Source organism: Zea mays, chromosome 1, assembly GCF_902167145.1.
Source record: "Zea mays cultivar B73 chromosome 1, Zm-B73-REFERENCE-NAM-5.0, whole genome shotgun sequence".
Lineage (NCBI taxonomy): Eukaryota > Viridiplantae > Streptophyta > Magnoliopsida > Poales > Poaceae > Zea > Zea mays.
In genome coordinates, this window is record NC_050096.1 from 263,694,677 (window position 1) to 263,838,855 (window position 144,179).

Below are 144,179 nucleotides of genomic sequence, written 5' to 3' on the forward strand. Positions count from 1 at the left end.
AACTCAAAGAACAACAAAAAAGGACATCATCAAAATAGGCACCGCAGATGTTGTCATACAGGGAGACAATAAAGGACCGATGATTTTCGGCGAATCGGCCAACACAACCGAAAAGGATACGGCTACCATCAAAACAGCTGATCCAAAATACTCCATGCCTCGATGGTGCCCAGCGGGATTGACACGATCCCAAAAGAGAAAATTACAGCGCCTAAGAGCAAAGGAGAGCCAGGAGAAGGAGGCGGAAAAGACATTTAATGACACACATCCATTTTACCCGCCACCGCAAAAGAAATGGAGACCGAAGGCCGTTGAGAAAAAACAAACGGCCACAGAAATAGAAAGTCAATCTGCACCAAGCGCGGACCGTCCGGCCCCTACGCGCGGACCGTCCGCCGTTCACCAGGAAGTCTCTGGACAACCTGCACCAGGCGCGGACCGTCCGGCCACCGCACGCGGACCGTCCGCCGTTCACCAGGAAGCCTCAACCGACACGACAACATCAATGGAAGAGGACGACCTGCTGGGAGAAGACCTGGTCGACTACGAGGCTTCTCCAGAACACCCAGGTATGGATGTAAATATTATTACATTTTCTGCCGATTGTACTATTATCGGCGACGATGAACCTGTTGTTTCCCAGTTTGATTTTGGTCCTAAAGAAGCCGCCTTTACTAAACCAAAAGAATCGGTAAATCATTTAAAGCCGCTCTTCGTGCGCGGCCACATTGATGGGATACCGATTGCTAAGATGTTGGTAGATGGAGGGGTGGCTGTAAATCTAATGCCTTATTCATTATACAGAAAATTAGGTAAACAAGATGACGAACTTGTCAAGACCAACATGACCCTCAGCGGTGTTGGGACTGATAGTTCGATCAAAGCCAGGGGAGTCACGTCCGTTGAATTAACCATCGGGACTAAGACCCTTGCTGCTGCATTCTTCGTCGCTGATGTAGAAGGAAATTATAGTTTAATCCTAGGCAGAGATTGGATTCACGCCAATCAATGTATACCTTCTACATTACATCAAATGCTGATACAATGGGTAGGCGATGACATAGAACAAGTACATGCTGATGTATCGGCCTGCATCGCTGTGGCCGATGCCCCTGTACTCTGGACTTATGAGACTGCTACATGTCTCACAGGAGTAGACTTTTCTGATTATCAATTCATAAGTATAGATAAGAAAGGTTTCATTCCTGTAATGCTAGAGCCGATGGAGAATCGGCTAAATCCTAAATAAAGTTAAATGATGAATACACACAAAGTTCATGAGTCTTTGGTCACGGACAGTTCGGCCGCCAAGGCCGGATGGTCTGGTCTTTCACAAAAGAGTTCGGACTTTAAGACCGAACATCTACCACAGCGAAAAGACAGTATTACGGATGATCCGGTCCACGAGACTGGAAAGTCCGCAATCACACAAAGATCATCTGATTCCTCTGTGGGGGACATGATAGAGGAATTCAGAGATCTTGATAAACTAGGACAGGGGTTTACATCGGCTGATCCTTTGGAGGAGATTGACATAGGAGATGGTAAGACTCCAAGGCCGACTTTTGTAAACAAGACCCTGGAGACCGATTCTAGAAATGAGATGATCGGTCTATTGAAGGAATATTCAGATTGTTTTGCTTGGAATTACACTGAAATGCCTGGACTAAGCCGAGAAATTGTCGAACATCGGCTGCCTATTAAGCCTGGTTTCAGACCTTTCAAGCAGAAAGCTAGAACATTTCGTCCAGATCTTCTCCCACGAATCAAGGACGAAATCCACCGGCTGCTAGAAGCTAATTTTATTAGACCTTGCAGATACGCAGAGTGGGTCTCCAATATTGTGCCGGTGGAGAAGAAGGAGTCAGGTAAGCTTAGAGTATGCATTGATTTTTGTAATTTAAATAAAGCAACTCCTAAAGATGAATATCCCATGCCCATAGCCGACACATTAATCAATAATGCATCAGGAAATAGAATTATTAGCTTCCTTGATGGTAATGCCGGATATAATCAGATTTTCATGGCCGAAGAAGATGCGTCTAAAACGGCCTTTATATGTCCAGGCTTCATTGGTTTATTTGAATGGGTTGTCATGACATTCGGTCTTAAAAATGCTGGTGCTACTTATCAGAGGGCTATGAATCTGATCTTCCATGAGTTGTTAGGAAACACTGTGGAAGTCTACATTGATGATATTGTAGTCAAATCGGCTGAGTTTAGTTCTCATATAGCTGATTTACGCAAAGCCTTTGATAAAATGCGTCGGTATGGTTTAAAAATGAACCCACGTAAATGTGCTTTTGGAGTGTCGGCTGGTAAGTTTTTAGGATTTGTCATCCATGAACATGGTATAGAAATAGACCCTGACCGAATCAAGTCTATTCGGAATGTGGGGCCTCCGACGTGTAAGGTCGAAGTGCAGAGGTTTCTCGGCAAGGTGAATTATTTACGAAGGTTTATTTCTAACTTAGCCGGGAAGATTGATGCCTTCACCCCTATCCTTCGGCTTAAAAATGATGCTGAATTCACTTGGGGGGCAGAGCAGCAGGAAGCATTTGATCTCATTAAAAAATACTTGTCTTCGGCTCCCGTGTTAAAAGCACCACAAGTAGGAGCACCATTCAGATTATACATTGCAGCTGAAGACAAGGTTATTGGGGCTGTTCTGACACAAGAAATTGAGGGGAAGGAGCATGTGGTGACATATCTAAGCCGAAGGTTGGTGGATGCTGAAACAAGGTACACTTTTATTGAAAAGTTATGCTTATGCTTGTTTTATGCATGCACCAAATGTAGATGTTATTTACTGTCTAGTCATTGCACTGTTTCTGGTCAAGCCGATGTAATCAAGTACATGTTGCATAACCCAATTATGAGTGGTAGAATTGGTAAGTGGGCTTATGCACTCATAGAATATGACTTGGCTTATGAACCATTGAAATCTATGAAAGGCCAAGTCGTAGCGGATTTTATTGTAGAACATCGGGTTAATGATATTCATGAACTAGACATATCATACCTCACTATTACTCCTTGGACTTTATATTTTGATGGATCGGTTTGCAATGAAGGGCAAGGAATTGGCATTGTGCTTGTTTCACCAAGTAATGTCTCCTTTGACTTCTCTAGCCGATTAAAAACGTATTGCACTAATAATCAAGCCGAATATGAGGCCCTCCTATTCGGTTTAGAACTTTTAAATGGTATGGGAGTAAAACATGTGAAGGTATTTGGTGATTCTCAGCTGGTTGTCCAACAAGTGTTAGAAGAATATCAATGTCTTGATGGTACTCTAAATAGCTATCTTGAGAAATGTTGGAGCATAATCCATTCTTTTGACGAATTCAGTATTCGGCATATCTCTAGAGTTGAGAATCATAGAGCTAACGACTTGGCACAAGATGCATCGGGTTATCGGATAAAGAGAGGGAAATTTCACAAAACTGAAAATCTGATAACCAGTGCAGAGCCAAATTCCCAGGTCGCGGACCGTCCGCGTGTTGACGCCGGACCGTCCGAGGTTACCAGAAGGGTTCTCTTAATCGATTCGGCTGACAATGAAGCCGATACAAGTGATTGGAGGACACCTATACTTAATTATTTGCAAAATCCCAATATCAGGACAGATAAGAACATTCGGCGAACAGCTTTCAAGTATGTGTTGATGAGTGATGAACTTTACCGCCGAACGGTTAATGATATCCTGCTTAAGTGCTTGGGCCCAGACGATGCTATATTAGCCATGGCCGAAGTACATGAAGGAATTTGTGGTACCCATCAATCAGCTCCAAAGATGAAGTGGTTGTTGCGAAGGTCTGGTTTTTATTGGCCTAGTATGACAGCTGATTGTTTCAAGTACTACAAGGGGTGCCAAGTGTGTCAAAAATTCGGCGACCTACAGTTGGTCCCTGCAGCCGAATTATATCCTATCATCAAGCCTTGGCCATTCAGAGGATGGGGATTAGACTTTATTGGAGAAATTCATCCTTCGTCATCAAAGGGGCATCGGTTTGTGTTAGTTGCCACTGACTATTTCACCAAATGGACTGAAGCCGTTGCTCTAAAGAACATGACGCACAAGGAGGTAATTGAGTTCATAACTGAGCATATTATTCATAGATTCGGCATTCCCCAGACCTTGACTACAGATCAAGGTACTTCTTTTATGTCAAAAGAGGTACGTGAATTTGCTGAATTATACAGAATTAAGCTGCTTAATTCGTCTCCATATTATGCTCAGGCCAATGGACAGGCCGAGTCTAGTAATAGGACGTTGATTAATTTGATAAAGAAAAAGGTATCTGATAATCCTAGACATTGGCATAAGATTTTGTCTGAAGCTTTATGGGCTCATAGAATATCTAAGCATAGTGCTACTAAAGTATCTCCTTTTGAGCTTGTCTATGGGCAGGAAGCAGTGTTACCTGTGGAAATAAGTTTGAATGCTGTCAGGTTTGCCAGACAAAATGATCTAACTGCTACTGATTATTATAATTCAATGATGGATAATATTGATGAGGTGACCGACAAGAGGATGATAGCTTTAGGAGCAATAGAAAAGGACAAAATCATGGTAGCCAGGGCCTACAACAAGAAGGTCAAAGCAAAATCATTCCAAGTAGGAGACTTGGTGTGGAAGACCATTCTACCTCTAAGGAATAAAGACCGAAAGTTCGGGAAATGGTCGCCAAGCTGGGAGGGTCCTTATAAAGTGAAACAGGTGATGTTTGGTAACGCTTATTTACTACAAACATTACAAGGCAAGGATTTACCTAAGGCTTTGAATGGGCGTTTCCTCAAACAGTACCATCCTAGTATGTGGCAAGATGCCTAAGAAAACCGATGTGATCACATCGAGTTAGTTGCTTTTGGTTCGCCCAGCTCCACCAAAAGGCAGGGGGGCATATGTTCGAACCGGTTTTGAGCCGGCGGACAGTCCGGCCCTGAGGCCGGACGGTCCGCGGTCCGGACGGTCCGCGCCTGTGGGCCGGACGGTCCGCGCGTGCGCAGAACAGATTAGGGTTCCGAGTTTTGTGCTACGGTTGTTAGCTATATTCGCGGGATTAGCTCGGAATCAGTTGTGTAAAGGGTCCAGCCCCCCTCCTCTATAAATAGAGAGGTCTACGGCCGATTTGTAATCATCAACAATCGAATCAATACAACTTTTATTCGCATTTTATCCTAGGAGTAGTTCTAGTCCAGTTTAGGTTTAGCCTCTCAATCCCCAAATTCTTCGCCTCTCTTCGACTCTACGCCGATTGGAGGAGTCTAGGTCGGCCGGCCCGAGCCTAGACAACCCCTAGGATCTCTCCTCCCCGACGGGGTCCCTCCCGGGAGCGAGATCCAGGCGCCGTCGGCGATCTTCCGCCGTCCCTGCGTACGTGCGGACCGTCCGGCCCCAGGGCGCGGACCGTCCGGCCGTCAGGCAGAAGTCCCAGCAGCGCACCAGGCCGCGGACCGTCCGGCCCCAGGCCGCGGACAGTCCGCCCTTGCGCAGGGAGCACCACCGCGCCTCGCACCAGGCCGCGGACCGTCCGGCCCCTGCGCGCGGACCGTCCGCCCCTGTGCAGAGAGCACCGCCACGGTTCTTGTTGAGTGTTTGGCGCTCCGAAAAGGCGTCAACAAAATGTAACATGTTTGGTTGTCTATATCTATTTAGCCTAGTTGAAAGGAGATGTTGTTTGGATGTCTATATGAAGATATGTTGTGTGAGACGATAAAAATAATATTCTCTCTACTTTTTTATTTATCGTTTTTAGTAAAAAATGAACTAGCGAACGAAAGTATAAAAGATAGAGTCGATTACCATCCATACACACATGTAAACACTACATATACGAATACCTTTGAAAACAATAATGTCAAATCGTCGAGATTAGAGAAGCCATCATAGGTACCTTGTTATAGAGAGTAACATCGCCGGTTAGCAAGTGATTATTTACTATATTTAAAAAATAGAGTTATCATGCACCACTCTCTTACTTGGTGTGTTTGATTTATATGGACTAATTTTTAGTATCTCTATTTTATACTATTTTAGTATATAAATTGTTAAATAGAAAAACTAAAATACATATTTAACAATTTAGAGAATAGAATGAAATAAAATGTACTGACTGAAAATTAGTCCCTATAAACTAAATACCCCTTAAAATAGATTGACGTCTAAAAGCAAACATTTCTGACTGCGTGCAGTTCGGGCTCACGTGCATGACGTGAGATTTTCCGGTATATACATCAGCTTTGATTTCTCTTCGGCAGAGGTGAATTCAGGACGAACAATCGGGGTGCAAAGGGAATTACGACGTGTGTGGTGTGGTGTGGTGGTACCGATGCTTGACTGTCTAGTTGGACTTCAAACATATTTTTCGTTTATTAGTCAGATCGACTGTCAGAGTCACGCAAATCTATTGTTGAATGAAATCGATCAAGAGGTAGCTACGTACGCAAGCCGGATTTCTAGCTTCGTTGTAACATTGGTTTCGCTGAAAGCGACTGTGTTCGGGTAGATCGATCTCTTGACCGCAAGAAGCGCAATTCAGGTCGCCTGTTGCCTGGAAACATTTAAGTAGCGGTAAACAAGCCTCGCTCGGAGTCGGAGATGGCTAACGTGGCAAACGATTTTACCAACCTTTGACCTAGAGCTCATTGCGCACGTTGCCGGCTCCTTGCAGAAAACAGAAAACACACGGCTGGATTCCTGCGTGATTTGCTCGCGAGGCACTGAGAGTGACTGCTCTGTTGATAAAGTTAAATTTGCTCACGGCGTCCACTAAGAAATTGGTCTAAGGTCTTGTTTGGGTCTGCTGTTGGCCGTTAGAATCTGACTTCTGGCTATCAAATGTTTCGTTTTTCATTTTATTTTTTGTGAAAATTGTTTCGGTAAAAATCATCCAAATTAACATGAATATAGGATTTGTTGATTGGTCTATAAAAATCATCCAAATTAACATTAATATAGAATTTGTCGATTGGTCGCGACGGAAGAAGTTCGTCGCTTTTCTAAATCTTAAACCATACAATACACTTTATCTTCCTTCGCACATAAACCTCAACAATATATTTGTCTGCTCAGTTGGATTCACATTCATATTTGATGATTTAAAATTCAATAATAACGTTTTAAAGATCAAACCAAGTTTTTATTGTTTTTGTAGAATAGAACGCCACATTCTTGACAGGTTAGAGGATCAATTTGTTCAATTCCGGTGGTGTCTGTTACATGGGGTCGTAGTGTAACAGTGAAATCTGAGCTGACCTGCAATTTAGAAGTCGGAAAACATACTTCATCTTATAGTTTTCATTGTGTCATAGGGTTCGATCATCTTATCTGGACACTAGATTCAGACGGTGAAGCTATCGGCATATATCATACAATCAAGATAGCAAAGCAAGACGGTAATTAACCAGCAACTTTAGCTTACGGTGTACAATTACAATGAAGGATGCCAGCACTACTCGTTCTTCTTTACTACTCCACTAGTACTTAGTCTTGCTAGTCTCTTTGGATTCTTGGAAATTGGAAAGAAGGAAAGAAAAAAAAACATAGATTCAATCCTCGTGGAGTCCAGGGATCTTAGCAAGCCTGACGACGCACTCCTCCACGGCCCCACACGAGCTCTTGCAAGAGAGCCCGCGCCCACGCAGCCCAAGACCGAGGCCGAGCCTAAGCCCGGCCCAGCCAACCAGCTTCTGGCCCCCCCTGTCGTCTCTCCTGCCGCGGGCGCCGTCCTCCGTGCAGGCCAGGTAGGCTGCAAGGAACGGGTCCTCCGCCGGCCTGACGCCGCGGCTCCTCGGCCTTCTCGTCATTGGGGGCGAGGCGCCCGGCGCGCTCGGCACTCCTGGAGGTGGCGGCACGCGCAGGCGGTGCCGGTGCGTCGTCGCAGGCGCAGGCGCAGGAGCCTGCTTCTTAGCGCTCGCCGGCGTCCTCCTGCTTACAGCCTCCGCGCGGGGCGCGCCGCCGGCGGTGGTGGGCTTGTTGGCCCCCAAGTGGCTCTGTTTGGACACTCCGGGCTCGTGCTCCCAAGAGAAGGCCACCGTGCTGCTGCCGGACTTGGACGCCGCCACTGCTTCCAGATTCATGTCGTTGGCGTCCGAAACTCCTGGAGCTAGCTCGACCGATCGAACGCGAGCGATCAAGCTAGGCCAGCAGCAGAAACGCGACGCGCCGAAGGGATGACACAGAGAAAACCACGGAGACCAAGAGAGCAGAAGGCTGTAGCAACTAGCAACGCGGCAGGAAGAAAAAAAAACGTGTGCGCGCGATCTGCGGCACCCGTGAGCGAGAGGATGCGACGGGCTTCTTGGAGCTTTATAGCAGCAGCAGCAGCATAAGAAGAAGAAGGCGGGCATGGTGGGCAGGGCTTGATCCGCCGATGGCGACGGCTTCGTTCGGAAATCAGAAGAGGTGGCTTGACCGACCGGCCGTGCCCGTCGTTTCCTGCAAGCGTTGTTGCGTCGGTACTTTTCCCTCTCTCTCTCTCTCTCGCTTTGGCTGATGATCTGGGGCATGGTGGCTCCAACTGAACAGACACACGAATCGCTTTTGAGCTCACTAGCTAACAGACTGCACCGATCGGCCGCCGGCAGGCATGCTTGCGGCGTCCGGTCATCTAACGGCTGCCGGTATGCCGCAGCACGGGTTTTTCTTTTCTTTTCTTTTCTTTCATTTGGATGTATGGCCAGCATGGGTATCAGTTTGGTACATGTACGCGTACGGGTGTATCTGTTTTTGTATATCGGCAGTTAGGCACACAATAGTTACAGTGCAGTACGTATCTTACCTTGTATCTATCTAACTATATGTAATTAAGGTTGGACTTGATTCATTCATCATTCATGTATACTACGTACTTCCGTATAAAGTACCCGCGTCAACGTACGATCGACGGAGGACCATTATCTTGTCCGCCGGATCGGGTTATATGTGACCTGGACGCTAGGTTACAAGGGTAGAGTCAAAACGTCAGGGCCATGACTTCCATGCGTGCTAGATTTGTTCGGCAGGCCATCGAGTATTATGGAGACAAATAGGGTTGGAATGGAATGTCATCAGCGCCGACCGTCTATGTTCTGCGCGCATGTGAATGACGTGAGATATTAGTTTCCTACCCTTCCGTTCTAATTAAATTTGTTTATTTTTTTTTGTCAAATTTTACCGGCTCGACTTACTCATTTTTTTCGAAAAATAGAAAATTTAAAACCATACCTCAATTATATTATATGCTAAATGATACAAGTAAAAATTAAAGATAATTATGATTTTTTTTAAAATAATATGGGTTGATCAAACTTAGAGAAAAAATGAGGGAGTATGATTTATACTTCCTCTGTTCTAGTACATAATAAGGTGTAAACACCTCTGGTTTAAAAACCAAAAATATATTTAATTTGCTTTATACTACTGTATCGACGTGCGTATGCCTAGATAGATCATGCCTTATATTACGAGACTAATTCAAAGTTTGTTTCCTTAAGTAGATTTTGTTGAATTAAATAATAACATAATTCGAGAACTAAAAATAAGATTTTTGAGACCTACAAGCATCATTATTTATTGGAGTCTTTGTATGATAATAATATATTTATATCAATTGAGTCCATGAGTGGTTATAAGATTTATTTACCAAGCTTGTAAAGAATAATAAAAAATAATAATAATCAATTATAAGATAGTAACACCAGTGGTGTGGTTCTAATGCTATCTCCAGCGATCTCACTATCTCACTTCCTATTTCAATCTTCACTCTGCAGTGTTTTGCACGCTCATGGAGATGGCCTAAGCATTGACAAGACATGGTAATCTTTAGGAGGTGAAGGTATCAAGTAGGTTACTCAAAGGGAAATAGGGTCAAACATTTTCCTAAATGATTTTGGTGGTTGAATTGCCCAACACAAATAATTGGACTAACTAGTTTGCTCTAGATTATAAGTTCTACACGTGCCAAAGGTTCAACACAAACCAATAAAAATACAAGAAATGGTTCAAATAAAAAGAGCAAAAGACAACCGAAGGCTGTCCTGGTCTGGCGCACCGGACAGTGTCCGGTGCACCAGGGAGATTAACTCCGAACTTGCCACCTTTGGGTTTTTGGAATTGCCTCTCCGCTATAATTCACCGGACTGTCCGGTGTGCCAAGCGGAGTAACGGCTATAGCGCCAACGGTCGACTGCAAAAGTGTACAGTAAACAGTGAACAGTGCGGCCTGCGCGCGCAGAGTCAAAGCAGGCGCCAGAAGGCGCACCAGATAGTGAACAGTGACTGTCTGGTGCACCACCGGATTGTCCGGTGGCCCCCACTTGTTAGAGCTCCAACGGTCGAACCCTAACAGTTGGGTGACGTGGCTGGCGCACCGGACAGTGTCTGGTGGCGCACCAGACTGTCCGGTGCGCCCATCGACAGACAGCCCCCCAACAGCCACTTTGGTGGTTGGGGCTATAAATACCCCCCAACCACCACATTTCAAGGATCCAAGTTTTCAGCCAACACATTCAATACAAGAGCTAGTGCATTCAATACAAGACACAATTAGAGTGAATCAAAATCTCTCCAAGTCCTAATTCCACTCAAAGCAATAGTGACTAGAAGAGAGAGTTTTGTCGTGTTCTTTTGAGCTCTTGCGCTTGGATCGCTTTTCTTCTTCCCCATTTCTTGTTTCCAAGTTCTTTGTAATCAAAGCAAGAGACACCAATTATGTGGTGGTCCTTGTGGGGACTAAGTGTCCCAATTGATTGAGAATAGAAGCTCACTCGGTCTAAGTGACCGTTTGAGAGAGGGAAAGGGTTGAAAGAGACCCGGTCTTTGTGACCACCTCAACGGGGAGTAGGTTTGCAAGAACCGAACCTCGGTAAAATAAATCACTGTGTCATTCGCCTAATTTGCTTGTGATTTGTTTTCACCCTCTCTTTCGGACTCGATTATATTTCTAACGCTAACTCCGGCTTGTAGTTGTGATTAGAGTTTATAAATTTCAGGTTTGCCTATTCACCCCCACTCTAGGCGACTTTCAATTGGTATCAGAGCTCGGTACTTCATTAGAGCCTAACCACTCGAAGTGATGTCGGGAGCTCATGCCAAGAAGGAGATGGAGACCAGCGAGAAGCCCGACACAAGCCACGGGAAAGCTCCATCGGGAGAGTCCGGCAACAAGAAGAGGGAGGAATCACCCCTCCGCGTCAAGTCGCACCGGAGTGGCGACAAGAAGAAAATGAAGAAAGTGGTCTACTATGAGACCGGCTCTTCATCGCCTTCGACCTCCGGCTCCGACACGCCGTCCGTCACTTCTAAGCGCCATGAGCGCAAGAAGTTTAGTAAGATCCCCTTATGCTATCCTCGCATTTCCAAATGCACTCCTTACTTTCTGTCCCACTAGGCAAACCACCGGTTTTTAACGGTGAAGGTTATTGTATGTGGAGTGATAATATGAGGAACCATCTAACCTCACTCCATGCTAGCATTTGGGACATTGTAGAATTTGGAGCGCAGGAACCATCCATGGGGGATGAAGGCTATGACTCGGACGAGGTAGCCTAAATCCGGCACTTCAACTCTCAAGCCACTACTATACTCCTCGCCTCTCTAAGTCGAGAGGAGTATAATAAGGTGCAAGGGTTGAAGAGTGCCAAAGAGATTTGGGACGTGCTCAAGACCGTGCATGAAGGAGACAAGGTGACCAAGATCACCAAGCGGGAAACGATCGAGGGGGAGCTCGGTCAATTTATGCTCAACCAAGGAGAGGATCCACAAGCCATGTACAACCGACTCAAAACCTTGGTGAACCAAGTGCGCAACCTCGGGAGCACCAAATGGGATGACCATGAAATGGTCAAGGTTATTCTTAGACCACTCGTTTTTCTTAACCCTACTCAAGTTCAATTAATTCATGGTGATCCTAGATATAAACTAATGTCTCCCGAGGAAGTGATAGGAAAGTTTGTGAGCTTTGAGTTGATGAGCAAAGGCTCCAAACAAATCATCGAGCGTGGCGCCACCTCCACACCCGAGGTGCAACCCGTTGCCTTCAAAGCAACAGAGGAGAAGAAAGAAGAGTCTACGTCAAGTAGGCTCCCCATCGACGCCTCCAAGCTCGACAATAAGGAGATGGTTTTAATCATCAAAAGCTTTCACCAAATCCTCAAGCAAAGGAGGGGGAAGGACTACAAGCCCCGCTCCATGAAAGTTTGCTACAAGTGTGGTAAGCTCGGTCACTTTATAGCAAAATGTCCTATTTCTAGTGACAGTGACAGGGGCGACGACAAGAAGGGAAGAAGGAAGGAGAAGAAGAAGTATTACAAGAAGAAGGGCGACGATGCCCATGTTTGCCGAGAGTGGGACTCTGATGAGAGCTCCACCGATTCCTCCTCCAACGAGGACGCCGCAAACATCGCCGTCAACAAGGGTCTCCTCTTCCCCAACGTCGGCCACAAGTGCCTCATGGCAAAAGACGGCAAAAAGAAGATAAAATCTAGAGCCTCCACTAAATATGCAACATCTAGTGATTAGGAGAACTCTAGTGATGATGAGGATAATTTGCTTGCCCTTTTTGCCAACCTAAACATGCAACAAAAGGAAAAGTTAAATGAATTGATAGGAGCTATTCATGAGAAGGATGAACTCTTGGATAGCCAAGAGGACTTCCTTATTAAAGAGAACAAGAAGCATGTTAAGGTTAAAAATGCTTATGCTCAGGAAGTAGAAAAATGTGAAAAATTAACTAGTGAGCTAAGCACTTGCCATGATACTATTTTCAACCTTAGAAATGAGAATGCTATATTAATTGCTAAGGTTGAGAAATTAAATATTTGTGATGATTCTCTTGTCAAACTTAAAATGATAATGCTAATTTGATTGCTAAGATTGACAAGTTGAATGAATCAATTGCTAGCCTTAGGATAGAAAATGATAAATTGATTACTAAGGCTAAAAATTTAAATGTTTGCAATGATATTGTTTCCAATCTTAGAAATGAAAATGTCATGTTACATGCTAAGATTGATGAACTAAATGCTTGCAAACCCTCTACATCTACTGTTAGTCATGTCTCTATTTGCACTAGATGTAGAGATGTTAATGTTGATGCTATCCATGATCACATTGCTATGATTAAACAACAAAATGATCATATAGCAAAATTAGATGCTAAAATTGTCGAGCATGAACTAGAGAATGAAAAATTTAAATTTGCTCGTAGTATGCTTTATAGTGGGAGACGTCCTAGCATTAAGGATGGCATTGGCTTCCAACAGGGACACAATGTCAAACTCAATGCCCCTAAAAGATTGTCTAATATTGTTAAGGGCAAGGCTCCCATGCCTCAGGACAACGAGGGCTATATTTTATATCCTGCTGGTTATCCTGAGGATAAGATTAGGAGAATTCATGCTAAGAAGACTCATTCGGTTTCTCACCATGCTTTTATTTATAAGAATGAGGCTTCTAGCTCCAGGCGTGCTACACATGTTAAAATGCCTAAAAAGAAATCTCCTATTGCATCAAATGATCATAACATTGCATTTAAGACTTCTGATGCATCATATGTTTAACTAACAAATCAGGCAAAGTAGTTGCTAAATATGTTGGGGCCAAACACAAGGGCTCAGAGACTTGTGTTTGGGTACCCAAGGTGCTTGTTTCTAATGTGAAAGGACCCAATACCATTTGGGTACCTAAGAACAAGGCCTAAACTTGTTTTGTAGGTTTATGCATCCGAGGGCTCAAGTTGGATAATTGATAGCGGATGCACAAACCACATGACTGGGGAGAAAAGGATGTTCTCCTCCTATGAGAAAAACCGTGATCCCCAAAGAGCTATCACATTCGGGGATGGAAATCAAGTTTTTGTCAAAGGACTTGGTAAAAATGCTATATCACCTGACCATTCTATTTCCAATGTTTTTCTTGTAGATTCTTTAGATTACAACTTGCTTTCAGTTTCACAATTATGCAAAATGGGCTACAATTGTCTTTTTACGGATATAGGTGTAACTGTCTTTAGAAGAAGTGATGATTCAGTAGCATTTAAGGGAGTGTTAGAGGGTCAGCTATACTTAGTTGATTTTAATAGAGTTGAACTCGACACTTGCTTAATTGCTAAGACTAACATGGGTTGGCTTTGGCATCGCCGACTAGCCCACGTTGGGATGAAGAATCTTCATAAGCTTCTAAAGGGAGAGCACATTTTGGGACTAACAAATGTTCATTTTGAGAAAGACAGGGTTTGTAGTGCATGTCAAGCAGCAAAGCAAGTTGGTGTTCCTCATCCATACAAGAACATCATGATGACCGACAGGCCACTTGAGCTACTCCACATGGACCTATTCGGCCCGATTGCTTACATAAGCATCGGCGGGAGTAAGTACTGTCTAGTTATTGTGGATGACTATTCTCGCTTCACTTGGGTGTTCTTTTTCCAGGATAAATCTCAAACCCAAGAGACCTTAAAGGGATTCTTGAGACGGGCTCAAAATGAGTTCGGCTTAAGGATCAAAAAGATTAGAAGCGACAACGGGACGGAGTTCAAGAACTCACAAATAGAAGGCTTTCTTGAGGATGAGGGCATCAAGCATGAGTTCTCTTCTCCCTACACACCACAACAAAATGGTGTAGTGGAAAGGAAGAATAGAACTCTACTTGACATGGCGAGGACCATGCTTGATGAATACAAGACTTCGGACCGGTTTTGGGCGGAAGCAATCAACATCGCTTGCTACGCCATCAACCGTCTCTACCTTCACCGAATCCTCAAGAAAACATCGTATGAACTCCTCACCGGTAAAAAGCCCAATGTTTCATATTTTAGAGTCTTTGGTAGCAAATGCTTTATTCTTGTTAAAAGAGGTAGAAAATCTAAATTTGCTCCTAAGGCTGTAGAAGGCTTTTTACTTGGTTATGACTCAAACACAAGGGCATATAGAGTCTTTAACAAGTCCACTGGACTAGTTGAAGTTTTTTGTGACATTGTGTTTGATGATACTAACGGCTCTCAAGTAGAGCAAGTTGATCTTGATGAGCTAGATGATGAAGAGGCTCCGTGCATCGCGCTAAGGAACATGTCCATTGGGGATGTGTGTCCTAAGGAATCCGAAGAGCCTCCACAAACACAAGATCAACCATCACCTTCAAATCAAGCATCTCCACCAACTCAAGATGAGGATCAAGCTCAAGAGGATGAAAATGAAGATCAAGAAGATGAGCCACCTCAAGAAGAGGACAATGATCAAGGGGGAGATGCCAATGATCAAGACAAGGAAGATGATGAGGGTCCAAGACCGCCACACCCAAGAGTCCACCAAGCAATACAACGAGATCACCCCGTGAACTCCATCCTCGGCGATATTCATAAGGGGTAAACACTCGATCTCGTGTTGCTCATTTTTGTGAACATTACTCCTTTGTGTCTTCTATTGAGCCATACAGGGTGGAAGACGCATTAAGGGATTCGGATTGGGTGTTGGCAATGCAAGAGGAACTCAACAACTTCATGAGGAATAAGGTATGGCATTTAGTTCCACGCCCTAACCAAAATGTTGTAGGAACCAAGTGGGTCTTCCGCAACAAGCAAGATGAGCATGGTGTGGTGACAAGGAACAAAGCTCGACTTGTAGCCAAGGGATATTCACAAGTTGAAGGTTTGGATTTTGGTGAAACCTATGCACCCGTAGCTAGGCTTGAGTCAATTCGCATTTTACTTGCCAATGCTACTTACCATGGCTTTAAGCTCTATCAAATGGACGTGAAAAGTGTCTTCCTCAATGGACCAATCAAGGAGGAGGTCTATGTTGAGCAACCTCCCGGCTTTGAAGATAGTGAGTATCCTAACCATGTGTAAACTCTCTAAGGCGCTTTATGGGCTCAAGCAAGCCCCAAGAGCATGGTATGAATGCCTAAGAGATTTTCTTATCGCTAATGGCTTCAAAGTCAGAAAAGTCGATCCTACTCTCTTTACTAAAACAATTGCAAATAATTTGTTTGTATGCCAAATTTATGTCGATGATATCATATTTGGGTCTACTAACAAATCTACTTGTGAAGAGTTTAGTAGGACAATGGTTCAAAAATTCAAGATGTCTATGATGGGGGAGTTGAAGTATTACTTAGGATTTCAAGTCAAGCAACTTCAAGAGGGTATCTTCATCAGCCAAACGAAGTACATTCAAGACATACTCACCAACTTTGGGATGAAGGATGCCAAGCCCATCAAGACACCCATGGGAACTAATGGGCATCTCGACCTCGACACAGGAGGTAAATCCGTAGATCAAAAGGTATACCAGTCGATGATAGGATCCCTACTTTATTTATGTGCATCTCGACCGGATATTATGCTTTTCGTATGCATGTGTGCAAGATTCCAAGCCGATCCTAAGAAAGTTCACCTTAGGGCCGTAAAACTGAAAGGGCCATTTCTATTAGATTTTGGTGATTAAATGCCCAACACACATTAAGGGAATGAGTATATGCCAAAGGGTGGACAAAGTGCAAATCAATACAAAGGTATGATTCTAGACTTAGTACATTGGTTTTTGTGTACTAACATATTTGACTAAGTGCGAGAATAAGAGAAAAGACAATTGGAAAAGACTTGGCTCGAGCAGCCAAGACTCTGCTCAGTCTGGGTGCACCGGACTGTTCGGTGGTGCACCGGACAGTGTCCGGTGCGCCAGGCTGGCTCTGGTGAAAAGGCCGCTCTCGGGAATTCGTCGGCGGCGTACGGCTAAAATTCACCAGACTGTCTGGTGTGCACCAGACTGTCCGGTGAGCCAACGGTCGGCCGAGCCAACGGTCGGCCGCACAATCCGCGCGTGACGCGTGGCCGGGCCAACGGTCTGAAGGGGGCACCTGACAGTGTCCGGTGCGCCAACGGCTCCAAACCTTCAACGGTCGGTTGCGCCAAAACAAGAAAGAAATCCGCACCGGACAGTGTCCGGTGCGCCAATCGACATAAGGCAAGAATTGCCTTCCTGGAATGCTCTCAACGGCTCCTAGCTGCCTTCGGGCTATAAAAGGGACCCCTAGGCGCATGGAGGAAGACACCAAGCACACTTTGAGCATTCTTGATCATTCACACTTCGTCCTTGCGTACTCGTTTGACATTCTTAGTGATTTGAGCTCTGTTTTAGTGAGAACTTTGAGATATTCATTTGTGCTCAAGTCTTGGTCGTGTGTGTGTGTGTGCGTATTGCTGTGGACTTGTGTGTGTTGCTCATCCCATCCTTACTTCCGTGCTCATTTGTGATCATCTTTTGTAAGGGCGAGAGACTCCAAGTTGTGGAGATTCCTCGCAAACGGGATATAGTGAAAGGAAAAGTAATACCGTGGTATTCAAGTGGATCTTTGGATCACTTGAGAGGGGTTCATTGCAACCCTCGTCCATTGGGACGGCACAATGTGGAGTAGGCAAGTGTTGAACTTGGCCGAACCACGGGATAAACCACTGTGCCTCTCTGTGTTGATATCCTTGTGGTTATTGTGTTTGCAAGAACTCCTTTCTAGCCACTTGGCTTTATTGTTCTAACACTTAATCAAGTTTGTGGCATTAAGTTTTAAGTTTTTACAGGATCACCTATTCACCCCCCCCCTCTAGGTGCTCTCAATTGGTATCGAAGCCGTTCTCTTCAAGAAAGGGACTAATCGCCTGAAGAGATGGATCCTAAGGGAAAGGGGATGGTGGTCAACGACAATGAGAAGGAGTCCATCTTCAACGAGCCAAGGGATGACAAAGTCAATGACTCTGGCTCGAGTCAAAAGAAGAAAGATGGAAAGAAGAAGAGGCACATCAGGAAGGTTGTCTACTACGACAGCGACGAATCTTCCTCTTCTCAAAAGGACGACGAATACGAGGAGAAAAAGAAAACGGTTAACTCGAACTTTTATTTTGATTACTCTCGTATTCCGCATAATTCCAATGCTCATTTGCTTTCTATTCCACTTGGTAAACCTCCTCACTTTGATGGAGAGGACTACGGATTTTGGAGTCACAAAATGCGTAGTCATTTGTTCTCTCTTCATCCAAGTATATGGGAGATAGTAGAAAATGGAATGCAATTTGATAGTTCGGAAAATTCTATGTTTATCAATGAACAAATCTATAAGAATGCACAAGCTACTACTGTTCTTCTAGCATCCTTGTGCAGGGAAGAATACAATAAGGTGAGCGGCTTGGACAATGCCAAGCAGATCTGGGACACCCTCAAGATCTCACATGAGGGGAACGACGTCACCATGCTCACCAAGATGGAGTTGGCGGAAGGCGAACTAGGAAGGTTCGCAATGATCAGGGGGGAGGAGCCAACCCAAACGTACAACAGGCTCAAGACCCTCGTCAACAAAATAAGGAGCTATGGAAGCACGCGATGGACGGACCACGATGTCGTCCGACTTATGCTAAGGTCTTTCACCGTCCTTGATCCTCATCTTGTTAACTCTATTCGTGAGAATCCTAGGTACACCAAGATGACGCCCGAGGAAATACTTGGAAAGTTTGTAAGCGGGCGGATGATGATCAAGGAGGCAAGATATGTTGATGATGTGTTGAATGGCCCAATCCACGAGCCTCAAACTGTTGCTCTCAAAGCAACAAGGAGCAGGGAGGTGCTACCTAGCAAGGTGGCGCAAGTTGAGGCGATCGGGCTTAACGAGGAAGAAATGGCCCTCATCATCAAGCGTTTCAAGACGGCGCTCAAAGGTCGCAAGGAGCATCCCAACAAAAGCAAGACGAAGGGAAAGCGCTCCTGCTTCAAGTGTGGTAAGGTTGGTCATTTTATTGCTAATTGTCCCGATAATGATAGTGACCAGGATCAAGAAAAGAAGAGGGAAAAGAAGAAGACCTACAATAAGGCTAAGGGCGAGGCACACCTTGGCAAGGAGTGGGACTCGGATTGTTCATCGTCCGACTCCGACGACGAAGGACTCGCCGCCTCGGCCTTCAACAAATCGTCCCTCTTCCCCAACGAGCATCACACATGCCTCATGGCAAAGGAGAAGAAGGTAAGTACTCGAAATAATACTATGTATGCTTCTTCAAGTGATGATGAAATAGACTATGCATGTTTATTCAAAGGATTAGATAGAACTAAAATTGATAAGATCAATGAATTGATTGATGCTTTGAATAAGAAGAATAGACTTTTAGAAAAGCAAGAAGATCTTTTATATGAAGAGCATGATAAATTTGTAAGTGCGCAAAATTCTCTTGCTTTAGAAATTAAAAGAAATGAAATGCTTTCATGTGAATTGTCTACATGCCATGAATCCATTTCTAGCTTAAAGAGTATCAATGATGACTTGAATGTTAAGTTAGAAATAGCTAATAAATCAACCTCTTGTGAAGAACATGTTGTGATCTGCAATAAGTGTAAGGATTTTAATGTTGATGCTTGTAGTAAACACCTAGTTGCCATTTCTAAATTAAATGATGAAGTGACTAGTCTTAATGCTCAACTTAAGACTAGCAAAAATGAATTCGATAAATTAAAATTTGCAAGGGATGCCTACACGATTGGTAGACACCCCTCAATTAAGGATGGGCTTGGCTTTAAGAAGGAAGCCAAGAACCTAACAAGTCATAAGGCTCCCATCTCCACCAAGGAAAAAGGGAAGGCCCCTATGGCTAATAGTGCTCAAAAGAATCATGCATTTATTTATGATAGGAAATTTTCTAGAAATGTTCATCATGATAGGAGTTGTAATGCTTATGATTCAAATGCAATGTTTGCTTCAAGTTCTTCCTATGTGCATGGTAGAGATATGCCTAGGAAAAATGTCATTCATCATATGCCTAAGAGAAATGTTGCTCATGTTCCTAGGAAAATAGTTAATGAACCTTCTACAATTTATCATGCTTGCAATGCTTCCTTTGCAATTTGTAGAAAGGATAAGAAGGTGATTACTAGGAAATTAGGGGCAAAATGCAAGGGAGATAAAACTTGCATTTGGGTCCCTAAGACCATTGTTACTAACCTTGTAGGACCCAACAAGAGTTGGGTACCTAAAACTCAAGCCTAAATTGCCTTTCAGGTTTATGCATCCGGGGGCTCAAGCTGGATTATCGACAGCGGATGCACAAACCACATGACGGGGGAGAAGAAGATGTTCACCTCCTACGTCAAGAACAAAGATTTCCAAGATTCAATCATATTCGGTGACGGGAATCAAGGCAAGGTTAAAGGGCTAGGAAAGATTGCTATTTCTTTCGAGCACTCCATTTCTAATGTGTTTTTAGTTGAGTCGCTCGGTTATAACTTGTTGTCCGTTAGTCAACTTTGCAATATGGGTTATAATTGCCTATTCACAAATGTAGATGTGTCTGTCTTTAGAAGAAGTGATGGTTCATTAGCTTTTAAGGGTGTACTAGACGACAAACTTTATTTAGTTGATTTTGCAAAGGAGGAGGCCGGTCTAGATGCATGCTTAATAGCTAAGACTAGCATGGGCTGGCTGTGGCATCGCCGTTTAGCACATGTGGGGATGAAGAACCTTCACAAACTTCTAAAGGGAGAACATGTGCTAGGTCTAACAAATGTGAATTTCGAAAAAGATAGACCTTGTGCAGCTTGTCAAGCAGGTAAACAAGTGGGAAATGCTCATCACAGCAAGAACGTGATGACCACATCAAGACCCATGGAGCTGCTACATATGGACCTCTTCGGACCCGTCGCCTATCTTAGCATCGGGGGAAGTAAGTACGGTTTAGTAATTGTTGATGATTTTTCCCGCTTCACTTGGGTATTCTTTTTGCAGGATAAATCTGAAACCCAAGGGACCCTCAAGCGCTTCCTAAGGAGAGCTCAAAATGAGTTTGAGCTCAAGGTGAAGAAGATAAGGAGCGACAACGGGTCCGAGTTTAAGAACCTTCAAGTGGAGGAGTATCTTGAGGAGGAAGGAATCAAGCATGAGTTCTCCGCTCCCTACACACCACAGCAAAATGGTGTGGCAGAGAGGAAGAACATGACGCTCATCGACATGGCGAGGACGATGCTTGGAGAGTTCAAGACGCCCGAGCGGTTTTGGTCGGAAGCCGTGAACACGGCTTGCCACGCCATAAACCGGGTCTATCTTCATTGCCTCCTCAAGAAGACTTCGTATGAGCTTCTAACCGGTAACAAACCCAACGTTTCATACTTTCGTGTATTTGGGAGCAAATGTTATATTCTAGTGAAGAAAGGTAGAAATTCTAAGTTTGCTCCCAAAGCTGTAGAAGGGTTTTTGTTAGGTTATGACTCAAATACAAAGGCGTATAGGGTCTTCAACAAATCATCGGGTTTGGTTGAAGTCTCTAGTGACGTTGTATTTGATGAGACTAATGGCTCTCCAAGAGAGCAAGCTGTTGATCTTGATGATATAGATGAAGAAGATGTTCCAACGTCCGCCATACGCACCATGGCAATTGGAGATGTGCGACCACAGGAACAAACTGAGCAAAATCAACCTTCTTCCTCAACAATGGTGCAACCCCCAACTCAAGATGATGAACAGGTTCATCAAGAAGAGGCGTGTGATCAAGGGGGAGCACAAGACGATCATGTTATGGAGGAAGAAGCACCTCAAGCCCCTCCAACTCAAGTTCGAGCGACGATTCAAAGGAATCATCCCGTCAACCAGATATTGGGTGATATTAGCAAGGGAGTAACTACTCGCTCTAGATTAGTTAATTTTTGTGAGCATTACTCGTTTGTCTCTTCTATTGAGCCTTTCAGGGTAGAAGAGGCCTTGCTAGATCCGGACTGGGTGTTGGCCATGCAGGAGGAGCTCAACAATTTCAAGAGAAATGAAGTTTGGACACGGGTGCCACGTCCCAAGCAAAACGTTGTGGGAACCAAGTGGGTGTTCCGCAACAAACAAGACGAGCACGGAGTGGTGACAAGGAACAAGGCTAGACTTGTGGCAAAAGGTTATGCCCAAGTCACAGGTTTGGACTTTGAGGAGACTTTTGCTCCTATGGCTAGGCTAGAGTCAATTCGCATATTGTTAGCCTATGTCGCTCACCATTCTTTTAGGTTGTTCCAAATGGATGTGAAGAGCGCTTTCCTCAACGGGCCAATCAAGGAGAAGGTGTATGTAGAGCAACCCCCTGGCTTTGAGGATGAACGGTACCCCGACCACGTGTGTAAGCTCTCTAAGGAGCTCTATGGACTTAAGCAAGCCCCAAGAGCATGGTACGAATGCCTTAGAGACTTTTTAATTGCTAATGCTTTCAAGGTTGGGAAAGCCTATCCGACTTTATTCACTAAGACTTGTGATGGTGACTTATTTGTGTGCCAAATTTATGTCAATGACATAATATTTGGTTCTACTAACCAAAAGTCTTGTGAAGAGTTTAGCAGGGTGATGACTCAAAAGTTTGAAATGTCGATGATGGGCGAGTTGAACTACTTCCTTGGGTTCCAAGTGAAGCAACTCAAGGACGACACTTTTATCTCCCAAACGAAGTACACACAAGACTTGATCAAGCGATTTGGGATGAAGGACGCCAAGCCCGCAAAGACTCCAATGGGAACTAACGGACACGTCGACCTCAACAAAGGAGGTAAGTCCGTTGATCAAAAAGCATACCGGTCTATGATAGGTTCCTTACTTTACTTATGTGCTAGTAGACCGGATATTATGCTTAGTGTATGCATGTGTGCTAGATTTCAATCCGATCCAAGGGAGTGTCACCTAGTGGTCGTGAAGCGAATTCTTAGATATTTAGTTGCTACGCCTTGCTTCGGGATCTGGTATCCAAAGGGGTCTACCTTTGACTTGATTGGATATTCAGACTCCGATTATGCTGGATGTAAGGTTGATAGGAAGAGTACATCAGGGACGTGTCAATTCTTAGGAAGGTCCCTGGTGACCTGGAGTTCTAAGAAACAAACTTCTGTTGCCCTATCCACCGCTGAGGCCGAGTATGTTGCCACAGGACAGTGTTGCGTGCAACTACTTTGGATGAGGCAAACCCTCCGGGACTTTGGCTACAATCTGAGCAAAGTCCCACTCCTGTGTGATAATGAGAGTGCTATCCGCATGGCGGATAATCCTGTTGAACACAGCCGCACTAAGCACATAGACATCCGGCATCACTTTTTGAGAGACCACCAGCAAAAGGGAGATATCGAAGTGTTTTATGTTAGCACCGAGAACCAGCTAGCCGATATCTTTACCAAGCCTCTAGATGAGAAGACCTTTTGCAGGCTGTGTAGTGAGCTAAATATCTTAGATTCACGGAACTTGGATTGATTTATAGCATACATGTGTTTTATGCCTTGATCATGTTCCTTATGCATTTTGTTGTTTATTTATGGTGCTCAAGTTGTACAAGCACTCCCCGGACCTCACAAGTCCATTTGCAAGTGATGCACATATTTAGGGGGAGATGTGCTACAACTTGACTCTTTAGGACTAACCATGTGCTTGAGTGTTCTTAAATTAGTCTCAAAGGTGGATTGAAAGGGAAAGGTGGACTTGGACCATGAAAGACTTACACTGCACTCCGATAAGAGGGTAACTTACTCCAAGTTCATCTCCATGTCTCTCATTGCCTTTTGCTCTTAATTGACAAATTTGGTGAGGCAATGGGGTTTAAGGGCCAAAAATGATTCCGTTTTGGTGCTTGATGCCAAAGGGGGAGAAATTAAGGGCCAAAGCAATAAATGGATCAGCTACCACTTGAGAATAGTAGAGTTAGGATTTTTGATTTGTCAAAATTCTAAATGTCTCTTTTTGTCAAAAGTTGGTCTCTTGTGGGAAGAATGTTTGATTATGGGAAATAGGGGAAATAGGGGGAGTTTTTGAATCAGTGATCAATCTCTCTTGGAATACCTTTCTCTATGCCTCAACAAGTGAATTTGACATAGAGATAGGAAATTGAGTTTGATTTGCAAAAACAAACCAAGTGGTGGCAAAGAATGATCCAAATATGCCAAATTTGAACCAAAACAAATTTGTGTTCTCATTTGCATTGATGTTGCACTTCTTTTAGTTGCTTTTTGTTGTGTTGGCATAAATCACCAAAAAGGGGGAGATTGAAAGGGAAATGTGCCCTTGGGCCATTTCTATTAGATTTTGGTGATTAAGTGCCCAACACATATTAAGGGAATGAGTATATGCCAAATGGTGGACAAAGTGCAAATCAATACAAAGGTATGATTCTAGACTTAGTACATTGGTTTTTGTGTACTAACATATTTGACTAAGTGCGAGAATCAGAGAAAAGACAATTGGAAAAGACTTGGCTCGAGCAGCTAAGACTCTGCTCAGTCTGGGTGCACCAGACTGTCCGGTGGTGCACCGGACAGTGTCCGGTGGTGCAGGCTGGCTCTGGTGAAAAGGCCGCTCTCGGGAATTCGTCGACGGCGTACGACTAAAATTCACCGGACTGTCCGGTGTGCACCGGACTGTCCGGTGAGCCAACGGTCGGCCGAGCCAACGGTCGCCCGCGCAATCCGCGTGTGACGCGTGGCCGGGCCAACGGTCTGAAGGGGGCACCGGACTGTCCGGTGTGCACCAGACAGTGTCCGGTGCGCCAACGGCTCTAAACCTTCAACGGTCGGCTGCGCCAAAACAGGAAAGAAATCCGCACCGGACAGTGTCCGGTGGTGCACCGGACTGTCCGGTGCGCCAATCGACATAAGGCAAGAATTGTCTTCCTGGAATGCTCTCAACGGCTCCTAGCTGCCTTGGGGCTATAAAAGGGACCCCTAGGCGCATGGAGGAAGACACCAAGCACACTTTGAGCATTCTTGATCATTCACACTTCGTCCTTGCGTACTCGTTTGACATTCTTAGTGATTTGAGCTCCGTTCTAGTGAGAACTTTGAGATATTCATTTGTGCTCAAGTCTTGGCCGTGTGTGTGCGTATTGCTGTGGACTTGTGTGTGTTGCTCATCCCATCCTTACTTCCGTGTTCATTTGTGATCATCTTTTGTAAGGGCGAGAGACTCCAAGTTGTGGAGATTCCTCGCAAACGGGATATAGTGAAAGGAAAAGAAATACCGTGGTATTCAAGTGGATCTTTTGATCACTTGAGAGGGGTTGATTGCAACCCTCGTCCATTAGGACGCCACAACGTGGAGTAGGCAAGTGTTGAACTTGGACGAACCACGGGATAAACCACTGTGCCTCTCTGTGTTGATATCCTTGTGGTTATTGTGTTTGCAAGAACACCTTTCTAGCCACTTGGCTTTATTGTTCTAACACTTAATCAAGTTTGTGGCATTTAGTTTTAAGTTTTTACAGGATCACCTATTCACCCCCCTCTAGGTGCTCTCAAAAACGAATCTTGAGATATTTAGTTTATACTCCTAAGTTTGGCCTTTGGTACCCCAAGGGATCCACTTTTGTTTTGATAGGTTATTCCGATGCTGATTGGGCAGGGTGTAAGATTGATAGGAAGAGCACATCAGGGACTTGTTAGTTCTTGGGAAGATCCCTGGTGTCTTGGGCTTCAAAGAAACAAAATTCTATAGCTCTTTCTACCGCCGAAGCCGAGTACATTGCTGCAGGCCATTGTTGCGCGCAATTACTTTGGATGAGGCAAACCCTTAGGGACTATGGTTACAAACTAACCAAAGTTCCTCTCCTATGTGATAATGAGAGTGCAATCCGCATGGCGGATAATCCCGTTGAGCACAACCGCACTAAGCACATAGCCATTCGGTATCACTTTTTGAGGGATCACCAACAAAGGGGGGATATCGAGATTGCTTATGTTAGCACCAAAGAACAATTAGCCGATATCTTTACCAAACCACTAGATGAGAAAACCTTTACCAAACTTAGGCATGAGCTAAACATTCTTGATTCTAGGAATTTTGATTGATACTTTGCACACATAGCTCATTTATATACCTTTGATTATCTCTTTCACTTGCTATGACTAATAAGTTTTTCAAGTATATTTTATGCTAAGTCATAGATTGAAAGAGAAAAGGAGTCTTCGGCGAAGACAAGGCTTCCACTCCACTCCATCGTATTATTTATCCTTCGCCGTCACTCCGCGTCGCTCTCCAACCTTGGTATAATCCTTCACTCCTATATTATTTACCAAAGGGGAGAAAGTTTGAAAAAGGGCTTATATTTCACTCACTAGTATCGGTTTTTGGCGATTCATGCCAAAGGGGGAGAAAGTATTAGCCCAAAGCAAAAGGACCGCACCACCACCAATTTCAAAAAAATGTTCTTTCAATTTGTATTAAAGAAGTTTTTCTTTTGGTATCTTATTTTTTATATAATTTCAAATTGGTATGACCTCTTCAAAATTAATATCCAAAAACCCTCTTGAACACTAAGGAGAATTTCATTGAGGGGGAGTTTTGTTTAGTCAAAGGAAAAGCATTTGAAACAGGGGGAGAAAATTTCAAAATCTTGAAAATGCTTCTCTCTATCTTATCCATATACCTTGGACTATTTGCAAAAAGATTTTGAAAAGAATTTCCAAAAGATTTTGCAAAAACAAAATATGTGGTGCAAGCGTGGTCCAAAATGTTAAATTAGAAGAAAGCATCCATGCATATCTTATGAAATGTAAATTGGTTTAATTCCAAGTAACCTTTGCACTTACCTTATGCAAACTAGTTCAATTTTGCACTTATATATTTGCTTTGGTTTGTGTTGGCATCAATCACCAAAAAGGGGAAGATTGAAAGAGAAATAGGGTCAAACCTTTTCCTAAATGATTTTGGTGGTTGAATTGCCCAACACAAATAATTGGACTAACTAGTTTGCTCTAGATTATAAGTTCTACAGGTGCCAAAGGTTCAACACAAACCAATAAAAAGTCCAAGAAAGGGTTCAAATAAAAGAGCAAAAGTCAACCGAAGGCTGTCCTGGTCTGGCGCACCGGACTGTCCGGTGCGCCACCGGACATTGTCCGGTGCGCCAGGGAGATCAACTCTGAACTTGCCACCTTCGGGTTTCTGGAATTGCCTCTCCGCTATAATTCACCGGACTGTCCGGTGTAGCACCGGACTGTCCAGTGTGCCAAGTGGAGTAACGACTACAGCGCTAACGGTCGACTGCAAAAGTGTACAATGAACAATGAACAGTGCGGACTGCGTGCGCAAAGTCAGAGCAGGTGCCAGAAGGCGCATCGGACAGTGAACAGTGACTGTCTGGTGCACCACCGGACTATCCGATGGCCCCACTTGTCAGAGCTCTAACGATCAAACCCTAACGGTTGGGTGACGTGGCTGGCGCACCGGACAGTGTCCGGTGACGCACCGGACTGTCTGGTGCGCCCGTCGACAGACAGCCCCCCAACGGCCACTTTGGTGGTTGGGGCTATAAATACCCCCAACCACCACACTTCAAGGATCCAAGTTTTCAGCCAACACATTCAATACAAGGGCTAGCGCATTCAATACAAGACACAATTAGAGTGAATCAAAATATCTCCAAGTCCCAATTCCACTCAAAGCAATAGTGACTAGAAGAGAGAGTTTTGCCGTGTTCTTTTGAGCTCTTGCGCTTGGATCGCTTTTCTTCTTCCCCATTTCTTGTTTCCAAGTTCTTTGTAATCAAAGCAAGAGACACCAATTGTGTCATAGTCCTTGTGGGGACTAAGTGTCCCAATTGATTGAGAAGAGAAGCTCACTCGGTCTAAGTGACCGTTTGAGAGAGGGAAAGGGTTGAAAGAGACCCGGTCTTTATGACCACCTCAACGGGGAGTAGGTTTGCAAGAACCGAACCTCGGTAAAGCAAATCACCGTGTCATTCGCCTTATTTGCTTGTGATTTGTTTTCACCCTCTCTTTCGGACTCGATTATATTTCTAACGCTAACTCCGGCTTGTAGTTGTGCTTAAAGTTTATAAATTTCAGATTTGCCTATTCACCCCCTCTCTAGGCGACTTTCAGTTACTTAGAGGTATTAAGTGAAAGGTGAAGGGCAAGCGATGACTTGGCCGATTTTTTTTGGTATTTTAGTTTTTTCCAAAAAATTTACCCTTAGACACCTGAACGACTTGATTATGTTTTTTGGACAGGTCGTGGCGCCGAGGCAACACAACTCTACGTCATACCCTATGGCATTAAGGTATCTGCCGCGGTGGCAATCATGGCTGAATATACGAATATATGACTTTTGACTAGTTGGACAAACTCTAAATAAGTCTGTCTAAAATATATAAAAGCTCCCAGGATCAGACAAATCGATTCAAAGAAGATTTTGGGAAAAAAGATTTCAACTCAATAGTCTGGGGAGCACCGGACCAGTTTGATGGCACACGGACCAGTCTGGTGGCACACCAGACTCTTTAACCAGAGGTGCCAGAAGAACTCTATGGCCTGGCACATAGAACCTTAGATCCGTGTGTATCAGACAACTTTACTAGAAGCGTGAGAAGAACTCTATGGCCTGGCATACTAGGCCAGTCTGATGGTGAGCCAAATCACTTTATCGAAGAAGGTTGAAGAAGAAGATACCAAATGACACAGGCACATCGCCCTAGCCCGATGTGGATTAGACCACCAAGGTCCAATGGTTGTCTCAGGCTCCAACAGGCGACGCAAAGACTGGCTGACGTGGCACGAGGTCCGGTACCACGCTCAGAAGGAAGGTGTTAGTTAGGATCCTAGGGAATGTGCCACAGGACATGGTCCGATGCACCAACGCAGAGCATATTTTTGCAATTCGTCCAATGGATCTATTGGCTATTTGGGCTATAAATGTCCCTCCACACCCGCGTCGAGTACCCAAGCATTCTTAAAGCAAGATAATACTCCCATTTATGTAGAACTAGGCATTCTAGATAGAGTATGCTCTTGAGATATGTCTTTTGGGGTTATATGCTACATTCTTGCTTTTGTGTTGTGCTCTACTCTTCCCTCTTGTTTCCATTGAAGTTTTTGCTGTCATTCATCGTGTACAACTAGCAAGAGACTCCAGTCTACGGAGATCCTTGTGAGGAGAAAATCATAAGAGAAATTTGCGGCCTCAAGTTTGATCTTTGGACCATTTGAGAAGGGTTGGGTGCAACCCTCGTCCTTCGGAACACCACAATAAATACGTAGTCTCTTCGGAGTTGAACTTCGATCAAACAAATTGTTGTGTCTTGTGTTCCTCACTTTTTGCAATTTCTTTTTTCACTCCCTCATCCAAGTTCTTGCTACCATCTTCACTTTTTATATTGCTCTCGTATTCAATTCCACGATAAAAAAAGCATCAAGTGCAATAACTTCACTCTCTTACTCCATTTGTTATAGATTTTAAACTATCACTTAACTTAGGATTCTAGTTTACTTTAAGTTGTGAATTTTCAGGTGACACCTATTCACACCCTCTAGGTGAATACGTAGATGCTAACTATGACATGGGCCACTTGAGTGATAGGAATTCTAATGGTCGTAGCACCAAAGTCAGTGGTCTTTAGAAAGTCCGTACCGAGCTTCTACATATGCTTGATGAGTTGATACTACGAGATCCTTGTCAATGTGTACACCGTCGGGCTACCACACTCAAGACAACATTTTAGGGTGATCGACACGCGACACAAGAAGACCACCATCTCGGCGCACACCTCCAATTGGGCCCGCCCCATGGAGCTCGCCTTTGAGGAGACCTGATCACCATCCTGTGGTCTTGACTAGTCTTGCGTACATGGGTTCCATGGTGTCAAAGCAGCCAGCTTGGATGTCACGTACGCAAAACCGGGTACCAAAACCACTATAAGGTTGTTTGTGTTGTTTAATAAAGCGTAATGTCTACAATATATTTGGTCTTATATATATATCCCTATATAGTCTATTGGATTATATAAACTTTTTTCCTCTTGTAAAAGGATATCTTGCAGGCCACCGAAATAACGATGGAGGTGTTCCACAACAAACGAGTCGTGGGAGACAGGCTGTGAAAGCGGATGAGAGGTGCATTGAGGTCTAGAGGAACATTTATTGGTAGAAGGATGACAAAATATTGAAACCTGTTGAGAGTCAGAGAGAAATAGAGAGAGAGAGAGAGAGAGAGCTCACCTAGTAGTTCCAGAGGATGGCCCAGTTCCATACAAGGTTCGCAATCACGTTTCATCTCATGTTTACCGCTCCTTCACGAGATCAGGAAAAATAGCCAAAGCCGACCGAAAACCGCTCTTCCTGGACGGTTTAGGCATTCATATTTGAAAATCAAGTTTTCGTTAGAAAACCGCTGAGAAACTAGCTATACCGAGCAGTTTTCGGTGGATTAACATCGAGAAACCCAATTTATTTTTTTGACACGAAATCATATTTTTTTAATACAAAATATATTTTAAACTCTTGGGAACCTCTAGTTTTTATACATTCTTGACGTTTTTATGCTTTTTCGAAATTCTAAAATTTCAAGTGAAAAATTCAAAATTATTCGACGGGAACCGATTCCACAATGCACCGAGAAAAAGTGGTGGTTACCACCGAATCTAGAGCGAGATTTTCGACCTTGGTACCATACGTAACATGGATGTGTATGCCATTTTTTGTCAACTCAATTGGCAACGTGAAATCCGCATGGGTGAGAGGGTTGTGCTCACTTTTACCCAGGATTCTTGACTCCACATTGACAAACGAATCATGCATTTTTGTCTGATCTGTTTTCAGAACATGTTAATGCTAACATCCTATACACGGAATATATTATTGTCGTCCTCCACGACTGATGTTGTAGTGTTGTACTTGTACGATGTGTACCTAACCTAAGGAGAAGGAAGCCCAGGTCGCTACCTCTTTTTTTTCCAGGTCTTCCCGACACGTGTCCTCGTGCAACACCTGTGCCAACTGGGGTGGTTATGTTTTAGTTGTTTATTAGTATGTTGTTTATTATTGCTGGTAGATCAGTTTTTTTGATACAGGAGAGAACAGATCAGATGGTACATATGGTTTGGGGCTCTGGGCTTTCTTCACGAGACCGAGTGAATCGTGCATGCATGATGCATGACGACCTTTTCGTGGTCCTCTCTCGCCTCGCAGCAAAGTGACCTCGGGCCTCGTTGAGCCCAAGAAACCTCCGGCTTGGCCCACCAGTTCAGTGATGCGGACCCGGGCCAGATTGCATCAGAAACAATCTAAACGATACCGCATGATGATGACGTCACGATCCCGTTCCCTCGCGCTGCCAGGTGTAACGGCTGCCTCTATATAGGAGGAGGAAGACTGGAAGAGGACAGGCAGTAGGTCCCACGACCCTTCCAGGGAAGAGAGTGTTCGTGACGCGGGCGGCCCCCAAATCCGCATAACAATCTCTGTTGCCCCCCCGCCAAAATCCTCAGATCCCCTTGCTGCAGTGCAGATCTCTCTATAATCCGCGCTCGTGGCGACCTCTCCTCCAGCTTCCGTTCCTGAAATCCATCTCTAGTTTCGCCATTTGGGTTTTTTCTCGAGGGTTTCGCTCCTCACTCATCTGATTTAACGAAGGGAGCTGGGTCACACCCACAGGCCGCGGCTTCTGAAATTCGATGGCCGTGGCTGCAGCGCGCCTGACGCTCCCAGATCGATTCGACGAGGTTTACATAGCCTCTGCCCGGTGAAAAGATGGGCTCGTGGGTTATACGCGCCTCGCACATGCACGAGCTGAATTTCTTCTCGCCTTTTCGATCATGACGTCTTTCGTTTTTTTGACGTATATGATTTTCCCTGGTGCTAGCGCCGAGCGCAACTGTGGTTGAGATCCAATGCTCCTCGTTACTCCGTCCACCTTTACCTATGGACCAGTTTGCATGTAGTTGCAGTCTTTTTCTAATGTCGATAATCTGATGTTGTGGCTAGTTCTCCTCGAGTGGCAATATAATATTCTCCGGATGCACATGATTTGGATCATCCGCTGTGGAGTTTAGGGTTTTGTTCAGGTTTTACAGGCTCTGCTTTCTGGTATCTAGCAGTGTTTGTTTCTTTCGTTCTGAATCTCGCTTTTCGTTCTGAATCATCTCTCGTTTCGGGACATCCTGAGTCATCTAATTTTTTCCTTTTGAATAACGTCTCCTACTAAGACGGGTATACCCTTTTCAAGCATTGGATTTATCAGTTATTATTACCCATGTCTCTCCTTTTTCTTTTCAAGAATATATCTCTTACTTATTATTTATATACATCATGATAAGCCTCAGCACTAAGAGACAATGTTCATATTTGTGTGTATAAATAGGGAAGTCAATGGATCAGGATCCAAATGTTTTTTCACAATATGGTTAATTAATTTTAGTTTAAAAATAAATAAAAATATACATTTAAATAATTTTAGTTTAAAAATCATATGAATAGAGTTTAATCCTAATCTAATTTGATCTTTAAATTTTATAGTCTAAAATCTAAACCACATTACCACCTCTATGTACGGTGTTAGTATTTTTTTAACAAAATCCGAGCCTAAACGAGTATTTTAGCTCGTGAGCTTATTGGGCCGTATGTCTGAGCAGTCCAAGTCCCAGATCTAGGGTTCCTAGTTCCTTCCACAATACTGGCACTCGACTCCCAGTCCCAGAGGCTACGGCGGCTACCTTCTCACTTCTAGGTTCGCTCTGAATCCAGCGGCGCGAAGAGCACCGCGCTCCTTTCCGGCTCGCACCGAAGCCCTAATACCGTCTTCTTCCGTCCGGCGCGGACTGCTGGGTTCCCGTTCCCGCATCGCGGACTGCTGGGTTCGCCGTTTCTGCACGGTGCGGACGCCATGTCGGGTGTCGGCCCACCCCCGTGAAGCGGTTTTGCCGCCCATGATCCCGGAAAAAACCCAATCGAGGCGTCAAGTCGATCCCTGTCCCCAGGCGATCGGCGGCGGCGGATCGTTTCCGTTGCAGACAGCAGGTCCTAGAGCGTCAACGGCTGGCCTCTGGATGCGATGTCCCAAGAATGACGTACTCCCCTCACCTACGTTTTACGGGGGCCACCCTGCTGCGTTGATTTCCTCCGGTGAGTTTCCCGTGTTTGCGTGTTTGACATTCAGTGTAGATAATGATGGTGCATTTGCGTTGAAAATGGCTTCAATGCAGTTTGGAATGTTTTTCTGTACTCGCAATGGAATTCTTCCGCGTTTGTATTACGTACTAATTAGCATTCTTATGAGGTGTCTTAACATGTTCTCTTCTCGTGTTCATTGTGGCGGTGCTTTCTGTTCTTCTCGTGTTCATTGTGGCTGTGCAAATTGAGCTGATTAAGAGAACGGAAGGTTAGGAGCAAAATCTGGGAGTTTCCCAGACCAATTTTTTCTGACTTCCAGTGGCTAGCAGGTTTATGTAATTTTGAGTTTCCATCCTCAGATAATGGGTGGACTACTGTAGTACTGCCTAATGTAGTAATGTTGGCATGTACTACTACCTAGTACCATAGGTTTACTTGACATTCTGTAATGTTCTCGCATTTACCATAGCCTACGTTTCCAATCTGAGTGTGTCATGTCTTATTTATTTTGTTGTCCCTATACCATGTGTTTTTCTCCATTCATATGTTGATTCTAATATATATATATATATATATATATATATATATATATATATATATATATATATATATATATATATATATATATATATATATATATATATATATATATATATGATGGATTGCCTTTTAGTTTATGTTTAGGCACTGATCATGCTACCCCTACATTAAACAGAGTTGTTTAGTTAGGGGTGGAATAACCGGGACAAGGTAGCTTTTAGTTTTCCTGGTCATTCTGCTACAAGTTGTTATGTCGAAACGCTGAAAATTCTGGTTTAACCAATGAGACTTGAGATCCTGGCTGGCAGCCAATTTTCCTGGTCGGCCGTCAGCTGTAGTTGGCAGCTACCATGGCTGCCTCCCTGTGTCCTCTCCTGGCTGGGCAGCTAGATGTAGCTGACCTCGGCTGTCTTGACGACTGCTCCATGGCTGGGGGATGGGCAGCACGATGGAAACGGTTCTGAACCTTGGAATCTGATGAAGTCAGGTGAAACTTGATTAAAATGGCTAATGACATTGCTGTTTCAAAATAGCTGCTGTGGGACAGTTGTTTTTTGGAGTTGTTCTTTTGTCCAAGTTTTATGGATGCTCTTGGAGTTGCTCTTAATTTGACCCAAAACAGACGCAAGTTGGCCATATCTTTCCCAACACCACCCTCTTTGCTTTCAGTTAGTTATCTCATCCTTATCGATTTGAATAGATATTTACCTGCTGAGACTGAGAGTTTACTCTTACTGAGTTTGTCGTGTAATCGATCTTGATTTCTTTTCTTGGTTGAATTTTTTCTCTGCCTATTTATTAATGGGAGGCTGGTCAAATTCAAGGAGCTGTGGTTTCCAGATTCAGTGGCCATGGCGTTCTTCCAGTCGCTCCCAGATCAATCTAGGGCTCTAATAGCCGCAGCCCGAGTAAACAATGGGCTTCTGGTTACGCACCCTCACACATCAATTTGATTGCTGCAGCTTTATGCTGTAGGCTGTAGCCATTTTTTCTCTTCAATCAATGTAGCCAGTTCGCTGCAGCTTATTCCGAAACGGCTTCTGCTACAGTATTTTGTCTCTGAATTACAGCTGCAGCAGTCTGAACAGCTGTCTTAAAGCCGCAGCGAACAGGCTAGTTGAGGCCTGGTGATGAGATCTCCCTCTGCTGCTATTGCTGCATGGCTGTGATGACAAAAAGGTTATTTGGTTGATTATGATTACTTAATGCCATATAAGGATCAAAACGTGATGACCTTATTTGTGCGTGTCTGAGCCGATGCAATGCAGAGTCCATGTTTACTATTTTTCCTGCTGACATTATCACCTTCGATTTTTATTCCTGCTGATTACTTTTTGGCAGTGATGGTTTCTAGTCTGATCCTTGTGTTCCTGACACTTTTTGTCTACTAAGGGTTTTGCACTATTGTTTATTTATTCTGGTCATGGGATGGTAATTAATTCAGGGTACAAATATCCTTTTATCTATAGCTGACACTTTGACAGGATAATATCCGGATGGCCTGGGACAGAAACATATGTATGACCTGGCTGGGATGACAAAAACATACGTTGTCGATTGGATTTCTTTGTAGTGTCTTCGTATGGCCTGGCTGGGATGACAGAAACATACGTTTCTCGATCCTGATACTTGATTTTTTTTCAAGGACCAAACTTTGATGACCTTTGTGCGTGTCTGAGCCAGTACAAATGAGTATGTTTTCCTTTTTTTTTAACTTGAAGTTTTCCTTATTTATTGTTACAAGGTTATGGCCCTTTGACCTTTGTGGCTATGATGATAAAATGTTTGTTTCTCGATGCTGAGACTTGAATTATTCAAGGACTATATTTTGATGAGCTCTGTGTGTGTCTGAGCCAGCACCTTCACCTTTGCTTGAAAACTATGAACCTCTTTTGATGCCCATGGTATATTTGAATTCTCTTGGCCTGAAGTGTTGGTATTGGCTGTTTGTCTACTGTTATATTTGGAGACTTTGCAGATTGGAACAGGTTGCTCGTGTCCGAATCATGAAATTGACTGTGTTGCGGTGTTAGAAATAATAACCACTATTTTCTGGATGAGATATAAGCATTACCTATTCTTTGTACGTAAAGTATGCCTTTTTTTCTGTTGTCCATGGCTTATTTGAGTTCCGTTTAGCACATTTTTGCTTTCTTTATTCATTTATTGAGTTATGGTGACAATAATATCCAAAATGATGCTACTGGTTACTTGTCTGTTGTGATTTTTGGCGAGTTCTCAAGTTGGATAGATTGCTGGCACTGCTTCAGTCTTGTGCATTCTAAAATGTCATCATAGCTTTTCTGGATGATCATATCTGTATTAGGGGTCATGGGTCCTCTTTTATCGAGTTTAATACATGAACATGGATTCTTTGTGGTCATCAGATTGTCATACATGACTTGTGGCTACGTGGCTGCTGTTCCTATCCAGGCCATGGTTCGAATTATCATGGTTTGAATTATCCTATATATGAATCCTATATATATCCTATCCAGGCCATAGTCTGAGAAATATATAATTATAAGGGTGTATCTGGGATGTAACCAGGGCTTCTAAACATTTATTTAATATAATGATGGTGCGGCTTGTCAGCATGTCTGGAAAAAGTGAGAAAAATGTGGATAACTAAGAAGTTCCTTGGAACTTTGCTTACTAGAGCTTGATCTTGAAACAGTTTTCTTTTGATTAAAATGGACCACTGAAGTTTCTGCTGAAAAGGAAACATTAAGCATCTAGCAAGCAAGATATCATTTGACGGAAACTAGAATTTGTTTAAGATACAGCCAGATTCAGAAGAACTGATAATTCAACAGCTGAATACTACAAAAATAGAAGTACAAATGTAGATAACGAGCATGCATGGGGTAAACAGTACGGTCATTTGGACCTTCTTTTTTCCTGACTCATTGTTTGCATCCGTGGTGAGATATCTATGTCAAGCTCTCCATGGATTGAGGAATCATGGTGCATGGTCAAGATTCAATAGCCAACCATATGACCTAGATCCACACTTGCTTAAGTCCTCACTAATCTTGGAGTTCGTTAAGATCTCGCCTAGAGGTCCACCTTGAGGCATCTCCCAGGAGCTTGATATGCAGTCCTGCTGCACTTGTGTCATGTTAGGTGTAAGGCAGGTAGTTTGTGGACCGTCTGCAGAATAGAAAGCCGATGAGACTAGCACGGAATCAGAATATCTGTTCTTTTCTGACTCCAACCTGTCATTCTGGGCTAGGCTGAAATTTTGGAGGACTGATTGGAGGGATTCAGCGTCATGGCGCTGTGTGGAGGAAATGCTCTTGTGGTGGCTGCCACCCCAGGCTTTCAACATCGTGTCCGAGTTCGGCTCATTTTCCGGTGTGGGACCTAACTTATCTGGTTTGTTCTGCTGCTTCAGTTGAGTGAGCAGGGACAAGGTGGGCTGACTGTTCTTCGTCGAACTAAGCAGCAAAGACTCGTCGTCCGTCGGTTTGTTTGCCTTCTCTCTGCTCAGCATTGTCCTGAAAATATGTACAATGTTTTCGAAATGAGAATTATTATTATGAATGCTAAGTGGCAACTAACATTATTTAGAACCATAACATACTAATACTGTTCCAGATTAGTACTTGAAAATGAAGCATCGTCGATGCTCTTATAATAGGATTCACAAGTATTAAGTTGGGATTTTATTATTCAGATATGATGCTAAAACAAGGAGATGACTCTGGTGGTATTTACCTGTTTAAGCTATCTGTCCAATAGCTGCCAGTGCCTGGCTTGGAGTCATTAACTTTTGCCTTCTTCAAGCTACCTTGTGGCCCGGCACACGGCAACGAGCCAGCAGCAGCGGTAGTCACCTCCTTGGTGGCCTTTCTAGGTTGGTTTTCCACAGGCTTTCTTGAACGGTGGCGGTTCCTATTGATGTGGCGCTCGCAGTACTTGTGATCAGGCATCGCCTCCTTGGAGCACCGCCACTTCTTTCCGTCTGTCCGCCGGCACCTCCCAGGTTCTGGGTCGGAGTCTGCGTTTGCGTAGCCTTGGTAAAGAGGCCTCCAGCTCACTGCGTTAGAGAGTCTGTCAAGCTCTGATTACATTTATACTCAAAAAGGCAATACAGTGGTCAATCTTTATGGCATATATAATGGTTTGGTTATTCTTTATTCATTTGTGCAAAATAATATATGTACTTTCTCTCTCTTCTCGTTTGGTTTATTTATTGCAGGTGCTAGCATAACAGCTTTGAAGTAGAGAACCTCCTTTTTAGTCTTGTGGTTGAGAACATGCATGCATACCTCTGTTGGATGACCTGAAGCTCTTGCTGATGGAAACGAGCAGGCTGGAAGGTATGGGGGCCTTGGCATTGAGATACTTGTATATGAGAGCCTGGTGCTCCAGCTCCATCCACTGCGACGGAGTGAACGGCCGCTTGGTCCTGGACAGCAGGAAAGCCTGCTCGCTCGGGCCTCCTCCGAAGTCTAGGCCTGGATGACGGTGAAACAAGGAGAATATTTTAGTCTGACCGAAAATCTGAAAACGCTGGGACGTGCATGGGCATGGCGAAGGGAGGGAGCGCCAGGACAAAAGCGTACGTAATAAAGGTGAAAAAGCAGACGAAATGTTTTACAACAGGCAGCCTTCTTGGCCGGGGAGGGAGGGAAGGAGAGGAGAGCGGCGGGTGGTGTTGGGCCAAATCCCTATGGCCGGTACCGCTAGGCCAGGCCCCTCCATATATAGTAGATACTCCTAGCTAGCATTCATGAGGGCTCATCAAGTTCCATGAATGCTGCTGTTGTCCTTTTGACTTTTGCTTTTCTTTCTTTTTTGTGAATAGTCTTGTTAGTCCATTTTCTTGAGTGTAGTGTATCAGAGTGGCCTACCGCTGTCTATCATGTTTCGCAGAGAAGGTATCCATCCAAGAAGGGAGGAACGAATGGATGGGCGCGAGGGAAGGGAATATGCGTTGCGGAGGACTGAGGAAGGCCAAGGCAAGGCATACGAACCTGAGGGCGACGTGTGAGCCGCCGCCGCCTTGGAGAACCTGAGCATCTTCTGTTGGTCGAGGAAAGGGGAGGGGTAGGAGGTGGCTGCCTGGGCGAGGCCTGCTCGCTTGAGAAGACCCAGGTCGCTGTCTCCGGACGATGGCCCGGTGGCGGCGGCGATGCCTTGCTGCAGCCCCATCACATCCCCGACTCCGAGCTCCATGGCCACAGCACCAGCAGCGGCAGCACAGAACTCAGCGCTCATCAGGGGGAGAAGAAGAGGCTGACGGGAGGGAGTGGATGCTGGCGTGCATCGCCGGGGACGGGGAATGGGGACAGGCTGGTTGGTTTAGAGGCGGGTGGGTGTGGTCTGCTTGCTTTTCTGGTGGGAGGCAGGGGTTTGTCCGTTTGTGTGGTGGGCTCTTTGGGGGACTAGAGGGGTGGCCCTTAAATAGCACCGGTCCTTTCGTCCGTTCTTTTGTCTTTGGATATGAGTTTTCAGAGAGAGATTTGTTTTTTTTTTGACGAGCGCAAAGGAGTACAATATTTTTATTATTGTTATTATGAGCAGCAGTGACAGTGAGTTGACAACGGGTACCACGGACGGTGTAGCAGCGAGCGGTTAAATAAAGCAGAATCTCAAATCTACAGCCCAAGGTACCACGTACTCCTCCCTCTAGCATCATGAGCAAACCGAAAAGGCCCTACCGCGGCCGCCCATGCGTCTTCAAAAAAAAAAAAGATGGTCTTTTTTTTTTTATGCGAGTGAAGGCAATAACTGTCCGTGACTGTGTGGTCTTTTGTACGCTGCGTGAGTAAACTTGTGCGAACGAGTACCGGTACTTGTAGTTCAATAAGTAGGGCCTTTTGTATCCTTGCAGGTAAATACGAGGAAGTAAATGGCGGGGCTTCATCCATGTGACGGCCACAGGACGCAAATGTGACGCCTCCTCGCGCGCCAATGTTAAACCGGAGGGCATTGACTCCTCCTGGAGAGGGAGAGAGAAGGGGACTTTTACTGCCTGAGTATCTGTGAAGGTAAATGTGCCCTACATGAACTGGCCTTACTACTACGAAAGGCTAACTTGACATTTACGACGATGTTAATTGGACAGACGGCAGCACCTTTAGGCCTCCATTGAAGCAAACAACAAACACGAGGAGTATTTGGCACAGTAATACTGTAACAGGAGGAGCCACTCCTACGGACCGTTAGTGCGTTGGGGTGCTTGCTTGTGGCCAGGAGTCAAAAATCACATCCGACTCCAAGAACGCCACCACAGCTTAGCCCGCGCGCCAAACATGGCAGCTACATGGAAAGTACGCGATGCCGCGCCAGGCGCTTTGGCAGCAGTGAGCAGGCTCCATGGGCCTGCCGCCGCCGCTGCTGCTGCTGCGCGGTCACGAGGTTGAGGTGACGCTTTTCAAGTCCGCCTCCTTCGCCTTCCCCTCCTGGACGGGCGTATGGCTGGGGCTTCATTCATTGCCCGCCTAGGAGCACACAGCAGATCAAGCAGCCAAGCCCACGCACGGCACCAACCCAGCTTCTTCTTACGGCGCGGCGGCCCAATTTCTTTGTCACGACAACGACAACGACGACGTGCCAGCGGGAAACCTTTGTACTAGCTGTTAGTATGTACTCCATACAGTATCGTCACCATTCTTATGTGTGTGGCTGTGTGCAGGCCAGACAACGGAGATTTGACAGAACCTATGCACGGCACACTTGGATACGCTGCGCCGACCCCCTTCTCTCGGCACCGCCCGCACGGCCGCACGGCTACCTGCTACAGAGTACTACTCCTAGTACGCACGTACAGGGGTGTACGTGGGTATTGCTGCCAACTGTGCAGCGTCGCGCACGGGCCATCAATGTGATTTGATGCCTCAGTCATGTGCCCGCTTCAACAGCCTGCGTCTGCGTGTCTCGTGGACGACGGCAAGGCCAAGGCCCGCCAACGGCAGCCCAGCTAGACTCCAGCCGTATATAGGAGGAGTACGTACAAGTTGCTTTCTCTCTCACATTTTCAGACAACGCAAAAGTACATGAGGAGGGTAGTAATGTTGCAAATATCCTACAGAAGAATACAATGGACCACCACTCAGGAGGAGGCAGGACGATATTTTGTACCCACTGCTGTACTCGTCACTCAGGAGTTGGAGTGGGGAGAGGTGCTGGGGCGCAGAGCGGCCGCATCGGCGTGTCGGTGTGGCTGAGCAGTGGAGTGGAGTGGGTGTGCCGCAAATGGACTTACTATATAAAAGTTCGATTATTTTGTTGTATATCTAAGTCTAGGTATAAAAGGTTACAGAGATTGAGGTGACACTATGGCCCCCCAAGTATTAAATGTACAACTTGTATCATAGGAGAGTTATTATATAACTAGATTTGTAGTTAGCTACTATATGTGACATGATGACATTATAAAATCCCACCGTAAGTTAAGACATTATAAATTCCACCGTAAGTTACTCCCTCTGTTATAAAATATTAGTCGTTTTAACTCTTGGTTTTTATGTATATATTCAAATGAATGATAATAAATTTAGACATATATACAAAACACATACATAAAAAATTACATGAATATACTAATTCTCTAAAACGACTAATGTTTTGAGATGGAAACTTGCTCTTCCTGTGTTCCCATCTTAATGACTCTGGTTTTTTTGGAGGTTTTCTGTTGATGCGTAGGTGCATTATTGCACGTTGGGAAAGAACCACACTTGAAGACAAAATCCATTGGTTCAAATCAAGCGGCCAGAGCCAGCATTTCCTCCTCACGCCGGTACTGCGTAGCAGGGGGTGGCTGGAGGCCCATGTGCGCGGCGCGGACGGATGGCGGTGCTGCGACTGCGAAGTCACGCGCGCGCGACGCGGACCACGCCTGTGCCCCGCCGGGGAGCAGGACGCAAAGGTGCCCGAGACCGAGACGACGTCACGCCACGCGTCGTATCCCCGTTGGACAGGACAGCAGCGAAGAATCCGGGCACCGTAGTGCACATGGTAGGGTAGTGTCACGGCCGGCCGCATGCACGGCGTACTGACCTGCCGGCGCCAGGGACACACCGAGCGGCGAGCGCGGCCGCGTTTTTCTTTGCAGGTGTGGGTGTCGCTGCGTGCTCAGGCCCCCGCCACCCGCCCGTCCACCCTGCGTCACGCGCGCGGCGAGGCTCTGCTTCCTGCCTGCTGGCGCCGCTTGCACTGCCCAGCTCGCGGCGCAGGCAGCCCACAGTCCCACACTCCCAGATGATGAGATCATGAGGTTCGTAAAATTAATCGTAGGTATACAACCATTTGTTGACTCGTAGAAGCATTATTTAGTTGGATAGAAATTAAAGGTGCCGAGGCCCATATACGACTTGCTAAACAGAGAACGCTAATCAAGGGCCGCTAAACAAGGCAACAGTGCCATGCAGCCCTAGCTAGATGGCTAGCAACGGACAGCGACGCGACTCGCGAGGCTGTGTGCAAGTGTACAGCAGTGGCTGGCGGCTAGCACTGTTCGGATGATCGGATCATCGTCACGGATCCCTTCAGATACTCTGCGGCCGAAGTGCGGACTGCCGTGCCGCGGTGGGCTATTTTTCTCATGAAACAGGAGTCGTAGATAAGTACTGTACGCACGTGGTAGTACGAGTTCCTCTGCCCCGTAGAATTTTTACGTCGATGCATGTACCAATCAAAGTATCAAAGAAGCTGATATCGATGATTAAAGGCGAGACAACCAGCATTCATCTGCTCTAAATTCATATTGCTGTCAGTACATCTTCACTCTCAGACACCGATCGAATATGAGAGCTGGGTTGGGTCGAAAAGTATAGGACCGACTTGGAACTAGAGAGGGTAACGGACCTGGTCCCTAATTTTCTACGGAGATTTTTTTATCAGGGGATAGGGATGTAGAAGTTCCTTCCCCACGAGACGTAAACGGGAACGGGTCTTCGTTCCTCATGGTGACCCGTCAAACTTATATGTGACGACTTTTTCATGTACTAATTAATAATAAAAATAAATAATAATCTTATCAAGAGATCACTCATTGTACAAACATATTTATTTTGATGTACACATAATAATTTTTACATCTGATAATATGTATAAGTGACATTGTTTTATATTAATAAGAAGTGCATTATAATTATAATTTACGCAGGAACGAGGATCCTTGTCGGGATTTATCCCGTCGGGAACGAGGATTAGGAAGAAATGTCATCCGTAAGTGTTCGTGGAAATCTCTACGGTGAATTTTTTTATAGCGGGAAAGGAGATGTAGTGCTAAAACCGACGGGAAATTTCTCATTGCCATCCCTACTTGAAACCTCCAACTAGAGACGCTTTTATAATTCTGTACGGTTGAGCCACGCTTCAGCTGATTGGTTGTCAATGCGATGAGCTGGCTGCGTCGGTGCAAGCGGCAGCTCCCAGCTTACCTCGATCCACAAAAAAAACGAAAAATGGATGGTGACTGTTACGGTAACGGTAGGCCCATGGAAAGGCCGGGGATTCACATACCTAGGGCTTTTTTATTGCACAGGATGATTTAGTGACCAGGAAATTAGAGATGATCTGTAGGGAAAAAATCCTTTTATTATTTAAAATAAGGATTCCTTATAGATCCACTTAAATTCTCTAGCCACGAAAGTCTCGTGCTAGTAAAAAATGACTAGCAAAAGATTGAGTGTGTTTGGTTTGAGGAATAAAATGATTCATCTTCTTATCAATCCTCACTTTTTTATTTGGTTTATGTTGTGATGAATAGAAACTGTTGTGCGAGAAAATGAAAAGGGGTATCCAGTCTTTATTGCTTTTTGGTATATATACATGCAGAGGAGACATGAAAGGGAGTAATGCTAAAGGCCACGTCCGTACATGGGATCGTGCAGGGGCACGTCCCTTGGTGGACGCCGGTTGAAAAAGCAGTCAACAACTGCTTATCTTGCATAACACTCCCCCTTAAGCAGTTGTCTATTATGTATATCCTCCCTTGAAACCTGTAAGCAAAAGGTAGTTTGCAATAATACACTGTGTAATACTCCAGAAAAACCCAGTGGGAAAAATTTGGAGAAAAACAACAGTATATGGTATGTCTTTGGTGTCTCTATCGAAAAACCCTGATGGGAAAAATCAAGAGACTGACATATGCTTGTGTTGACATTGCCTCATTAAAAACCTAACATGAGAAAACATGGTAGTAAAACTCATATAGGAAAAGAGTACAATGTGATGTCAGTATTAGATTAATCAAGAGATACTCCCCCTAATGCAAGCAAATCTCTAAGTCGACGCATACCAATACCCTTAACACATATCCGAAATGTGGAATAAGGTAGCGACTTAGTGAATAAGTCTGCGAGGTTGTCACAAGACTTAGTTTGTATGACCTTAATCTCACCACTCTGTTGAAGTTGATGAGGGTAGAATAACTTGGGGGAGATATGTTTGGTAACATTGCTCTTGATATAACCTTGTTGCATCTGAGCAACACAAGCAGCATTATCTTCATAGATAATGGTGGGTGATTCAATGGAATGAATCCCACATGATGATTGAATGTGATTAATCACCCTTCGAAGCCAGACACATTCACGTGAGGCTTCATACAAGGCAATAATCTCTGAATGATTAGTGGATGTTGTTACTAGAGTTTGCTTGGATGACTTCCAAGAAATAGCAGTTCCACCATTCAGAAATACAAACCCAGTTTGAGACCTTCCATTGTGGGGGTCTGAAAGATAACCAGCATCTGTGTACCCTACAAGGCTAGAATCTTGATTTCTTCCGTAGAATAGACCGAGATCTGTCGTGCCATGGAGGTATCGAAGAATATTTTTGATTCCAGTCCAATGGCGTTTGGTAGGGGATGCACTATATCTAGCAAGTAAATTTACCGCAAAGGCAATATCGGGCCTTGTATTGTTTGCTAGATACATAAGTGCTCCAATTGCACTAAGATATGGGTACTCAGGACCCAAAATTTCTTCTCCTTCGTCTCGTGGTCGAAAAGGATCCTTATCCCTTTCTAAGGTACGGACGATCATAGGAGTCTTAGACGGATATGCTTTATCCATATTGAATTTACTCAATACTTTCTGCGCATAAGCAGACTGATGAATGAGAATGCCCGTGGGAAGGTGCTCAAGTTGCAAACCCAAGCAAAATTTGGTTTTACCCAAATCCTTCATCTCACATTCCGTCTTTAAAAGATTGCGTGCCTCATCAATATCACGTTTATGGCCGATGATGTTCAAGTCATCCACATATACTGATATGATGCAGAAACCTGTAGAAGATTTCTTTATGAAGACACATGGGCAATCATCACTGTTAGAATAACCCTTATTCATAAGGAATTCCTTCAGTCGGTTGTACCACATTCTCCCTGACTGTTTTAAGCCATATAGAGATTTGGTGAGTTTGACACAAAACATGTTACGATTTTTGCCATTATTCGGTACAGGTATTCCATCAGGAACTTTCATGTATATGTCCGAATCTAGTGACCCATAAAGATATGCGGTCACGACGTCCATCAACTGCAGAAGTAGACGTTTTTGTACTGCCAATGAAATTAAATATCGGAAGGTTATTCCATTCATAACAGGAGAATATGTCTCATTGTAATCAATTCCTGGTCTCTGGGTAAACCCTTGAGCAACTAATCTCGCTTTATATCTCACAACCTCATTGTTCTCATTCTGTTTCCGGGTGAAAACCCATTTGAATCCAACAGGATAGATTCTGGGAGGTGTAGGTATCACAGAGGTGAATACCTTTCTTTTTGCTAGTGAGGATAATTAGGGATGGCAATGGATGTCATTTATCCGCGTACCCGCGGATAAAAAACCCATTGGGCACGGTTTTGGGTACGAGTCTGTACCCATGGATACGGATACGGATAGCACTTGATATCCGCGGATATTTTTAAAACGGATACGAAAAATCAATATCCATACCCGAATACCCGAATATCCGTTAAAATTACACCCATCCCACAGGCCCACGGGCCACATCGCCACAGCCCACAACGCCACAAGCATTCTCCAGGCTCCCGGGCACAGAGCGCAGATCTCCAGCTCGTCCTCAGTCCCTGCGTCGCTGACTCCCTGCGCAGCTCGTTCTCAGTCCCTGCATCGCTGACTCCCTACGCGCCTGGCCGCCTGCGGCCTGCTCCCCTCAGTTCCTGCATGTGCTACCTCCCCTCAGTCCTCGGCTCCAGCGCGACTGTCCCGGTGTAAAGTACAGGTTATTCCAGATGCAACGACTTGTTGATTGTTTTTTTCACCCGAATGCAAGTACAGGTTATTCCAGATGCAACGACTTGTTGATTGTTTGAATTTGCTGGATTTATATATTTTGTATGTGTAGTGGGCAAACGGATTTATCCGCGGATATCCGTTATCCGCGGGTAACGGATGTGGATACTGTTTGTTATCCATGGCGGGTAACGGGTACGGGTTTGGATATCGGATATAAGTTGCGGATATGGATGTCCAGAGACACTATCCACGGATATTTTACCCATTGCCATCCCTAAGGATAATTCAGAGTTAATTGCTTCCTTCCATTTGATCCAGTCTGAGTGTTGTTGACACTCTGCCATGGATTTAGGGTCTGGGTCAGATAGAAGGTTACCAGCTATGATTGATGAGAAACATGAATTTATGACCGTATTCTTACGATCATACAATTCTCCAGAACTAGTATAATTAATGGAAATCTCCTGTACCCCATGAAAATCTTCTTGATTCACAGGAAGAGTAGATACGGGGTGTTCCGATGTACCAGCAGCATCTGAATTGTGCACATGAGTGCTGGTTTGTGGATGTACAATATCCACTTGGTGTCCATCAATCGGTGGTTGACTTTCGTTTACTGTTTTGGAGGATCGAATGTTCCTCTCTTTCCTTTGACGCTTAGTAGAAGCATTATCCTGCTTAGCAGCCCTTACCCTCTTCGGTTGAGAAGATGGTTGAATGGTTTTTCGGGGTACCTCCACTCGACTGGGCGCATTGATAGCAGGATTCAAGGATTTTGTGACACCATTATAGTCAGTAAACGCATCAGACAGATTATTAGCAAAATGTTGCAATTCTATAATTTTCTGAACTTGAAGCTCAGATTCCTGGGTTCGAGGATCTGAGGACAGGATGGATTTGTCATCCCAATTGATTTCCTGGCATTCATTAGGATACTTGAATTCTCCCCCTAATGCCGGGAAATGGTCCTCGTTAAAGATGCAATCAGCAAAACGAGCTGTGTACAAATCCCCTGTAAGGGGCTCTAGGTATTTGATGATCGATGGGGATTGATATCCCACATAGATGCCCAATTTCCTATGAGGTCCCATAGCTGTTCGCTGAGGCGGTGATATAGGGGTGTAGACCGCACATCCAAATTTCCGCAGATGGGATATATTTGGAGGATTTCCTCGAACCAGGTGCAACGGAGATGTTGCATGATATGCAGTTGGGCGAAGTTGAATAAGATCAGCAGCGTGTAAAACTGCATGACCCCAACAGGATGTAGGTAAATTGCATTCATGAAGTAAAGGTCTTGCGATAAGTTTGATCCTCTTAATAAGAGATTCAGCTAAACCATTTTGAGTATGTACATAAGGCACAGAATGTTCAATGTGTATTCCTTGGGCCATACAATAATCATTGAATGCTCTAGAAGAGAATTCAGCCGCATTATCAAGGCGGATTTTCTGGATTTGATGTCCAGGATAATGTGCTTTCAATCGAATGACTTGCATCATGATTTTAGCAAAAGCATGGTTACGTGTAGACAGAAGGCACACGTGTGACCATCGTGTAGATGCGTCAATTAATACCATGAAGTATCTGAACGGTCCAGATAATGGTTGTATGGGTGCACAAATGTCACCTTGAATTCGTTCAAGGAACTTGAGTGGTTCAGCATGAATCTTAAGAGGAGATGGTCTTAAGATTAGCTTTCCCGTTGCACATGATGTACATATAAAATCAGATGGTTTAGGGAATTTGGCAGACTTTAAATCATGACCGATGCAATTACCTGTGATTTTCCGCATCATCCCTATTCCAGGGTGACCAAGACGTGCATGCCAGGTCTTGAATGAATCTACATTCTGAAAAATTACTTTGTACGTAACATGAGGTACTGGTTTTATGTATGTGTAGTACAATCCGGATGGAAGTGAAGGTATTCTTTCCAGAATGTTAGCGCCATATTCAGAAGGTTTGGAAATGAGGAGAAATTCCTCATTATTTTCTGTATGAGTAGAAATATGTAAACCACTTTTCCGAATATCTCGAAAACTCAGAAGGGTACGAGTTGAATCGGGATACAATAAAGCATCCTCGATAGTGACTTGTGTACCCATAGGGAGCGTAATAGTCGCTCGTCCAGAGCCAACTATTTTCGCATCGCGCCCAGCGATTGTCAAAATATTTCCTGACCTCTTTGTGAGAGTTTGGAAATATTTTGTTTCCCGAAGAATAGAGTTGGTGGTACCACTGTCTACAAGGCATAATTCTTCCTCCATTGGATTGACTGCCGCATAATCTATATAATCAAGAATTGCAAGAACTCAATTAATTATACATATAAGTACATACATAATTATACAGTAGAGTATGGAGTATACACACAAATACCAATGTCTAGGTACTTATTACAACACACATGTTGCACACACTCATAGACTACAGATAGATAATATCTGGTGGAGCATAAGGATCCTAGTTGAGGTCTCCAAACACATCACTCGAAGCATATTCGATGATGGCATTGTCCAAGTCCATGTAATCGGTGTCAGTAAGAAGCGGAGGATTGGTCGTGCTTGGTTCCATTGTAGCCATGCTTGAGCAACCAGCTCCATCCTTCAAGTTAGGTGGGGTAGTGAAGTGAGCTTCATATCCCTGTCCTTCAGCATTTTTGCCCTTAAGAGATTGCTGGTACAGTTCCACTAAATGGCGAGGAATGCGACACTTCTTAGTAGGATGGTTGTAGCATCCACACTTCTTACACTTCTCTTGCTTGGAAGTGGGGGTGTCTTTCCTCGGAGCCTTTGTATTTTGCTTATCCGGACGCTTGTTGCGTTTGCGCTTCTTTGAATTATCAGACTTCTTGGGATGGCTTTTGGGGCCATCCCCTTTCTTCTCATTCTTCACAGCATGATGTATTTCAGGCATAGGAGCAGCCCCAACACGACGTTGCTTATGATTTTTCATCGTAAGCTCATCATGCTTTTCTGCCTAAAGTAGATCATGTATGAGTTCAGAGTAAGTCTGATAATTGCGAGCACGGTACTGATGCTGCAGGACCTGATCAGATGGGATCATAGTTTGAAGTGTTTTTTCAATCTTATCTGCATCTGATGGTTCCTTACCGCAGAAACGCAAGCGAGCACAGATCTTATGAACATCATGGTTGTAATCACCAATAGACTTATAGTCTTGCAGACGAATATGGGTCCATTCATGATTCGCCTCTGGTAAGATTACAACCTTTTGCTGCTCATATCTGTTTTTAAGAGATAACCATAATACATTTGGCTCTTCTTCCATCACATATTCTGCTTTCAGATCAGGATGGAGGTGATGTCTTATAATGTACAAAGCGTTGTACTTATAAGCATCATGCAGTGGGTCAACCCTCTCGTTGGGAGGGAGTAATGCACTCAGAATATTCTTTGAGGCTAAGCTGATCTTGATATCCAACGCCCAGGTAGGATAGTTGTGACCATCAAGAGCAAGTTCTTCGAACTCGCGGGCCATGATCCTACACAAGCAACCAGAGAATTTTGTTAAGAAATCATCATGGGTGTGTTGTACACAACATACATGTATTCTTGCTCGTATTGGATTTAAGAGAAAAATCCAATTGAGATGAAAAATATGCAATATAATGCGATATTGCATAAATGAATGATAATTTAAGGTCTCAATTGCAAAGCGATGCAAGAGATCGAAAATTTCATTATGTAGTAAATAAAATATTCAAATGAAATTAAGTACCTATAGTAACTTAATAAGATGAATATATGAGTAGCATGAATTGCGTATGGAATTTAATAAACTAGATCAATAGGCGCGCGTTGCGCGCCCTACAATAATACGTTGAAACTACAAAGAAACGAAGAATAGGGGGTTTAAACTTACATGGCATGTATCAACTATAAAAGAACCATTTCGAGCTAGATTGTTGCTCAAGTATTCATCTGCTACTTCATCAGGACGGCCACACTTGCATCCTTTGCTTCTTCTTACAGTTTACATCAGGTCTTCATGGAGACCGTCCAATAAAAAGACGAGAAGCTCCTGTGAATCATGCTGATTAAAGCCACCGAACTGAGGAGCATAACACACAATTTTTTCCTTGAAATGATAAGGTGGAACGGTTTCCTGTCAGTGGTCCATCAGCTCAACAGTTCTCCAAACGCCAAAGCAGGTTCACCCTAGCTTAGTAAAGTCAGTAAACAACTTTCTGCACATTAGCCCAATGCACAATAGAGGGTAATAGGATATTTTTTAATATCTATTTTGGTGGTAAAACCTTTGCAAATTTCTATTGCCTAAACCAATTGGCAGAATGCAGTCAACAGTTGACATTATTGGAGGATGGTATAGCTTCCTCTGGAACATGTATTATGATGTTTGGGCATCAACATTTTGAGCTTATAAAGATTAGTCTGATTAAAAATTGAAACGACAAGTAGGTATACAAGGTTCCTCTTATGGATTTCAAAAGCAAATGTTAGCTAGTTTGCACTGGTATTAGTATTCATTATTCAGCCTTCACCTTGTGATTAGCTCCTGCTAAGGAATAACACAAAGGCTAACCCACCTTGCACAAGCTCCAGGTGCAACCAGTCTCTAATTGGCATATTACCACGTTCAAGGTAAAGAAAGATGCAGTCTAATGTATCAGATAAGCTATAAAGCATATTTTCTTGTTCCCCTTATCTGAAGGTCAACTTTTCTTGTTCGTAGCTAGTGCTATTCAATCAATTTAAAAACTATATCAAAGGCATTCATGGTGTCACCAATATCTTCTACGCTACAAAACTATATGCTGCACTTGAAAAGACAGGTGACAACCAATGAGTTGCGTATGTGCTCCTGAAAAGGAAGTGTATATCAACCTATAAAAAAGGTGTGAGCACTCTGTATTTGTACAGGTCACCTTCCAAGTCATTTTTTGCTTCAGAAACTACGAAGTTTTCTTGAAAAGAGACATTAAAGCACTCTCAGAACATACGATACCTGAAAACTATGAAGTTTTCTTGAAAAGAGACATCAAAGCACTCTCAGAACACATGATACCTGATAGAAATACAACCGACCTGCATGTGCTCTATAACATGGAAACCTAAAAAGGAAAACAATACCTGAAAGTTGTACGTTGTGATATACAATGGCACAGATTATTATGCATAATAATCTAGGTTGCTGCACAATGGCACTGTAGGTTGTTTTTCGCACAAGTAGCAGCGGCAGTACAAGCTAGTGCATCTGTTGTACAGATATTTGTGGGCCAATGGCGGGTAAATTCATGAAGCCATCTTTCACCATGACCCTGTGCTAAAACCATAATGTTTTTATAACCACAAACTACACAGGATTGGGGCAAGGAATCACTCTAGTGACCCAGAGATAGATGAAGCTTTGAAGAAGGGAGAAGATAATGGGCTTTCGTTGGTTATCTTCAGTCCTTTTTTATTTGTTAGTTATTTTTGCATGATTATATTAATACTTACTATATACAAGACATTTGAAGAATCAAATGCCTGGAAACAGGAGCTGCAAGCCTGCCTGCCACCATAATGACTTATAGTAGTTCTGTGCTTGCTGCTGACTACGAAGCTAAAACCAAATAAATAGATTTGAAGTTCTTGTATTCAACTGTTAGCAAGTATTTTTGCGTTATCTTATGAGTCAATTTAGTGTTTGATATTTTTCTATCGTTGCATCATTTGATTAATATCTCAAAAGCTTTTTTGGGTGGTGTGGGTGGCAAACAGCAAATGGATAGAATGTACATGTCTGCTCCATCCAAGCTAGGGAGGTCCTCAATTGAGAGCATCCAAAAATCCAAACAAAAATGTGCTATTAGGGATGAACAGGCAGGCAGAATTCGTATCCTTGAGGACACGAAAACTGAAACTAAAACATTTTGATATCAAGAACACGAAACACCTCCAGAGAGTTCTCATATTCTATCACTATCAGATTGAACATTAAGCTTGTCTAACTACATACGTTTGGTGGCAGCAGCATACTGCGCAGATCACAAGGACTTGAGCACAGGACGTCACTAATAAAGATATACAAGTGTAGTTGGCTATCGGACCAAAGTGAATAAAATGAGTGTGATGCAACCAACTACACATATCTATATATAATTTAAGGAAATGACTGAAGTGAATCAAAAGAAGAGAAACACAAGATAAATACCATAGGTTTTTGCTCTCCAGGCATGGATACCAACAACATTCATGTAGCGTTTTCAACCAAGTAACAGCCCAAGAACACGATATCAGATAGTTACAACAACCTAAAAATCATTGACAAGTCATACTATACACAACAGATCGTGGTAACAAAACACATGCTCCCATGAATAAAAGAGAAATTAATGATTACCAAAAGATTCAGAAAATGTAAAGGGAACTGAATGTTATTTGACCGTATGCATCTTCTAAGTCTCAAATATATTAGAGCAACATGGAGAAACGATTCCGAATCTTAAAAGGAGCACGACGTTCTACCCCAAGTACATAAAACAACAGAAAGAAGCACGACGTTCCGACCCAAGTATTGAAAACAGCAGGGCAATCATCGAGATGCACCGGGCAATAATTCCAACTTGGTAAGTCAACTAAATACTAAAACTTAACTACCAACACTAAATCAAACAATATCAGAAATACAAACCTCGTTGTTCCGTGGTATTAGAATTTTCCCCAAATCGTGCAGCCTCTGCAAAATCTCCATACGAAACTTTCCGCTTCAGTTCAAGCAATAGGCCCTTTCGCCTCTTCTCTTCCCTCACGAAGGTCTTGCGTGGCCTCTTCACCTTCTCGCACCAGAGGCCAAAACCCAATGTCTCAAAAGCTTTAGATCAGCGGTTCCATGGAACAACTCAACAAATAGAATTCCAGACACACGAGCTTTGTAGAACAGCTATACCATTTCGATAAGCTCGACGAGCTTAGCTGCGCGGCGAATTCGAATAGACTCCTCCACCCAGCTCATCTACTCCCTGGAATACATCAACTCCCCGCCTAATGTCACAAGCGTGAACCCAATCGGCAGATTAATTCGAACAAAACAATCGGATGGGCTATCAGTGAGCTGAGGAGAGAAAAACAACATACGCTTGGTTGCAGATGCCATGGATCTCGGGCCTAGATGGCGCGGGCCACGAGCAGCGCGACGACGAGGTTGCCCACGCAGAGTGCGACAGCGACGCGGTGGCAGGTGCACCACCTCAGCGTGGCGGCCGCGCGGCCACCAAGCTGCAAGGCCCTCACCATGGTCCTAGTACCGCCATCGGCGCCGAGTCTGGTGAGCCCTACAGTCGCGCTAGGGTTCCACATGGGAGCTAGCCTCAAGTGACGAGCTGTCATCACCCTGCAGCACGGCAGCAGTAGTGCTCGCTCACGCGAGAACTCGTCCGGCTACGGCCGGTGGGACGAGATCTGGAGGCGAGGATCGGGGAGGAAGTCCGGTGGACTGGAGGCGAGGGAGCTCACGAGTGATGAGGGGTGGAGCGCTGTGCCGCTAGCGCCCAGCGGAACGCAAAAAAAAGTTCAATTGCATAGAAATTTTGGGTCCGGCTTCAGACACGCGTCGAAACGTAACCAGTAGGAGAGCCGTGAAACACGGTGGAACGAGGAAACCAGAGCGTCTTTTAACTAAAGGTAATAAATAAATATTCTTGCTCGTATTAAGTTTTGAATAACTTAATTGAGATGAATATTAATTATTCTATATGTTCTATCAAAAAATTAATTCTGCTCGTATTAAACCTTTTTGGTTAAATTGAGAAGAATTTTTTTGTTTTGAGTTTGCATTTTAAGGAATGCAAAAATAGAACACATGGCAATAAATATCACATGTAAAGAAAATATTTATTGACACCATTTCCAAGTACTAAAACTTTGGAAAAATTCGTGACACAAGCTGCTACTGAAGGATTTATAAACATCTTTAATCAAAGCAATCTAATTTTCTAGGATTTAGAAAACTGAAAATAGCTAAAATAAAAAGAAAAATGGCTAACTGGGCCTATGACATGGGTAAGCAAGCCGACCCATCTATGGGCGTGTGCGGTCCATTTAAGCGATGGCAGTTAGGGTTCCACTGCCCTCACCAGCCGCCGCTGGCCAGCCGCAGGGCGTCCTCGACGAGCCGCCACGCCGGGCTGTGTGCTCCCGCGCCGGGCGAGCCGCCGCGCCGGGCTAGCGAGCTCCCGCGCCGGGCGAGCAGCCGCGCCGGGCTGGCGTGCTCCCGCGCCGGGTGAGCCGCCGCGCCGGGTGAGCAGCCGCGCCGGGCTGGCGTGCCGCCGCGCAGGCCAGGGCGCGCCGCCGCGGGCCCTGCCGAGGCCAGGCTGCGTGCTGCCGGGCGCGGGCGAGCAGCCGTGCAGCGCCGCGTGCAGCCGGAGCGGGCGAGTCGCGTGCTGCCGGGGCGCGCTAGGGAGCCGCCCGCGGCGCGTGCACCCGAGGCCGGGTGAGCCCGTTCAGAGAAGACGGCGAGGCGGTGAGCGCGAGCGCTCACGGACGTCGTCATCGTCGGACGGTCTCGCTGTCGCCGACCACGACCCCGGCGCGAGTGGCCGTGGAGAGAGGTGGTGCGCCAGCCGACGTACCACCCTGTTGCCGCTCGGGCTCAAGAGCGTCGACGGTGAGACCGTTCCGGATGGGCCGTCGTCGGGAGTCGGGGTAGGCAGTCGCTGCTGCACCCCGTCGCCGAGGACTAAGGCGATCCTCTCATCGTCGGAGGAGGAAGAGGTGGCGTCGACGGCAACCGTCGCAGTAGACGTGAATGCGATCTGGCCGACGGGTCAACCGCGAGGGCTGGTTGATTTCCGCGCAGTCAGCCGTGTCCGAGCACGAGGGCGCGCTGGAGAGGTGACTTGAACGAGCAGTCCGCTCGATCGAACAGCGGGGGTGGCAGTGTCTGCATCCGTTGGAGGAGCACTCGGTTGGCGAGCAGGACACGGCCCCCATCCATGGAGGGGGCAGTACCGCATCGGACGGAGCGGCTGCTGGGTCTCGGACTCACGCAACCGCTCTGCAACCCGCTCCGGCGAAGGCGATGGAGGATGCACCCATCGGTCTTGGCGTGGCGCTGGCGGTTGCTGCGGCGGTGCAGCAGGTGCCGCAGCGTTGCTGGGACCAGCGCCAGGATCACCACCGGTCCAACGGATGCGCTCAGGGTCAAGTGTGGCCCGGGCGTCCTTCTTGCTGCGCTTCTTGGCATGGTGGCGACCATGTCGACGCGCAGCACGTAGAAGACGACGTGCGACAAAGTCAGCGCCTCGCCGGCGACGATGGCCACCGTTCAAAAACCGAAGGATGAAGGTAAGAAGGGCAACAGAAAGATCTTTGTAGATCATTGCGTACCCGACTGTTTTTCTTTTTGTTGAAGAACTCCTTGCCTCCGCTGTTCTTGTTTTGGCCTTTGCTCTCTTTTGTAAAAGCAAGTGCTGATAACGTGTGATGAATAGAAACTGTTGTGCGAGAAAATGAAAAGGGGTATCCAGTCTTTATTGCTTTTTGGTATATATACATGCAGAGGAGACATGAAAGGGAGTATGCCAAAGGCCACGTCCGTACATGGGATCGTGCAGGGGCACGTCCCTTGGTGGACGCCGGTTGAAAAAGCAGTCAACAATTGCTTATCTTGCATAACATATGTAATAGAATAGGTTGATCCATCACCACCTCATTTCTCATAAACTAATAATTAGTATATACATAAAGAATGGGTTGATTACACAAAAATTAATTAAATAAACTTATAATGCATCACCTCATTAAGCATAGAGTGACTCTACAAACCAAACACACCATATATGTCTCAATCACCTCCAAACTACATACAACAAACACCAGACTGCGTGCCACGATCTCGGTAAAAGTTGGCACTAAGTCTATCTTCAGCAGCTTCCATCCCATCTCCTATTTTAAATTTCAACTCTACTATGTTTTCAAAACATTGTTTTTAATTTATAAGACTATATGTCAACAGATTCGTCCTAATAATGCGAGCGGCATCATATAACAACGCAATTATCTTATTGGGGTTTCTTCTGAACCTACACACACGCGTCAACGCCTCCGTTTCTTCCCCGGATGCCCAGAACCCAGCTGTTCTGGACGAGAACGAACGACGCACTCCGAACAGTCTTTACCAATACTCGAGACAGCCAGCCACCTATAGTACTACAATGAACGGCTACGGGCTACGGCTAAAATATCTCTCAGTGTATCTGCCTATCTATACATAAGTTTTGCATAAAAGCGCACTTTCTAACAGCTGGAGGGAGGGCGCAAGGCCAGCGTCATTGTTCCTCATGTACGTCTGTCTCGTCGTATATCTCCTCCTGCGTCAACAGAAACGAAGAAGGTAAGAATCACTGTACAATAAATGTTGCAAATGATACCTTGTACGAGTAACAGTTGCGGTGCTCAAGTCATTTGTGCACAAAATAGGACCTTTTGAGCCTCCATATATGATTTAAGTTACCCGGTTTTATAGCTAGGGGTCAAAATTATACAAATTCAAGAACTGATGGATCAAAAATAGACTTAATATTACTTATAATGAGGACGTGTATATAGCTGTTTTTAAGTATCCCTCGAACTTACTTTACTGAATTTCGTAATATCTTCATAGTTCCCAACAAATAAAATTAGTCACCATAATTTTCTAACAGCGAAAATAATCAACATAATTCCCTAACACAACTACGGTAAAAGTTTATCTGGTTTGAATGTGCTATCGGTAGCCAAGCATTATAGACAAGAAAACAGTTTACTCGAGAGCATAAATAAAGCTTAGAATTTTGCAGACCACTAACCTGCAGGAGCTCCTCTATGACATCCTCCATGGTTATGATACCAACAGCCTCTTCATCTTCGCTCAGTGTGGGCAAGGGCTCTTTATGGACCTGCAGAACGTCTGCTTGATCTTTGGACCATTTTTTAGGCCTATTTCCTCTATTTGATGTGTTCTGAGTGTTAGGGTAGCTCTTCCATCTTTGCAGTGGTGGCGGAAGGTTTTTCACGACCTTTTCGTTGTTCTTATCATCAATAGCAATGGACACCTCTTTGTTCCATTCCCAAAGAAAAGAAAGCAAAGAGAGTAAGATATGTTGAGAAGATAATGCATACCAGATGTGAGCTACTAAGGATGACTAAATAAGAAGATAATGCATACCAGATGTGAGTTACTACGGATGACTAAATAAGGTGTAACAACTGCATAGGAACTCACCAAAAGTTCCACCATCATTAGCAGCTTGTTCAGCTGGTTGGTAACTTGGATTGTTTTTCCTTATGACTACAGCCATGTGGCTGTGACCTTTCTGAAATTCGTTTAGGATGTCATAGAGGGGCATTTCTTCTAGAACACTGAAATCCAGCAAGAGGCACATGTGTTAGCTGATTATATATTATGTCTTTGCTATAGTAACATGTTCAAAATATGATGATCAAACTAGAAGGCTCCAATATTTGGATTGCTCAAGAAATAAAACTATCCACTTTCCTATTTCCAAATTTGAATTTGATGTGTTTAGTATACGAGTTTGAGAGCCATTACTTGTATAATAACAAAATTATAAGCCACTTGTATGCTAACCTAATTAGGCATGTCATAGATATATGAATATTCTTTCAACAATGCGCCAATAGAGTGACAACAAAACAAACTAGCTGAAAGCCTGAAATCCTACTCCACACTAGTTATTTAGGACCCATCCTATAGTGACGTTCATGAGTGGTATAAACAGGTTCTTTTGTGGAGCATCAAGAATACTGCCATAGTTCATTCTTTATATTCCAGTAACTTTGGTACATATGAAAACATAGTTATAGTTCACTAAAGAAATCACCTAAAACCGTCAGATAGAAAGAACTTTCATATATTACCGAGGAATTTTGCGGATAGTTACACTTTTTATAGGAACCTCATCATCAGCACTAACTGATAATAAATTCTTCACCTGAAAATCCACAAAAATAAATGCAATACAGTTATTCGTAAAGGTTACCAAAAAAGAAAATTATATACTCAAAGCAACAACATAGCCACTAATATTAACACTTGCAACATGCCCCACATTTTTATATTGCATTAGATGACCATAAAAGATAATACAAAAAACTAAGCAATCTCACCAATGTCACACATGCCATTATTGATAGTGTTGCTTCATATTAAATTCATTTACACATTCACGTGTTTCAGCCTTTACAAAATCACAGCTACATGATGCCTTCAGCATGATATCTAGGAGTAGCATGTGAACAGCAGGTAAGTTTGAAGTAATTCTTCCTTAACAAAATAATAAAGTATGTTATATGTGTCCATCTTAATAAATCAATCTTCCGCAAATTTCTATGATTGAACATATAGGTGCAAAAAAATTCCAAACCAACAGTACATACATGAACGTTTGCTGTAAACTTACTTCTCAGCAAGGATTGACAATGGCAACCCTATTGGGCATAGTTCCCCTGCCATTTACCTGAATCTCTTCTGAACTTAATTTGAATGTTTTATCTGGCTAGTAATTGGCAATCCTTACCGCTATGGAGAATCCTATTCTACGCAAAATCTTTCTTCAATAAGGACAGTCAACCGAAGGATAGATGGGAAGTCCAAGAAATTTTCAAACTTTTCTGAAAAATACGTAGCATGTTTTAATAGCAGAACATTACCAATATCAATCCAATAATATTCGTTTTCTTTTCATAATACACAGGAACTCTGCTATGCCCTTTCTCAAGTACCTCTTGCATTAGATTCCTGTGTGAAAGAGACAATGACACAGTTTGTTTAACAACAATTCTGCATAACTACAACACGCTGTTTAAGGCATATAATTAGATATGATGCATTACCTGTCAAGTTTTGCATTTATATCAATTGCAAATGTTTGACACAAGGGTGTCATAGCATCTTTAGCTTTCTTTTCAGTCAGTTCAAGAGCTCCTGCTATTATGGTAGTTTCATCATGGGTTAATTCTCCACCTTTGCCAGCCTGTTTCAGTTACAAACAAATAACATAGCTAAGATAACAAAAACTTTCATACACATGCAAACTTTCATGCCTCACAAAATCTATGCCATGACATCCTTGCTAAATGTGTCTGGATAGAATAAAGGTAACACATCTATCAAGCCAATCAGTTGCATTCGAGCGTCTAAGGTCTATGTGCAAACCAGTAAAAAGATGTTTATAGCATAAACCGCGTTTGATATTCCAAGTAGGGAATTAAATTGCATGGACCCAGGGTCCAATTCTCTCACATGGACCCATACTCTTGATGGGCGACACGTGGCATCCTAAAAGAATCATGCGATCAACAAATCTATCGTTTACATGCATAAATATGGTCCCACAAAGCATAATCTTATTTATATCAATAGATAAGTCTTGTCATTAATTTTAGGTACACATGCCATCAATCAAGGCTAGGGACCCATATGAGAGAATTACCACGAGTCCATGCAATTTAATTCCTCCAATTAGGCACCATTTAATGTCTTCTGTTGAATACACATCCACACCAGTAGCGATGAAAACGGATGGAAACGGACGGAAAAACCCTTCTCCCGTTTCCGCTCCCGCAATTCTTCATCGGAAATGGGAGCGGGAGCGGAACAACCACGGGCGGAAATGGGTTCGGGTTATACGGGTTTACGGAAACGAATCAAAACGGCCGAAAATTAACCGAAAACGATCGGAAATTACCTCAACGGAAAAATTAATCGGAAAATAAGTCCACAGAACCACATGATTACATGACCAGTTGACCACATAGCCATTGAACAACATGAAAATAAAATAAGTCCACAATAGTACATGAGCACATAGCACAATTCCAAATCCAAGTATCCAACAAGTAAACTTACACTCACTCTGCCCACATAAATTCAGTCCATACACAATAACAGTTAACAGAGTAATAGACACGTACGATATTGCTCGGGCCCTGGTCGGCGAGAGTGCAAGCCAGACAGCCAGTACTCCAGTGGGCAGGGGCGACTGCCGACCGACGACCGGCCAAGGTTCCATGACCGTCGGCGGCAGCTGGTGAAGTCAACCTCCGCCATGGCCGGAAGAAACGAGGTGCAGCGGCCAGCGGGTCTGTAGGCGGCGGCTGGTAAAGTGGCTTAGGGTTTCACTAATTCACTTCACTCTCAATTAGTCAGTTCTTAGGCAGCGTCTCACTCTCACGTCCGTCGGTGGAGGCCTGTTGAGTGTTGGCCTGTTGGGCTTGGCACTTTGGCAGATTTGGCCATTTGGTTGACGCTTCGGGTTAAATCCGGAAACAATTCGGAAATATTTCGACCGAATACGGGATCCCGACAATCCGAACGGAAAATAGTCTTTCCCGTTTCCGTCCCGCTCCCGCCGACCGCCAACCCGTAACCCGTCCCGAACCCGTATTTTCCGGAAATCCGAAAACGGGCGGATCAAATGTGGAAAATGGGGCGGGTCAGGACGGGATTTTTTCCGTCCGTTTTCATCCCTACACACCAGCAAATCATCCACGGATCCACAATGTCTCTAAAAAAACTAATCCTGCGGGAGTTAAGACAGACCCCGAGCATTGTACTAATAAGAAGATCTCACACGTCGAGAAAATCCGTCGACCACGTCCGCCACACGCGGCTTGCTTCAGTGACCCCGCCCTTGTCTACCATCGCCGCGGGCGAGCCACTCCCTCGGCTCCTGCTGACCCGGCCCCGTCGACGAGCGTGGCTCGCTTTGACGACCCCACCCTCGTCTACCACCGCCGCGAGCGGGGCACGCCCACGGCTCCCGACGCCCCGCTGGCCCGCACCGAGCCTCCCGTGTACCACCCGGTCGCCATTCACCGCAACACCGGGCACGTCCACCCAATGGTAACTCGTCGCGCAGCCAACATTCTCCGCCCAGTCGACCCGCTGATCCTGGCGGCTGACACGGCTGCCACTCCTCCGGTCCCCTCCTCCGTTCGTGCAGCCCTCGCCGACTCCACTGGCGTCACGCTATGGAGGAGTACGCGACTCTGCTGGCCAACCACACCTGAGACCTGATGCCACGTCCACCAGGCACCAACGTGGTCACCAGCGAGTGGCTCTTTCGCCACAAGCTGACCTCGGACGTCTCCCTCGACGACTACAAGGCTCGTTGTTGGGTCCTTCGGGGCTTCACCTAGCGCCCCAGAGTGGACTACGACGAGACCCTCAGCCCGTCGTCAAGTTTGCCACCGTTCTAGCCGTCCTCTACCTCACCCTCTCCCGGGACTGGGAGATCCATCATCCCTACGTCAAGAATGCCTTCCTCCACGGCACTCTGACGGAGACTGTCTACTGCAGCCAGCCCACCGGCTTCGTCGACGCCGCTCGTCCGGATCTGGTATGTCGTCTGAACAGGTCCCTGTACGACCTCAAGTAGGCGCTGCGGGCATGGTACAGTCGCTTCGCCTCCTACTTGGCCTCCATCGGCTTCGTCGAGGCCAAGTCGGGCACGTCTCTGTTCATCTACCGGCGCAGCGACGACATCGTCTACCTCTTGCTTTACGTCGACGACATTGTGCTCACGACATCCACCACCGACCTTCTATAGCGCACGATCGTCGCCCTTCAGCGGGAGTTCGTGATGAAGGACCTAGGGCCTCTTCACCACTTCCTCACCGACGAGCGCCAACCTCAGGGTCTCTTCCTCCACCAACTCCAGTACGCCATCGACATCCTGGAGCGGGCTGGCATGTCCGACTACAAGCCCTGCTCCACGCCAGTCGACACTTAGGCGAAGCTCTCGGAGGACGATGGACCCCCGGTCACCGACACGACGTCCTACCGGAGCTTGATCGGCGCCCTGCAGTACCTAACCTTCTCTAGGCCCGACATCACCTACACTGTCCAGTAGGTGTGCCTGCATATGCACACCCCGCGGGAGCCACATCTCACCGCTCTCAAGCAGATCCTGCACTACCTCCGCAGCTCCCTCGACTACGGCCTTCTACTCTGACACTCCCCGACGTCGGAGCTCGTGGTGTACACCGACGCTGACTGGGCTGGCTGTCCCGACACGCGCCGGTCCACTTCCGGTTATGTTATGTTCCTGGTCACCAACCTCGTCTTCTGGGCCGCCAAACGGCAGCCCGTCGTCTCCCGCTCCAGCGCAGAGACCGAGTACCGCGCCGTGGCCAACGGCGTGGCAGAGGCCTCCTAGTCGCGCCAGCTTCTCCAGGAGCTCCACAGCCTCCTTCAGCGCGCCACCCTTGTCTACTGTGACAACGTCAGCGCGGTCTACCTCTCCACTAATCCCGTGTAGCATCAGCGTGCGAAGCACGTGGAGATTGACCTGCACTTCGTCCACGAGCGTATCGCTGCCGGTGACGTTCAGGTTCTTAGCGTCCCCACCACGCTGCAGTTCGCTGATATCTTCACCAAGGGGTTACCTTCAAGTGTATTCACCGATTTTCGATCAAATCTCAACATCTGTACAGGATATAGTTGAGACTATGGGGGGTGTTAGAGTACCTATTTAGAGTTTTGGGTTAGCCCCTTGTAATTACAGTCTCACCCTGTGTAGGGCCAGGCCCAACCATTGGTCTATTAATACATCACCCAACCCTGAGTTAGGGTTTTCCATTCCAACTCAGACAATTTATACCTTATTGTTGACATGGTTAAGACTGCAAAATGATTGCTAAACTTTGACACATGAAGTAGCAAGGTAACAAACTATGATAAGCAATATAATCTAACTTGACACCCATCAGAAGTTGGTTGTGATGAGTTGGAATAACTGAATATCATCCTGCTGCTTAAATATGCACATCAGATATGGAAGAATTCACATGTCTATTTGAAGGATACTTGTTTGCCAAATACCAAGCATACAATCTCTACTATATTTAAGTGGGAATTTCTTCCCGCGTTCCCTCTCACGCGCACCGCCAGAAAATACAAAAAAAATAAGCGCAGAACCTCGGATTCAAACCCTAACCCACTCTCTCCCAGGCTTAACTTCTAACCACTGGAATACATATTTACTTGTGTTCTACAAAAGATATATATTGTAATAAATATTGTGAATATAGAAATAGAAACCGTAGTAAGACACGGGCAACCGACTAGTTCTGTTTTATACGAGAAGCTTGAATCAAACAAGCTAGCTTTAAACTAACATATGACACAATATTGTCCTGCAATACCTTCTAAAGTGTGAATGTGCTACACAGAGGACTGTGGGTAGCCAATGCCCATGTGACTGTTTCGAAGCAGGGGCACACAGATTGTGCTGAAAGTTACAGATAGATAGACTATGGGCAAGGACACGATCAAGAACATTTGCGGACTTGCTACTTAGAAGACAACATAATTGTTATACCTCATTCCCGTGCAGAGTGACAAGTGTTTTTAGTTCAGCTCTACGGAAGAGAGCTGTCTGACCATGACCCAGCACATAGTCCAATAGCTGAAACAGAGCAAAATTTTCAGTCCACATTATATGCTGTAGAACTCAAGTAATGTTAATACACTTGATCAGGGAGTCACCTATTACCTTGCTTATAGGATAGGCAATAGGAAAGCAGACCCAAACAAGCACACGGACTAATGGAGCAACTGAGGCACCAATAGCCAGCCCATAATGTGAGCAGATGGACTGTGGTAAGATCTGTTCATACCAAAATATTAGCACATGATACCAAACTTGACACATGAATCTGAGCATCTGTAAGTGAAAATTGGATGATTCACCTCACCAAAAAGCAGAATCAGTGTCACTGATATTAAAATAGCACCCCAAGCTGTCACCAAGCTATCAAGGAATATGGGCAAAGCCTAATGCACAGACAAGCATATCATCAAAACTTATTTATTATGGGGTTACAAACTTTTGTAACCCAAAAGTCGCTGGAAGCATAGAGCAGCACCTCCATTGCAGCCGCATTGCAGATTAGAAGAGTGCATAGCAGAAGGTGCTGGTTCTTCACAACAGGTAAAATCTTAGCTGCAATGAAGAAACATAGATAGTATTTGGTTCACAAATTTGCAACATCATTTGATTACAGGGTAACAGATATCGCTAGATTATGTTTGTTTCAGTTCAGCAGTAATCCCGTCAAACCATGATCCGATACCAGCCTGTGGAACCTTGTTACTGCTGCCCCACAAGCGTGAACCAATAACCTCGTCATTGTCATCTTCATCTCTGCCCCCCACATCTTTCAGCTCGAAGTGTTCTGTTTATTCCTATGCGACGGCAGCGGTGGCGAGGCTCAACCATACAATTTTGCCCCCAAGGCCAGATCAGCGAGGCACCTTCGGCATTGCAGCAAGTGGCTTGGCGGCGATAAGATCTGCAACAACCGACGGATGGTGTGGAGCCTCACTGTGACACAGCGCTGGGCTCAGTACGGTGCGACGGCGCATGCGCGGGCCGCATCTCAACTCCATGGGAGATTCCCAAGGGAGTCCAGATTCTCACGTGGCTGGCTCAAGCAGTGGGGCAGCGGTCATGTGCGGTGCTGTGCCACTGTCGCAACTGCTGCTGCACGAGCAATGGCATGGAGGCATGGAGTATGTTGGTGGTGTGGCTGCAAAAATGGACGCCTTCCTAGACCATCTTCTCTGCTCTTGTTCTAGTCAAGTAGCAGCTGGCTCCTCTTGGCATGTGCTGCTTGTCATTGCCGCTGCCATCAACCAAGGTACCACGGGCCACCACCGTGGTCGCCATTGGGCTCCGTCTGGCAGCTTGCTGCAGACTGCAGAGCTTGTGGGCTTTGTTTCTCAGTGACTGGAACTCTTGACTGAACAGCTTGCTACCAATAGCAGCTTCAAGTTATCCATTTACCAATGTCAGCTTCTAGTTATCCATTTACGTTACTGAGTGGAAACCAAACAAAGCCAGAGTCCTGTTATTTTGTTACCAATGCCAGTGTTTTCTGATAACATATATTAACATTGGTGTTTACTTTACATTTTCTAAACCAAACAGCACCACAGTGTCATACTGTCAGAACTGCTGGAAAAGGCATCCAATCAATAATTTGCATTAGATATTTCCTGCATTTTACCTAATAGAGATTTAATACTTATGCAAGTCTAAGAATAATATATATATCCTAGGACTCGATTCCAACCATTTCAATGCGGCAAAATCCCACGGATAACAACCAAACCTAACTGAAGACCACATCATTTCGCTTTTTACTAAAAAAAACACAGCCTCGCACATCTTTTCCATACAACATATTGTAAGTCTCACTTCAGAAGAAGAAGAACATGAAGACTTCTTCGTTCTTTTGAATGTCTCTTTTTTTTATATACGTAATAGGAGTATAATAACAAGGAAACCCCAAAGTTGTGCTTTCTAGATTTGGTTTGGTTTATATGCAATTAAAGAAAGCCCAATGTCTAGTGAAGCCAAAGGCGGTGCAGCATTTTCCCTTTTTCATTATGTTTAGAGAAACTCAGAACCCACTGCCAGGTGATCAATACCAGTCATATCCCATTAACATGCCACCAAATCCAGAAACACGAGGCGCCAGGGTTTCCAGATACTTGTGATCAACAATACGGCCAAACAGCCTATCAGTTCAAATGTCCGATATTCACCATCCACCGATTCTCCAAGCAAAATGCCTATTCTATTATTCATGGATCGAACCGGCACCCTGGAGCCGCTCGAGGGAATGGCAAGCCAACTCGTGTACCAGCGCAGCGAAATCTGACCAACCGTACATCCAAATCAGGCGCCGCAGACGCCCCCGGCGCAACATGACATCGCACCTATTGACCTATAGACGAGAGAAGGGACACGGCCCCCCCGAGAAACACGGGTGGCGACGGTAGGATAGGGTACCTGCGTGCTTGCGATCCTGCTCGGTGCCGGACTTGGCGAGGACCTCGAGATCGACGAGGCTAAGGGACATGAGGCCCAGGGTGAGGCCCGACATGAGGCCCGCGAAGAGCACGAGCACGATGATGATGACGATGTGCTCGAAAAAGGCCGCCGAGCAGCAGTGGTACTCCACCGCCATTCACCTCCGCCGCCGGCTCCTCTCTCCCCTCCTGCTTGACGACGAGAGCCACCACCACCAGAAGCTTCTCCTCCGCTCGACCCGCGAACTCACCCCACCTCCTGCGTCGCGAGCGATTCCGCAGTTGCCTTCTTTATTTAGGAGCGTGGGCGCGGGCGTGCGTGTGTCAACTACGCAGTGAGGCGTGGCCAGCGGTGGCCATGCTACAGGACGGGTGGCCACCCACGAGCTGCTGACATGTGGGCTAGGTAGGCGCCCTGTTGGCCCGCTTGATCCGGATTAGTGGTCCTGGTTCGCGGCCGTATAGGTTCGTCTTGCCGGAGGCGGGGCCAGCGTAGCGCTGGGCCCAGGTTGCAGAGAGAAGAGGAGGTGAGGCTAATTATTTGGTTTAGCTCTTTGACGGGGTTACGGGAGAAATTGCCGAAGACACTGCGCCAGCTTTTGGGCTGTCGGCATTTGTAACGGTTCTTCCGTGGGACCGGTACATGGACAGGTGGTGGCGACTGACGACTTCCATCTACTTCTCTGTCACCGAGTAAATAAAATTTTAAAGTTGAAGTCAAAATTTTAAACTTTAACTAAAATTTTAAAAATAAATAATTATAATATTATATTAATATTATTAAATACATCGAAGAATATAGTTTTATAGCATGTTCATTTGTATTGCCCTTTTCTATAAAAATAATTAAAACTAAGATAATTCGACTTATATAGAAATTGATTTATGTCGCCTTCAAATCATGGTCAAAGGTACCACCGACTTAAGCATATTCGGCAACATATAATACTTGCACGCATCTCACGTCAGATTTAATTTGTGTATATAAGAAATCAACGTTTCCGTTTTTATTTTACAATGAGGATATCATATCATTAATTTAGCATAACACATAAAGGCACGTATAACCCTGACACTATGGTGCAGTTTTTAAGTAGGAAACACAATTAAGACACATGTAGGTACAATATATTGTATCTACATTAAGATATGACCCATTTATATGGGTTGTACTAGTAAAAGTGTGTCTTAGGTTTAGAAAATAGAGTCATGTATGTCTCTATGAAGACATGATGTCTTTGTTTTTACACCACACATTAAAAACATGATTTGCATTTTATTCCCTCAAAGTGTTTTGGAATACTTGCGTGGTACACAATACCAAGGAGAGGCCTGATTCGACACTCAAATTTATATGTTTCTGATGCAAAATAAAGGACTGTCATGGTAAAAATACTATATGCTTCCTAGTTCCTATAGCTCTTATTAACTGTAGAGCATGCTGGTTATTTTTTGTAAATTTAATTAGATTTATAGAAAATATTACTAACATTTCTATGTCCAAATAAACTTATTATAAAAAAAGATTTAATAATCTATGTAATGTTGTTTTAAATATTATTATTTTTATAATATGTAATTAAAACTGAGTGCATTTAATTTTTAAGAAAACTGAGAAACAACTAAAAAGGAGACTGGAGGAGTATTCTTAAACATATCCGGTACGAAATTCCAGTGGCCAGTGGCAGCACTGATTTTCGCGTGGTTGCTGAACAACCCTATTCTTACGGACAATAAATACAAAAAATTAAGATAAATTTGTTGGGATAGAAAAAGTTTACAAGTCACCGAATTTGCCTTAACGCGTTCTCACCTCTTGCGGTGTACTTCGATTTTTTCCTGGTTTGTATCTCACGTTACGCTGTGCCGTTTTGGCTTTTTCTTTCAGCTAAATATTGTTTTTTTGATATTTTGACCAACCTTCTGAATTCATATTTTTAGTTTTTTTTTACATTTTCTTGAACGTAGTTAGAAAATGTGACACCTGTGATTTGTAGATATCAACAATATGTTGAGGCTAACAGGTTAGTATGATAAGCATTATTCTGGTGCCACGTAGAAAATATTTTCTTGATGTGGTAAATAAGTAAATAGAGACATATTGGAGTTGTACCGTGTGCAAGATAAGTTTGGACCAAAAATCTAACGTGCTGGTACGTTTTTTAGATACAACATCGTCAAAAGAATTAATCAATTTTATAGCGCCAAGAAATATAGCATGGTATTAATTTATCTCTGTATTCCAGTTTGAATATATCTATGATCTTTACTTGTGCATCACAAGTTATACGGATGTAACATTAGTCAAAGTTGTTAGTAGCTTTATTCGAGACGACTTTGTGATTGCAAGAAGTTTCTCGAACTAGAAGGTTATCAGGACAGGTTAGGCAGCTGACTCATGCTTGCATGTCGGGCACGTGTACAGACAGCTGCCCGCACGTGCGCAAGCGCGGCTACGTCCGTCCCGCTGCGCGGTTAGCCGAGGGAGGGCATGTTTGGTTTGGCATGAATAAAAAGAATTAACTTAATATTATTTTTAATCCTTTACTTCGTGTCGTGACTCATGACAATAAGATAACACGTCTCGACGCTTGGTCTATAACGTCAAGTAACTGGTTTACTAGCAACTCGATGTACGCTGGTAGCTAATGTGTGGTCTAACTCGACGCTATAGATCGTGGCGATAGCTAGACGCCGAGCTAGAAAATGGCTTCGGTCGTGTGCGTGTGAACGAAGCGAACACGTCGGCCGTGTACATGTTAGACAGCTGATATAGGCGACGTGATGTTTCTTTCTACGCAAGCATCATGTCACCATAAGTGGCAGTGGCAGGCACATGATTCTGATTGATTCTAGTGCTAAAAACATTCATTTGAAACTTTGGGTCACATCAAATGAACGGGAAAAAAATATCACGTTAACAAAGGCATAGAAGTTAAGAGAAACGAAAGCATATATGGCCGTATGTCCCTCATTAAAATAAGCATTCACAGCTTCATTTAGATTACCATGTTCCTGAGTAAAAAAATAATTGGTCATCCGTTGTGACTAATATGAGTCTAAAAGGCAGTCACATTTGTAGTAAAAAACAATTATATGTAATATCTGCACGCACTCTGTTTCTTCAGTCATACTACTTGACTAAGAATAACTTATTATTTAATGAAGTTAAAACCACTACGAGTTAATATGCCACACACTGAATAGTAAGTATTTCCTTATCTTAAATAACATTCTTTCCATAGAACTGGCTTGAACAACAATTATTTCTTTATTTGAAATAACATTCTTTCCATAGAAATCCTTGCGTCTGAGGACATGGAAATGCCCTAAACAAAATAGATTTGCAATCAGAGAGAATAGCGGGGATGTAACGGCGAGGAGGGTGGGGAGCCGGGGCCCGGGGGATTGGGGGTGGAGAGCCAGAGAGGACTAGAGGAGTAGCGAAGCAGCGGAGTCGTGCGTGTCTACTCGAGTGGTGTCGAATGGCGAATGTGGTGCTTTCTTAATTACTCTGCTGCTCCCCTCTCGTGGGCTGTAGGCTACAAGCCGCCATCAGCGGACCGCGCGAGAACTATATTTGTTAGACCAAGCATAGAGAAAGTAGGGATTCTAGATGAAGAAGAGAAGAATGTCTGACACAATTCTAGATATGTTCAGTATGGATTATTTGCAGATGCTATAATGGGTAAAGCTGAAGAACGTGAAGAAAATGATATTCTAGCACAAATGTTGCATGATCAAGAGGAATGTTATAACAATGAAAAACTTAGAAAAAATGGGAGCATAAGTTAGAGGACCATAAAAACTTTGTTGCATCCATATTAGAAAGAGGGTCACAAGAAGTTGTGTAGCACATATTAGAATTGTTGCAGTAGAAGGCAACAAGTGGTATAACTAACAAGGGTTTCAATGAGATATTAAAACTCATGAAGAAGTAATCTCTACTACTAATTATGTAGCTATTGTAGGCGTCCACACCCCATTGTTCTGCCGCTGCCGCGGCCGCACCTCGCCCCGCATCCCGCCCGCAATTAGGGCATGTTTGGTTCACTACCTCAGTTGCCACACTTTGCCTAACTTTTCTGCCTAAGGTTAGTTATTCAATTCGAACGACTAACCTTAGGCAAAGTGGGGTACATTTAGCCACAAACCAAACATGCCCTTAGCGTCTCCGCCGCCGCAGCCCTTCCAGAAATCTCCATCCCGAAACCTCCGCGCCCCTGCCCGACCCCGCGCAGCCTTGGCGTCGTGATCGCCGCCTCTGCTCCCTCCTCCATCCCGCGCAACAACGACGACCGTCGGGGCCTCGCCTGGCAGATCAAGTGGGGAATCCACCCGCCAGGCGTCTCCCTGACAGCGGTAGACGGTGGCAGCGATGGGGACCGAGAGCGAGGAGGCCCCTTCCCCATCCTCTACCCTCCCCTGCGATTCCAGCATTGGTGCCCGCATCCCCGCCGTCCGAAGCATGGCGCTCTTCGTCTCCTCCCTCGCCGCCGCCCTCTCCCACCTCTCCCTCCCATCGACCTCCACCCCCAAGCCTCACCCGGCCTCGCTCCTGCGCCTGCGCTCCACCTACCGCCGCGCTGTTAGCCTCGCGCTCCGCGTCTCCGTAGGCGAAGCCGCCGAAGCCTTCGAGGCGGGCCTGCCCGCGGAGGAGGTGATGGCTGTCGAGGAGGAGGCGGAGGAGGATGCCCTGTTCGATTTGGCAAAGAATCATCCGCCGCCATCAACACCCTCCTCCCACTCCTAGATCTCGTGCTCATCATTCGCTGCTCGCCATCAACGCCCTCCTCCCCACGCTCCGCTTCGCTCCGTCGATGGAAGGTGGCCGATGCAGTGATGGGTCGCGGACGCCCCCGCCATCAACGCCCCTTTCCCCGCAATCCCCTTCCATCGTTGTCGCTCACCTTCCATCGACGACGCTGCACTTCCTCGGCGCCCTCTGCCCACCTACGACTATTAAAGAAATCCAAAGGGATGACAGATGCGAGGCCGCCACCCGACACCCATCCTCCTCGCATATTCCCTGTTTCAGATTCGCGGAGTTGAGTTTCCCAATCCTCTGTTCTCTTGTGTTCATGTTCAGTTTCCTGTTCATATTTTCATAACTGCATATGTTCACCTTATTATACAGTTTGGATCCTCCCGCAGACGTTAGTGGGAGAGGAGAAGAAGGAGGAGAAGGTGGACTACCTCAACCTCCTCTGCCCCATGCCCTTCGAGGAGATCCAGCGCGAGGCTCCCAGTTTGTCCCCTTACCCGTCCAGTTTTAACTCCATAACCAGCTAGCGCGTGTGCAGTGCTGCGGCATTGTGTAGTTTTCACTCGGTATGCGCTGCCACGTGGTTGGCGATACCCGTGGTAGAATTGGTTGGTCGACGGAGATTGAATTTCTCGATATGGATCAAGTTCTAGGCTGCTGCTTTAGTTTTACGGGGGTTCATAGCTGGATTTGAAAATTATGGTTCTTAGTTGATTGTCATTATTACATAGCATTGATAGATGTGTCTTAGGAATTGCTTGGCCATTTGTGTACGACACAAGTATCTTTTGCACACAGTGCCCACAGTGCAGCACATTAACTGATACTGCAGATGTAGTTTTTGCTCTGAAGCATTTGATTCCACTACACCTGCTGTGTCTAGGATTTGGTATTTTGTTTAATTATTTTTTTAACATTGATATCTTGTCACAAATACCAATTATCCATATGCATTGTGCCTCTATCCAGATGACTTATGACTTGTTTATTCAGTTTACCAGCTCACTGCCCATGTTTTTTATGCACATGGAATAAATTGTAAGAAAATCTTCTTGATGCTTTTTTAGGCCTCCACTCATGGCATAAATTGTAGTATCTGAACACACATCTTAACACATTCCATACATCCCACATGCACATCAATTATTGCCCTTAAGACGTACACTAGATTGACCCTATGCACACATATACCTGCTGGAGAGGTTCACGAAGCCCTGGTTTGAAATACGGGCCCGTTGCTGTCCCATCATGGCCCAAAGGCACTGGAGGTTGATCTGGAAATTAATTTAGCGGCATGCCATGATGAGGCACTCATCAAACAATCCTGAGTATCGAAGATTCAACCCGAGTTTTGGCGCAAAAATCCTAGAGGCTGATCTAGAAATTGTTATGGGGGCATGCCACAATGAAACACCTTTCAAACAATCCTGATGGTTGAACTCAAGTGAGCAGCTTACCTCACATGCCATGTTACCCAGCTACGAGCCCATTCTCATTTAGTTTGATACTTGATATGACCTTTTAATATACTAAGGGAATGGTATTCTATTATTAGTTAGCTGGTTATAGAAAACACAATTTAGGCGAAGGGGTAATCTGTTTTCTTGTGTCCATGTGCAAACTGCTTTGCTCTTTAGTTCTTACCCATGAGCTTTTATGCACATCTTTAGTGCCTAAGATCTTTTCATACTTCTTATAGGTTTTGATGCGCATGGCAACTTGCTTGGTTCCTACTCCTACCTTATAAATATTTGGCAATGGGCATTGCTCATTATACTTTGATAACTGACAAATGGCTATAAATATAGTTTGATCCCATAAGCTGCCTTTCTGTTTTTTCTAGCTCCAATAAAATCTTCAGCATTTCTTTCATAGCCTTAGTCAAGTTCAACTGTTTAAGTAGTCTCCATCAAATATTGTTCTATCCGAAAGAGATGAGAAGCACTTTAAGACAAATGTTATGGTTTCATAGTTGTTTGAAAAGAGATAAAAATAAGAGGTATATTTTATACTTATTTCACCCAAACAACTTTCAGTTTTCTTACAGATGCCACATCACAACAGCCTTTTTACAGGCCACAACAACATTTCCCCACAGCACAGCTCAACCAAACAGGTCCTGCTTCTGTGGCCAACTCCAACAACATGATCTGTCGATTCCGATCACCCTCATTCACAAATCACCGCTGCAATGGTCCGTAGGCACAATCCTTCAAATTAGGGCTTTGGTTGCCTCCAAGGCTCCCACACTTTCTAACCTATGATTCTACAGTCACTTGTCCTTGTATGTGGCAATGAACCCACCTTTCCTAAGCACTACATGCTGTTGATGGTTGTTGACCTCTGGCGTCCTGAGATCTGCATGCTCCTCTGCCCTCATTAAAATCTTACAATAGGCAAATGCTTATTTCCCTCTTTCTCCCATTGAGTAATTTCTGCCTGAGTCTAAGACCCGGTGTTCCCTACCCCACTTCAATTTTGTGCAAGGCGATGAAAATACATATACCAATTTAAGAAGAGATTCCAAAGCCATGAAGATCGCAGAATTCACTTGCCTAGGCCCATTCGGGTTGATGCATAATAGTTTAGTAGTGGTATATGTATTTGAATAATACACTATTTCAGATATCTGATGTCATTATTTAGTCAGTAATAATTCTTGTGTTTTTAGTTACAGGTTGGTCTTTTATTGTTTACTCTTCTTTGAGAGGTACCAGCAGTCCATCTTCACCTATGCCATTTAAACACTCGCTTTTCTTCTAATTTATTCGAGTAAATATATGGCACTCAAGTGCGAGATATTTTTTTAATTATTGTTTTGATTGTCATCTCTCTCCTCACCTATATTTTCAGTTGGGTCCATCACTGGTTGCCCCTGGGCGTCGAATACACAATATAGTTTGAAATTGCATTATCAGGTAAGTTTAAGCACGACATCTCTATTCTACTAAAATATATGTTTCCTTTTAGAATCAAACAGTTTTGACCTCTACAACCGTAGCTGCCCCACAATATTCCTCCACATCACTTTGTGATGAACTTCCACGCCCTTCTGATTGGTGATTTCTTCTTCATTAAGTTATCATCAGGTGGTTCAGTTGCAAGTGCAAGCACTCAACTGAAAATTGTCTATTGGGTTCGTGACGCACGCCTTATTTTAGATTTAACTGTAGTCTTCCGTGTCCTCATTTTCCACTTAAAAAAAGAAATTAAATGTATGGTGTTATATCATACATGACACCAGCTACTATTTTCATCTGTTTGCCTTGGAGAATCATAGACATCAGCTTTGGTTTACCAACATCCTCTTTATGCATATGTTCTCATGTGTGCTCTGTGTCAGCATGGCAGCCACACCAACCCCCACCCTGCTCGGTGCTAGGTTTCTGGAATACTGCCAATAGACAATTTCATTTGCTGCACCGGAGACAAACCCATCACACCCAGGTATCTCCTACTACTCTATAAGCATTTGTATCTAGAACATATCTGCGTGCTTATTGCGTGACGCACGCCTTGATATGCTACCGGTATCAACAACTAGCACCTTTGGAGCAAGCGAGGAACGAAAGGAGAACATATCTACACGCTTATTGCATGACACACGATATATAACAGGTTTACCTATGTTATATATAGACACCGTAGCAATGCACGTGTAAGGGTAGATTTTCTGATTGGTTAGTTTGGGAGTGAAAGCATTCTTCCGATTGTGTCTGCTAAAGGGATTTCTTTTTTCTCCCAATTGTTTCTAGATACAAATGGATACACCATCTGGTGTGAAGGGTTCTATTCCTGCATGCATCAAGTTTTCTGTGAAGGTTCCAGGTGAAATACCATACTATGGTATATATTATGACCCACCTGAAGAGGTATGTTCAAATTTCAAACTATCATTCAATGCAATGTCTTATCATTTTCTGATTCATTAAATTATGTGGTGTTTTATATAGATTGACATTTCAAGTATTTTATCTATTAGTTTTGTCATGACAGCATATAGCTCAAATATTGATTATCCTTTTTCGGACGTACCCAGACCCCGTTGCCCCTTTCTGTTATCTCTTCAAATTCATGTTGTGCAATGCTTTTGGCGAGAATTGGGGTTATATGAATCAAGAAATCGCACGGGTGGTTTTGGATAATGCGGCTCTTGGGTTGGGGAAAATAATTTTGTGCGTAGTGAGCATATAAATTTACTAGAACTCATAGCAGTAGCACAATATGTTCTGCCATGTGAATCACTACACAACTCTTAATCACTATAAAAACAGTGAAGCACTACACAACTCTAGGCCAGATGTTTTTTGTGTTTATTTTTGCTTGAAGGTGTTCTGTTTTTACCAACAGACAATACTTAACTGACATATAATTAAACACACTGGGGTCCAATGAAAACTGACATAAATATCTGCACAATATGCTTCTGCCTTGGTTAGTCTGGGTTGTTGATTTCTTTTTTAATACACTGGGTTCATTTCTAGATAGAGTGAGTTCTTTCATAGTGTTTTGAGTCTATACATGTGTTACATATAGCATAGGTTTACTAGAAACAATGGAAAATATGTTTTTGTTGGGCTCTTAACATACCTGTGCTCTGCGTAGTTAGCAACATAGGTGTAAAATGAACAGTCTAAGTATGAATGGTAAAATGGACAATCTGCTCTGGTAAAATAAACAATCTGCTCACGGAGCTAGACGACCGCATTGACTTCAGGTTCCAACAATGGACCTACTGCTCCCTACCCTCTACTGACCAGGAAATGGCTGACTCGGATAACCCTGTTCTGTTTGTTTGTTTTGAAAGTCTTTGCTGGGAATAGCAGCTGCTCAGTTTTTGCTTGTAGTTGTATGTAGATATGCAAAAGGAAGAGTTTAAATCATATACTTTAAAGACAAAGTACATGTGCTCTGTGTATATGCATTAAACTGACCTTGTTCGATCCTGTAGTATATTTGAAGTATTACAAAGAGGCTGTAGTATATTTTTAGAAGCTAACAAAGGACATTGGGTATTACAAAGAGGCAATGGTCATGCCCCAAACATAATGACATGCTGTTTTTTGTTTGAGCAGAAGTATATTTGTAGTCCACAATGCAATGTCCAAACCAAAATGAGTAAAATGAACACAAAACAAGTAAATATGTTCTAATGGTGATTTCAGATGAAGACTATGGAATCCCCTCTGCTGCATTCAATTAACTGCCCCAAAAAGACAGGTAAGGTATGACATTGGGTATCAAAAAGGGGCAGTGGATATTCCCCTATACATCGCGGGTTATTGTTTATTTTTCTCACCACAAGTATTTTTGTAGTCCAGAATGCAATGTCCAAACCAAATTGAGTAAAACATAACACAAAATGAGTAAATATGTTTTAATGTTGATTATAAATCAAGACTATGCATCCACTTTGCTACATTATGTTTTCTGTGATTTTTTGTTTCTACCTATAGGTCATCTATTGTGCCTAGCTATAGCCTGAGTGACTACAAAGCTATGATGTATGGGAAATACTGAAATTCGAACGGTAAATTTGAATGTATTGTGTTCCCTGAAAACATGTATACCTCAAATAGCTGCTTTTGTAACAATGAATATTTACTTGTGTTCCTAGCAGCCTGTGATGAAGATGGATATATTTTCGTATGACTATTCACCTGATTTTGGTAGCGTCGCCCGTGAGCTGCTTGTACCTACCAAGGCCTTTCCATCACCATAATTTTGACTCGATATGCTTCTACCACCGCTACAACAAATGATAGATCTAACTACATTCAGTACAAAGCAAATCCTTTAGCAAATTTAAATATGAATTCATTAAGATTCACAAATGATATAGTAAGGACCATACTGGTATTATCTCTTGCATGTGGCAAATCTTCATTTTTTGTGTGCATTAGTGGCCAATTCTCTGATTGCATATGTCCCTAAGATTCATCTATTTGAGAAACTGATATTTTCACTTTTAAGGGATAGCCATAGAACTTGAGGATGAACAGATTGATCGGGCTCTATTGAAGAATGTCTTGGATATTTTTATTAAAATTAGGTTGGGTCAAATGGAGTGTTTCGAGAATGACTTTGAAGATTTCTTGCTCAAGGATACTACAGAGTACTGCTTTGTCAAGGCTCAAAGGTGGATCCTTGAGGACCATGCCTAGATTACATTATTAAGGTACCTAGAATTGAGAAGGTTTATGTCTGTTTCTATCTGTATTTACGTGTGGCTATTTCTTAAAGGCCGATGCTTCTTTCAAAAGGCTGAGGAATGTTTGAAGCGGGAGAAAGAGTGAGTTGAAAAGGCTGAGGACCATGCTTCTTTCAAAAGGCTGAGGAATGTTTGGGTACAAATCTGTAGCACAATTTCTAATTGCTAAGCATAATAACAAACAATTGCCCACTGATATAGTGAACAGCGCGGAGGAGCTCCAATAATCTGATGTGGGAACATGAGCTGGCATGTTTGAGGATAAGAAGATAGGTGATGAGTTCTTTTCCTTTATTGTTGACTATAAAGATCTGAAGGCATGTACTATTCTATTGAGGGGAGCAAGTTGAAAATTGGTGCCCACTAATAGTCTGGTGAGTGTCTTAATTATATCAATACCTTCTAGGTGCCCACTGATGTATCATGAATGCCATTATAGCAATCTTGGCTATAGTTAACTTTGATCTTTGCACACATAGTATTTCCATCAACAGACTGGTAAGTGTTTGGGTGTAGTCTCTATATGGTGTGCATATGCTTTGCACAGTCTCTGACTGATATTTGTCTGTATGTTTTTGTGATCAATCATCAGGGACTATGATGAGTGTTTTGTTTTCAGCGTGTGGTCTGCATATGACAGGCATTAGCTCATGGATAGTTTAGTTTTGATGGTCTCTGTTTGGTGTCCCTAACTGACATGAGTATTTTTGTTGCAGGTGATCTAGCCGAATGAAATTGTCGACAAGGCCATTAGCATCATGCAGGTTACCTCCAAGCATCTCATGTATATCTGCAAGGAGAATCTGCACCCACGAAAGGCATTGAGTGCAATAGAGGTGAAGGAACTGCGCGAAGCCCTTTAAGTTATTTAAGTTATTGCTGAAGGTTTGGACCTAGATTCACTCTTGTGCTAGAGTTTGGTGTAGTCCTCGATTATAAACTGTGTACAATGTTAATGTAGTGACATAGTTTGTATGATGCAGTTCATAGTGATGTTTGAAGGTATTTGTATAAACTGTGTCCTGGACATAGTTTGTATGATGCAATTCATAGTGATGTTGTTTGAAGCTGTTTGTATGAATTATGATGTCTGATGCAGTTTGTATGAACTATGTCATATTATGTTGAATGAAGCTATTGAATTCCCTTATTCTATGATGTATGTAGGATGCAAAGATTCTTGAGAGTAACTTTGTGATCGATCTATTAAGTGATCTATTAAGTTACGATGACAATTCATGTTGATATGTCATCCTTGCAAACATACAACTTTGACTTATCAATATCGCTAAAAAAATTTAGATTAGTGTGTTGTCGATATATTTGTCTATCATTCAAAATTCTATATTGATTCTTTAGAAATAATTTGTGCGATATTATAATGTTTGTTCGGCATCAGTTCATTCTATTTGAGTTGGCATATTTATAGCAATATTACATTTATAATATTTTGCCGTACAAATTTTACATATCATATTGATGTTTGTTGTTCTGTATCTATGTTTTATACTAATTCTCAATGCGCATAGAAGATGATATTTTATCTCTATTTGCCCAACTGTACCAAGAAGGTGTATATAATCTGCTATTCCTTGGGGATTTTTGTAGGCTTGGTTATCATTTGTTTGGTTTTAATTAATCTGACTATATATATAAATACTATTTTTAATGTGCTACTCTCGAGTGGATTTGTGCACATAATATCCATCAAAATAAAATGTTTGTATAATTTTACATTTGACATTGTTGTCACGAGTACATCTTTTTTAGTTGTTTGTTGAAAAAATGATGGATGCTAAGGTTCGAACCGTGGTCGTTTGGATTAAAGCACCCATCCTCTACCTCTGCAGCTCATATTTCTTTGTGTTATACAAAAGATAGATCAATCAAATATCTAATTTAAGCAAGGTGTACCTGTGTGATATATAGATACCGTAGCAAGGTGTACCTGTGTGATATATAGATACCCACAAAACTCACTTTGTGCTATACCTGTGTGATATATAATTTAAGCAAGATGTACCTATTTGAGACATTTGTTGGAGTTGCTCTAACACTCACATTTTGTCGAATATTTTGTACGCCGTTGCAACGCACGAGCACATACCTAGTCAACATATGAAGCTTGTTTTCCTAGTTGGTTTGGACGTGCAAAATATACATACATGTCCTAACGATTGTATCATGTATCATATTGAGAACAAGAAATTGGAAGTTAGCCGATGTGCAAGGCATCACGATATAAGACGACCCTTGCGACGTTGAGGTGAACCCCCTAGGAAAATAATACATGCTAAGGCCATATGGTACTTTCTTATAATACCACATTTGAAGTGTTTATTTTGTAAGAGTACGCCAAAATGACGCGGTCGAACAAAAGAGAGTGTAAGGTAGAGGCTATGTTGAGGCACCCCGCTGATGGTTCGCAATGGTGGAAAGCTAGGACGTTCTCAAAGTTTGCAGAGGATGCGAGTAATGTAAGTTTTGGTTCCGTTAGGGCTAGAAAAAAGTTGAGGCTCGCGAGCCTAAACGAGCCCAAGCGGAGCCTACTTTTGTGGCTCGTTCAAGCAATGAGCCAAGCCGAGCTGAGCCTAAGCGAGCTTGAGCCGGCTCGCGAGCTAGCCTAATGACATGATGTCGTTTCACTATTACATCATTATTTTATTGATTTATTTTCTTATTTTTTATGGACACAATGCTAGATATAGTTAAAATATATTGCTAGATTTTTTGTACATATTTTTTTATTATATATAATGAAAACGTACAATTATACTTTAAATGAGACTTAGTGCGGTGGCTCACGAGCCTAAATGAGCCTGAGCTGAGACACATTTTTGAGCTTGTAATGTGATCGAGCCGAGCTGAGCTCGGCTCGTTGGGTCACCAAGTTGTACCGAACCGAGCTCGACTTGGCTCGTTTCCAGCCCTAGTTCCGTTTAAGCACTAATGGCATGAACCTTTTTGGTGGGCAGAACAACAGTCATAGCACTTGGCCTGTGACTCTATGTATGTACAACCTACCTCTATAGTTATTTTTAAAGTAAAAGTTCATTATGATGTCGATGCTTATTCAAGGTCCAAAGCAACCTGCCAACGACATCGATGTGTACCCAAAATCATTGATGAATGAACTTTTGCAGTTGTGTCCCAAAGGTGTACGTATGTGGGATGAGCAAAAAAAAAGAGGGCTTTGACCTATACGCTTTATTGTTCGTAACCATCAACGACTAGTCTGTACTTTCAAACTTATGAGGACAATCCAACAAGGAATTTAGGGCTTGTACCCATTGTTTAGATGAGATTAATATCATGTATCTACATCACTATAGAAAAGTTGTTTGCATAGACCATTGTCGTTTTTTGTGGCTAATCACCCAATAGGAAGAAAGTAAGCATTGTAATAGGCAAGCGGCTCATCCTGTTAAGCAATTCACTAAAGTGGCAATCTTGTATCCTAGATGGTAGATAACTTAAACGTAGTCTTTGAGAATGGATCAGTGACCATGGGGACAAGCAATCTCTGCAACGTCTCTATACCTTTGCCAGTGTGGGCAAGTCTTCTTCGACAATCTTTCTCCCTTCCACCACAGCGAGAGGAAGGTCTTGCTCGTCCCCATGGCCTAACTTCTCAACCTCTCTTTCCTTAACCTTATGTCCCTCCTACATATCCATATCGACCAAGTGCCAATGCCTCTCCTTCCCTACTACTCTATAAGGCTCTATTGTAGGCGTCCACATGTGCACCATTGTTCTGCCTTCGAAATCCTCCCCCTCCGCCCACGTCTCGGTCGCGCAATACCCTCCATCACCGCTCCGCCATCATTGCCCCTGTGCGTCGTGCTCATGCCCCTCACCCCGCCCCCGACATCCCTCCCACCGTGCTCATGTACCTTCCATCAGCGACCTTCTATCGGCGCAATTCCAGGAATCCTCCATTGTCGCCCGTGCGTCATCGCCCCATGCCCGTGCTCATGCCCCCGCCCCCAACATCCTCCAACCTGTGCCATTCCATCGGCGTTTGCCCCGCTCTCCGTCGATGGAAGGTGACCGATGCAGGGATGGTCCGTGGCCACCCCAGCCATCCTCGCCCTGCTCCCCACAATCTCCTTCCCCTCCTCCGCTGCGTCTTCATCCCTCCCCTCTAGCTCCCGCCTCGCCCGCGACCTCCACCGTCGCGTCTTCATCCCTCCCCCCCGCCAACCCCGCTCCGCTTAATCCTTGGCGCCCCTCGCTGCCCGCTCCCCCTCCATGCCACGCCAGCTAGACCGCCCGTCGTGAGCTAGGGACTCTCGACCATGGGGGACGGTGGTGCTGACGCCTCCTCCTCGCTGCCCCACCGCCCGGGGCTTTCTCCTACCTCACTGTCTTCTACAACTACGCCCTCGTCGCCACCCTACTCGACTTTGCTGTCATGCAGTCCATCAAGTTCTTCGTCATATGGTACATGAGTCCACCCATACACCCCCCATTTCCACCCTGTCCGCATCGCCCCGTCTATTTCCTCCAAATCGTTGAATTGTCTTCTGATGCCCGCTCCAAGCACTGAGGGATCCGACACCGGCGACGTGTTCATGGTGCAAGGGGCATCCTACAGAAACCCATAAGTGAAGAAAAGAACATGCCAAAGAGATGGGCCGCGAACGATTACCTCTACTGGCCCGACTTCGGCGTCTTCCATTGAGGAATTGCCCGTCCTTTGAGTTGACTTCTCTTGCAGGTGAGGGAGCCCTTGCGTGTTTGGACTATTTGAGTTTTGCTTTCCTATCATCTATCAGCCCTCAACTACAAACTACTATCAAGTCTAACGTCTCAAACCCTCCCATTCTCTTCTTATGCGCACCTGCCGCCAGCCTCATCAAGTTCGGATTTTAGCAGGATGAGACTTGAAGGTTTGTTGCTTTCTCCTTCAGTTATTCTTCAGTTTGATTGACAAAATGTCCACCTAGGGCTTTTCTCAATCTCAAATGCTGCGGAGGCAGGGAAATTTGTTGGCTTCTGTTGTGTTTTTTGGATGTAAAATTAGAGAATATATTTGGAGTGATTTGTTGATTAGTGTTGATTAGGATTAGTTATATGCTCAAAATGCTGCTTGCTTATTATGTAGTCTTCTTGTCCTTAGATTGCCTCTTTTGCAACTTTTTGCATGAAGTATTATGCATTGAGAGGGATCTTCTGTTGTCATGTTCATTTAAAAAGTCTCACTTTTGATCCTCAAATTAAATGCTAGAACTCTTGATCATGGCTATATTTTTTTGCAGATTCTACTCTTAGGAAAATTCATTGTCTGTGCTTCAGGTACCATCTTCAAACTTGGGCTAACCTATGTTTGGTGATTGTAGCAAGCTATTTAATTTAGACATTATATCTTTGAACTTGCTTATCGAAGTGCTTTGATCAACTGCCATATTGAACATGTAAGTTGGTGATTTATCTTATAACAACAGTGGAAACTACATCTATTTGAGCTTGAAGAGGAGCTGAAGACTAATCCTCTGACCAAGTATGTGTTGTATCAGGTAAGAGTCTTCTCTTCTCAGACTGCAATCTAGCATAAATTTCATGATGCTCTGTAGTTCGCTTGCTGTTGAAAGACGAAACGTGATGCAATTTGTAGCAGTATACGATGTCACCCTGAAATGAATGTTTCTCGGTCACTAAAGGAAGTCAGGCTTTTGTATACTTCCGTATTGGTCGCTGACCATTCAAGTGTACACTTTTTTACTGGTAGCTGACTACTACAATTAAAGCGTACACTTCTTTTACTTGTTGCTGAGTTCCCCAACATTTTGTATTATCTGGCCTATTAGCTTCATAATGAATCTCATAAGCAAGGTAAGATCTCGTGCCTGAAACATTCAGGCTACATGTATTTGATTTTCTTTTGTATACGTCCAAACTGATAGAATTTTAAATTGCTTGTGTAGATTTTTGAGCCTTGCTATGCACATTTTCTTCTTAAACCCCAGTATTATTGCTACGTGTATTTGATTTTCACTGTTTAATTGCAAGATGAGAGGAGCAAGAATTGGCGAGTCCAAGCTGTCGCAGTTGGTCCTGACAGGTTCGAGAGCCGGAAGGCTCTGTCAGAAAAGTGGAGGGGCATGAGAGACGATGGACTTTCAGCAGAAACCAACATTCCTGGCTGTGTGTTTGTCCATATGAGTGGCTTCATTGGGAGCAACAAGATCAACGAGGGAGCATTGGAAATCACAAGAGCTACTCTGAAATGTTGATTCAACCACCATCTATCAGTTACCCATGTTGCCATAGTCTCAGTAGAAGCACATGATGCAATTGCGACTTTGGTCCATGTTATCATTCACCCATCGCAGCTGAAATTGATTCTTACATTTGATTTATGTCATCCTTATCTTGCAGAATTGGTCATTTGATACTTTTTTCTTGGATCTGGTAATGCATAGAATGTGACAATTTATTATTAGAAAGGACAAATGATGGAACTTATTAGGCTATCAGCCCTGTATATTTCTTCAACACGTATCACCCTTTTCCCCTGAACGCATTTGGGTGCATGTTAAGCTAGACTTCCCGCACGATGTGCTGAAGTGTGTGTACAACTAGCTATAAAAAGAGGTAGGTTCCTTTTCAACTCATACTTTTTCGGTCTTTTGGCTAAGATTAAGTATAGTATCTGTTTTTATCAGTCTAATATCTGATACGTGGACTATGTGTCCACTTTACTATTACATTTTTGTGGGAGGGTCTACCATATTAGTGTGTCATTGGACCCTTGTGTGAGGCCTAACTATTGCACTGGTAGAATCTAGCCTTTACCTAACCAATACCATCAAATATGACTCGGTGTCGTCGCAACGCACGGGCAATTAACTAGTATACTTCTAAGCCTCCAATAATCGATGCTCATCCTCCTAGCACTGATGAAGGACCTTCCATCGATGCTCTCCCTCCACAATATTTCACTTATCTGTATCCTTCTCCGTATCTATATGGGTATCCATACGCTCTTCCTCCATATGGCTTGTATGGTGCTCCTCCTCCATATGTTCCTTCTTACGGTGCTCATCCCACATATGATTATTTTGCCCCCTTATCATGATCCCTTAGGAACGTTAGGGCCACAAAACAGCCACAACGATGCGGTCTCCATCTAGTCCACGTACTCTGGTAGATTGCAATTCCAACAGTGACATGACTGGATCAAGACGAAGGACAAAAGGCTTGTAAGTACATGTATACCTTTATAAATTTCACACTTTTGTAAGTAGAGAATATTTTGCGAGTTTGTATATTTATAGGTACATGCATGGTTAATTCACTCTGTTGAATGTGTTGAGGGCAATGATAAAAAGGGTTCGCCTTTTGGGGTCAAATGACCGCCACATACAACACCATCGTACATCCTTGCTAGTGTACCACTAAGTAGCTAAAGGATTGGTGGTTCACAAGCAACCGAAAGGTCACCCTTTTCAATGATATCTACAAACACTCGTCTACAGCACGACCAAGCAGATTATATGATGCTCAGTTGCTTTAAGTGGCAAAGGATAGCTTCCACAATAGGTTCGGCGAAACTAAATTCAAGCTATGGCACATATGGTGTTCATTTCGTCATCAACCAAAATGGAATGTGCGACATAGTGATTCCGACACTGGCGATGAGAGCAAACAATCACGCATTGATGTGGAGTGTGATTATAGCTCTACATCGTTCGATAGTGTCAAACCACTGAGTCCTATTAGTCGCGATATGACAAGAGAGCAGCGTAAGGCAAAAGGGCCAGCAATGAGACCGTGTCCAGAAGATCATAATGAAACAACTTTACAAGGCTAGCGAGAAGTTAAATTATGCAAAATTGAAAAACAACTCACCAAGTTGACGAATGAGAACACCGACCACATGAATGACGACATGAAAAAGATTCACATGTTGGTCGTTAAAAAATTAGTCAAACAATTTACAAATAGACGAGGAACAAGTTGAAGAGGGTGATGATGACGATGAATAGTTTTAATATGAACTATATAATTTACTTTTTAACTTTGTCGAATTTTATTTACTTTGTTTAATTTACGTAGTTTTTTAGAAGCTATGTATTTTTCTGTATTTTACGTACTTTGTTTAAATTATGAGTCATGTTTCATTTTAAATACTTGTATGTAAAAAATTTGATGTGATGTTCATGTGGCCATAGATTGATGGCAAAAAAATATGCATTGAAGCGATGTGATGGATACAACTTGCTGGCGCCGATCTGGGCAGCGCCAATCACTAGAGGTGTACCGCCTGGCGGTGCCCTCTGCGGTGGCGCGGATGGTCCGTGGTTCTGGGCTAGATGGTCCGCGACCTGGAAGCAGGAGCGATGCCTTCCCTGCGTCTGCGTCGCACCGGACGGTCCACGATGGCGCAGGGTCGTCTTCCTCCTCCTCGCTGGAACCTAGATCTCGCCCCCTGGGAGAAGAGATATTAGGGTGCCCTGGGTCAACAGGTCACCCGGGGCGTCCCCAGATAACGTGGAGTCGCCTAGGAATTAAGAGATTGATTCGAGGAAGAGGCCTTGGGTGGATAACTAGATCTTGCCCCACAGGAGGGGTAAGATCCTAGGTCATCTTGGGATTGGCAGGGCATCCAAGACGGATCTAGACGACAGAGTCGAATAGGGGTGGAGGTGGATATGCGGAATGCTACAACTAGAACTACGCTACATCTACTCTTAAGGCGGGAAAGGTAAATAGAATAGATTGATTAGATTGAATGTGTTCGGGGGTTGTCAATTGATCGTACCCCTTTATATTTATAGGGGAGGAGGCATGAACCTGTTCCTAGGAGATAGCCAACAACTCCCACGTGATTAGATGGATAACCACGCACGAGATAAGGATAATCACCTGAGTTGATCTGATCGCGAGGCCACAGACCGTTCGAGCCCTAGGACCAGACCATCCGCCACTTTTGGTGCTCAACACATGCCCCCTGCCTTTCGGTGGACTTTGGCGAACCAAAAGCACTAGTGAAAACTTCAGAAACAATTGACCTCATGAGTTATTTTGTTCCCAAAGTAAGGACTTGGCTCGATGCAAGTCATCAGCTCTTGCGATCAGATAATATAAATACTTGATAGAACTTTAATGCATAGAGGCTGTTTCGGATTGCATCCTCTTCAGCCATGTCTGCCTAATCAACCTCTCAATAGGCAAAAACTTGTGGTGCCCCAGCCCAAAAAAGCAAACGGATTGGGCTAGTAATACGGATTCATCGCCGTACCACCCCACACATGAGTAGGACAACACATCGGTGATGGATAGACCAGGAAGCACCACGCTATCTCTAGAGAAGGATGACTAGGCGATCTTGGTTGTGCTACCTTTTGGGCCGTTTTAGTCGGCTTTTGCTTTCGCACAGATCGCCTTTTTGACTTCATTGGTTTTATTGGCCGGTTGTGTGGAACGACCTTCTTCATATATTTGGCAAACAACTGATCAAAACTAGGGCCGACTCTACTGAGTCGTCTAGACGTCTTAGCAGTGTTTTGCTTCCTAACACTTGTTTTGGAACGTTGTGGTCTGATGGTCTTAGGTTGCTGCTTCTGACCGTCTGTGGACTGTCCGGCCATCATAGCCGGACTCTCCGCGCCTATCTCAGACTGTCCAACCTTAGTACTCGAACCGTCCGGCATACGTAGGACAGGTGACCGTGATCGGGTGTCCGATCGTGCTTGCCCCCTAGCGCCTCCGGTCTTTCTTTTGTCTGGAGCCATCCGAGTAACTACTCTGCGTGACATATTTGGTGTGTAGGGATCACCAATGACGATATTTTTATCTTTGCTTTTATCGGCCGCACAAGGCCGAACTATGATTTTTTTGCTTGTCGGCTCTAATGTGGTGGCAGGGACAAGTGGCCTGTCAATCCTCACCTCCTTTTGAAACCTCAACCGACACTCGTTTATAGCCGATTGTATTTGCCGATGAAAGACAACACAATCATTGGTGTTATGAAGAAAAGAGCCATGCCATTTACAATATACATGTCCTTTTAATTCCTCAATCGAAGGAATTATATGTGACAATTTAATATTTCCATGTTTAAGTAACTCATTAAATATTTTATCACACTTAGTAATGTTAAATGTGAACTTAACTTTCTCCTTTTGTGTCGAGTGCGGGTGAGAGCGAACAGAAGGTTTGCCCTTAGTGGGCCAAACAAGCTCAGAGACAGATGACTTTTTCGGCTCTTGGGGCTTGGGTGGCCGGCTATATTTGTGCCGGCCTTCCGCACTAAGTGGATCACATGTGACTTCTGGTGCTCCAGACGGTCTGCCCTGTGCAGTCGGACGGTCTACAAGTGGATTGGATGGTCTAATACTATTTTTGGATTCTCCTGTTGCATCGGGCAACACCTGCGACCCTTGTGGTGGGCTCTGTATAACTCCGGACGGTCCGACGTAGGGTGTCAGACGGTCTGATGGAGGGTCCGACGGTCCGAGATCATGTGCGGACGGTCCAATCGTGCTCAGAGTTGACCCACCATTTAGCGGAGATGGCGATGACGGTCGTCCTGGATATGAGTCCATCGACATACCAGAATATGGTTTGAGAAACCCATTTGTTGCCGATGTATTTGGCGCAATTGTTTCGACGCCTAATTTATGTGATAAAAAATTAGGCATGTGAGTTTTTCCTAATGCATGCACCATCCTCTGTATATCATTGTCGGTACCCTGAATCAGGGGTACCCCTTACTACAGTATGAAGACACGGTACCTGACAACACCCGCCTCCACCATGTGGATGGCCCCAAGGACGTCACGTGACCATAAGAGGTGATATACTCCAGAATGCCATCAGTGGGTCCGGACCTCCACAAGAGAGCACTGGACCCCTGTACACTCAACCCGGACCTCCGAGTGCGGTCCGGGACTCCCAAGTAAGCAAGCCGGACCCTTGGGTGGAGACCGAACCCCTCTGAGTGAGGTCCAGACCACCTACAGCAAGGTCCCGGGATAGGGGATACCCTGGCCTATGTCAAGGATAGGCAAGGGTCCGGTACTGATACGTGTCCAGGTGTCGGCGTTTCGACCCCGGGGGGTCCCTGGACCGACGAGTAAATTGTCGCTGCGTGTCCCAGCCCAGATGGGTCGGCGCGAGACAGAACACAAGGAGGAAAAAAAGGGAACCGCGGCTCGTGTTATCCTGCACCCAGGGCGGATGCGCTTGCAGTAGGGGGTTACAAGCGTTCGCGAGAGAGGGAGAAAGCATGTTCGTCAGCTCGTCCTCCCGCGCGGCCACCTTCTCGTACGAGGGCCCTAGACCTTCCTTTTATAGATGTAAGGAGAAGGTCCAGGTGTACAATGGGGGGTGTAGCAATGTGCTAACGTGTCTAGCAGAGATGAGCCAGAGCCCTATGTACATGCCGACGTGGCTGTCGGAGAGGTGTTAGTGCCATGTTCATGTGATGTCGTGGCCGTCGGAGGAGCGCTTGAGCCCTATAGAAGCACAGCTGTCGGAGCTGTCGGGTCCTTGCTGACGTCTCCTTGCTTCCGTAGGGGGCTGAGAACCGTTGTCGTCATGGGAACACGCGGGGTGCCATTATTACTTGTTTACCAGGGTGAGCCAGATGGGACGCCGGTCTTGTTCCCCGTAGCCTGAGCTAGCTAGGGGTAGGGTAATGATGTACCCCCTTGTAACGTGGTCGGTCCGAGCCCAAGGTCGGGCGAGGCGGTGACTCCTCCGAGGTCGAGGTTGAGTCCGAGCCCTGGGGTCGGGCGAGGCGGAGACCGTCTTCCGAGGTCGAGGCTGAGTTTGAGCCCTGGGGTCGGGCGAGGCGGAGACCGTCTTCCGAGGTCGAGGTTGAGTCCGAGCCCTAGGGTCGGGCGAGGCGGAGACCGTCTTCCGAGGTCGAGGTTGAGTCCGAGCCCTGGGGTCGGGCTAGGCGGAGCTTCCTATGGCGCCTGAGGCTGGACTCGGCTGCTGTCAGCCTCACCCTGGCGGGTGGCACAGCAGTCGGAGTAGGGCAGGCGGCGCTATTTTCCTGTCAGGTCAGTCAGTGGGGGGCGAAGTGACTGCGGTCACTTCGGCCCTGTCGACTGAGGAACGCGCGTCAGGATAAGGTGTCAGGCGATCCCTGCATTGAATGCTCCTGCAATACGGTCGGTTGGCAAGGCGATCTGGCCAAGGTTGCTTCTCCGCGAAGCCTGCCCGAGCTAGGCCTCGGGCGAGTCGAAGGTGCGCCCGTTGCTTGAGGAGGCCCTCGGGCAAGGCGTGAATCCGCCTGGGTCTACTGTTCCTGTCCGATGCTGGGCTCGGGCGAGGCGAGATCGTGTCCCTTGAGTGGATGGAGCCTTGACCTGTATTGCACCCATCAGGCCTTTGCAGCTTGTGCTGATGGTGGTTACCAACCGAGTTTAGGAGTCTTGGGGGTACCCCTAATTATGGTCCCCGACAGTAGCCCCTAAGCCTCAAAGGGAGTGTTGGTACTCGCTTGGAGGCTTTATCGCACTTTTTTGCGAGGGGACCAGCCTTTCTTGGTTATATTCTGTTCCGGTGGGTGCGCGCGAGCGCACCCACCAGGTGTAGCCCCCGAAGCCTCGGAGGAGTGGTTTGACTCCTTCGAGGTCTTAGTGCCTTTCGTGACACCTCGGCCGGTCTAGTTGTTCCCTCATGCGATCTGATCGTAGCCCGGGTGCATGGTCAGGTTTCGAGTTCTCTGGCTGGTATGTTGACGCTGTCAACGGTTTGGCCGGAGCCGGGTTTGCGAGAGCAGCCCCCGAGCCTCTGCACAGAGCGAGAGAACGGTCAAGGACTGACTCAGCTTTTATCATACGCCCCTTCGTCGCCTTTCCGCAAGGAGGAGGGGGGAAGCGCCATGTTGCCCTCGGAGGGCGCCGAACATGGTGTCTCCAGTGAGTTGCTAACGGGTGATCCGAGTGGACGCCCGTGCCCCGTTCGATAAGGGTCGGCTAGTGGCCCAGAGGCGCGCTCCAAAAGTACCTGCAGGTGATTTTCCGGACCTGGTCCCGTTTGATAGGGTCCGAGGGCTCGATGCCTCCCTCTGATGGGATTCCGTTACAGAATCGCTCCTACTGGTCTCGGAAATGTCCTAGGGACCTCGGGAGCGTAGCCCGAGTCTCGACCATGTATCGGACGTACCCAGAGTCATCCCTTGCTCTGCGTGTTCTGAGGCGGCTGTCGAACCCTTTGGGGGGCCAGCCTTCGAACCCCTGATCAGTAGTGGGCGCGGAGCCCGAGTGGCCTGAGGCGGCTGTCGAACCCTTCCGAGGGGCCAGCCTTCGAACCTCTGACCAGTAGTGGGCGCGGAGCCCGAGTGCTCTGAGGCGGCTGTCGAACCCTTCTGAGGGGCCAGCCTTCGAACCTCTGATCAGTAGCGGGGGCTCGGGGCCCGCTTCCTTCGCGGAGAAGGATCCCTTTCGGAGTATCCTCTTTCCCGGTCCCTGTAGCAAGAGAGAGAAAGGGGAAGAGGAAAAGGATACGAAATTGAACGATGTGGCACACCTTTTTTGACGCGGTCATCATGGCAGAGGTGAAGCGTCGCCCGCTTCGCCAGCCAAAGGTGTCGCCTGCCCTGCCGCGGAGTTAATGCGATGGGACGAGTGGTTCGCGGGGCAGCAATTGCGCGAGCACGAGTCGTTCGAGGAACGGGCGTTTTGCCTTCGAGTTTTGATTTCCGCGGCGGGTTCGGGTGAAGTGTTGAACGGGTCTTGCCTGGGCCTTTATATATTCGAAGAGGGACCGGTGGTGGTTCTTTACTCTGCTGCTCGCCTCCTGCTTTGGTTTCTGCAACCTGAGGGAATAGCCAGAGAAAGAAAACCACGCACCTTGTCCGCTCCGCCACCACCCCCTTCGCTTGGTGATGGCCGACCGGGTAACCGTCGTTCCACCGCGCGACCCGTGGCCTTTCTCCACCGTCACGGCGGACGATCTGGAGGCCCTTGTTGCCGATGGCTTGCTTCGTCCCCTCTCCGGTGACCCGCAGCCGGAGTGGATGGTCCCTCCGAGCGGAGCCGCCCCGTCCCCGCCGTCGGGGTATGTGCTGAGTTTCGTCTCCTTCCATGAGCGGGGGTTCGGAGTGCCAGCAAGTCGTTTCATGCGGGCGATTCTGCATTTCTACGGGGTGGAGCTGCACATTCTCAACCCCAACTCTATCGCACAAGCAGCCATCTTCGTGGTAGTTTGCGAAGGATTTTTGGGGATTGACCCCCCACTGGGATCTGTGGACCCATCTCTTCTCCGTGGAGCCTTTTGCCTCGACGACGGGGGAAAAGAGAGTCCGCATGGCGGTGTGGGCTGGTGGCTGCATCCTTCAGTTGAGGCAGGCGCGCGCGTAACAGTACATCCCTGCCATCCTAGTGTCTTCGAACAAGGGGTGGCAGCGCCGGTGGTTTTACCTCCGGAACGACGATGGGAGGCTCCCATCGTTTTCTCAACGAGTCGTGACTGCCGCCGGCAGCAACTGGTGCTATGGGCCCCGCGCGAGAAACAGAAGAATCTCCAGCCCCTTCTGGAGGCCTTGCAGGAGCTGCGAGAAGGAGGGCTTACCGCCGCGGGGGTGGTTGCCGCCATCCATCGCCGGAGGGTGCTTCCCTTGACGGAGCGGCGGTTGCTGCTTTCGGAGATGACGCCGGGGGTCGACTTGGAGGGTTCGCAGATGTCCTCTGTCCCCCTCTCCGCCGATGACCTCCACAGGCGGGTAACTGGCACGGTAGGGAGGCTGGACGCCGGCGCCCTTACCCAGCCCTTGATGCGTCCCGAGCGCGGGTGCATGTCCCTGGTGAGTGTCCGCTCCTTCTTCTTTCTTGTGTCAGATTGCCCTTGGTTCTCATAGCCGAGATTTCCGTCCGTCTCCAGGAGTTGGGGTTTCACAAGCCTTCCCTGCCACTGGTCTCGGAGGATGCGGTGGACCGACCCGCGCGGAGGGTCGCTGCGGAGAAGAAGAAGGAGAAGAAGGACACGAAAAAGGCTCGGGCTCGCGAGTGGATGCGGGCTCGGGACGCCTTGGAGAGGCGTCGTCGGAAGCATGAGAGGGACGGGCTCCCGAGGGAGCCATCGTCGGAGACGCCTAACGACGACGACGACGACGATGAAGAGGACGATATGGCGGCCCGCCTTGGCCTCAGCCCGGATCTGAGGCTGGGCCAGGGGTCGTCGAGCTAGCCCCCGAGTGGGCTGGCGCCGTCGGTATCCGGGGCCGGGACATCAGGGTCTCGGTACGAAGAACAGGGGCAGGCTGAGGGGGTACTTGACCCCTTGGCCGAGGTAGTTGAGGTGACCCCGGGGAGTCAGGCCGACCCGCCTGTCCCCCAAGAGCAGTCGCCCGTGCCGGCCGCACAGGAGGTTGGTCCTTAGGTCGTCATGACTGCGCCTGGGCGGATCGTCCCTTCGGTGCCCCGGGTGCCCGAGGCGGGGATGGTGCTGAAGCCGGCAACGGGGCAAACCTTGGCAGCGCCTGCGGGGGCCGAGGCCCGAGGGGCCTCCCCGCAGGCACGATTGGCCTTGGTCCGGAGTGGGTAGGTATATGAGGATACCTCTGTCCCGGCTCCTTCTTCGTGTGTCCTGATCCTGCTTTTCCTTTTCCTCCCAGCAAACGGAGGCACGGTTCGACCGGTCTAGCTCCCCGAAAAGTCCTCAAGACGGCGCCGGCTTCTGCAGCCAGTGCCGCACCGGGCCACGCCGGTCGGCTGGCCTCCTCACAAGATATCCCAAACCGGGGGGCTCAGGCGGCACGAGTTGCCATGGGGCGAGCTCCCTAGGCTGACCCCTCTGTCGAGGCGGTCGTCGTGCCGAAGGAGATTGCTGGCGCGGCCGCGGCCTTGAACCCACCTGACATGTTGCCGACGCTGGCATCAGCTTCTGTCGAGGCTGTTGTCGTTCTGCCCGTGGAGCCACCCGTCGCCGCCGATGCTGAGATGGCTGAGGCGCCGCTACTCGAGGTCGGTGATTAGAAACCTGCCCCCTTAGCCGAGGAGGTACCCGATGCGCCGACTGCAGGGGGTCCTGACGCCTTGGAGGAGAGGTGCGCAGAACCGCTTCCCGTCCTGGGGGGCGGCGACCTCGTCCTCGCGCGTCGCCATCCCCATGAGCTTCGTGGGCAGGCGCTCCGGTTCTGGACCCGTGGTGCCTCGAACCCCTCTTCGTTCTTGACGATGAGCGAGAGGAGCAGTCTCGGGACGAGCTCCGTGAGTGTGCCGAGGCAGCGATGGGGTCGCTTCGGTCGACCATGGAGGTCCTTTCTAGGAACGTTCCCAGGATCCTCCAAGTAAGGATTTCAGGCATACCTTTCTCATGACCAGGGCACTCTTTGTGACGCCATGCTTCCATTCCTTAGGATTTGACGGATCTGAGTACTGCCAAGTCATCGTTCATCCGCCGCGAGGCCGACGTCTAGGGTTCGCTGCGGTTCCTGAGGGTCGCGCTTGCCGAGGCTACCGAGCGCCTCTCCCAACAGAGCGCCGAGGCGGCGGACCTTCGGTTGCTCTGTGACGAGTTGGGGGCAGAGGCAGCGGCGGCACGCGCAGAGGCGCAACGGTGGCAGTTGGAGCTTGGCCAGGTCATCGGTGAGCGGGACCAATCTCAGAGCCAGGCTGCCGAGGCTGAAAGCCAGGCTGAGGCCCTTGGAGGCTAGCTAGCCGAGGCGTCTGCTCGGGCCGGAGCCCTTGCGGCAGACCTGGCCGTGGCCGTCGGGTCTACTCAGTCTGCCCAAGCCACAGCCTCGGAGCAGCGTGCCCGGGCTGAAGGTATGTCTTGGCTGTTTTGAGATTTTGATTCAGCTTCATTCTTCAACTCGTGTTTGAAGAATTCTGTTTTGGCTATTTGCAGAGTTTGAGTCTGCCCTCAACGAGTCCGCCAAGGCACTTGCCCAGGCGGCTGAGCAGAAGGAGGCCGACCGTGTGGCCATGTCCGAAGCTATCTCGGCCTTCTGCCAGGTCTTTGGTCTTGATGACGTCCCCTCTGGAAGCTCCCCCCAGAGTCACCTGCAGGCCTTGGGTGGCCATGTGCGCGGCAGACTCCGCGAGGCGCTGCATCACGACGTTAGGTGGGCCTTCGCCGTGCTTGCTTCACACTACGATGTGGATCTGGAGCGGGTCAGCGAGGGGTACTGTCTTCTCGACGAAGATGAAGCTGCCCTGGCCGAAGTTCAGAGGCTTGACGCGGCCGCCGCGGGCCTAAGCACGCTGCTGGCGTCCTCCTTCGAGGTGGAAATCCTTCCGCTTGCGTTGCCTCCGAGGCCGGGCCAGATCTCGCCGAGGGTGGGAACGGCGCTGAGGGTGGAGACGAAGTCGAGGGTGCTGCTCCCCCCTGGGCGATGCCTGATTCTGCCGGAGCAGTTTGTTTTGAACATGTATGTGTCTTTCGCGGCCGCCGAGGCCTGAACACTTTGTCATCATGTTATAAAGTTGCGTTTCTTTTCCTCCCGTTTCGAGTATCCAGACTTGTTCGTCAGTAGCAGAATCGCTTATTCGAGTAAGAGTTATTTTTCGTGAAAGGTGACGAGTGAGGTATCCGTATCCCAGAGGCGTAGGAGTCCCTCGGCTCGGTCGGCCTTACCGCCTACATGCGCTCTTATTCGTTTTGCGGGGTTTTGTTACTGATATAGCCGGGAAACACGAAAGTCATTTTGGTAGAAGACTTTTTCCGAGGAAAATTTTGACGCAGAGGGGGTGCCCCCCTTTTAGCCCCCGAGGGAGGGTCGGGCTTTGCCGAGGCAAGGCTGACCCTTCCTTGATGGTTAGACTTTATTTGTGTATGTAAAGAGAACGAGGTATATGAACGACTTGAAAACATCTTAAGGGTAAAAGCGACGTAGCTGTCGGATGTTCCAAGCGTTGCTGTAGACCTCGCCTTGAATGTTGGTCAGCTTGTATGTTCCGGGCTTCAAAATCTTGGCGATGATGAACGGCCCTTCCCAGGGAGGTGTGAGCTTGTGGCGCCCTCGGGCGTCTTGTCGTAGCCGAAGCACCAAATCCCCCACCTGGAGGTCTCGGGACCGAACCCCTCGGGCGTGGTAGCGTCGCAGAGACTGCTGATACCGTGCCGAGTGTAGTAAGGTCATGTCCCGAGCCTCTTCCAGCTGGTCCAGTGAGTCTTCTCGGCTGGCCTGGTTGCTTTTGTCGTCATACCCCCTCGTCCTCGGGGAACCGTATTCTAAGTCTGTGGGCAAGATAGCCTCGGCCCCATAGACTAGAAAAAATGGCGTGAAGCCCGTGGCTTGGCTTGGCGTGAACCTCGTCGCAGTAGGCTTCCATCTTCGGGTCGCGGCAATGGGAGTTCTTCATGACTTGGTCGATGACGAGCTGCGAGTCGCCACGAGCGTCGAGGCGCCGAACCCCTAGCTCGATGGCGATGCGCAACCCGTTAACCAGAGCCTCGTACTCGGCCACGTTGTTTGACACCGGGAAATGGAGGCGCAGCACATAACGGAGGTGCTTTCCGAGTGGTGAGATGAAGAGCAGGCCCGCGCCCGCTCCTGTTTTCATCAACGACCCGTCAAAAAACATGGTCCAGAGTTCTGGTTGGATCAGAGCTACTGGATGCTAGGTGTCGACCCATTCAGTTACAAAGTCCGCCAAGACTTGGGACTTGATGGCCTTCCGAGGGGCGAACGAGATTGTCTCGCCCATGATCTCCACCGCCCACTTTGCAATCCTACCCGAGTCCTCTCGGCACTGGATGATCTCCCCTAGGGGGAAGGATGATACCACAGTCACCGGATGAGACTCGAAGTAGTGTCGCAACTTTCGCCGCGTCAGAATTACCGCGTACAGTAGCTTCTGAATTTGCGGGTAGCGGATTTTGGTCTCGGACAGTACTTCACTGATGAAGTAGACCGGCCTCTGGACGAGAAATGCATGGCCTTCTTCTCGTCTCTCGACCACGATCGCGGCGCTGACCACCTGAGTGGTTGCGGCTACGTAGATCAAGAGGGCTTCTCCGGCAGCGGGGGGCACCAGGATGGGCGCGCTTGTAAGGAGCGCCTTTAAGTTCCCGAGGGCTTCCTCGGCCTCGGGGGTCCAAGTGAAGCGCTCGGTCTTCCTTAAGAGGCGGTACAAAGGTAGGCCTCTTTCGCCGAGGCGCGAGATGAAGCGGCTCAGAGCTGCAAGGCATCCCATGACCCTCTGTACTCCTTTCAAGTCCTTGATGGGCCCCATGTTCGTGATGGCCGTGATTTTCTCCGGGTTGGCCTCGATGCCCCGCTCGGAGACGATGAACCCCAAGAGCATGCCTCGGGGGACTCCGATGACACACTTCTCGGGATTGAGTTTTATGACTTTCGCCTTCAGACACTCGAATGTCGTTTCAAGGTCAGAGAGGAGGTCGGAGGCTTTCCTCGTCTTGACTACGATGTCATCGACGTAAGCCTCGACCGTTCGGCCAATGTGCTCTCCGAACACATGGTTCATGCATCTTTGGTATGTCGCGCCTGCATCCCTCAAACCAAATGGCATAGTAACATAGCAGTACATGCTAAAAGGTGTGATGAAAGAGGTCGCGAGCTGGTCGGACTTTTTCATCCTGATTTGGTGATACCCTGAGTAGGCATCAAGGAATGACAAGGTTTCGCACCTAGCAGTGGAATCCACGATTTGATCGATGCGAGGAAGAGGGTAGGGAACCTTCGGACATGCTTTGTTTAGACCAGTGTAGTCCACACACATCCTCCATTTCCCACCTTTCTTTTTCACAAGCACAGGGTTGGCAAGCCATTCGGGATGGAATACCTCTTTGATGAACCCTGCAGCCATCAGCTTGTGGATCTCCTCGCCTATGGCTCTGCGCTTTTCTTCGTCGAATCGGCGCAGAGGCTGCTTCACGGGTCGGGCTCCAGCTCGGATATCCATTGAGTGCTCGACGACATCCCTCGGTATGCCAGGCATGTCCGAGGGACTCCACGCAAAAACCTTGGCGTTCGCGCGAAGAAAGTCGACGAGCACTGCTTCCTATTTGAGGTCGAGCTCGGAGCCGATCCGGACTTGCTTGGAGGCGTCGTTGCTGGGGTCGAGAGGGCCGGACTTAACCGCCTCTGCAGGCTCGAAGTTGCCGGTGTGGGGCTTCGCATCTGGCACCTCCTTGGAGAGGCTCTCCAGGTCGGCGATGAGGGCCTTAGATTCGGCGAGGGCCTCAGCGTACTCCACGCACTCCACGTCGCACTCGTACACGTGTCGGTACGTGGATCTGACGATGATGACCCCGTTGGGGCCCGGCATCTTGAGCTTGAGGTAGGTGTAGTTGGGGACGACCATGAACTTGGCGTAGCATGGTCTCCCCAGCACTGCGTGGTAGGTTCCTTGGAACCCGACCACCTCGAACGTGAGGGTTTCCTTTCGGAAGTTGGAGGGAGTCCCGAAGCAGACGGGCAGATCGAGTTGCCCAAGGGGTTGGACGCGCTTCCCGGGGATGATCCCGTGAAAGGGCGCCGCACCGGCCCGGATCATGGACAGATCAATCTGCAAGAGTCCGAGGGTCTCTGCGTAGATGATGTTGAGGCTGCTTCCTTCGTCCATGAGGACCTTGGTAAGCCTGACGTTGTCGATGACAGGATCGACAACGAGCGGGTACTTCCCTAGGCTCGGCACGCGGTCGGGGTGGTCGCCTTGGTCGAAGGTGATGGGCTTGTCGGACCAGTCTAGGTAGACTGGCGCCACCACCTTCACCAAGCAGACCTCCCGGCGCTCCTGCTTGCGGTGCCGAGCCGGGGCGTTCGCCACTTGCCCACCGTAGATCATGAAGCAGTCGTGGACCTCGGGGAACTCCTCTGCCTTATGGCCCTCCTTCTTGTCGTTGTCATGGCCTTTGCCACCTTCTGTCGGGGGCCCGGCCTTGTGGAAGTAGCGCCGAAGCATGACACACTCCTCAAGGGTGTGCTTGACGGGACCCTGATGATAGGGGCACGACTCCTTGAGCATCTTGTCGAATAGGTTGGCCCCTTCGAGAGGCTTCCGAGGGTTCCTGTGTTCGGCGGCGACGACAAGATCTGCGTCGGCGGCGTCGCGTTTCGCTTGCGACTTCTTCTTGCCCTTCTTCTTCGTGCTGCGCTGAGCGGACGCCTCGGGGACGTCTTCCTGCTGGCGCCCCTGAGGCTGCTTGTCCTTCCGGAAGATGGCCTCGACCGCCTCCTGACCAGAGGCGAACTTGGTGGCGATGTCCATCAGCTCGCTCGCCCTAGTGGGAGTCTTACGACCCAGCTTGCTCACCAGGTCACGGCAAGTGGTGCCGACGAGGAACGCGCCGATGACATCTGAGTCGGTGATGTTGGGCAGCTCGGTGCGCTGCTTCGAAAATCGCCGGATGTAGTCCCGCAGGGATTCTCTCGACTGCTGGCGGCAGCTTCCGAGATCCCAGGAGTTCCCAGGGCGCACGTATGTGCCCTGGAAGTTGCCGGCGAAGGCTTTGACCAGGTCGTCCTAGTTGGAGATCTGCGCAGGAGGCAGATGCTCCAGCCAGGCTCGGGCGGCGTCAGAGAGGAACAGGGGGAGGTTGCAGATGATGAGGTTGTCATCGTCCATTCCACCCAGCTGGCAGGCCAGCCGGTAGTCCGCGAGCCACAGCTCCGGCCTTGTTTCCCCTGAGTACTTGGTGATGGTAGTCGGGGCTCGGAACCGGTTCGGGAATGGCGCCCGTCGTATGGGCCGGCTGAAAGCTTGCGGACCAGGTGGTTCGGGCGAGGGGCTCTGATCCTCCCCGCTGTCGTAGCGTCCCCCACGCCTGGGGTGGTAGCCTCGGCGCACCTTCTCGTCGAGGTGGGCTCGACGGTCGCGGTGGTGGTGCTCATTGCCGAGGCGACCCGGGGCTTCAGGCGTTGCATCCCGCGTGCGCCCGGTGTGGACCAAGGCTTCCCGCGTGAATTGAGAAGTCACGGCGCGATGTTCCGGGGGTACCCCTGCCTTCGGGACGCAGAGCTTTCGGCCCGTCGGACCGCGGCATCCTCCAGGAGATTCTTGAGCTCTCCCTGGATACGTCGCCCCTCGGTGGTGGATGGCTCCGGCATTGCTCGGAGTAGTATTACTGCTGCAGCTAGGTTTTGGCCGACCCCACTGAAAGCCAGGGCAGCCTTGCCCTGGCATCGTCAGCGATGCGGTGCTGGACGTCCTGGGGCAGATGACACGCTTCTCCGGCCGGTGCTCGGCCTGCCCACTCCTACCCGATGTTCTGCCGGAGCTGCACAAGTTGCCCTGCTTCCTCGTCGAGCCTGTCCTGCATCTCGCGGATTTGCTCGAGCCGTGTGTCCTGACCCCCCGCAGGGACTAGGACCACAGCTAGCTCCCGAAGGATGTCAACACGAGGCGCAGGCCTAGGGGGATCGCCGTCCTCCGGCATACCAAGGTGGTTGCCTTCGTCGAGACCCCCTAGATCGATGTGAAAACATTCGCGACTTGGGCCACAGTCCTCGTTGTCAAGGCTGTGGCCACCATCGGAGTAATCGGAGAGGCAGTAGTCACATGCGGCCATGAAGTCTCGCATGGCACTGGGGTTACTGAGCCTGGAGAAATCCCAACCAGAGTCGGGCTCGTCATCTTCCTCGGAACCCGGGGGCCCGTAGGTCAAGACGGCTGTCAGTCGGTCCCAGGTTGACCACATATGGTACCCCGGAAGGTTAGGATATGCCTTTATGAAAGCGTCCACCGAGGCGGGGTCGCTTGGTGGGTCGAAGCTGAATCTAAAAAGGAACAGGGTGGAAAACGGACGGTACCTCTTGATCGACGGATGGTGACGAAGTCGCGTCGGGGACGGACTGCACTGTTATCTCATGTACGAGGCTAACGCCCAGCAAGTCCTTCGCGAGCGTGCTGGCGTCATCCGTTCGCTTGGGGTTGGCGTGTTGCGGGGAAACGACGCTCGTCTTCGTCTCAGACGCGAGGTCAACGCCCGATGTGTCCCCCGCTGGGGCGCTGGCGTCGTCGACTCGCTCGATAGCCAACGAGGTGCCGCCTCCTGCTTGACCATGGTTGCCCCGCCTCCTTCTCCTGCGGCGGGGAAGGTGACGGGACAGGCCCGGATGCTGCTCTTCCGCCATAGGGGGAAGACGTCGTCGATTTCGCCGCTGTCGGGCAAGCTGACGGCCGCCATTGTCAGTGTCGCGCGGCGGAGGAAGGAGTACCATGTCGTAGCTGTCGTCGAGGGACATGAACTCGAGACTCCCGAAACGGAGCAGCGTCCCGGGCTGGAGAGGTTGCTGGAGACTACCCATCTGGAGCTTGACGGGAAGCTGTTCGTCAACACGCAGCAGGCCCCTACCTGGCACGCCAACTGTCGGCGTTTCGACCCCGGGGGGTCCCTGGACCGACGAGTAAATTGTCGCTGCGTGTCCCAGCCCAGATGGGTCGGCGCGAGACGGAACACAAGGGGGAAAAAGCGAGCCGCGACTCGTGTTGTCCTGCGCCCAGGGTGGATGCGCTTGCAGTAGGGGGTTACAAGCGTTCGCGAGAGAGGGAGAGAGCCTGTTCGTCAGCCCGTCCTACCGCGCGGCCACCTTCTCGTACGAGGGCCCTGGACCTTCCTTTTATAGATGTAAGGAGAAGGTCCAGGTGTACAATGGGGGGGTGTAGCAATGTGCTAACGTGTCTAGCAGAGAGGAGCCAGAGCCCTATGTACATGCCGACGTGGCTGTCGGAGAGGTGTTAGTGCCCTGTTCATGTGATGTCGTGGCCGTCGGAGGAGCGCTTGAGCCCTGTAGAAGCACAGTTGTCGGGGCTGTCGGGTCCTTGCTGACGTCTCCTTGCTTCCGTAGGGGGCTGAGAACCACCGTCGTCATGGGAACACGCGGGGTGCCATTATTACTTGTTTACCGGGGCGAGCCAGATGGGACGCCGGTCTTGTTCCCCGTAAGCCTGAGCTAGCTAGGGGTAGGGTAATGATGTACCCCCTTGTAATGTGGTCGGTCCGAGCCCAAGGTCGGGCGAGGCGGTGACTCCTCCAAGGTCTGAGTCCGAGCCCTGGGGTTGGGCGAGGCGGAGACCGTCTTCCGAGGTCGAGGCTGAGTCCGAGCCCTGGGGTCGGGCGAGGCGGAGACTGTCTTCCGAGGTCGAGGTTGAGTCCGAGCCCTGGGGTCGGGCGAGGCGGAGACCGTCTTCCGAGGTCGAGGTTGAGTCCGAGCCCTGGGGTTGGGCGAGGCGGAGCTTCCTATGGCGCCTGAGGCTGGACTCGGCTGCTGTCAGCCTCACCCTGGCGGGCGGCACAGCAGTCGGAGCAGAGGCGGCGCTATTTTCCTGTCAGGTCAGTCAGTGGGGGGGGGGGCGAAGTGACTGCGGTCACTTCGGCCCTGTCGACTGAGGAACGCGCGTCAGGATAAGGTGTCAGGCGATCCCTGCATTGAATGTTCCTGCAATACGGTCGGTTGGCGAGGCGATCTGGCCAAGGTTGCTTCTCCGCGAAGCCTGCCCGAGATAGGCCTCGGACGAGTCGAAGGTGCGCCCGTTGCTTGAGGAGGCCCTCGGGCGAGGCGTGAATCCGCCTGGGTCTACTGTTCCTGTCCGAGGCTGGGCTCGGGCGAGGCGAGATCGTGTCCCTTGAGTGGACGGAGCCTTGACCTGTATTGCACCCATCAGGCCTTTGCAGCTTTTGCTGATGGTGGTTACCAGCCGAGTTTAGGAGTCTTGGGGGTACCCCTAATTATGGTCCCCGACACCAGGCTATGACCTGTGCGCTTCCGCTCTCTGCTCAGGCGGAGGCCCGATGCTGCCATGTGGCCTATCGCCCATGACGTAAGCCAGCGGGCGGAGCCTTGAAAGGGAAATGTGCCCTTGGGCCATTTCTATAATATTTTGGTGATTAAGTGCCCAACACACATTAAGGGAATGAGTATATGCCAAAGGGTGGACAAAGTGCAAATCAATACAAAGGTATGATTCTAGACTTAGTACATTGGTTTTTGTGTACTAACATATTTGTCTAAGTGCTAGAATCAGAGAAAAGACAATTGGAAAAGACTTGGCTCGAGCAGCCAAGACTCTGCTAAGTCTGGGTGCACCGGACTGTCCGGTGGTGCACCAGACAGTGTCCGCTGCGCCAGGCTGGCTCTGGTGAAAAGGCCGCTCTCGGGAATTCGTCGGCGGCGTACGGCTAAAATTTACCGGACTGTCCGGTGAGCCAACGGTCGGCCAAGCCAACGGTCGGCCGCGCAATCGTTTGACTTTCTTAGTGATTTGAGCTCCGTTCTAGTGAGAACTTTGTGATATTCATTAGAGCTCAAGTCTTGGCCGTGTGTGTGCGTATTTGCTGTGGACTTGTGTGTGTTGCTCATCCCATCCTTACTTCCGTGTTCATTTGTGATCATCTTTTGTAAGGGCGAGAGACTCCAAGTTGTGGAGATTCCTCGCAAACGAGATATAGTGAAAGGAAAAGAAACACCGTGGTATTCAAGTGGATCGTTGGATCACTTGAGAGGGGTTGATTGCAACCCTCGTCCGTTGGGACGCCACAACGTGGAGTAGGCAAGTGTTGACTTGGCCAAACCACGGGATAAACCACTGTGCCTCTCTGTGTTGATATCTTTGTGGTTATTGTGTTTTGCAAGAACTCCTTTCTAGCCACTTGGCTTTATTGTGCTAACTCCTAATCAAGTTTTGTGGCATTAAGTTTCAAGTTTTACAGGATCACCTATTCACCCCCCCTCTAGGTGCTCTCAATCCTGACGTAAGGTCTCTGGGCCGCGCTGCCTCTGCATTTATTGCGGAGAAGACACGCCGCTTGTCTATCCCACTGACAGACGATATGCTCCCTCAGCATTTAATGTGTCATGTCCACTCCGCTGGCAGGCGGCGCCCAGGCCATCCTACAGACGGCATGCCTGTCTAGTCCATTGTCAAACAGTATGCCCGTGCTGCAAGGTGCACTGTGTCCATCATCACTTATACGTTACCAGGAAAGCTTCCCCTGCACGCCGATACTACGCAGATCTCAGATGTCAGGGCGCAAGAAGATTGCTCCAGCAACGGACATTAGTTGCCCCAAGTATTACATTCGTTATGTTCCTGGGCCCACATGTCAGGGCTCAATACCCTTGTATGTGCCCCCTTAGCTACAAAAGGGGAGGCATGCAACGATACAACACAGACTGACTTAGGCACACTTAGACCTAGCTCAGGCTCACAAGTTCATACAAGCTCAATACATCACACAGTGGAGTAGGGTGTTAAGCTCCGGCGGCCCGAACCACTCTAAATCCTTGTGTGTTCTTGTGTCCTCCCAATTTTCCAACTAACAAGCAAAACGCTTAGGCCCCTCCTCATCTAAGGATTTAGGGCGGGTGCATTCCGCCACCCGGCCGGAGATTTCCTCTCCGACATTTGGCGCGCCAGGTAGGGGGCTAGGCCTTAGGTTTTTGCTTGTTCTTCTGCTCAACACCATGGTCCATATCGTCGAGCACCAAGATTTCTTTCCCGAGGACTTCGTGATGGAAGAAGCGGCTGCCTCTTCCACACCGTGGGCCACCAACCTCCCGGCGCCTGATGCGATCACTGCTGTGCACTCTGCGCGGCAGCACACTCCCGCGCAAACGTCTAGGGCATCTAGGGCTGCGCCTGGGGTGCTGTCAGCGGCCAGAGAGTTGTTGCGCCACCCTCCTAGCTCCACGGCCTCCCCAGGGGCCATGAAGTAGTGGCGCGATGATGTCGATCGCCTGCTCGGCATGGCACACTCAGGATCAACCCGGCCAAGGCCTCAGTCATCCCGGCGCCAACACGAGGCGTCGACATCGGTGCGCTCTCCCTCGGTGAGGGCCGCACCGAGTGAGGACCTGTGGGTGGAGCTCAACCGCCGGCGAGCGGGCGAAGACGCCCTAGTCTCTATGGAGAAGTCTAACGACCTGAGGGCGGAACTCAACCGCAGGCGTGTGGGCGAGGATGTCCGCGTCTCCCTAGAAAGGGCACGTGAGTGCCAACAAAATGTCGAGGGCCGCAACCTCAACTACGACTTCGCTGCGGTTGCACCGCAGACCCCAACGGGCGCCCGAATTCAGACGGGTGTTCCATTGGCTAGCGTGGGCTGCGCCACGCTGGCAGATCACCTCCGCGTGGCGACCTGGCCATCCAAGTTCCAGCCACACCTGCCGGAGAAGTACGACGGTACGACAAATCCGTCAGAATTTTTGCAGGTTTACGTCACCGCCATTACGGCAGCCGATGGAGACACCACCGTAATGGTGATATACTTCCATGTTGCCTTGTCTGGGCCAGCCCGGATTTGTCTCATGAACCTTTCCCCAGGATCGATCTACTTTTGGGAAGAGCTTTGTGCGCGGTTCATGGCAAATTTCGCCAGTGCTTACCAGCAGCATGACGTGGAGGCCCACCTCCACGTAGTGAGGCAAGAGCCCAGGGAAACTCTCCGGGCCTTCATCTCCCGCTTAACCAAGGTACGGGGCACCATACCTCGTATATCAGATGCTTCCATCATCATTGCTTTCCGCCAGGGTGTACGTGATGAAAAGATGTTGGAGAAGTTAGCCACGCATGACGTGGAAACTGTCTCCACTCTCTTCACTCTGACCGACAAGTGCGCCAGAGCTGTCGAGGGTCGTGCATGGCACTCGGCACCACAAACCACAGTCGCCCCTGACGGGAGGCTCCAGAGCCATCGCCTAGGATGGCAAAAAGAAGAAGAAGAACCGTGGCCATGAGAAGCCACGGTCTACCGCTCCGATTGTCGTAGCCGCGACTAGGGGCCAGAGCGAGCGCAACAAGCGCTCCCGGCCACATGGAGGCAATAGCGGCTCGTGCCCCGTGCACCCCAACTCTCACCACAGCGCCTCGGAGTGCCGTGAAATCATCAAGCTCGCGAAGTGCGTTAGCGAGCGATGCGAACAATCGCCCAAGGACGGCCCCCACCCCGTCGCCGGCCTAGTAAGGAAAGGTCCAACGACGGTGAGGTGGCCGCAGGCGAACAAGAACTTGGGTATCAATCACCCAAGGGGTGACCTCAAGGACGTCTTCACCGAAGATTCCAACTCCAGGGATGACAACGACCGCCGCAAGAAGCTGCACGTCATGTACGGCGGGAGCTGGGAGCTCACCTCCCGCAGGAACGTCAAGTCCCTGCGCCGCGAGGTCCTATCGGCGACTCCGGGGGTCTCGAAGGCTGCTCCACATCAACGGTGGAGGAGCACAACCATCTCCTTCGGGGCTATCGACTGCCCCGACAACATGGCAGGGGCCGGTGTGCTACCACTCATCACCGCCTCTGTCATCACCAATATGCGGCTGCATCATGTGTTGATTGACGGCGGGGCAGGCCTCAACGTCATCAGCCATGCTGCATTCAAACAGTTGCAGATCCCAGGGTCCCGTCTGGGACCCTCACGCCCATTCTCCGGAGTGGGCCCGTAGCCGGTGTATCCCCTTGGGAGCATCGCTCCCTGTTACATTCGGAACCGAGGAGAACTTCCGCACGGAGAGCATCTTGTTCAACGTCGCTGAGGTTAACCTCCCCTTCAACGCCATCATCGACAGGCCGACCCTATACCGGTTCATGGCCATTGCCCATTACGGGTATTTGGTCCTCAATATGCCGTCTCCAACCGGGGTCCTCACCGTGCGGGGCGACCGCGCCGTCGCGCTTGCGGCCATAGAGAAGCTGCACGCCCTAGCGGCAGAAATTGCTCGCTCAAACGACGGAGGGGGGAACCCCTCAACCCCTGGCACCAAGGCACTCCCCAAGATGCCGAAGGTGCAACCATCCGAGGCAGATGGTGTCCCCATTAAAGCCATCCCGCTTACTGCGGATTCCACCCAGACTACTCGCATTGCGGGAGATCTGGGTGAAAAATAGGAACTCACGCTCGTCGCCTTCCTCCAGGCAAATGCCGACGTGTTCGCATGGGAGCCATCGCAGATGCCTGGGATTCCCAGGGAGGTGATCGAGCACCATATGAAGATCAACCCCGACGCCAGGCCGGTGAGCCAGAAACCTCGCAGGCAGTCCATTGAACGGCAGGACTTCATCCGAAAGGAGGTCCAGAAGCTGCTAGACGCTGGGTTCATCGAAGAGGTTCATCACCCAGTATGGCTGGCCAACCCAGTCATCGTCCCCAAGGCGAGTGGGAAGCTTCGGATGTGCATCGACTACACCAGCCTGAATAAGGCCTGTCCCAAGGACCCGTATCCACTTCCACGTATAGATCAAATCGTGGATTCCACCTCCTGGTGCGACCTATTGTCATTCTTAGATGCTTACTCTGGTTTCCATCAAATCCAGATGTCTAGGGAAGATAGGAAGCATACCGCTTTTGTAACAGTAGACGGGCTTTACTGCTATATTGTGATGCCTTACGGTCTGAAAAATGCCTTGCCAACATTTGTGCGGGCGATGAGTAAGACTTTCGGGGACCTAATTAGGGACAAAGTGGAAGTCTACGTCGATGACATCATGGTCAAGACTCAGAGAAGGCCGACCCTAGTGGAAGACTTAACCTGGTCTTCGACAAGCTGCGGGCAACCCTCACGAAGCTGAACCCAGACAAATGCGTCTTTGGTGTCTCCGCTGGGAAGTTGCTGGGGTTCCTGGTTTTGTACCGGGGCATTGAAGCAAACCCGGAGAAGATCAAAGCGATCGAGGCAATGAGGCCTCCGGCCCATATCAAGGACATCCAGAAGCTTACGGGGTCATTAGCTGCCCTTAGTCGCTTCATTTCGAGGCTGGCTGAGAGGGCGCTGCCCTTCTTCAAGTTGCTGCGGAAATCCGGGCCCTTCTCTTAGACCGAAGAGGCGGAACAAGCCTTCCGGGAGTGAAGCAGCACCTAGTGTCCCTACCAATACTGGTGGCTCCCGAACCAGCGGAGCCGCTATATTTATACATCACGGCGGCCGCGGAAGCAGTAAGCATGGTACTGGTCGTCGAAAGGACGACACCAGAAGGCCAGGAACCTGAGGACTCGGGACCGGCTACAGGTATCCGGACCATTCAGAGGCCGGTCTACTACGTCAATGAGGTCCTTCATGAGGCGAAAACCAGGTATCTTGAGACGCACAAACTTCTCTATGTTGTGCTGACCGCGTCCAGAAAACTGCGCCATTATTTCTAGGCACATAGGGTTGTGGTGGTGACCTCCTTTCCGTTAAGGGCCATCCTCCACAACTCTAACGCCACAGGCAACATCGCCAAGTGGGCTGCGGAGCTCGCTGAGTTCCAACTGGACTTCCAACCTCGCCATGCCATCAAGAGCCAGGTTTTGGCTGACTTCATCATAGAATGGATGCCTCCCCCAAGCGTCCCTGGGGGTCCAGATCCCGATCCGGACCCCACACCAGCGGAGCCCAGGGGTCCGGTCTTCACCGAGCCCCACTGGACGCTCTACTTCGACGGATCCGCCCGCCAACAAGTTGGCGGGGTTGGGGTGATCCTCATTGATCCAAGCGGAGATCAATTGAAGTACATGGTGCACCTTGAGTTCAAGGCCACCAACAACATGGCAGAATACGAGGCGCTGATCTTCGGCTTGTCGGCGGCCCTATCCCTAGGGATCCGCCAACTTCTGGTGAAGGGAGACTCCCAGCTGATCATCAAGCAAGTCCGCGGGGAGTGTAGCTGCAATGAGCCCAGGCTCGCAGCCTACCTTCTCCACGTTAGGAAGCTGGAGAAAGACTTCACAGCCTTGGAACTATAACATGTTCCTCGGGCCGACAACTCGGTGGCAGATGACCTCTCTGTGAAGGCATCAACTTGGGCACCCGTGCCTGAGGGCGTCTTCGAAAGACGGCTGCTGAGACCCACCGCCCGGCCTGCCGAACCGGGCGAAGGGGCGAAACTAGCACCTCGAAGCTAGCGGTCCTGGTGGCGTCCCAAAACCCACCAAAGACTGTGTGTGCCACAGGGGGGCCTGCCAGCCCCTTAGCGCCGCAACCAATATCTCAGAGTGGTCTCGATGCATGGATCTCCGAGATTCGAGACTACTTGAAGGAGAAAATCCTTCCTGAAGACCATGTGTCCGTAGAGCGCATAGTGCGGTTGGCTAAACGCTACGCGGTGGAGGAAGGGGATCTCTACCGCCGCGGCGCCAACAACATTCACATGTGGTGCATTACCCAGGAGGAGGGCCGTGAGTTGCTCATGGAGATCCATGGAGGAGAGTGCGGAAGTCATTCATCATCCCGCACGCTGGTCGATAAGGCCTTCCGGCATGGCTTCTACTGGCCACCGCTCTCTAGGATGCAGTTGAGATGGTAAAATCCTGCAAGGCGTGCCAATTCCACGCAAAGCAGATACACACCAGCTCAGGCTCTGCAAATGATTCCTCCCTCGTGGCCATTCGCCGTATGGGGGTGGATATCCTGGGACCATTTCCCAGGGCCGTCGGCGGGTACCGGTACCTCTTCATCGCCATCGACAAGTTCACCAAGTGGCCAAAGGCCACTCCTGTGGTCAACACCCAGGGTGCTGCTATCGCCTTCCTCAAATCCATCGTCTGTAGATTTGGGGTCCCAAGTTGTATCATTATGGACAACAGAACCCAGTTTACAAGTCAGATCTTCCAGGAGTATTGCGAGGGCATTGGCACCCAGCTCTGCTTCGCGTCCGTGGCTCATTTCAGGAGTAACGGCCAAGTGGAAAGGGCAAATGCAGAGATCCTCAGGGGACTCAAGACGCGCACCTACGACTGCTTGAAGAAGCATGGTGCAAATTGGGTCAGTGAGCTTCCATCCGTGCTATGGGGAAACCGGACAACACCCAGCCGAGCCACCGGGGAGACCCCGTTCTTCCTGGTCTACGGGGCTGAAGCCTGTCTTCCCCCGGAAATCATCATGGGCTCCCCACGGGTCCAGGCTTTCGATGAGTCTACGCAGGGACAGCTGCGGCGTGAAGACATGGACTTCATTGATGAGCACAGATGGCAAGCAGCAATCCGAAATGCGCGATGCAACCAAGCGCTCAGGCGCTACCACCAACGGTTCGTGCATAGTAGGTGTCAGTGTTTTGGGTCCGACCGCACACCTGGGGTTGCCCCTCAAGGTGTTTTTAGGAGTAGGACGGTGTCAACGACTGTAGCAAAATGGTTCGCGCCGATTGCACGAGGGACAGTGGACAAGATTTGCAGGTTCGGGCCGCTTAGAGATGCGTAACACCCTACGTCCTGATGAGTACTTGAGTGTAGTTACAAGAGGGCTCGGAGGCACAGAGAGTTTACGTGGGTGGCTAAGTAAAGTAGGGTCGATCGTTCTGAAGGGGTGCCCCCTAGGCCTTATATACTCGACCATGGGGCAGTACATGTGGATATGATAACAACAAGTAGCTAAAAGATAGTGAACCTCCTGAGTTTATCCCTACGTAACCCTCGCCGACTTATCCTCGCATGGCTCCGTTGCATGGGGGCTTCAGCGCGGGAAAGTCGGGTCTCTGTTGCGATTTATTCGCTCGACGTTGTGGGCCGTCCGGGTTTGCACCAATCCGGTCTCATGTCTTCTCTTCTTCGTTGGTTGTCTTTCCCTAGGCCCACGAAAGAATGACCTTACGAATTATTGGGCCCTTGGGCCTTTCGTGAGGCCCTTTTACTTCTTTAGTGGACCCAGGGGATATCTATTCCCCACAAGCCCCCGATCTTTGGGTTGATTTAGAGGTAATCAACTCAAAGATCCAAGGTCCAAAAAATAACTTCCTGCTGTCTTCTCTTGCTCCGATCACTCGTTCGACCAAAGTTTAGTTTTGTGCTTGCGCCTTAGAGGTCGGCAATTTGAATTGTAGGATTCTGGACTTCATTGGGTGCACCGGAGGTGCACCCAATGGGTGTAGCCCCCGACCTTTGAGTAGATTTTAGAAGATAATCTACTCGAAGGTCTTCCCCAAAGATTATCTCCATTCGCGCTCTTGCACCTCGGTTGAGGATTGGTCTTTTCAATCTGGTCCCACGCCTTAGAGGTCGGCACTATATTGGTTTAGAATGATAATCCATGGGGTGCACCGAAGGTGCACCCAATGGGTGTAGCCCCCGACCTTCAAATGGATTTTTTTAAGGATAATCCGTTCGAAGGTCTTCCTTTTGCTTGTAAAAGTTGGCATGAAGCTATTCGCATTATGCTTTGGAAGTCAGCATTATATCATCCGGATTTTGCTGCCGAGGTCAGCATATATTTTGTCTCTGGCAGCCGAGTTTGCAATCCATCCGTATCTTGCTAGGTAATGCAATTTATTTGCTTCTGCGACTTGATTGGACGTTTGATGGACGTTCTCTGTCTAGTCCTCACATCACTTCTGTCGGCCATCTCTTGTACTTTGCTGGCTATATTTGGCCTTCCTCTGATCCTTACTGATGTCTCATTTTTGTCTTGAAGTATTTTACTGCGCGCCCTGCACGGATGTGACCGTTTTGAAAAATATACTGATAATTCCTGGGCGTCCCCCCCCCAATGGGTGTGGGCAGGGGACGGCTTGGTACACTGAGTGTTTTAGCCGGCTGCTTCTGAGTAGTAATGTGATGGGACGGCTAGTGTAATCATATCCTTTGCGCTGTTGACTGGAGTCCCAATGGGTGTGGTGCTGCATGAAACGGCGTCCGCCGTCTGACGTGTCTTCAGATGGGTGGGAGTGCCTATTGAATGCTTTGCGACTGTTCAGTGACCGCGGTTGGAAGTGAGCGGTTGCCTTTCCCCTCTATAAATAACGCCTTTGCTTCTCTGGTTTTTTCATATCTCTTCGCTGTTATTTACTGCCTTCTTCTCCTCCCTTCTGTCTGCTTCCACCATGGGCAAGGGCACCAAGCGCAAGCGCGAGCCGACTCCTCCGTCGGATGATTTCGGTGACTCGGAATACTCGGAGGAGGAGTTCTCCTCCGAGTCCGAGGGATCTCCGGCTCCCGTCTCTCCCCCGGCGTCGTCTGATGATTCAGACGACTCCCAGGGGATTGCCGCGGAGGTCTGGACGTACATCCGGGCCGTCGAGCGCTCTGGGCTCGAGGGCTCGGATGAGTCGGAGTTCTCCTCGGAAGAGGAGGACTCGGACGGCGACGAGGGGGAGGATGACGACGACGACGACGACGGCGATGGCGACGGCAGTGGCGGTGGCAGCGGCGGCGGCGAGGTGAGCAAGGGCGGCAGCAGCGTGGGCAGCACCGGAGGCGGCGGCAGCAAAGGCGGCACCAGGGGCGGCGGCGGTGGTAGCAGCAGCAAGGCCAGTGGCTAAACGCCACTGGTCTTTAGATATTAGTATAGTTAGAATAATGTAGTAGTAATGTAGAGTAGTAGTAGGGAAGCACCAACTCGCGAAGAGTTGGTTTGTAAACTTATTAACTTCCCCTTAATGAAGAACTGTTGTTGGCCCCATCTCGATGATTCACTTTCTCTGATTGTTGAACTGGTTCTTTTGATATAGTAGATGAATAACTTGCGCATCACATTGACGCTTCCAGAAGTAGCTGCCGAGTAATATTGTAGTCGGTATCGGCATTTTAGAAGCAACGCCGAGCGATTGAAGGTTGACATCAGTGTTTTAGAAGTAACACCGAGCAATCGAACACGAGATCGGCGTTTTAGAGGCCACGCCGAGTGACTGAAGGTCGGTGTCGGCATTTTAGAAGCAACGCCGAGCGATTGAAGGTTGACATCAGCGTTTTAGAAGTAACACCGAGCAATCGAACACGAGATCGGCGTTTTAGAGGCCACGCCGAGTGACTGAAGGTCGGTGTCGGCATTTTAGAAGTAATGCCGAGCGATAGAATGCAAGTTCAGCGTTTTGGAGGCAACGCCGAGTGATTTGAAGGTCGGCGTCGGCATTTTAGAAGTAATGCCGAGCGGTTGAATACGGGGTCAGCGTCTTAGAGGCAACGCCGAGTGATTTGAAGGTCGGCGTCGGCATTTTAGAAGTAATGCCGAGCGATAGAATACAGGGTCAGCGTTTTAGAGGCAACGCTGAGTACTAGCCAGCCGCGCGGGTTATTTTGAGGATAATATCCGAGTGATGAGGTGGCACGCCGACTTTTTCGGAAATAACTGCCAGACGTCCATGTGGCATGCTGAGGTTTCGGAAATAACCGCCGGGTGATGACTGGGCACTTTTTGAAACGGTATCTGGCTCAAGAATATCCCATAAGAGTTGCGCTTTTAGCCGCCTTTGCTTTCCGTGCCCTAGTTCTTGCATTTCCGCATCTGAATCTTCTCTGCCACTCGTCTCCTACTCTGTTCGCCAGTGAGAAGCAAGATGGCGCCCAAGAGGAAAACTGTGAACTCGTCTGCTGCAGTGATCCCCGCAATCGACCCCAACAGTCAGTTACCCTTCGCAGGTAACCATATGTCTGTTATTTCCGAAGCTGAGCTTCTCCGCCTCGTCTCCATCGGGGTTCTTCCTCCGCGGGAACTCTGTTCTTGGCGGATTTGCCACGGGACTACTGTCCCAACCGAAGATACCCACGAGTCAGTAGTTTATGCTCCTTTTCTTCTCCACGGCCTCGGCCTTCCCATCTCTCCTTTTTTCCGTGGTCTTCTTGACTTTTATCATATCAACTTGACCCATTTGAACCCTAATTCCATTCTCCAAATCTCCATCTTCGTTCACCTATGCGAAGCCTACCTCGGTGTGCTGCCGCATTTCGGTTTGTGGAAGTATCTGTATCACTGTCGCCCTGGGATGGCCGGGGGGCAACACCAGCTGGTCGGAGGTGCCAGTTTGGAGATGCGCCGTGGGCGGAAGACCGAGTATCTTGAGATTCCCCTCAAAGATAGCATTAAAGGGTGGCGTCTGGAGTGGTTTATAGTTGATAATTATGGAAATTCTCTCCCCTCCCGGTCGGGAAGACAGCCAGACGTTCGCACTCTGAGTTGGACTGAGTCTCCCACAGATCAGGAAGTGGCCGAGGCAGGCGTGCTGCTTACTGAAGTCGGATTACTGAAAGAGAGAGGTCTGACTGCCGAAGCTGTGGTCACTGATTTTGTTTTCAAGAACATTCAGCCACTGAAAGACAGGGCCTACCCGGCATATCTGTATCGAGGGCTGGCCGACTCAACTCGGGTTACCAATATGAGAATTCCTTCTGTTGATTTGGTAAGCCGACTTGAAATGATCCTCAGGGGTAAAGTTTCAAATGTTGGTGCTCCAGTGGCATACTCGGCTTGGAACCTACCTCCTCCCAAAGCTTTCACCCTTTTTGTGTCCAATCCGCCCGTGACTGATAGCAATTTGGGTCTTAGAGTGCGACCCTCTGCTGAAGAAGTCTGTACTTTGGTTGCTTCGCTCGGGGAGATTCCTGATGATGAACGGCAGGTTTATTTTGAAGTGCCCCTGAACCCTAGTGATGCAGACATAAATGACATGCTTGATCTGTTAGCTGAGGATTCATCTGATGCTGCTCCTGATGGTACGTTGGCAGTGGCGTCCCTTCTAGAGGTTGATACAACTTTGGATGTCCCGAAACCTGTCAGTACTCGCCCGAGGCGTCCTAGCCGAACTAGTCAGCCTTAGCTCCTGCTGCTGAAGAAATGACTGCAACTGGCCTTGCTGACATTGATCCCAATGGGTGTGCTCCACCTGCTGCTGACCCCAATGAGGATGCTGTTTGCGCTGTTGCTGTGGAAGATGAGGAGGAAGAAAATGAAGCTCCATTAACTCGGAAAAACAGTCGACAGTTCGTCGCCAGCGGTGGAAGTAGTGGGGTTCCTTCTCCTGCTTTGTCTGCCCTTATTGGTCTGCAAGAACTGTCCATGGCCAACTTTGATCAAACTCTAGAGGATATGGTCCCGGAGAATTTGTTGTCAGAGCCTGTGGATGTTGATGCAACAGAGACTTGTGCTGCCGTGCCCGATGCTGGGTTGAGGTCATCTCGTGCCTCGTCGACCTTAGAGCATGATCTCGAGGGTCGGGATGCTGATTTGGATTGTCCTGGTCCCATGGAAGTAGCTGAAGGCCCGTCAACCTTAGAGGTGGTTACGACAGAGAGCTTGGACCCCTTGAATGGTACTAACACGCGCCCAGCCCCCGAGGATGTCGCCGGGGAAGGCTTAGCTCGGGTGAAGAGTGTAAGCCACTGCCCAGCCCCCGAGGGTGTTGCCGGGGATGATCCGGCTCAAGTGGGCAGTGCCAATTTTGACCCAGCCCCCGAGGGTGTCCGAGCGAGGTCTCCTTCCTGCACTTCCATGGACGTTCATGCGGGTTCACCTCCACACTCTGGCGGTATGGTGGTGGCCCAAACTCTGGATCAGGGGGTCGCTTTAGAGGGCAGCATCCCCACTGGTCTGGCGTTAGGCTCTGTTGAATGTATTGAGCTCGTTCCTGCTGGTCTGCTGCAAGCTGCTTCGGGTGGTGGTCTGGCACCTGGTCATCAGCTGATTTCTCCTGACTTAGGGATCCCTTCATTCTTTTCCAACCTCCAGGTACTGTGCTGTACTTTAGCTGGTTCTTTACGTTGCATGAATTGTTGTCATTATGCTCATCTGCTTCTTTTCATCAGGCTTTGGTGGATGGGATGGCCAGCCAGCTGAAATCGCAGGGTGCTTCCATCCCAGAAGTGGCTTCATCTCTTGAGCGTTGGAATCCGGCGTCGCTTCATCGTCGTGTATCCGAGTTGGAGGCGACTAATGCGGGTTGGTGCTCTTCCTCTTCTTCCTTACCTTTATTCGTAGATTGTTTTACCTTCTGACCTCATTTCGTTTGATTACCTCTTGATAGGGATGACTCGGCAGATTGCAGTTTTTGAGGAAAAACATTCCCGAAATCAAGCTGAAATGGCTCAACGGTGTGCTGACTTCGAAGAGAAGTATTCTCAGAGCCAGACTGAACTGAATCAGGTCTCCGCTGCTTTGGATGATGCCAACGCTCTGAGTTCTTCTCTTCATGCTCGGCTTGACTCTGAAAAGGTAACTAACAAAATCGTGCTTTGCCTTATTACATGCTTGGATTCTGAATGAGTTGATTTTTGTTTGTAGGAAGAAAAACGTATCCTTGCTGCCTCTCGCGACAATCTGGACAGATTGTATCGAGACTCTAGCAACTCGCTAACCATCTTGGAGAGGAGCCACCGTTTTACGATGGAAGAACTGGACAATCAGCGTTGCAGGCTGCAAGAATCTACAGATGAAGTGACCCGCCTCACGCAATTGATATCAGCGAAGGATGCCACCATCAAGGGACTCCGAACTTCTAAGAAATCCATTGCTCAGGAGTTAGAAACTGCTCAGCTAGCTGCTAAAGTTGCCGAGGAAACTGCTATTACTCTCAAAGCTCAGCGTGATAAAGCCCTGGACAAGGCTATTCAGGCAGGACGAATCTTGATGAGAAGACCCGGCGTGGTTGTTCCTGAAGACATAAGAGCCGATGTGAATGTTGCCCCCGATTCTTCGAATCGCCCTTCTTCGTCAGTCGTTCCTGAGAAAGACATTGGAAAATAGAGAAACATTTCGCGTGCTATGAGCGCGCGGTTAGCATGATCAAGTACTTGTTAGGGGTTATCGGCTTATCATTCGAATGACATGATCACAGAATTTATTAATTTGCAAATCTGTGGTACGCTGCGCGATGATTATGAAGTTTGTTTTCGGGATATGGAAGTCATCCCCTGGGTTGCGTAAGCGTGAGTAAGCTGCACCGGCTTGAGCCACCACTGACTTTAGCCGATAGCTCCGTTAGTAGGGTATAGTGGTTACCCTGGGTTAAGTAAGCGTGAGCATGTTGCACCGCCTTAAGTCATTTGCCGACTTAAGTCGATTGCTCCGTTTGTAGGGCATAGTGGTCACCCCGAGTTAAGTAAGCGTGAGCATGTCGCACCGTCTTAAGTCGTTGCCGACTTAAGTCGATTGCTCCGTTTGTAGGGCATAGTGGTCACCCCGAGTTAAGTAAGCGTGAGCATGTTGCACCGCCTTAAGTCGTTTGCCGACTTAAGTCGATTGCTCCGTTTGTAGGGCATAGTGGTCACCCCGAGTTAAGTAAGCGTGAGCATGTTGCACCGCTTCAAGTCGTTGCCGACTTAAGTCGATTGCTCCGTTTGTAGGGCGTAGTGGTCACCCCGAGTTAAGTAAGCGTGAGCATGTCGCACTGTCTTAAGTCGTTGACGACTTAAGTCGATTGCTCCGCTTGTAGGGCATAGTGGTCACCCCGAGTTAAGTAAGCGTGAGCATGTTGCACCGCCTTAAGTCGTTTGCCGACTTAAGTCGATTGCTCCGTTTGTAGGGCATAGTGGTCACCCCGAGTTAAGTAAGCGTGAGCATGTCGCACCGTCTTAAGTCGTTGACGACTTAAGTCGATTGCTCCGCTTGTAGGGCATAGTGGTCACCCCGAGTTAAGTAAGCGTGAGCATGTTGCACCGCCTTAAGTCGTTTGCCGACTTAAGTCGATTGCTCCGTTTGTAGGGCATAGTGGTCACCCCGAGTTAAGTAAGCGTGAGCATGTTGCACCGCCTCAAGTCATTGCCGACTTAAGTCGATTGCTCCGTTTGTAGGGCGTAGTGGTCACCCCGAATTAAGTAAGAATGCAAGTCAACCGTAAACGAGTCGAGTATCTTTGAAATCTCTCTTTATTGATGACGTATTTCCATTTTACAGAATACATGGTCGCTCCAGCTGTTTTGAAATACAGCTAGGGGTAAAACTTTCTGAGGTGCTCTATGTTCCAGGAGTTCCCAACTTCTGTGCCATCCATCTGGGTGAGGCGATATGATCCGGGCCGAGTGACCTCTGCTACTATGAATGGCCCTTCCCATAAGGGTGATAACTTGTGCCGTCCCTCCCCCGTTAGAATTCAGCGGAGGACGAGGTCTCCTATCGAAAAGAAACGTTGCCGCACAGCTTTGTCGTGGTAGCGCCTTACAGTCTGCTGGTATCGTGCCGACTGGATTACTGCATTCAGTCGTTCTTCCTCAAGTACATCAATATCCTCCAGCCTGGTGGCTTCGGCTTCTGCTATGCTTTCGAAGATCAATCTTGGCGCCCCAAACTTGAGATCAGCAGGTAGCACTGCCTCCGACCCATAGACCATGAAGAAAGGAGTGTTTCCATGCAGGGCCCGGCTAGGTTGGGTTCTCAGGCTCCAAACAACATAAGGCAGTTCTCTTATCCATTTTCCCGCGAATTTTTCATTCTTATCGAAGACCCTTTTCCTGAGTGCCTCCAATATCATTCCGTTGGCTCGCTCAACCTGCCCGTTGGCTCTTGGATGTGCTACGGATGCGTACTTGATCTGAATGCTCTTTTGCTCGCAGAAGTCAAAGAATTCTGAGCTGGTGAAGTTGGATCCCAAGTCAGTAATGATACTGTTTGGTATCCTGAATCTGAATATTATGCTTTGTATGAATTCCACGGCTTTAGCAGAGGTTAAAGAAGCAATGGGCTGGAACTCTATCCATTTAGTGAATTTGTCAATTGCCACCAATACATGGGTATATCCCCCTTGAGCTTTCTTGAAAGGTCCAATCGTATCCAATCCCCAGCATGCGAAGGGCCAAGTTACTGGTATGGTCTGTAGCTGCTGTGCTGGCATGTGCTGTTGCTTTGACAGGTATTGGCAAGCTTCGCATCTCTGAACTAACTCGGCTGCATCGTTCTTCGCCGTCGGCCAATAGAATCCTGACCTGAAAACCTTCCCGACTAGTGTTCTGGATGCTGCATGTACTCCACACTGCCCTGCATGGACTTCCTCCAGAAGTTGCTTCCCGGTGGACGGGAGAACGCACTTCATGAGGACGCCTGACGCGCCCCTCCTGTATAATACCTCCCCAATGAGTGTATAGTGAGCTGATTGTCTGGCAATGCGTTCTGCCGAGTTCTTGTCATCTGGTTCTTCTTCATTCTTTATATACTTAATAATCGGCTGTCTCCAATCGTCAGAGTCTGACTCGGGTTGATCTATGATGTTGCACTCTTCTATTTGATCCGTCGAGATACTCGGCTGGGGAATTTCTTGCACGAAGACCCCGGGCGGGACCTGAGTCCGACCGGATCCGAGCTTGGATAGTACATCGGCCGCCGTGTTCCGATCTCTTTCTATATGATGAAACTCCAGACCCTCGAATTTATCTTCCAGTTTTCGGACGGCGGCGCAGTATTTTCCCATTGAATCACTTGAACAATCCCATTCCTTGTTTGTCTGGCTGATGACTACCAGAGAATCTCCATATACCATCAGTCTCTTGACGCCCAGTGATATGGCGATGTTTAATCCATGTATCAAAGCTTCATACTCGGCTGCGTTGTTAGAGGCCGGGAATAGCAACTGGAGAGCATACTTGAGGTGTTCGCCTCCAGGTGCGGTGAAGAGAATCCCTGCTCCTGCTCCCTGCAGCTTCAGCGAGCCATCAAAATACATTCGCCATACTTCTGCCGTTTCTGGATTGTCTGGAACTTGCTGTTCTGTCCACTCTGATATGAAATCGACCAGTGCTTGAGTTTTGATGGCAGTGCGAGGTCGGAACTCGATATCATGGGATCCCAACTCGCAAGCCCACTTGGCTATTCGGCCAATGGCTTCCTTGTTGTGAAGAATGTCCCCTATTGGAAAACCAGTAACTACTATGACTTTGTGGTCATCAAAGTAGTGACGCAGCTTGCGGGCAGTTAGAAGTACTGCATATAATAGCTTCTGAACCTGAGGATACTTTTTCTTCGAGGGGCCTAGAACCTCACTGATGAAGTAAACAGGATGTTGTACTGGATAGGCATGTCCTTCTTCTACTCGCTCGACTACCAACGCAGTGCTTACCACGTGAGTCGTGCAAGAGATATACAGCAACAAATCTTCAGCCGGTTGAGTTGGCGTAGCTCGCCGTGGTGGTTTCAATACTGGCGGTGTTGTCAAGAATTTCTTCAGTGCGTCTAGAGCTTCTTGTGCTTCTGAAGTCCACTGAAACTTATCCACCTTCTTGAGTAGTTTGTAAAATGGCAAACCTTTTTCTCCCAGCCTGGATATAAATCTGCTCAGGGCTGCCATACATCCAGTGAGTCGCTGAACCTTCTTTTGTGACCGAGGAGCTTCCATCTTCATGATAGCTTCAATCTTATCTGGATTAGCCTCAATTCCCCGGTGGCTGACGATAAATCCGAGCAACTTTCCTGCTGGTACCCCGAAAACACATTTTTCAGGATTGAGCTTCCATCTATATCTTCTCAGGCTGTTGAAAACCAGCTGTAAATCTTCGATGAAGTTTTCCGGATTCTCTGTTTTGATCACCACGTCATCTACGTAAGCCTCCACACGCTTGCCCCAGTGATCGGCTAAGCATGTTTGAATGGCTCTCTGATAAGTCGCTCCAGCGTTTTTGAGGCCGAACGGCATGGAGGTATAACAGAAAGCACCAAACGGGGTGATGAACGCCGTTTTTTCCTCGTCTTCTTTTGCCAAACTAATCTGATGATACCCGGAATAGCAATCTAAGAAAGACAGCACAGAACATCCAGCGGTGGAATCCACCACTTGATCTATCCTCGGGAGCCCGAAGGGATCCTTCGGACAGTGTTTGTTGAGATCAGTATAGTCGACGCACATGCGCCAATCCACTTTATTCTTTTTGAGTACAAGAACAGGGTTGGCTAACCACTCGGGGTGTAATACTTCTCTAATAAATCCAGCCGCGACTAAGCGAGCTAACTCGGCACGAATGGCCTCTCTCTTGTCGGGCGTGAAACGACGCAGCTTTTGCCGGATCGGCCTCGCCTGAGGATAGACCTTCAATTTGTGCTCGGCCAGTTCTCTTGGGACTCCCGGCATATCCGCAGGTTGCCATGCGAATACGTCTCGGTTATCTTGCAGGAACTGGACGAGCGCGCTTTCCTATTTGTCATTCAAACTGGAGCTGATGATGGCCGTCTTGCGCTCATCAGCAAACCCCGGGTTGATCCGCTTGGTTTCTTCAGTCGGCCGCATAGAGGTCACGGCCTGAGCTTCGTTTGCCGGTACGGCGAGGTCTTCCTCAGGCTTAGAGTTCGCCGGCGTAGAAGGAACCGTTGACGGCTTGGTGGTGAGGGCTGCTTGGATGGCCACTCGGAAACATTCTGCGGCGCCTTGGAAGTCGGCGCACACAGTTATGATTCCTTGCGGTCCTGGCATCTTCAGTATCATGTATGTATAGTGCGGAATGGCCATGAATTTGGCCAGCCCCGGCCACCCGATGATGGCGTTGTACCCGCAGTCGAAGTTCGCCACCTCGAACCTCAGGAACTCGGTTCTGTAGTTCTCCCGAGTCCCGAAGGTGACCGGCATGTAGATGTGGCCCAGCGGGTATTCCCCTTCCGTCGGCACGATGCCGAAGAAAGGAGTGTCTGACTTGTGGAGCTCTTTGAGATGAACTCCCAAGCCTTGGAGCGTACGGGGGAAGGTGACGTTGATGCTGCTCCCCCGTCCACTAACACCTTCTTTACCCGGCTCTCTCGGATCACCGGATCGACGAGGAGCTGGTACTTGCCTGGATGGTCGAAGTTGAGCCATTGATCCTCCCGAGTGAAAGTGATCGGGTGCTCCGACCACCGGTATGGGGCGGGAGGTCCGGTGGTCGCTACCAGTATCTGGCGGTCGTTGAGCTTTTGTTGTCTTTTGTTCTCCTGCGACCCATGTCCACCGAAGATGACGTTGACCTCCCTGTCAACGCGTGGGAAAGCTCCTCCTCCCCCCTCCTCCTGCTGATGGGGCTATCGTGGTTCATCTGGTCCTCCCCTCGGCGGAGGAGGCGGTAGAGGTTGGAAGGGTCGGCCGTGCCCGACGGAGTGCTTGAAGTCCCGGCAGTTACGGAGAGTATGGCGCATGTCCTTGTGGTACGGGCACTGGGCGTCGAGGATGTCGTCCAGCGTGCGCTCGCCTCCACGAGGCCCTCCTCGGGCGCGAGAGGCGGGTGGTCCGGCGGCGTGCACTTCTTCGCGAGGCCTCTTCTCCCAGCGTTTGTCGGTCGGCTGGTTCGTGTCACGTCGCGGTGCTGCTGGTGCGGGCTTCGCTCCTCCGATGAGGTCCTGAGCTCGCTCATCGGCGGTTATGTAGAGGTCGGCTTCCCGGAACAGCTCCTCGGAGGTAGTCGGCGCCTTTTGTAGTATGGCTCGGACGAAAGCCGAGTCATTGGATCCTCTGTAGAAGTCCTCAATCACGGCCGCTTCCGTGACCTCGGGGATGCGATTTCTCATGGTCTGGAACCTTTTGAGGTACGACCGGAGAGTCTCATCCCCTCGGCGCTTGATGGATTTGAGGTCCCATGGTTGCGTCGGTTTATCGGAGAGGGACTGGAAGTTGGCAGTGAAGCGTCGACTGAAGTCTCCCTAGTCGTCGATGCAGTGTCGGGGTAGGTGTCGCAGCCACTGCAGCGCATCTTGCCCAAGGACAATGGGCAAATACGCGGTCATGACGTCCTCGGATGCTCCGGCAGCTCGAGCAGCGGTGGTGTAGACGGCTAGCCAACCCCCTGGATCCTGCTTAGGTTCATATTTGTCGACATTGGATACCTTGAAGTTGGGAGGCCATTGGATGGCCCTAAGGCGCGGAGTAAGAGCGGATACTCCGCACGTGTCCTCCTGCCGTCGGGGACGATGTCTGTCCCGGGGAGGGGAGTGGTGGTGGTGGTTCCTCGACCGTCCCCGGGTGGTACCGCCAGTTGAGGCTGTTGCCGACTCAGTCCTGGTGGGCTGGCTTTGAGTCGGGAAGCCGTGATCTCGGTCATACTCCTCCCGACGGCGAATTTCGTTTTCATGCCGCCGTTCGCGCGAAGCATTGATAGAGCTTCGCGCATCTCGACGACTGTTGATGGCGTGTCGCAAATCGTTCGGTGGGTGAGCGAGCGGTAGAAGATGGTTGGCCGCCTGAGTGAACAGGTGTCGGTATCCCTCGGCGTCGGGAGTCCGAGGAAGTCCATCAGCTATCCGAGCCAGAACGCCTCCGACTTCGCTCGGCGTGTTCATAGCTCGGGCGAAGTCGGGGTTCAGGTTGCGCCCGAAGAGCGGGTTCTCCCGGCGTTGCCTCGCATCCTGCTCGGCTTGCTCCTGAGTCCGTCGGCGATCACGTCGTCGGGAGTTCCTTCGTTCCCTGAAGACGCGTTCTTCCGGGGTTTCTCCTATCTCTGAGACCTCGTCTCGCGAGACAGGCTGCTCCGGATCCCGTTCTCCGGCTGCGTGATGTCGTCGAACGTTCCTGCGTCGGTTCCTCCGTCGGCGGGATTCTCGTTGAGGTGGTTCTTCTCCAGGCGCGGTCGGTTCGTCGTCAGAGACGGCGGGTGACTCCACTCTCCCGATGAAGAGGACGTCGGGGTAGAATGGTGCTGCTGTCGTGGCAACTTTCTTTCCGTTCTCCTTTGAGGCCGGAGGAACGGAAAGAACGACTTGCCTTTCCCTGGTCTCCTTCTTCCTCGCGATCCGTGTCCATTCCTTCGTCGGGGAAGTAGACAGCGGAGTCTTCCGGGTCAGCGAGCTTTCAGCTCCAGCCTTTCCGGAGATAATCTTTTTCCGAAGAGCCGGAGGTAGCGTCTTTCCAGCATTTTCGGAGTTTGTTGGAGGAGACTTCTTTTCCGGCAGATCTGCGAGGCGGTGTAGAATTCCTTCTTCATCCGCTACAGATGAGATTGTCCCGAAGCAGAATACAGATCCGGGACGCACGGTGATCTTGCTGTGGAAGGTAACGGCCATTGAGCTATCTTGGATCGTCGACACACCCCCTACCCGGCGCGCCAGCTGTCGGTGTTTTGGGTCCGACCGCACACCTGGGGTTGCCCCTCAAGGTGTTTTTAGGAGTAGGACGGTGTCAACGACTGTAGCAAAATGGTTCGCGCCGATTGCACGAGGGACAGTGGACAAGATTTGCAGGTTCGGGCCGCTTAGAGATGCGTAACACCCTACGTCCTGATGAGTACTTGAGTGTAGTTACAAGAGGGCTCGGAGGCACAGAGAGTTTACGTGGGTGGCTAAGTAAAGTAGGGTCGATCGTTCTGAAGGGGTGCCCCCTAGGCCTTATATACTCGACCATGGGGCAGTACATGTGGATATGATAACAACAAGTAGCTAAAAGATAGTGAACCTCCTGAGTTTATCCCTACGTAACCCTCGCCGACTTATCCTCGCATGGCTCTGTTGCATGGGGGCTTCAGCGCGGGAAAGTCGGGTCTCTGTTGCGATTTATTCGCTCGACGTTGTGGGCCGTCCGGGTTTGCACCAATCCGGTCTCATGTCTTCTCTTCTTCGTTGGTTGTCTTTCCCCAGGCCCACGAAAGAATGACCTTACGAATTATTGGGCCCTTGGGCCTTTCGTGAGGCCCTTTTACTTCTTTAGTGGACCCAGGGGATATCTATTCCCCACAGTAGGGAGCTCAGAGTCGGGACCTAGCCCAATGGCAAGTGATGAACCAAGAAGTGTTCTGTAAACGCTCCCCCAGCTGGGAGGAACCCTTCATGGTGACGGAAATGTGCCGACTCGGGGGTGACCACCTTGCTACAGCTGGAGCACCTCTTCCTAACCTCTTGAGCATCGCTGTAAGTTCTGTCCAAAGGAGCAAGCCTGAGGGGTTGAATTTTTCTCCCTTTTGTAACTATGTTGCGCATACGTGTACGCCAACCCGGTGAGGTCCGCCCTCATAAACCCGGCCTGTTGGCCTGCACCTATGCATGTCGAGTTATAAAGAGAAGATTTACCCCTCAAGATGTGCTCCTATGACACTTTTATCCTCCTGCCTCTGTGGTTTTACCCTGTAGTCTCCGGATATTATTTTTTACCTAACCCACCCATATAGTTCCTATCTGTCCTGACATGAAGACATCCGAATTGAGTAGCCAGGCCTACAGTTTAGGACCCCTCTACGAAAGCAGGGGGTCCGGTAGCCTGGGGACTAGTTCTAAAGAACAGGAGCTCATTCCATGGGGTGGTCTGGAGCAGTGTGGCCGCTTAGCCTGGTTCCATACCCAAAAGCCTGCACACTCCACCACTCTGTGACGGGCACCCTAGTATTTGGAGCTATAGTCCTGTGGGTCCGACAACCTGGGGTCCGGCTCTAGAGAATGGACACTTGTCTCCTGGGGTGGTCCGGAGCCGTGTAGCCGCTCAACCTGGTCCCGTACCGTGAGCCTGCACGCTCCACCACTCTACGACGGGTGCCCTAGTATCTAGAACCATCATCCAGGGGGTCCGGACACACAACTTGGCTTCCCAGACGAAAACCGGTAGGTCCCGTGCATGTATCAAAGGATGACTAATGTCAGATAATAGGTCCTATGTGTGTACTACTAAACGCTCCCAAGCCGAAGCTATGTTCAGGTCCAGGTCCCAGTCGAGGCTGCCTCCTAGGGGTCGTTCCCAACTCTTTTAGGTATGCTGGCATCCAGTCTCGACACGTCGAGCCTACATCCCACGGGGGCCAGGTACCAAGGAGGAGTCGACAACACCACACACAACAGGGGCGAATAGTATACAGATAAGTGCTAATATTGCTTGATAAATAGTACTCAAAAGTACCTTATAAAAAGCAAAAGTTATTACATCCGCCTTCAAGCGGAGTCCTAGCTCCATCTCTACTCTACAGGTATGGACTACTCTGCACCAGCAGGGTCACGTTGAAAGCTAGCTCCGAGCGGCTTGCCAACGACGGCGACCACCTCTGCACCGGCGGCTTGCCAGCGGTGGCGACCACCTCAGCATCTGCGCCATGGCGAGGAGGCCCTCGCCCCCGTCCTCCCACGGGGGTGACGACAAGACCATCCAAGAACGCGGTCGCCACCTCCACGGCGTACGACGTCTTGTACGACCCCCCGGGCAGCGTCGGAGCAGCGTGGCCTGCAGTGGCCGGCGGCGCTGCGGGTGCGGCGGACCTGCGCACGGCGTGACCGTCGCCCGTGCGGTGGACGGGAAGCCACGCTCCGCTTGGCGGCGGGAGGCAGCGTTGGAGGCGGCACCAAAGCCATCAAAGCCAAAGAGATGGAGCCGCAGCACGGCTTGCTTCCCACCCCAAAGAGTTGGGGGGCGCGAGGGATGGAGACGTGGCTCAGCCCGCTGTCCACCTTCACGAGGTTGGTGAACATCCTTCCCCTTGAATGCTGGAGGAAGAAGCGGGAAGGAGCGTTGCCTCCACGGATATCCCGCAGAGGTAGGCGATGATGGCCGCCTGAAGGATGAAGCAGGGCGTAACGTGTAAAAGCTGGAGGCCAAGCCCCCCCAGCAGCAGCATGAAGAAAGACGGGATCGGCAGCGCCAACCCGCTAGGGAGTTTGGAGATGAAGAACACAAACTCTCCGGTGGCGAGGTCACTGTAAGAACAGACACCGACACGGATCCTTCCAGCAAACGCCGACACACCCCATCCGAACAGATTACGCACCAAGTTGAGTGCCACCTTAGGCTGGAGGGTTCGGGAGGATCTAGCAAAACCATGGTGGCTACGACGACATAAGAGCGCGGAGAACTCGAAGGCGAAAGGGCGCTGCGAGCGATGAGAATGGCTACCACGCTCGGGGGAGTCCCTTTTTAAAGAGAGATTCCCCCAACTGACGCCCCGAAGTGTCGCAGAAGACCTCGACCATCGTGCGCCAGGGTGACCCAGTCTCTGGCATGGGGGCCCAGGCCCACTGAAAGGGAAATGTGCCCTTGGGCCATTTCTATAATGTTTTGGTGATTAAGTGTCCAACACATAGTGAGTGAAATATTATGTGTCAAACAAGCAAAAGATGCAAATCATGTAACAAGGTACGTTTCTAGACTTAGTACATTGTTTTGAGTACTAACATATTCTGTCTAAGTGCTAGAAACAGAGAAAAGAAAAGAACCAAAAGACTTGGCTCGGTGCAGCTAAATCTCTGCTCAGTCTGGCACACCGGACAGTGTCCGGTGCGCCAGGCTGGACTCCGGTGAACAGCCCGCTCTAGGGAGAATTTGGCGGCGTACGACTATAATTCACCGGACTGTCCGGTGGTGCACCGAACTGTCCGGTGAGCCAACGGTCGCCAGCGCAACGGTCGGCCGTGCAATCCGCGGGCGACGCATGGCCCGCACCAACGGTTGGCAGGGGGCACCGGACTGTCTGGTGTGCACCGGACAGTGTCTGGTGCGCCAACTGCCACGACTCTGCAATGGTCGACTGTGCCAGAATAGGAAGGAGATCGCGCACCGGACATGAACAGTGGCTGTCTGGTGGTGCACCGGACTGTCCGGTGCGCCACCCGACAGAAGGCAACTTTACCCTTCCTTGTTGGCCTCCAACGGCTCCTAGCTGCCTTGGGGCTATAAAAGGGACCCCTAGGCATATGGAGGAGTCACCCAAGCACACTCTAAGCATTCCAAGACTTCTAGTCCTCACTTTCACGCAATCGTTCATCGTTCTTGAGATTGGAGCACTTTTCGAGTTGTAAACTCCCCGTGCGTGTTTTGTGTGCTCATCTTCTCACTTGTGTGCGTGTTTGGGGTGTGGATTTAATTCTAGTATGTGTTGCTCTTCCCAACCTTACTCCATGCTTTCTTTGTGATCAATCTTGTAAGGGTGAGAGGCTCCAACTTGTGGAGATTCCTCGCAAACGGGAAGAAAACTATAAGGAAGAATACCGTGGTATTCAAGTTGATCATCGGATCACTTGAAAGGGGTTGAGTGCAACCCTCGTCCATTGGGACGCCACAACATGGAGGTAGGCAAGTGTTATACTTGGCCGAACCACGGGATAAACCACTGTGTCTCTTGTGTTGTCCTTCTCTGTGATTATTGTGATTCGCAAGAGCTCGCTCTATAGCCACTTGGTTCTATTGCACTAACATCTTTATAACCAAGCTTGTGGCTATTTAGTATTGAATTTTACAAGATCACCTATTCACCCCCCTCTAGGTGCTCTCACCCACGAGTCAGGCTCCTTGGGCGTCGGCCCCCGTATACGGAGAAGGCGAACCGCCGCGTGAGGAGTACGCCACTGCCTGCGGTAGCGCGTCTCTTCACCTCCACCGAAGGCAGCGGACTAGTCCGCCGCGTGAGGACCAGCCTCTGGCACGGGGGCCCGGGCCCACGAGTTAGGCTCCTTGGGCGTCGGCCTCTGTGTATGAAGAAGGCGAACCACCGCGTAAGAAGCACGCCACCGTCTGCAGCAGTGCGCCTCTTCACCTTCACCGCCAACGGCCCAACCTTTGGCATGGGGGCCCAGGCCCACATGTCATGCACCTGGCATGCCAGTTCTTGGGTGCGAAGGAGGCGAACCATCACGCAAGGAGCACGCCATCGCCTGCGGTAGCGCGCCTCTTCACCTCCGTTGAAACCAACAGCCCAGTCTCTACCACGGGGGCCTGGGCCCACGAGTCATCTTCCTTGGGCGCCAGTTCCAGGATGAAAAGAAGCCGAACCGCTGCTCGCGCCAGTATCGCACCTCCTCGGGGCCACCGCAGAAAATAGAAAATTTTTCAAATCCAATGCAGCGGTATCGAGGCACCCCACACGTGGCCCAGCAAAGCCATTAAGTGTGGAGGTCACGGGTCAGTCAGCCACAGGGGCAGGCGTGGCAGTTGGCGTAGCCAAGGGCGGGCTGGTAGTAATTACGCCGGCGATCGCATGGAAGCAGCACACCAATCGACAATCCAGCTTTGGCCCCACCTGTAGGCTCGTATCCTCCCCTGAGGCGGGCCCGGGGGCCACTATCGGTACCCTAAATCAGGGGTACCCCTTACTACAGTACGAAGACACGATACCTGTACAGCTATCTCTGGCCGCGTGGTGAACAGCACCCGCCTCCACCATGTGGGCGGCCCCAAGGACGTCACGTGACCAGAAGAGGTGATATACTCCAGAATGCCATCAGTGGGTCCGGACCTCCACGAGAGAGCACTAGACCCCTGTACACTCAACCCGGACCTCCGAGTGTGGTCCGGGACTCCCAAGTAAGCAAGCCGGACCCCTTGGGTGGGGACCGAACCCCTTTGACTGAGGTCCGGACCACCTACAGCAAGGTCCCAGGACAGGGGATACCCTAGCCTATGTCAAGGACAGGCAAGGGTCCGATACTGACACGTGTCGAGGCTATGACCTGTGCGCTTCCGCTCTCTGCTCAGGCGGAGGCCCGATGCTGCCACGTGGCCTATTGCCCGTGACGTAAGCCAGCGGGTGAAGCCTGACGTAAGGTCTCTGGGTCGCGCTGCCTCTGCATTTATTGCGGAGAAGACGCGCCGCCTGTCTATCCCACTGATAGATGATATGCTCCCTCAGCATTTAATGTGTCCTGTCCACCCCGCTGGCAGGCGGCGCCCAGGCCATCCTACAGATGGCATGCCTGTCCAGTCCATTGTCAAACAGTATGCCCGTGCTGCGAGGTGCACTGTGTCCATCATCACTTATATGTTACCAGGAAAGCTTCCCCTACACGCCGATACTACGCAGATCTCGGATGTCAGGGCGCAAGAAGATTGCTCCAGCAACGGACATTAGTTGCCCCCAAGTATTACATCCGTTATGTTTCTGGGCCCACATGTCAAGGCTCAATACCCTTGTACGTGCCCCCTTAGCTATAAAAGGGGAGGCATGCAACGATACAACACAGACTAACTTAGGCACACTTAGACCCAGCTCAGGCTCACAAGTTCATACAAGCTCAATACATCACACAGTGGAGTAGGATGTTATGCTCCAGCGGCCTGAACCACTCTAAATCCTTGTGTGTTCTTGTGTCCTCCCCATTTTCCAACTAACAAAGCAAAACACTTAGGCCCCTCCTCATCTAAGGATTTAGGGCGGGTGCATTCCGCCACCCGGCAGGAGATTTCCTCTCCGACAATCATATTTGATACTTTTAATCCGATTATCAAAAGAAATTTTAATATATGGAATATCATCGGCTGACCTAGCATCACCTATCGTGGGGAGCTGTTGCAGCACGACTGACATGTACTCGACATTTATTTTCCTCTTTTGGACGGTCTTGTGGTGGCAATCTACCCTGAAGTGCGAGAGGAACCACTTATCCGCCACCTTGAGCACCTGATCTTTTTGTCGCTGGTCCTCCTCGTCTATTTTCTTCATGTCATCTTTTAATCTTTTATGCTCAGCGACCGATAAATTAGTCAGTCTTGTGTCGCTATTTGGAGAAGCACCGTTGAGATCTTTAGAATCGACCATGTAAGTGTCACACCCGGGTTTCGGGGCACCAAGACCCGGGCGCGAACATAATCACCAGGTGTGCTGGGACCAAGTCTCACACATATGATGAATCATGGCACAGGATCGAATGTCACATCTTTACTATATAACAGGAGTTCTATACAAAATAAATAAATAATTACATTATAAGGAGACACCAGTCCAGCAACCCAAAGTTGACTGGGAGACGACGACCTAGACCTCTCACGAACTCGCCATAGCATCCTCCATGCGCCTCATCCTGCGGTACCTGTTCTTGACCTGTGGGGGGGTGAGACAGCAAGAGTGAGCTCACATACGTTCATCGCTCAACAAGTTGTGGGGAATAATGTGAATGAACTCGCCAAAGGTGGGAGTTCATGTGAAGTGTAAGGCTTACCAAAGAGGATGGTTAGAGCTGAGCATTGCTTTTAAAGTTGGTCAGAATTTTATTAGCAATTACTAAGTATAAGTAAATACCAATCCCAATTAAGTAGTAGAACAAAAGTAACAACATCACCTGCGATGCAATGCATATGACAAATTGAATTTAGTTCCATAAATTAATCATGTGAGGGTCCGAGCTGCTCATGACCGTGAGCACGGCTAGTATACCAGTTTTACACTCTGCAGAGGTTGCACATCTTTACCCACAAGTCATGTTACCCATCTGCCAAGGGATCGTGACTTCCCATACACCTCTACCGAGGAGGCGAGGTAGGGTAACACTACGAGGCCTTTACAAAGTTCCACTAGCTTCAGAAAACCCGCTACAATTTATAGGAAGCTCCAATGCAGGGATCCCTTGCCTGACCGCCATCGCAGCAAAATCAACCAAGGACCTCCCTACACTGACCACTCCCCTACTGCCCTTGCCCCTTTCGGGTAAGGTAGTCCTCCACTAGCTTTCCTAATTAATCAGCCAAGGGCGTCCATAAACCCTTGTGGTAGCACTGTTTTCCCGGGTGGTCGCTCCATGTTCCAATTAACATAATGATCTTATCATGAACAGTAATAATAAATAGATAATAAAAGTGTGATCATGAATAATGTATCTTCATACCCAAAACCACATAAAGGACTAGCAAGTACTACCCAAAAAGTTCAGTGGTAAACAAGGTATAAAGATAATCAAACTAGGGTAACCTATTGGGTCCCATGAAAATTAACCTATGCAGATCATTATGTTTAATTAGAACATGAGTGGGTAAAAAGAAGTGATCAAGGGCACAACTTGCCTGGGACTTGAGATTCTAGGTACCAACTTGCTCTTCAGATGACACGTGTCCTCACGCTAGTCGTAGCATTACAAACAAACAGTGTATAGGCAAAATTAACATTACACCAAACATAAGGATAAACTGTATAATTATGATCTACGCGTTGCTACATGATCGTAGAAACAAGAACCCCTAAATTCGGAGCTACAGATATTGAGTTATGAATTTCTAAAATCATTTAGCACCTAGAATAGATTAATTCAATTGAGCAATTTTAATTCAAGTTTCATGGTTAAACAAAGGTACTAGGTGATAAACAATATTAATACAAAATTATTGCAACTAGAATGACCCAATTTGGAGTTAAAATGAATTAACTATGAATTTCCTAAGTTTGGGATATTATTTTGCATTAAAAAGAATTTCTGAATTAAATCTAATAGTTTTCTGAGTTACTTGGACTGCGGCCACTATTTAACAGATACCTAAGGGGTTCTGCGCAAAAGACACCAAGACTGAGAACTCCCACAGTGTGGACTGCGGGTTGTTTTAACACAAGTACAGGGGCTCTTATGCAATTATCCAAGGCCGAAGGGGTACGCAGCGATCCTGGCCACCCAGATCTAATTCTACGGCCCAGATTAGATTGCCCTAATATCGAAACGGTACGCAGCAGGAACCCTTGGATCTAAAATCAAGGGCGGGGATTTAAAGAAGACGAGATCACTCTGGATCCATCCGATCCGATCCTACGGCCCGGATTTAACCCTTGCCTAAACGATTCGCGTGACCAATCTAAGCCGTCCGCTATCGATCCGATGGCCAGCAGACCGTCTTCTTCCTTACGATCGAACAAGGGGTGCCCAGGGATCGACGGTGGCGCCACCACGCCCGACGGAGCACCATCGCACAGACGCGCAAGTACATGAACCTGGCTTCGACCAGAGTTATGCATGAAGGAGAAAGCGAACCTTTGGGGAGGGGTCTTGCCAGCGACCGCGGAGTAGATTCAGCTGTTCACGGCGCCAAGCAACCTGGCGGGGTCGGCCTAGCTCCGACGAGCAATTCCATTGCGATGGCACAACCACCGAGCGTCGGAATGACACGAGAGCATACGAGATGCCACCACAATTTCCCCAAGCCACCCGCCGAGGACCCATTGATACCCTCCAGCAAGAACGACGGCGGCGGCTGGGTTCTTCTTCCGCCCATCCTGCTATGGTGAATCATGTACTCTCGATGTCGAACGCGAGAGCTGAGCTAGGTTTGTGGGAGAGGCGAGCACAACGCGAATATATATGCGCTGCATGGGGGAATCTGGATAGGGGTGGTGAGCGACTCCATCCGAATTCCGCGCGCGCCGTTCGGCCGAGTTCGCGCGATTTCTGCGCGCTTCTGTTCACGTGCGAGTCCGTAGCGCGGAGAAGATATGTCTGACGACGCGGGCCCACACGTCAGCGCTGCCGAGCGGGCCCCGGCCGACAGCGACGCAAAACACGTCAAGGAGCGAGGACCGGCTGGCGGCTTGGGTTTGGGGACTGGTGCGGCGTGCAGGGAAGGTTTGGGCCGCGCAGGGAGAGCCCAGAGAAGTGGGCCGACTAGGGATTGAGCCCAGAACGGCGCTCCCTGGCTTGTTTTCTCTTTTTTTTTCTATTTTAGCTTTAAGCTTGGTTTTCTTCTTAATTCAAAAAGAAATTTCAAATCTAAGTTCAAATTTCAGATTCGAAAATGCACAAACAAAATAAATATTCCAGCATGCAATTGTAAAAATATATATTCACTTATTTATTTACTTATTATTACTTCTCTTTTCTTTTCTCCTCCCATTTTAAATTTCTAATTTTCAAACTTAAACTTGTCTCACAATTTTGAATACAAATGCAAACATACAAGAACCTCAACCTGAAATGCATATTCTAGTATTTATTTGTTATTTGATTAATATATTCTCATTATTTGAATATGCACAACGAAAAGGAAACTAGATTGTCTCCCAAGGTTTCATAAATTCCCAAACACTAAAAATAATTATATTTTTTTCCTAATACAAAATTTGGGCTTTACAAATCCTACCCCCTTAACAGAAATCTCGTCCCCGAGATTAGTAAAAAAAGGGATATAGAAAGATTGAGTTGTAATTTAGCTTTTAGTTTCTAATTGGTCCAAAACTAGAAGTGTTTTTTTGTTCAAGTGTTTAATACAAATTAGCAGGTGATTAGGAAAGCATGTGTATCTTTTATGTCTAGCCATCTATTAGGCAATATGAGATTTGGTTAGAGCAAGGATAGATGATGGTAAGAAGATCTTGGTAAGGAAAGACTCCATCCAAGGTGGTGAATCTTGAATCATCTCGAGATCTGATTTTACTGCTATTTTTTCATGTCGAGGTTGATCTCCATCTTGAGTCTGATCTAGGGACCATCAATCTTTGTGTTAGATCCTATTATCGGAATTGGGATAACAATTGTGGGTACATGTGTTAGGTATGTTAAATAGAGTTCTACTTGCTTTTGGGGATAAATGGGTTGGGCATCCTATAATGTAGGTTAGGTTGTTGTTTTACGGACGAGTTGGTCTAAGACACCAATTTTGGTTAAAGCATGTTTATAGGAATATGGTCTAATCTATTTCACCAAGATTAACTAACTTTTTTAAGTAACTCACTTTTGAAGATCAGATTAACCATATTAGATCATATGGATTGGGCTAGGTTCAATTAAACTAGGTTAGTTTAGATTAGATGAGGTCTAATTAATTTGGATTAAATCATAGTGGTCACTCTAGGGTGGGATAAGTATGTTTATTAGAACAAGATGAATTTATAGGGATAGAATACCTCAAGATGAGATGGATCTTTTTTTTTGCTAGATTAAGTTTAATGAGGGAAAGTCTAAGTTTATTAATTATCTTGAAAAACATGTTTTATTCCTAATTATCTATGTAGATGCAATTGCGGACATTGCTCCACAACACATCACACTCAATCAAAGATCCAAATCAGACAAATATCACAAGAACAAACATTCAAGCGTATAGTAACCTATAAAAATAATTTTGTTTTTGTTCCTAAGAGTAGGTCTCCTATTCTTAAAGGTCACTTTAGGCACAACATTTCAAGGTGTGAAATCCACATTTGTCTGTTGAAGGAAAAGATAAGAATAATCAGAGTAAAGCGGAAATAGATGAGAAAAGATTAAGAAAAGTTTAGAAAGAATCAGAGTAGCAGAGATAAGTAGACAATGGTTGTCCAGTTCTATCTAGGTTTCGTCCTATAGTCAACATTCCTCTGATACCACTTCTGTCACACCCGGGTTTCGGGGCACCAAGACCCGGGCGCGAACATAATCACCAGGTGTGCTGGGACCAAGTCTCACACATATGATGAATCATGACACAGGATCGAATGTCACATCTTTACTATATAACAGGAGTTCTATACAAAATAAATAAATAATTACATTATAAGGAGACACCGGTCCAGCAACCCAAAGTTGACTGGGAGACGACGGCCTAGACCTCTCACGAACTCGCCACAACATCCTCCATGCGCCTCATCCTGCGGTACCTGTTCTTGACCTGTGGGGGGTGTGAGACAACAAGAGTGAGATCACATACATTCATCGCTCAACAAGTTGTGGGGAATAATGTGAATGAACTCGCCAAAGGTGGGAGTTCATGTGAAGTGTAAGGGTTACCAAAGAGGATGGTTAGAGCTAAGCATTGCTTTTAAAGTTGGTCAGAATTTTATTAGCAATTACTAAGTATAAGTAAATACCAATCCCAATTAAGTAGTAGAACAAAAGTAACAACATCACCTGCGATGCAATGCATATGACAAATTGAATTTAGTTCCATAAATTAATCATGTGAGGGTCCGAGCTGCTCATGACCGTGAGCACGACTAGTATACCAGTTTTACACTCTGCAGAGGTTGTGCATCTTTACCCACAAGTCATGTTACCCATCTGCCAAGGGATCGCGACTTCCCATACACCTCTACCGAGGAGGCGAGGCAGGGTAACACTATGAGGCCTTTACAAAGTTCCACTAGCTTCAGAAAACCCGCTACAGTTTATAGGAAGCTCCAATGCAGGGATCCCTTGCCTGACCGCCATCGCAGCAAAATCAACCAAGGACCTCCCTACAGTGACCACTCCCCTACTGCCCTTGCCCCTTTCGGGTAAGGTAGTCCTCCACTAGCTTTCCTAATTAATCAGCCAAGGGCGTCCATAAACCCTTGTGGTAGCACTGTTTTCCCGGGTGGTCGCTCCATGTTCCAATTAACATAATGATCTTATCATGAACAGTAATAATAAATAGATAATAAAAGTGTGATCATGAATAATGTATCTTCATACCCAAAACCACATAAAGGACTAGCAAGTAGTACCCAAAAAGTTCAGTGGTAAACAAGGTATAAAGATAATCAAACTAGGGTAACCTATTGGGTCCCATCAAAATTAACCTATGTAGATCATTATGATTAATTAGAACATGAGTGGGTAAAAAGAAGTGATCAAGGGCACAACTTGCCTGGGACTTGAGATTCCAGGTACCAACTTGCTCTTCAGATGACACGTGTCCTCACGATAGTCGTAGCATTACAAACAAACAGTGTATATGCAAAATTAACATTACACCAAACATAAGGATAAACTGTATAATTATGATCTACGCGTTGCTACAAGATCATAGAAACAAGAACCCCTAAATTCGGAGCTACAAATATTGAGTTATGAATTTCTAAAATCATTTAGCACCTAGAATAGATTAATTCAATTGAGCAATTTTAATTCAAGTTTCATGGTTAAACAAAGGTACTAGGTGATAAACAATATTAATACAAAATTATTGCAACTAGAATGACTCAATTTGGAGTTAAAATGAATTAACTATGAATTTCCTAAGTTTGGGATATTATTTTGCATTAAAAAGAATTTCTGAATTAAATCTAATAGTTTTCTGAGTTACTTGGACTGTGGCCACTATTTAACAGAAACCCAAGGGGTTCTGCGCAAAAGACACCAAGACTGAGAACTCCCACAGTGTGGACTGCGGGTTGTTTTAACACAAGTACAGGGGCTCTTATGCAATTATCCATGGCCGAAGGGGTACGCAGCGATCCTGGCCGCCCAGATCTAATTCTACGGCCCAGATTAGATTGCCCTAATATCGAAACGGTACGCAGCAGGAACCCTTGGATCTAAAATCAAGGGCGGGGATTTAAAGAACACGAGATCACTCTGGATCCATCCGATCCGATCCTACGGCCCGGATTTAACCCTTTTATAAACGATTCGCGCGACTAATCTAAGTCGTCCGCTATCGATCCGATGGCCAGCAGACCGTCTTCTTCCTTACGACCGAACAAGGGGTGCCCAGGGATCGACGGTGGCGCCACCACGCACGACAGAGCACCACCGCACAGACGCGCAAGTACATGAACCTGGCTTCGACCAGAGCTACGCATGAAGAAGGAGAAAGCGAACCTTTGGGGAGGGGTCTTGCTAGCGACCGTGGAGTAGATTCAGCTGTTCACAGCGCCAAGCAACCTGGCGGGGTCAGCCTAGCTCCGACGAGCAATTCCATTGCGATGGCACAACCACCGAGCGTCGGAATGACACAAGAGCATACGAGATGCCACCACAATTTCCCCAAGCCACCCGCCGAGGACCCATTGATACCCTCCAGCAAGAACGACGGCGGCGGCTGGGTTCTTCTTCCGCCCATCCTGCTATGGTGAATCATGTACTCTCGATGTCGAACGCGAGAGCTGAGCTAGGTTTGTGGGAGAGGCGAGCACGGCGCGAATATATATGCGCTGCATGGGGGAATCTGGATAGGGGTGGTGAGCGACTCCATCCGAATTCCGCGCGCGCCGTTCGGCCGAGTCCGCGCGATTTCTGCGCGCTTCTGTTCACGTGCGAGTCCGTAGCGCGGAGAAGATATGTCTGACGACGCGGGCCCACACGTCAGCGCTGCCGAGCGGGCCCCGGCTGACAGCGACGCAAAACGCGTCAAGGAGCGAGGACCGGCTGGCGGCTAGGGTTTGGGGACTGGCGCGGCGTGCAGGGAAGGTTTGGGCCGCGCAGGGAGAGCCCAGAGAAGTGGGCCGGCTGGGGATTGAGCCCAAAACGGCGCTCCCTGGCTTGTTTTCTCTTTTTTTTCTATTTTAGCTTTAAGCTTGGTTTTCTTCTTAATTCAAAAAGAAATTTCAAATCTAAGTTCAAACTTCAGATTCGAAAATGCACAAACAAAATAAATATTCCAGCATGCAATTGTAAAAATATATATTCACTTATTTATTTACTTATTATTACTTCTCTTTTCTTTTCTCCTCCCATTTTAAATTTCTAATTTTCAAACTTAAACTTGTCTCACAATTTTGAATACAAATGCAAACATACAAGAACCTCAGCATAAAATGCATATTATAGTATTTATTTGTTATTTGATTAATATATTCTCATTATTTGAATATGCACAACGAAAAGGAAACTAGATAGTCTCCCAAGGTTTCATAAATTCCCAAACACTAAAAATAATTATATTTTTTCCTAATACAAAATTTGGGTTTTACAGTAAGCCTAATTTTGTAGATCTGCAACCTCTTCCCTAGTGGAGTCGCCAAAAAGTGTGTTGGCGCCGATCTGGGTAGCACCAATCACTAAGGGTGTACCGCCTGGCGGTGCCCTCTGCGCGGCTCTGGGTGGGACGGTCCACGAAATGGGCGCAGGAGCGATGCCTTCCCTGCGTCGCACCAGACGGTCCGCGCACAGGGCCGGACGGTCCGCGATGGCGCATGGTCGTCTTCCTCATCCTCGCTGGAACATAGATCTCTTCACCTGGGTCAACAGGTCACTCGGGCGTCCCTAGACGACGTAGAGTCGTCTAGGAATTAATAGTGTGTTTGGTTTGTGGAGTCACTCTATACCTCATGAGGTGATGCATCATAAGTTCATTCCATCAATTTTGGTGGAATCAACCCACTCCTCATCTATATACTAATTATTAGCTTATGAGGAATGAGGTGGTGATGGATCAACCCATTCTATTCCACAAACCAAATAAAAAAGTGAAGAGTGAGAAGAAGATGAATCACTTCTTTCCTCAAACCCAAACACACTATAAGAGATCAATTCGAGGAAGAAGTCTTGGGTGGATAACTAGATCTTGCCCCTAGGAGGGATAAGATCATAGGGTCGTCTTAGGGTCGGTAGGCTATCTAAGACGGATCTAGACGATGTAGAGTCCAATACGAGTGGAGGTGGATATGCGGAAGGCTACAAATAGAACTACACAACATCTACTTCTAGGGCAGGAAAGGTAAATAAAGTAGATTGGTTTGATTGGAATGTATTCGGTGGTTCTCAATCGGTCGTACCCCTTTAGATTTATAGGGGAGGTCTAGACCTGTTTATAGGAGATAGCTAACAACCTCCATATTATTAGATGGATAACCATAAACGAAATAAGGATAATCAATTGAGTTGATCTGATCGCGGGGCCGCGGACCGTCCGGGCGCTCTAGGACCGGACCGTCCGAGCGCTCTAGGACCGGACCATCCGCCACTTTTTGGTGCTCAACACAACTAATAATGATGGATAACACAGTCGGTTACTGATGTGACAAGCAGTATAAACCAACTGGGCTAGAAGCAGCCCAAGCCATGCTGCCATGCGGGAGCCTACATTTATAGAGACCAATCGAGCTGTCTTTCTGCTAGCAACCTCCTAGGCAAAGCAAGTCATTCTAGGTTCAGAAACAAGATGGTACGCAATCCTAGGGCAAAAGTACATGATTCTGGGCTCAGAAAGCAGCAATGTTGTATGCAATTCTGGGTTCACAAAACAAGAGCAAGGTTTATCACAGAGAAAACATGGGCGCACCGCGTACAAACTACAAAGAGAGCACATGTGTGCAGGCAGTGTGCTTGCCTCCAACTCTGTTAGATTCTAGAGAGATGATACCGCATTGACGAAACATGCATCCACATCTTCTTGTTAGGATCAATGCTAGTGAATATTGCTTAGACTAGCTCCAACAAGAACCTGTAAAGGGTGCTATAGCCTAAATTTAGAGAATGTGTCGTCCTCTACTTCCTCCAGCAGCGTCTTTTAAGCGGTTCCCTAAATTTAGAGGACGCTGCTAGATCCTTTATATATAGAGTTTTTCTAAACGGTTCTCTATCCATTTGAATATTTTAAATAACTGGTTTATCAAAACTAAAATATGTACAATATATTTGAGAGTATGACAAATACGTACGTGCAAAAATTAAAAAATATCTCTAATATAGATATTTATGTATAGAGAACGTGATTTAGAGAATGTTGTTGGAGAGAAAATAGATATAAGAGATGAAATTTTTTTTAGAGAAGACTGTAAAAGACAGATATAGATGATGAATATAGAGTACGGTGTTGGAGACAATCTTAATACAACATATTTGTGAGGGACAATGATGGATGATGATGCAATGTCTATGAGTAGACTACCATAGCCATATCTCTACACCTATAAAGACTTTGCCGTTATTATTTACTAAGTGTTTGTTCGGTTAGCTCTCAATCCATGTGAATTGAGTGGGATTGGGTGGTTTAAATCCTAAGCAAGTCAAATTTCTTCTTAATTTTTTCTAATCCTATGTAATCCATAGGTAACGAGATTAACCGAACAAGATCTAAATGGTATTAAGTGATTAATTCTCGATCCCTGCTCACGCAACCACCGACACGAACCATCCTTCGCTCGGAGTTCACACATCCACGTCTTGGCATGTCTGCATCCTATACGAAATCTTCAGTGCTTACGGATCCGTGCGTTGGATTAGGCCATTAAACTTTTCTCTGCAAACAATATCAAACATTATCATTTACAGTTACATGTCCTCTATTTTACACATTTCACTAAAGACTGTCTTACTAAAGGTTCAAATAAAAAAATCATGACCCGGTATAACACACATGTACATATCTAGCTCTTGTAAAAAGCTCAGGAAGGTAAGGTCAACCTCCCAACTTCAGTGCCCTCAGGTAGCCCTTGACATTATTATCCACCGTTTTCGGTCCAAAATATGTATTAGCATAAACTGCCATCAAAATAAGGGGGTGTTTGGTTGCTCCTGCTAAAGTTTAGCCTGGGTCACATCAAGCGTTTGACTTTTAAATAGGAGTATGAAATATAGACCCAACCAACTGGACTAGATTCGTCTCGTCTTTTAATCTTCGGCTGAGAAATTAGTTTTATAATCCGACTACATTTAATACCCCGAACAAGGTTCAAACATTCGATGTGATAGGGGCTAAATTTTAGGAGGGGCAAACCAAACACCCCCTAACTTTGTGGTTCTAGTAGCCATAAATATCTGTTGCCTACATTAGTGGACAGAAAAAAAATCTAAATGCTTCAAAATTAGTCCAAAGAAATCGTAAATCGACAATAATGGTTTGATGCGAAAGCACAACTAAACAAGCAAGCGATATAACCACATGATTTTAACCCTCTATCTTATTAAATACAATGACAGGATATGCATACTCTAGGTTAGGTACGGAAAAGCAGCGGGCTGGGTTAAAATTAAGAGTTATACAAAAATGCTGCAATTTAAACGCAGGGGATACTTTGCGGCCTATGTGAGTTGTTACACATAGGAGTATTGCACAGTTTAGGATGGGCAGGTCTTTTTTTTTCGCGAACGCACCATTCACACAATCTGCAGGTGTGGGGCAGGTGCAGGTCTTTAGCAGGAAAAAAAGGTGGTAATACATGTAAATATACAACTGTTGGTCTAAAGCATGTGTTGTTTTTCACCTTTTTTGGTTGGATTTTGTTTTCTGCAAAAGCAAAAACATGTCGGAAAGATCAAGTAAAAGGGAGGAAGGCCTTCGCTGTCTAGAAAATACTAGTAGCTAATGCGCGCCCTGCGCGCGTGTGACAACGTGCAAGATTTATAATTTACGCAACAATAGGATTTGGAAAGTGACAAACGCTAGAATAGATTAAAAAATGCTGATAAAAAGAAGATACCATCCTATCAAGTTTGTATGAGCTATTCCTTTTATCAATTTTGGACATAACTTCACTAAGAACAAATAAAAAATGGAGAAAGAAAGAAGACTAAAGAAACCATGAAACTCAGATGCATGTAAGAATAAGAAATAAAGTAGTGTATCACTTATTTGCTTGATCATGTGCTTCTTTAGGAAACCAACACGTAGAAGTGCATCATGCTAATCACGAACCTTACTACCAAAACACGCAATACACTTTTATGCTTGGCATATATGGATGCAGGTCAGAGTGCCTTTGCAAGCCAAGAAGTGGCAAATGCTCCTCTTTTCAAGACTCATTTGGTCAACTGGGTAATGTCACATGATAGAAAAACAAAATTGTTAGTTTGATATGATGATGGAACATGCATGATGCTATTATATAGGATTTATCTTGTTTGATATATTGGCCTAGACCACAATGTTGAAAAGTTCAGTATTTGTTGCCACAACTGAACGCGTAGTTAGCCGGAGAAGCAAAGAATATTTTAATTTGTAAAAAATGTCATTAATAGATTAGGACAGAAGACTCTACAGTCTAGATAGGAACGGTAGGGGCGAGGCGGAGCTCAGCCGCTCGGCGGTGCCAGCCGTTCGGTCTCGACAGATGTCGGGACATGGCGCCGGGGAGGAGCTCGGCAGTGTTGGGCGGCGTGGAAGCGGAACAGACGAAGGGCTCGGCGTCGATGGTGAGGCGGAGCGTGGCGGTCCTGCATGGTGCCAGTGAGTCGTGGAGGCCGGAGACGGATGATGCGACACGATGACGGATCAGCTGCAACCGCGTGCTGTCAGCATCTCCAGCTTCTCCGGTGCCGGAAGCCAACATTGGTCGCTAACAGCACGTGACCTCTTACTAAAAGATTCTCGTGGCGTGGCGAGGAGCGAGGACGCGCTGGGTTAGAGAAGATGGTGCCTTCCGTGTTCTTTTTTTTTACTGCCCGACTGTTTGACTCCTCTTTGGTTGGAGGACTCTAGAAATATCCTGTGGTGTCAGGTTGCATGATGAGACGTTGTATTCAGGGGAAGTTCGATATTCTTTTCTGGCCGCATACATTGAATCCAACGGCTGGTAAAATTAAGGAGACGTGGACAGTCTACTTTTGCAGCTTTGCGTCATGCTTTAATATATAGAAATTTGATTGATATGTATCATGTCTAGTCGAGTAGGATTTGGAAAGAAAATAGGAAGGTGGGAAGCATTTACCTTTGTTGTTCCAACGGGTCATCGCATATGGGTGAAAACCGGTCGAACATATTTGTCGTGTACCGGATATGGATTCAGATATTTTTTATACTTAAAACAAATACAGTCAATATCTAGATATTGTAGCTTTGGATTTTGAACGTTTAGATACATGGTTGCACATATTAGCATGAATGCACAAGATGTGTTACCAACTTAGATGGCCACATATTTTTGTTTAAGGATCGCAACCTATATCGTGAACTCATACGTTGTGAGTTCCAATCCACTCAGATTTGTATTTAATATGTATGTTATATAATATAGTATCTGCAGGATTATTTTAATATATGCAATGCTATGTTTTTATATTTTCACTTTTTTCAGTGCCAACCATGATGTCACGTGATATTGTTTCGACCGTGCCAGTCATAGGCAGCCGTAGAATAGTTTGCGAGTAGCGAAAATGATTAAAAGTGAAAGAGCAACTCCAAAACACTAGCTAAATCAATCAGTATCAATAGAAATAGAAAGGCAATAGTAAAAATCTGATCCAACAGAGACTCTCTTTCTTCCTCACTTATGTATCCTGCTCAATATCTCGTCGAAGGCGCTAGGCATCATTGTCGAGCTCGCTCCGCTCGCCATTTTAGATTTAGCTAGGATTATACCTAGACTTTTGAAGTTGCTCTTAGAAACAGTAAATAGAAAAAAAGGTTCATTAAACGTTAGGTAGGTTCTTAGGCGGATCCACCCCTGCCTACTGTAGACATAGATTATACAGTATAATTCATTTGCTCTTGACTAAAACAGTTAAATTAAAAAGAAAGAAAGCGAAATTTAGTAGACTCGATTCATAGATCCGTTCCTGGCTAGGTTCACATGGCGTGGTGGTAAGCTATTGCCTATTGGTATTCCAACGGCAGTGATCACGGTTGGATTTTGATTGCTGGTTTTAGTGTTTTCCTTTCCATCCTGCATTTGTTTAACGGAGGGGTACGGTCGTACGGATTCCAGGGACAATTGTATACATGCCCCTCAAATTTGAGATTATTGTCGTTATGAAACAAGACACAGTGAGTTTCGACGAAATAGAGGTGTTGGCGATGGATTCGATTTTTTGGAGACGCAGAGGACAGACAAACGCTAAAATGGACATGAGACAGTCATTTGGGGTTGCGGCAACAGATTTCAGGGTCCCTTTCACCATTACCGTCACCGTGCTCAGACATCGTCTCCCGTCGTCTTCATCGCGGCTGGAGGTTTCTCGCGGCTGGAGATCTCTCGCGGCTGTGAGTTCTCCTCGTCCTCCTTTCCCATCCATCTCTCTCCCCTCTGTTCTTCCTCTTACCGTCGCCGGATGTGAGTTTAGGGTTTAGGTGAGTTCAGTTCCATGGATTTGGATCCGTTTGGCATTTCGCAGGACTTCGTTGCTCCTCTCAACTCCCCCGATCTACACCTTGGTGCATCACCGTTTCCCATCTTGCATCACCAAGTTGCCCTACAACACTAGTGCCATTGGGGAAAATAAGTGGCAGTGAGGTGAGGTCAAATACAGAATTATGTCATAAATTGTGAATTTATTCTTGCTGCAATTGATTGTGATGCTTGGTTGCTCCTGCATTATTTGTAATATAGGATGTTTAGAGGATTGATGGAACAACACAAATGGACTGGGATTCGATGGTAGTTTCTGATGTCTTGGATGAAGAAGGAAGAGTAGAGGTACCATGTGAAAATGAGATATATTGTAATATTGGACTCAATAAAGAGGACGAGGCTGCGAATAATAGAACGAGTGATAGATTTTATAGCAGTGGTTCAACTTGTCATGTGCAAGAAAGTGTGGATATTGACAAGGAAGACCACCATGCTGATCAGCCATGTGAGGACTTCATTCCAGATGAGAAGAGGGTGGTGTACAATAGGATGAATCCGTCTATGCAGCCAGGTTGTTTGTTTCCTAACATGAAAGAACTTAGGATTGCTATGCGTCAGTATGCAATAAAGCATGAGTTCGAGCTTGGAATTGATGTTACTTCGACAACCAAATACGTTGGCTACTGTAAGGGTGGTGATTGCCCTTGGAAGATCTATGCACGCGAAGAGAAGAAAGGATTGCCTACTATCGTGGTTGTTGTACTAGACGATGTGCACACTTGCACATCTAGTGGAAGGAGGAAGACTACTACACCTACCAGTGGTTGGGTTGCATTCCACGTGAAGCCTCTACTCAGGAAGAAACCACAAATGGGTGCTAAAGAGTTACAACAAACACTACATGGTTGTCATAATGTCACTATTGGGTACGATACAGTTTGGAAGGGCAAAGAGAAGACGTTGAAAGAGTTGTATGGATCTTGGGAGGAAAGCTTCCAGCTCTTGTTCTCTTGGAGGGAGGCTGTACTTGCGAAGTTGCCCGACAGTGTTGTTGAGATTGATGTTATTTTGGAAGATGGGAAGTACTATTTTAGTTGATTCTTTTGTGCCTTAGGCCCATGCATATCAGGGTTCCGAGAGGGGTGTAGAGCTTACCTTAGTGTAGACTCGACGACATTGAATGGTAGATGGAACGGGCATCTAGCATCAACTACTGGTGTAGATGGCCATAATTGGATGTACTCTGTTGCTTTTGGCTTTTTCCAATCAGAGACGGTTGGCAATTGGATTTGGTTCATGACACAGTTGAAAAAGGTCGTGGGAGATATGACAGTCCTCGCCATATGTTCAGATGCACAAAAGGCCTGATGCATGCAGTAAATGATGTTTTCTCGTATGCTGAGAAAAGAGAATGCTTCATACACTTAATGGGTAACTATGCAAGCACCATGCTGGTTCAGAGCACATGTATCCAGCAGCTAGGGCATATAGGAGGGAGGTATTTTAACACCACATTAGCCAGGTCAGAAGTGTTCATAAGATAGCTGAGTACTTAGACCAACATCACAAATTCCTTTGGTACATGAGTGGTTTCAACAAAGATATCAAATGTGATTACATCACAAATAACATGGCTGAGGTTTTTAATAACTGGGTTAAAGACCACAAAGACCTTCCTATGTGTGATTTGGCTGAGAAAATTAGGGAGATGACGATGGAGTTGTTTCATCGTAGGCAAAGGATTGGTTAGAAGCTTGAAGGAAGGATTTTGCCATCTGTCTTAGCGTTGCTAAAGGCAATTAAGGACTAGAGGTTTGGGTCACTTGTCCATTGTAAAATGTGACAACTACATGGTTGAGGTACGAGACAACACAAATTGTATGTCGAAACATGTGGTGAAAGCAGAATTGAAATAATGTTCTTGTGAGGAATGACAGCACACTGGGAAACCATGTCAACATGCTCTAGCCCTAATAATAGCACAAGATTGCAGAGATGTAGGCA

At 47.5% G+C, this 144,179-nt stretch overlaps 3 protein-coding genes, 3 long non-coding RNA genes, 3 other non-coding genes and 1 pseudogene across 19 annotated transcripts; 7 read left to right on the top strand and 3 right to left on the bottom strand.

Annotated features, from left to right (window-relative positions):
* Nucleotides 1-7,400: 7,400 nt before the first annotated feature.
* LOC100277915 (uncharacterized) lies at nt 7,401-8,274 on the bottom strand. Its single transcript, NM_001175790.1, has one exon. It carries the CDS (start codon nt 8,083-8,085, stop codon nt 7,555-7,557), a length of 531 nt encoding a protein of 176 aa, NP_001169261.1. The 5' UTR covers nt 8,086-8,274; the 3' UTR covers nt 7,401-7,554.
* A 22,855-nt stretch (nt 8,275-31,129) lies between these two features.
* LOC103643763 (uncharacterized) lies at nt 31,130-40,771 on the top strand. 3 transcript variants are annotated; one of them, XR_561270.4, is made up of 6 exons: nt 31,130-32,847; nt 36,611-37,700; nt 38,908-38,993; nt 39,218-39,374; nt 39,452-40,332; nt 40,418-40,771. It is a non-coding gene; the product is annotated as an uncharacterized lncRNA (long non-coding RNA). The 3 variants fall into 3 exon arrangements; XR_004855555.1 differs by having other exon boundaries at nt 38,911-38,993; XR_004855556.1 differs by lacking the exons at nt 38,908-38,993; nt 39,218-39,374; nt 39,452-40,332; nt 40,418-40,771 and adding an exon at nt 38,257-38,365 and having other exon boundaries at nt 36,611-37,955.
* On the top strand, nt 34,536-34,633 carry LOC111590774 (small nucleolar RNA snoR126). Its single transcript, XR_004855808.1, has one exon. It is a non-coding gene; the product is annotated as a small nucleolar RNA snoR126 (small nucleolar RNA).
* LOC111590773 (small nucleolar RNA snoR126) lies at nt 34,964-35,058 on the top strand. The gene has a single exon (XR_004855807.1). It is a non-coding gene; the product is annotated as a small nucleolar RNA snoR126 (small nucleolar RNA).
* Nucleotides 35,141-35,232, top strand: LOC111590775 (small nucleolar RNA snoR126). Its single transcript, XR_004855809.1, has one exon. It is a non-coding gene; the product is annotated as a small nucleolar RNA snoR126 (small nucleolar RNA).
* Nucleotides 36,332-38,630, bottom strand: LOC100125643 (uncharacterized). The gene is given in 4 exon segments (NM_001112574.1): nt 36,332-36,875; nt 37,096-37,417; nt 37,650-37,838; nt 38,358-38,630. Coding segments are annotated over 4 exon segments (1,293 nt in total). The 5' UTR covers nt 38,602-38,630; the 3' UTR covers nt 36,332-36,337.
* A 14,513-nt stretch (nt 40,772-55,284) lies between the features above and the next one.
* On the bottom strand, nt 55,285-65,779 carry LOC100283152 (uncharacterized). The gene is made up of 11 exons (NM_001156054.2): nt 65,428-65,779; nt 63,497-63,573; nt 63,321-63,404; nt 63,124-63,237; nt 62,950-63,036; nt 58,460-58,599; nt 58,277-58,364; nt 57,485-57,558; nt 56,829-56,965; nt 56,413-56,660; nt 55,285-55,935 (listed from the first exon to the last, which is right to left on the bottom strand). Exons 1-11 carry the CDS (start codon nt 65,603-65,605, stop codon nt 55,894-55,896), a joined length of 1,269 nt encoding a protein of 422 aa, NP_001149526.2. The 5' UTR covers nt 65,606-65,779; the 3' UTR covers nt 55,285-55,893.
* Nucleotides 65,780-69,612: 3,833 nt separating this feature from the next.
* LOC103643765 (uncharacterized) lies at nt 69,613-77,565 on the top strand. 9 transcript variants are annotated; one of them, XR_004855564.1, is made up of 10 exons: nt 69,646-70,494; nt 70,585-70,695; nt 73,066-73,130; nt 73,556-73,659; nt 73,968-74,084; nt 75,378-75,432; nt 75,669-75,742; nt 75,833-76,351; nt 76,456-76,797; nt 77,140-77,565. It is a non-coding gene; the product is annotated as an uncharacterized lncRNA (long non-coding RNA). The 9 variants fall into 9 exon arrangements; XR_004855562.1 differs by having other exon boundaries at nt 69,613-70,494; nt 70,585-73,130; XR_004855560.1 differs by having other exon boundaries at nt 69,613-70,494; nt 70,585-73,130; nt 75,669-76,351.
* A 2,703-nt stretch (nt 77,566-80,268) lies between these two features.
* Nucleotides 80,269-82,673, top strand: LOC103643766 (uncharacterized). Its single transcript, XR_002266862.1, has 4 exons — nt 80,269-81,143; nt 81,277-81,315; nt 81,685-81,942; nt 82,436-82,673. It is a non-coding gene; the product is annotated as an uncharacterized lncRNA (long non-coding RNA).
* A 366-nt stretch (nt 82,674-83,039) lies between these two features.
* On the top strand, nt 83,040-83,226 carry LOC111590792 (uncharacterized; annotated as a pseudogene).
* The last annotated feature ends 60,953 nt before the right edge of the window (nt 83,227-144,179 follow it).

Excerpts from the sequence above, each read along its gene's own strand:
- LOC100277915 (NM_001175790.1), bottom strand. The coding sequence starts at position 8,085 with ATGAATCTGGAAGCAGTGGCGGCGTCCAAGTCCGGCAGCAGCACGGTG.
- LOC100283152 (NM_001156054.2), bottom strand. The coding sequence starts at position 65,605 with ATGGCGGTGGAGTACCACTGCTGCTCGGCGGCCTTTTTCGAGCACATC. Across the intron at positions 56,661-56,828 it reads TAATGATGGTGGAACTTTTG|AGGTGTCCATTGCTATTGAT; the intron begins GTGAGTTCCTAT and ends AATGGAACAAAG. Across the intron at positions 55,936-56,412 it reads TCATAGAGGAGCTCCTGCAG|GAGGAGATATACGACGAGAC; the intron begins GTTAGTGGTCTG and ends CTGTTGACGCAG.